We start from the raw sequence: 143,088 nt of genomic DNA, 5'->3' as shown, positions 1-143,088 counted from the left end.
TCCTCTAACAGTGGTTAAAACCCAGACATCCCAGCAGTCCTTTTTCTTGAACCATGCTGAGTTCAGGTCAGTGGGCAGTTCTGGCCTGCTCAGTCTTGTTCCTGTAAGTGCTTGTCTTTGCGTTGAGCTAGAAGACAATCTTTGCTGCCTTCAAATTTGCCTTCAGAACTGGTTGAAATTCCAGGAACAGCACATCCCTGCTTTTCCCTCTTCTCAAATGAAAGTCTAAGCATGTTCAGTGTGTAAATGAGGCATAAACCACTTGGATCGGCAGCATTCTCTGCACAGGTATCTATGGCTTGGAGAGCTTGAACAGGGACTCAGGGCTTTGTGTGTCAGATAGATTCTCATTGCCAAGCCAGCAATTCCTCTCTTACACTGAGAGCCTTCATTTGGTTTTCACATGCCCCTGGGGAAGACACTGGGCCCCCCCATTCCTGCATTTCAGATGTGCTAGGCCACATTTGGGTCAGTTCTTCCAGCATCCATGGCACCATCACTGTAATGCTGCTATCTCATTTTGACATGGCACATGGGACACTTCCTGTTACTATTAGTCCTGGCACTTACTGAGGTGAGAAGGACTCACATCTGCGTAAGAATGCAGCCAAAGGAAAGGGGTACTAACAGCTAAAGAATAACAGTCTGGGAATTTTTGCTTCCTCTTTTTGAGTCATGAATATTTTGTGAGTAGATCCATGCTTCTTTGCACTGACCTTTTCAAAGTTCCCCCTACACCTTCCTATCCATCCCCTTGTATTTTCTCATGCATCAAATGTCCTGTTTTCTGGCTCATGTTCTGTTGTGTGTTGCAAGGTGAAGGCAGTGCCTCCACTTAAATCCCCTAACATCTGCACCTAAGTAAATTCTCACAAGGTCACATCTGCTGTGTCTTGGCCATGCTGTGCCATGCACAGGAGCACAACAGAACTGCCCCTAAGAATCAACCTTTTCATTTCTGAGAGTAACCTGATGCACCAAGGCATGGGGGAGACAGGTATCTTGGTTCTTCCCAAAGATATAATTTCGTTTAATGTTTGGTATATTTTTATAGTAGAGCAGTCCTAAGCTGCACAAACAGCCAAACCAATGTTTTTTGGTTTGTTCTTTCTTCCCCTAAAATGGATGGGTGGTCCATTAGAATGGTAGGACATGACCAACATCTCATGATCACTGCAGCCGAGACTGCCCTCAGCCTTCACGTTTCCAACTAGACCATCTCTGTTCATACCAGGTCCAGCAGCACCCCTCTCCTTGTTGGCTCACCTACCTCCTGCGTCAAGAAGTTATCCGCAATGTTCTGCAATAACCTCCTGGACCATTTGTTCTGAGCTGTGCTGTCTCCCCAGCAAATATCGGGGTGGTTAAAGACCCCCATAAGAACCAGGGCCTGCGAACATGAGGCAACTTGCAGCTGCCTGTAGAAGGCCTCATCCACTTCCTCTTCCTGGCCCGGTGGCCTCTAGTAAACACCCACCACAATGTCACCCCTGTTGGCCTGCCCTTTAATCCTCACCCATAGGCTCTTGACTCTCACTTTGTCTCCCCCTATGCAGAGCTGCATAGTTTCCAGTTGCTCACTCACATAAAGAGCAAATCCACCACCTCGCTTTCCTGGCCTGTCCTTCCTAAAAAGCACAAAGCCATCCATGGCCACATTCCAGTCATGGGAGCTGTTCCACCATGTCACAGCAATTGTGAAGAGGTCATTACACTGAAACTACACACACATCTCCGGTTCCCCTAGTTTATTCCTCATGCTGCGTGCATTTACACGGAGACATTTGAGTTGGGCTCCCAGTGCGTCTGCCTTTCTGGATGGGGCAACTATAACTCGTCCATGTGGGCCTATGATAGCTCTCCTGTTAAGCTCTATTGTCTCTCTGGGCTCTGGGCATCCTTTGCCGGTTCTGGTGTTCAGCTGGCATGAGTGGGATGCTTTGTCATCCCATACATTATTGCCAGCATCCCTGATGATATCCCCCTCCCCCATCGAATCTAGTTTAGAGCCTGATCAATGATCCCCCACCAGCTCACGACCAAGGACCCTCTTCCCCCTTTGGGAAAAATGAATCCCATCCGATGCTAGTAAGCCTGGTGCCGTGTAAGGCTTCCTGTCACCAAAGAACCCAAAATTTTGGTGATGACACCAGCCATGGAGCCACGTGTTAATGGATGTTATCCTTTTGTTCCTGTCACTGTCAGTACTTGGTAGAATGGAGGAGAAGATGACTTGTGCACCCAAGTTCCTGATCATCTGTCCCAATTCCTTGAAGTCCCTTTTGATTGCTCTCAGGCTACGCATTGCCACTTCTTCACCTCCCAGATGTAGGACCAGCAATGGGTAATAGTCTGAGGGTTGAACCAAGCTGGGAAGTGTCCTTGTGACATCCTTAACCCACCCCAGGAAGGCAGCAGACTTCCCTTAGAGGAGGGTCCCTTCTACATATTGGACCCTCTGTTCCCCCTATTGTGGAATTACCCAAAACTAAAATGACTAAATGACTAAATGACTAAAGCCCACATAAATGATACGAGTGAGAAATTATACTTGTTGAAAGAGAAATACATCCCTGACCATGTTTGGAAACTTTTCTTTTAAAGGGGCATCTGACAAAAAGAGTTGAAGGTAGCTAATACAGCATATACCAGCCCCTGGCTGATAGGAATAAGTAGTGATGCTGATAAATTCATTTGATAAAGCTTCTTGCTAGGCAATGCAGATGCAGGCTCCGTCCAGCCTTTAATATCTATCTCCATTCCATAGGCAGTGTTCTCAGGAGTTGCTGCCAGGAATTATTGTAATCCTGCCTACTTCTTGTAGAGGTTTCAATGAGTCCTGACAAATCCTCACAGTGCCGCATCTGTTATTGACCTGACTACACAGCACAAGAGGGTATCTAAGTAAATTGCACACATTAATGCAAATTGGTACCAAGATTCCACAAGCAACAGACTCTTCTTGTTGCTCCATGGACTTTTGGTATCCTGGGTTTTTAAAACAGTGATTAAATCCACCACAATGAGTCAGGTTGTCCACTTGATCATATACGTTATTTCTTGTGGGAAGTTGCTGAGGTTGCCCCATGAGATTGCATTTTGGGGCTGGGTTATAGTAGCCTTCAGCTGCATGAGCTTCTCCTATCATGAGAAGTAGTGAATGGGGTGTCAGGAGGGCAAGGGAACGGGGGGTGGGGGAGGGGAAGGAGGGCGGGAAGGAGAGGGAGTGGACACGGACATGACAGGGAGAGGAGGCTATTTAAGGAAAGAAATCTGTATGTCAAGGTGGTGTGGTCTAATCTTCCTGCTAGAAAGGGCACATCATTGCTCTGTCATCTGTTACCTTACAGAGGGCTGGGTATCTGGGGAATCATACTAGGCTCTGGTAGTGTTGATTGACAAGCTTTGTTAACCTAACAAAACAGCTGTTCTCTTACCAGCATCGTCTCAATTGAAGAAGTAGGAAAGGAAGATCTGGGCTCAGGGTGTTTTCTGGGCATGCGCATGGTCAGGACATCTGGGATTTGCACTGGGTTGGCTTGTGCACTTGAGCACAAGCTTTGATACCCTGTGCTCAAGCTCCTTTTATGTGCTACACTGGGGGAAGAATGATTGTTGAGGTTAGAAGCTTCAGTGGATATCCCTGGTTTTATGGAGATACCTGAAACCGTGGAAAGGATTTTCTAGTGATTTAACTCCATATTGAGAGCACAGTTTTCCAGTCTACCCTGAAGCAGGTTTGAAAGATGCTGAAGATCATTGTTTTGGGGTTCTGCAAGACTCATCTTTAGTAGGAGTATTCATAACACCAGGTGTTGTACGTGAATGGCAGGCTGCATCTAGAGGAGTGGGGTGGGGGCATCAGCTCCACCCCTGTGGCATGGTCCATGCAAGATCAGTTTTTCCTCCACTGCTGACCTGGAGGTGGCAGAATCTCAGGGTTCCTCTAAACATGAAGCTGATCCAGAAGACATTAAGCCCCATCCTCATTGGTATCTCTGTGTCTCACTCCATCAACATTTTTTCAGTCTGTATTAAAATCCTGCTATGATTTTTAGCACAAAAGGGGAAAGAAGAGAACCTTCTATGTTCAGGACATTTGGGACATCACTAGAATTTCATCCATCTGTGATTGGCCCTCAGACCGTCATACCCAATTTATTTCTCAGCCAAAGTTTTTCAGCCATCTGCTCAAGTGGAACAGCTTCCAGCATTTATTCCCAATAGTGCTCCTCTGAGGGAGCACATGGATTTTCTCCAGTACGACAGCATCACTATTTTCCAAAAAAACCCTCAGCCCAACCCTGCAGTGACTGGCGGGGAGCCCTCACTGCTCTGCACCCCGACCTTGAATTTTAAGCAATTGATCAAGAAAATACAGAATGTTTCTCTTCCACTTAGCGCTACCAAACGTGACTGATGTTTTTTAAAAGGCTCCTCTGCAGAGATGTTAATGAGGTCGCCTTGGATACTCAGCTTAAAATGGTGTCGCTTCAGCTTCTTTTATGTCAGCAATCAACAATAACAACAAAAAATACACAACAACGCATCAACGGATCTGCTTGAGGGAGGTGGGGGACTCCTGGCAGGTGACTGGAGCAGATAGCAACTCAGAGTCCACCTGCTGCCAACAGTTTGGTGGCTGAGCCTCTCTGATTGTCTAGTAGAGCATCAACACAATGATCGCCATAATTATTATCTCCTAAAAAAAAAAAGTCAGATGAAAAAAGACTGATTTTAACAGACATAGTATTGAAAGGGTCCCAGGAAATGACTTTGAACTGGGAGCAGCAAGCGGTGTTCAGGGAGAGCCAGGAAAATAAAAGCGGTTTCCCTGTGTGAACAAGGGGGAACTGCGGAAGACAAAGGAGTCTGTGTGTCCTTAGGGAACTGCTTGCAGGCCCCAGAGACTCACTTGTGTTACTGCTGCTTCATGTGTTACCAACCATCAGATGAGCTATGAGAGTGGACTATGTCCTGTTTCAAAAAGCAGGGTGAAACGTACTTGAAGCAGAAATACAAGGCAAGTGCAGTCAATGCTTTAGTGATCTACCTAACACAGTGGTACCCATGTCTCCAAACAAATTACTCAGCTTCTCTGAACATCACTCTTTTCACTTTTGAGCAAGGATGAATTGAGTGGCATCTTACAGGCTTCACTGGGTCTTTGAAGACATACATGGAGCCACTGATGGAAAGATATGAGCAAGTACAAAGGATTACCTTTGGCAAGCATATTTACATATGAATGGGGGTCAGACTGATTCCTTGATTAGCAGTTTTATTAATCAATTTAGAAAGGAACTACAACTGTTATTATTTCTTTCTATATATACTTACAATTCCGCTTATCCAGACTGTACAGATATGGAGGGAATACTTCTTTTTAATGCACCAAAAATGCCCAAGATGATGGAGAGAAGTATCAAATCCTGAAGTATGTTGCCATCATGATGCGAATTTGTCTGTCCTATGAGGACAACGGGTGAACCTGGGACTGTGTCTGGGATGTCAAAGCTCAGATTTTGATCATAGAGCAATTCAGGACAGCGGGGACCTGAGGAGTTCTCCCTGCTCAGAACAGTGCCAGTCTAGATCAGATTGTTCAGAGCTGTGCCTAGTTGAGGGTTGATTACCTCCACAGATGGAGATTCCCACAGCCCTTCTGGGCAGCATCTCAGTGTTTTATACATCACTGCTGTAATAGAGCTTAATTACCCCGACCTGGGGCCTCCACTCCGCCAATGGGTCTGGGCCTCAATTTAAGCCCAGCCCTGGGCCTTTAGAGTCTGCTTTCTCAGGTGTACCTGTTTCCAGTATGGTCTTCTGAATGGACCTTGAATGATGCTGTAACCTTGTTTCCAGTCCTGTCTCTTTACCCTGCTGCTCCTGACTGGATTCTTTGAATGGACCCTGGACCTGGTTCATGACCTGACCTTCTCTGGGATGGCTGATGGACCCTGTTGCTATCACCCTGCTCTACCTACACTAGCCAGATGCTGCAGGACTGTGCTGTGGTCAGTGAGAGCACTGTGTTCAGGTCACCCTTGACTCTCAGCCCTTCCCATCCCATGAAACACCCCTGCTCTTGCTTTCTGACTTAAGGTGAAAACATCTTTCCTATATCTACAAGGAATTTCCTGCATTCCAACCTCACCTCCTATCCTTCCGCTCTGCACATCCAAGAGTCTTTTCTACCCTCCTTCTTTCAGGTAGTGGCAGAAAACAATTAGATCTTTTGTCTGCTCTTCTCCAGGCTGAACAAATGCAGATCCCAGCCTTCCAACCATACTAGTGGGGTCTGCTGGACCTGCTCCAATCTATCAATGCCTTTCTCACACTAGGAAGTCCCAAACTGGACCCAGTGTCTCAGAGGTAACCTCAGAAGGGCCAGGCAAAGGGGAATTAACACCTCCCTTGGCATCCTGGCTACACTCTTTCTAGCACAGTCTAAGGTGTACTTACCCTTCTTTTCTGTAGACTCAATGTTGATTCCTGCTCAACATCTTGTTTGCCAGGACTCTCAGCTCCTTTACTGCAAAGCTGTTTTCTATCAAGTTGCTTTCCAGCCAGCTGTGCCCTAGCCTGTCCTATTCCCTCATGAGGTTATTCCATCCCAGATATAGGACTGTGAATTTTCTTTCGTTGTCAGCTTGTTTCTCCAGTCTGTTGAATCCGTCTAAACAGCAGCTGTAGCTTCCTGGGCATCAAGTGGTTCCATCCCCTCTCCTTTCTTTGGTATCACTTCAAAACTTCCTGAGAGTGCACTTTGTCTAATTATTCAAGCCATCAGTAAAGCTGTAAAACAGTACTGGCCTCAGTATTAGCCCCTCAAGGATCCCACTAGTAATCAGTTGCCAACTGGACATTTTAGCTGCTGATCACTGTGCTGTGAGCACAGTAGTCCATCCTATATTTCATACATCTTATTTTCTGTTTATCCAGTCCATATCTCCCCAGTCTGGCTATAAAGAGAGTATGTGTTGAAAGCTTTACTATGAGAAAGGGAAACAGAATCACAGAATCACAGAATCACCTAGATTGGAAGAGACCTCCAAGATCACCTAGTCCAACCTCTGACCTAACACTAACAAGTCCTCCACTAAGCCATATCACTAAGCTCTACATCTAAACGTCTTTTAAAGACCTCCAGGGATGGTGACTCAACCACTTCCCTGGGTAGTCCATTCCAATGCCTAACAACCCTTTCAGTAAAGAAGTTCTTCCTAATATCCAACCTAAACCTCCCCTGGTGCAACTTTAGCCCATTCCCCCCGCAAGAAAAGAAGCAAGAGGCTGTTTATTAAAAGAGGCAAGAGCTGTTTATTGCCGGGACATCTTGCAGGTAAGCCTGCGGGATGTCCGTGGTGTTTGGTGGCTCCAAATTAATGCTTGCGATGGAGCCTGAGCAACGAGTAGGGGGCTCGCCAGGCACTCCTGCAATGCTGTTGGTGCTCTTGGATGGCAGAGCACAAAGACATGCCGCAGTAGTCCCAGGTCTGTTCTGGCAGAGGCGGATCCAATTCCATCCGTTCCTCCACATCTGCTGGATCCAGCTCCATGGGCTCCACGGCGTTGGGCAGAAGGCTAAGCCAGTCCTTGCCCGGGACTGCCCAAACGGGATGTCTTCCATCAGGAATGTTTTCTGGCCAGGGTGCTGAACCAGGGGGTCATCCAGTCCCATGCCTCGGTCCCATGCCACTGTCGGCTTGATTTTCATGCGTGGGTCCAACACTGCCGTCTCGTTTACGGCCATTACTGGGTCCTGCACTGTGCTCCGGACTATGGGCACCCCTCTGTTCCCTGCGGCTGTCTGCCTGATGCTCCCGCCTTCGCCCCACGTCACCGTTGCTCCTATGGTAAGGCCCAGGCCCCCTGTTGCTGGGTGTTTGAGGGGCCGGCCTCTTCCCCGCATCGTTGCGGTGCCAAGGGTACCGCCTGTATCTGTCTGTGGGCTGGGCGCCAGAGGTCCCTTGGGCACTGGTGTCTCTCGTGCCACCAGCGCTATCCCTCCCACCACGACACATCTCCTTGTTGGGTGCATTCCTTCTTGGTGCTTCACCGGACTGCATCGCTGTCCTCACACACCAAGGAGGCCTGCCGCTCACCTTGCTCTTCTAGTCTCCTTCCTGCAGCACAAGCTGGCAATCAGAGTGCCTAGAAGCTCAGCGAATGCTGGGCCAGCTGCAGGGGGCCTGTTTTATAGGGCCCGCAGCAAAGGCGGGGCAGTGGTGGCCACTGTGACCTCAGCAAGCCTCTGTGATGGAGTGGCCCACGTGTGGCTGAAGGCGGTTGTGTTGGGAGCGGCCTGGAAGATGCCCTCACATGGACAAGGAGGAGGGTTGGGGGGGCTGAGGACCCCTTTTCTGGGGCTGGCTCCCCTGGGCCATTTGGCTTGCCAGAGAGAAACTACTTCCACTTTTTCTCCTGGTCCTCACCTTATTCACTTTTCTTGCTGGCCAGGTGTGATTTGCCTTTTGTAATCCCTACTGGCTGTTCCCCATGCCCTTCTTGTCCTTCAGGTGCTTGGAAGTGGCTTCCAGGAGGATTTGCTCCCTCAGCTCCCCAGGGACAGAGGGGTGGCTGGGCAGGCTGTAGCTCCCCAAGCTCTCCTTCTCACCCTGCCCCACATTGGGTGTGATGCTCGCCTTGTCCCACTCTTCAGGAACCTCCCCAATCACTATTGTCCAAAGAGACATGGCATGGGCCAGCTCCCTCAGCACCCTCCAGTGCATCCCACTGGGTCCTGTGGACTTGTCTGTGTTCGGCTGGCTGAGGTGTGCCCTGAGTCAATCTTCTTCTAGCATGGGTGATGCCTCCCTGCTGCAGACTCTGCTGCTAGGACCAGGGGCTGGCAGGCATGAAGGCAAACCTCAGCAATAAAAAAGTCAAAGGTGGCCTTGAGCACCTCGTCTGCTCTGGCTCTGTGGTCACCAGGTGTCCTGCCCCCGTGAGCAGCAGGGCCACATGTCCCTCAGCCTCCCTTCTGCTGCCCATGTACTTCTAGGAGCCTCCTCCTGACCCTTTGCATCCCTTGTTGGTTCCCACCACAGCTGAGCCTTGGCTATGCAAATACTACCCCTGATCCTGATGACACAGGCAATGCCTCTCTAATCTTCCCAGGCTGTCTGTATGCACTGCCACCTTCTTGTGTGCTTCCTTCTTGCATCTGAGCTCTGTCAGGCATTCCTTGTTCATCCACATGGGTTCTGCCCCACATGCTTGCCTTCCTACAAATGCTGGAAGAAGTGGTCCATGAAGATATATTAACTGTCATGGTCTCATTGCCCTCTAGGACAAAATAAACAAACAAACAAACAAACAAATTTTCACATTGGATCCTGCTAAATATATCCTTGAAGTGGCTGAAGCCTGCTCTCCTGCATCTGGGGCTGGGGCTCTACTATGTGCACCCTTATTTCAGTAGTTGAAACTCTACCATTTCATGATTGCTGCAGCCAGGCAGCAGCAGTCAGAAGCCTTGGCCTTCCAGTTTCTGATTAGCTGTTCCTTGTTTGTGAGTCATGGTACCAGCAGAACATTTCCCCCTAGTCACTTCATTTTCCTCCTTGAAGAATTTGTCCTCAAGACACTCTAGAAATCTCCATTTTTTTTTTCCACCCAGCCCCACTGCAGTTCCAGAGGCAGGGAGGTTGAAGTCCTCCGTGTGTACCAGGACCTGCATTCATGAGGCTTCCTCCAGCTGCCTTCATCTCAACCACTCCCTAATAGACATTATCCTACCTAAATCAACACCATAGTTACTACTTATATACAAGACTCAGAGGCAGGTAATGTTAATCCTGCAGTAGACATGGTCTGTGCATATAATTGGAGCTCCTCCATCTGAAGAATCTTGTCCCAGTAGATAGCATGGTAGGAGGAAAAGGAGATGGGAAACCACCACAGAAAATAGGTCTGAAGGAAGAGGTGCGATTTTACAGTCATTCAGTTAAACTGCACTTAACACAGTTGTATGGATAGTCCTACCCAGAATGGAAAAAAGCTCAGTTTGATTTCTCATTTATTGTGGATGTAAGGTAAGGTAGGTTAAGCGAAGGCTACTTGAATTCTGAGCAGGAATGTCCACATAGACAGTTTAATGAAGTTTAGTAATTCAATTTGCAAAGGTTAATTCAGATTCATTTTCCGGATTGTCTTTGTATAGATAAGGCCAAGGTCACTTCCCCAAGGTCACTGGCTGAATCAGGCACAGGATCCAGACTTTCTCACTTAGGGAGCACAATAACACAAGTTTCTTCCCCTGGAGTGATTTGTGTCTCATTTTGAGATGCTATCCGTATACTCTCTTCATACCCCCCATACAGAAGAACACCATTTATTCTACTTTCCTCAGTGAACAGTCAATACCACTGATACTTGCTGCCCCTTTATAGGCTGCAGATCACTACAAAGACTTCTGGGTGATTTGTATTTTCTATTACTGGGTAATATCTGGTGCTTGGAGGTAAATTATAGCACCCACTTTATCAGAGAGCCATAGTACATGTATAGGAACTGGAGATCTGCTAAGATCTTCTGTAGGAAGCCAGAACTGCACATAGACCTTGCTGGGATGAAACTCAGTGCTGGGGAACATTTGTCCCACAGCTCTTTCATCAGGTGATCTCATCTCTGCTTCTCAGCATCTCATCCCAGGCACCAAATGCAATTCCCCTATTATTCATAAGAGATTGAGATCCAAAATGTAGAAACATTACAGGATTTAAAAAATATATGTAGTCTGATCAGAACTGAAGAGCTGCCTTGGCCTTCACTGAAAACTTTCTTGATAGAGTTACAATCCTAGAACAAGTATCCTGCATCTCCTAGTACATGAGAAATGGATACAGAAGCTATTCTGAACAGTAGGCAATAGTGAATGGTCACATTTCCTTGGCCAAGATGAGGAAACTGTAGTAACTTGTTAAAAAAAGAATCAATAGAAAGTCTTTTCCCATGATCTTTTGCCATGAGTCCTTGGCAATAATTTCAGCACTCACTTCAAAGCATTGAGGTCTTTTTTTCTGTGCTTCTCTCTACCATGAAAAAGGAGTTTACAAAGATGAGTTGCTTGAGCTCAGTAGCTGGCTGTGATTTTGCTATACTGTCTTAGGGTGGCCTTGCTGTCCCTAGGTCCTTGTATTCAGGAGTATCTGCATGATAAGTCTTGTAACCATGATGAATGTCCATATCTCTGGCCCTTTGCCATCATCATATGATTGTTTCATCACCTTGGGACTTCCTCAAGTGTTCTTCTGCCCCACAGCAATGCAGTGGTCATTTCTGATATTTCTCCACCATAACTGTCCAGATCCTCTTTGTCTTCCTAACTGTTACAGCCTCTGAAGGGTCCTGTCTGAGACCTGAACTGCATAGTGCAGGGCTTGGTCCCTGCTCCAAAACTTCAGCGTGAGAAGTGAAAAATAAGAGAAGTAGTAGGGGCAGAGAGTTGGGAGCATGCAATAGGTTTCTGCCAGTAATGATGACAAGTGCTCTCTATCTGGCATTGTCTTTGTAGCCTTTCACTCCAGAGAGGCCACAATGGAGCTGGGACACCATCCAGTCAAACAAGCTGTACTTCCCACATCTGCAAAGCAGTCTAAAGAAGCAGAGAAACCTGCCAAACAGGGCAGATGCTGATGTCCTCTCTGTCCTGGTGAATTGGCTCAAATCCTACTAATGCACCTAATTTGCTGAAGAATTTGCCTCTGTCAATTTCAGCAAAATTTTCATTCTCATTGGGCAAGAGGAAATGTTTGCTGATTTTGGTCAGGTTCAGCTGCTCCATGATAAGGCAAAGTCTGAATCTGCCCTTCAGCTACCAAGAAGTAGCCTGGATGTTGCCTCTCCTCTTCCTTCAGACATGCCATCTGCTGTCACGTTTGTCTGATATCCTTTCAGGATATCAGACCCTTTTCAGGTCTTATGCAATTCACTGGGAACACCTGGACAGCAGACCTGGAATGCACATGGGTTTGTGTTGCCTGTATTCCTGAGGGACATCTCTTTCTAAGTGGGAAAGGCCACTTTCCACAGTCGTCAGCCAGCTCCATCTTGTCTGTCCAGACTGACAGCTTTGTAACAAGTTTGAAACAAAGTCTGAGGTCATATGCCAATATCTGCAGGAATATCATCACCATTGTTCCTCTCACTGTCCCTGGATCCATTGAAGGCAACCTCCAACTCCTCTTTTCCCTCCCTTTTCTACCCAGCAGTTGATAATTTCTTGTGTATGCAGAACCAAGAAAATGAATTATGTGAAGTGTCTTTCCCCCTTCCACTTTTACCACCATTCTTTCCAAAAGCCTCCTATATGACAGAAAAAGCAAATGGGAATCAGATAATTGGGGAGGTGAAATTACCTTTGCTTTGGGAAGAAGGATTTAAGTCACATCAGGACATTTCTGCTTGGTGAAGAGAGAGAGCTAGTCACATTGCCTTAGTTGAATCGCATGTGATTTGCATCATCGTACTCTGGTCAGAATTTCTCATGTTCCCCCAGTATGAAGTAGGACTTTATTTCTTCTCTTAGTCTGGACAGGCTTCTCCTTCAGCTTCTGTGTGCTTGGGAACTGAAATCAGGATGTCAGAGTGTCCTCCAAACATTGTTACTGTAGGTTGCCCTGTAACAGATTTTCTCTGTGTTACAGGACCTGGAAGGTCTTGAGAAATTGCAGCACTAGGTGCTGTAGTACTGATCACCTGCATGTTTCTGCCTAGTGCTAACTGTCACGTAACTCATAGTCTTCTTGTTGATTAAAACGCAGAGAGCAACTTGCTGTCCAGTGAGTGCCCAGGTACTGTGGAGTGGCTGATTTGCTGACAGCTCACGCTCTGGCTTCCCTGGCTGGTCCTTTCTCCACGCAGCACCTCCACATCCCACTGGGATCAGCCAGGCGGACTCTGCCAGAGCCATCCCCACCCCTCTCTGTCACAGTAGGGGCATTTTGCATTTGGTTTCTCTGGGTGCATTACTGGTAAATTTCCTTGACACAGCCCTTTCAACATGCCCATCTATTTCAAGTGCATTATTTATTGTTCATATATATTGTCCATTTATGTATTGTCCATATGTATTGTCAATATTATGTGTGGTGTTACATGGTAGTGTGTATCTTCTATAGTTAGAGAACATCTGAGGAGCATGCACAGATAATTTATATTACAAACCATTAGATGTAATTTTTGTACTTAGTATAGGCTAAGAAGAAGCTCTAAACACAGCCCTTCATTGGTGTCTGAACTGTTGCTCCTTTGTCCTGAAACATCAGATAATATTTAGTTTCCTGAATAATTTCATTTTTTATGGGAAGGGGAAATATGAGTAACATATATTTTGGGGGGTCAATCCACTTTATGATGATGAATACAAGATCCTATTTCTTAAGCATAGCTAACCTCAAACAGTAGGATGTGGTTGCTTACTGCTTCTCAGCACCTCTTCCATGCTCTCAGTCCTCTTCCAAAGACTCTGCCCTTTTGCTCCTTCCCATGGCCACGACTGACTGGCTCATTTGTGGCCTTTTCCTGATTACTTACAGTAACAGTTCCACTGAAGCAATATAATAACCCTTGTGTTTGCTGTTGAGCTGCCTGGTCAGGTTCTTGCTGGTGCTTTCAGTAGTGAATGGTGGGCTTCTTGCACTCGTTGCCTTTTCCTATCATTGCACAAAGGCACTTCTTCCATTAACCTGGACAAGGTCTGTAAATCAAAGCCTACTTGATGGAAATGAATACTATGTTATAGTATGAAAATATCTCCTTCCAGGTGACCCCATGCCATAGGCAATATGGTGGCCTCTGGGAGATGAGACCTGGCTCAGTTCTATTGGGGAATTTCGATTTCTCAAGTTGCTCATTGCCATTTGTCCTTAGCAAATGGATTGAGTTTGCTTGCTGCAATGTGTTTTTGTGCACTGTTTAATAGCTGCACCATTCTGCCCCAGAGCTGCGTGCATTTCAGCGAGTGACCAAGCTCCTCCCAGAGCCAGCTTCAGCCCTCAGCTCATGCACGCCAGTCTGCCCTGCCAGGTTGCACTGGGAGTACAGCGAGGGATGAATCTCGCTCTTCAACTGGACTTGTTTAATTGACAAAGCCTTGTTTGCAATGTTTCCTGCCCCCATCAGCCCATACTGTCAGGCTGTTGTGCAGTGGTCTGACACAGAGCCTTGAGGGGAGCAGGACAAGAGGGACACCAGGCTTGGTGTCTCTGAGGAAGACCTAGCACTGGACGGGGACATCAGTACCCACGGCTGGGAGCTCCTTTGCTGGAAGCTCACTGGCTGGCCAGGCATGCAATTTTGCTGGCTCACAATGGAAAGCTCCGTGTGCTACCAGGGGTGGGGGAAATTTGCCACTCTCTGTAGCTGCCAGGAGTGTAGAAGCTGAGGGAGCCTCCCCTTCAGGTCCTGCGCGGCCTGGAACCACAAATTGTATTCCCGCACCTCACAGCACTCCCTGATCACTGGCTAAAGTGACACAGAAGGTGGTTTCCCACCGTATTTCAGGGATGCTTTTACGGAACGGTGCTTTTCTTTGGGCATCAGCAGGTAACTGTTGCTCTTCTGTCTGGCCTTTGTTTCCAGACCAACCTTTGAGGTCCCAGAGATGGAACACCTCCAGTAAGGTGCAGTGCCTTCACACAGCCCCTGTTCAGGGCAATTTGCGCGTACAGATGATCGCCAGCATGTAGACCCCAGTGGGCTTTGAATTTTAACCTCGTTTGCTGCGGGGAGGGGCCTGCTGGACTTTGCAGCATAATGATCTGCCTCTGATGGGCAAGCCACAGGTCCCTGTGGGAAGGACAAAGGAAGATCCTTCTGATTTGTGGGAGAAAGTCCATTGCTATTTATTTTACAGCTTTGAGGAAGTAAAAAGGGGGGCAGTGCCCAGAACAATTAAAATATTTTCTGAACTTGGACAGCATCTCATAGATGGAAGGTTGTTTTTTTTTATTTTATTTTATTTTATTTTATTTTATTTTATTTTATTTTATTTTATTTTATTTTATTTCATTATTTTATTTTATTTTATTTTATTTTAAAACAGGGTTTTTATTTTAAATACAGGGCAACAAGCAGGCATTGTGAAATTTTGGAAATACTGCTGAGATGCCTCCTCCGTGTTTACCCCTGTACAAACCAGGGAAGGGCCTCCCAGGCTGGTCTCACATCCATGCAGGACTGCTTGTGCTCCCTGCCAGGGCTTGTGCTGTGCCTCCAGCAAGCTGCTCAAGTAGAAATGCAGTCTTCTCTCTTCTGAGGCTGCTCAGATGCACCGCCCAATCAGCTGTGCACCACCAGGTCTCTGGGCACCACAGGGGTACAATGGGTCTGAGGGCATGAAGAGCATGCTGAACCCCATCCTCTGCCTCTCCTTGGGGTACACATGCTGTTGCTGGCCTGCTCTGCAGCAATTCAAAGTAACAGGAATTGTGCTATGGGTTTTGGTGTGTCTGTAAGTCCCAGAGGGGAGGCTGCTCATAAGGCAGGGGAAGCAGGGGTGGAGGGGCTGGGAGGTGTGGAGGCCATTGCAGTGAGGTGGGGGCCAGCACGAGCATCCCCGCAGGCTTTGGGGCTGCACATCCCTCCTCCTGCCCGCGGAGCACAGGGCACAGAGCCTGGGTGTGGGGCATAGCGACAGTAACTTCTGCTGCCAGCAGCGCTCTGGGGCCTGGGGGCGAGGCAGTCTGCCCCCGGGGAAGGAGGAGGCGAAGGGAGGAAAAGCTCCAGCGCAGGAGCTGACAGGGCGAAGCTGCTGGCAGGCGGCTGTCTACAGGGCGGCTGCAGCGCTGCAGCATCAATTAACCTTTGGGGAACTTCTGCCAGTGCCACTCAGGCATAGCAGAGTCTGTGCCTTAGCTGAGCAATGGGGTGCGAGCCTGCTGCGGCGCCGTGTGGAAGGCTGAAGCGAGACTACAAAAGCCCTGCTAGGAGCCAGCCACCTGAGCCGAAGTGCCTCTGTTTCACTCACCAGCCTGCACTAAGTGCTTTTATCTCCTCTCCCGATGTTTACGAGGGTGGCTTTCTCCTTTGCAAGGTGGCAGTGCCGCTGAATGCTAATGGAGAGTGAGTGGTGGCTGCCCTCCGCAGTCCTTGGCAAGCAATTTTCTCGAGGCTGGGCCCCTGACCCCACCGGTATTTGCTGGCTCTGCAGGGACAGCTCAGCCACTGTCCTGCAGCCCTGCTGGCACCTCCCTGCCCCAGCACCACCACTAGCCAGGCTTGTCCGTAAATCACGTCTGCTCCTGCACACGGCCTCTCCTTGGCCACTTGGCCCTGCTCTTCAGGGAGCAAGGGACTGCTTTGCTGAAACCCTCTGAGGCAATCAGACATCAAACTTCTGGAGACATGAGCTAGAAATGTGCCCTGCATCCTGGCAGGGTCCTTTGTCCCAGCCAGACAAGGTGACATTGCTGCCAGTGACTGGGGAGCAAGGGGATAGCCAGGGCCACCCCAGGCACTGCTGGCACATGCTACTGTCACTTGAGATGCTGTGGCAGGGATGCATTGCGCTTCCCACTTTTCACCCCAACCATGTAAGCAACAGCCGGAACCTCACTCTTTCTTCCTAAAAGAGACTGACTCCTTTAGGGTTAGGATGACCGCACAAAATCAGGGGTTTGTGGCAGGGACACCACAGGTTTACTGCAGTGCAAGGGAGATGCAGGCAGCAGAGCCAAAGGTGCCTACAGGTGCTACAGCAATACACAGTTTGCTTCAGGTGCTGAGTCTGGACATACTTTAGCAACTCTTGCTTATGTCTGGACAAGCCTGCGTGAGTGGCTTTCATGGGAACAGCTACAGTGGCCACTTATCCAATGGATTCATCCCATGCAGAGCCCTTCCTGGCCAACAATATGAATAATCGGAAACCTGGTCTCTCTGGGGCTGAGCCAAGCCTGGCTGAACCAACGGAAAGACCACCAAGGTCTCTGGGACCAGATGAGCTCCCATGGTTTGCAGTGGGAGCCAGCACATCCCCTGCTGCCTGTGAGAGCAGAAAAAGCACTGGGGTCAGCTCCATGGGAAACACAATGCATGCTGCCACAGTGGTGTCTCTCCTGTATCCCTGAAGCCCCCACAGTGATTCTGCAGCTTGGCTTGGTGGCACTGGGGTGGAGACCCATCTCAGACCCCAGCATGTGCCATCCTTAGTATCTCCTCTTTTGCCAAGCAGTACCAGCAAGTGTGTTCATTGAGGATTAGATCTACTTATGTCTGTTACTTCACGCTTGTTCCTCCTCTTTCTTAACCGTAAGAAATCAATTAATATCCCAGGTCCAAAATTAGTCTTAACATCTACCCCACTGCTGGTGAGAACCACACCTTTTTTTTTTTTTTTTTTTTCTTTTTTTTTTTTTTCTTTTTTTTTTTTTTTTCTCAGCAATAGGAGCGCTGAAACATCCCCAAATCCCTCTTTCCATTCTGGTGCTTTGGTCAGTGTTCCAACAGCAGAGCTGGTGTCCAGTTGCTGACAACATGAGGTCTGGCATAGTGATAGACCAAGCCCATGTGTTGAGTGGTTTAAGTTCCTTTAAAATGATGCAGTAAGACATCATTATTATATCATACTGTTGTCGCATATGTTGGTTTTGGTCTGAGCAGAAACTGAATTTCCAGACAGTAGTATATCTGTTGAAACCAGGCTTAACTAGGTGTTTGTCATATTAAGTTACTAAATACAAGCAATAATTTCTTCAGCTTCTTATGAACTTCATAAACTTCTTGTGTATGTGTGGCTTCACCTACCACCTCAGGCTCAAGGTGGTATCAGGTGTTTACAGATGTAGGAGATAACCTTGCTTGATCACCTTTGAACTTCAGTTTGAACATACTCAGCACAGCAGGACTCCATCAAGGTCCACCATATCAGTGAATCACAACTCAGCCAAGTGTTCATTTCCAAGATGCTCTAGAAGATTACCTTCACAGCTTCATCCATTTGTTATTGTTAGGAGTGGATGAATGGTAACAATCGTTTTGGTGACATAAGATCCCTTACCAGTTGCTTTCTAGATTCTGATAGATAATTAAAGAGAATAAAACCATTTGGTTTTATAGGAAAAATTGCTTGGGTCTTTTACAAGTCATTTTATCAAATGTGAATTGACTTTTGAGGGAATGGTATCAACTGACAATTTACTTAATTAATTTAATTTTTTTTTAGAAAAAAAAAAGTTGTTTTTCGTTAACATCTCCAATTACCTTTAGATTTTCTTTGTCTGTTGTGGCGAGTGACTTGCAAATCTGCTGATATCCATGTTTTTCAATAACACAATGGAGTTTTTCCTGAAATTCAATGATTAGCTCATTTCCTGTTAGTAAGGTGGTAAAACTTCTTCTGAAATACCATTTTTAATGCTGTGATCAACAGTGGATCTCTTGTTCCAGAAAGACACATTAGAAGTCAGCACAAAGACCCTATGGAGGACAACTGACCAAGTACATCTCTACTGTGAGCTCATTACCTTCACGTCCCTCTATAGCCAACATAAATCTAAGCAGTGGGATCTAGAGGTAAACCACCTCATCCCAAAATAAAACTAAACCAGACCAAGTTTAAAAATCCCCATTTCTTTCATTTGACTGCATAAAGAACTAAAACTGAGTGTCTTCAGCTGACTAGTTGTTTCCTTTCAGATGAGAATCCCCCTACTCCCCACAAACCATTGCTGGAGTACTCGCTGGGTAAGAAAAACTGGGCTGAGTTGCTGAGCTGGAGAGAAATGGCAGTGTTTGAAGTACGTACAAGCTCCCTGGTTAGAGTGGCTCTTGCAGCTGGGAGGATCTGTCCTGGAGCCAAAATGTCTGACAGATGCCTCGCTGGCACTCTCAGATTACAACTCGAGAGAGGCACATGCTGAAGGGCAGGATGAATTGGAGGAATGAGTCTCCACCAAACTACATGGCAGCACCATAGGATGGAGGAGCCCTGGGAGTTTCCTGTGTGAAAACCTGAGTGTGATGGCTGGATGTTCCCATGCTGGACCCATTCCTGGCTGGCTTGGTGAAAGACAGAATTTCCTTCCAACATCTCCCCATTGTGGCAAATGAACCTAAGCTGCCAGTGTGGTTCTGTAGTGGAAGAAGCCAACCAGAATAGCTCAAGCACAACAATCAACCTGAAGAGTCAGCAGCAGCCATGGATGCCTGGCTACAAATAGAATAACCCAGGGGCACACTCACCCTCTTAGTCACCAGCTACAATCTCCTTTCTGCTGTGCCCTCCTGCTCCTCAGAGGGGCTAGGCTTCCCAGAGCTGCAGGTTCAGGCTACTCCAGGACCCCTATCCCAAATCCATTCTCAAAATCCTTCTTCCCATGTCCCAGTGGGTGATGCTAACATCAGAGTACTTTTTTTTTTCCCCTTTGTTGATATGAAAGGATGTTGGGCCAACATCCCCTGCCTTCTCTCTGCTTGGCAGCCACTCTACTGGAGCTTGAGAAATCATTTTCCCCCTGTGTTTCTTGCCTTGCTGGTCAAAGGTGTGTTTTCTGGTCTGTGGATTGGCTGTTTCATGGGCATTTCCTTGTAGGAAGTGCTAATGGTGGAAGGGAAACAGGTGGGGCTGAAGAACCCCTAGCTATTTATCAGATTTTAGGATCTTCCTCACTTAAGGAGGCAGATATGTAGACCCCCATTTTTTGTCTTCCTACAGGCTAGCAGCAGTCCCCCAGCTCAATTCCTATGTCTAAGCCACAATCAGGAGCAGAAGAGATCAAAACATCATCTTCCTGCCTGGCTTGTGGCCCCAGAAGGCTCTCCAGTTCTGTGGCAAGCCCTGCATGCAGTCTGGTTGCAGGAATGCTGCTGGTCAGTGGCTTTCCCAGGCAGGTGAAGGGTGTGCTGATGGATGAGGTGCTGGGAACATATTCAGTGGGGACCAAAGATGTGCTCCAGATGGTAGAGGGCAGTGGTTTTGAGAGCCTGATTCTGTACCCACTCACCTCTCCATTGCCCTAGCTCCCTTGTGCTGAGTTGTTGCATTTTTTCCTGTTCATGATAGGCTTCAGAGAAAGCAGAATATGCCCTCAGTGTCTGTGTTTGGAACCTGAGTACAAGAGCTCAGTTACCAACAGTCCCCTCCCTTCCTGTACTCTTCAGTGCACTCCAGAGCATTGTAATGGCTTAAGATGATGAATACTATGCAGGCAACACACCCAGCTGTCCAAGCAGACAGTCAGCGGAGAAATGAAGATATGCCTGCCTAAGTAAAAGTTTGATTAATTGCATTAATTAGGCCCTAAGGTATGGTTCATAAAATAAGAGTACAACTGGTGTATTGGATTGAGGAATTGACTATGTGACAGGGAACAAACAGTGGTGTGAACAGGAACTCTTCTCTGTCTGGAATGGCGTGATAAATTATCAATTAAATAATGGAGAGTGACAAAGCTGCAGTCTGTAATAGGCGGCCTCCCAGCCACGGTTGTGGCTAGCCTGGGCGAGTGGCTCAGCGAGGTGTGATGGTCTCTGCAGCATGGCCATGCAAGCTCATTCTCCCATGGGTCCACTGAGTTTGTAATCCCATCCATACTGCATGGGGTATGGATGGGAGGCACTTCTCCATCCAGAGATCTGGAGTCAAGGGGCTGTGGGGCTCCTGTGGGGGCCTTACTAGGGCACTTCGTATTCATATGGCTGCTGCCCTCTTCCTGCCATGGCAGCAGGACTTCTTTCCACTGGGCTAAGTGGCAAAGAGGTATTAATTCCTCCCAAAGGTACTGGCTATGCCTTGTCCTTGGGCCGCAGCCCCCCTTCTCAGTGTGTATCTGTCCTTTGGTATCACCACATTCTCCCACTGGGGCGCTGCCCCATTGGGGGAGCCATGGGACATCTCAAGCACAAGGTCCATCAGCATTTCCCCTCTAAGACTCTGGCACTTTGTGCTTGTCAAAGCATAGATGCCACAGGGGCACATCTGCAGCTTCTTCATCCTCTCTTATGTCCTTGCTGCTCTGAATGATGGGTACCTCCCTGCTGTGCCTTTCTGTCTTGCTGCAGCTCAACAGGGACTTGCCTGCTTCCCATTGAAGGGGCTCTCCTTTACCTTTTCATATAAAAGTGCATGGATGGTCTGTGTCTGTGGCATGAGCTAAAGCATCCACTTTCCATTTACCACCTGAGTGATTAGAGTTGCTGATACTCCAGTCTGGACTTGCTCTCACCAATCTGTCAAATGCTGCTTTCTCTCCTGTCTCAGGCGACTGCTGACGTGCGTGTGCCGCAGATGCAGCTGTGCAGGAGGAGGCTCTCCAGATTCCTCGTTACCGGTTGTTATTAATGATTGTGCATTTCCATAAAGCCAATAGCAGACTGGGACAGATGTATGCCCTGCCCTAGAAAGCTTCTGAAAGATACTGCCTCCCCAGTGGCACTGGTTCACAATTTCTTCTAGAAGAAGTTTTCTTCAGGATCTTTTACACCTGCTCTCACTTTCTACAACATTTTCTCACATTCTGTATTATTTTCTGTTCCAAGATTTGTTCCATTAATATTTTTAGTATCTCATAAAGGCCTCAGCTGAGATCTAGGCTGCACTGCTCATCACCAGTGCAGTTGGCACATATAATATAGGGAACCCCAGGGGAACTTCAGTGCTGACAGCAACAGCACAGGAGATGGTGTGAGCTGCATAGATCATCTCCCTTACCTTCGACAAAGGTCACTGTAAACAGAGGAAGGTCTAAAGACAGGGTGAGAGTGAAAACTAAGTGAAACGACTTCACATTTCCACCCTGACGAATGGCTGAGTCAAGAAGATGTACCGAAGTTCCTGGTTATTAGTCGCGTTGTCTCCATCGTGGGTGTCCAGACAGTATAAGGCATTGCCTAAATGTTTCTCTTGTCTCATTCCCTCAGCAGAGTGGGATGTGGGGAAAATGACACCTCTCTGGCTCTTGGTCTTGCTCTTTCTCAAACCACCATTGGAAACATCACCTCTCACCTCCTATCTATCAGACTTTTCAGTTACTGGTTTTGTATGGTCAGAGAGGACCTATTCAGACAGACCGACACTGACCACCGCTGTCACCCAGAAACAAAGGTAACCCAGAGTTTACTGAAATCTGCACAGTCTGTCTCTAGCTCTCTTCCTTCCCTCCCTCCTCCACAGTCTGGCCTCTTCCACTTTGCTTGAGCTCCTGTGCATCATTGTTCTGGATGAAGCACAGAGAGTGGTTGGAACACAGCAATCACATGTATTAGTGCTTACTTCAAGCACGTACGAAGACATGCTTATCTTGTCTTGTCTTGTCTTGTCTTGTCTTGTCTTGGCTTGGCTTGTCTTGGCTTGGTTTGGCTTGAAGAATGGCAAGTTCTTCCCAAAACTGTAGAAAGAAGCAATTCCTGGTTCTGTAGTGCTTATGGTTGTCGTGCTGTAATGGGTAAAGAGAAGGAACAGGAGGAAAGATAGAGGACAACAGGAACAAGATGATCTCATTCACCTGGGATCCAGCCACATCTCTGTGGCTGATTTAAACTTATCTCAATTAGTTATCTTAATGACTGAACAGCACCAGAAACCTCACAACTCTCCCATTCTCGCTGTTTTTTGTTTTGTTTTGTTTTGTTTTTTTTTGTTTGTTTGTTTTGGGGGGGGGAGGAGATGGAATTACAAGTTGTGGGCTATTTGCCTCTTTCTCTTCAGCTTTGTTCAAGTCCTTTATGCCCTCTTTGTGCCTCATTCTCCCAAGCTAAGCAGGACTGTTATTTCTGTGCAACTGTCTCCTATCACTGCTGGTGACACCATCAGTACCTTGTCTCTGCCTGTCTCTGACATGATTTCAGCAGGTTGCTCTTTGCTCCCTGACAGATCAGTTACTAGCCGCACTATTTGTGCAGCAGTGTCCATATCCCTTTCAATACCAGTGTGCTGCTGCCACATGAACCTGGGAAAGGGTGGCTGCCCTATGAATTTCTCTCCTCATCTAGATGGTTTGGTTGTAATACATATAGGACAGGCTGTAGATATGACACTGCTTTCACAAAGTATGGATCCATTAGAAATAAACACACTAGGAGATTCTTTTTCCACTTTGCCTATATTTTTTCTTTGCCTTAAAAAACAAAACAAACAAACAAACAAACAAACCAAAAAAAAAAACCAACACCTTAATTCTGCAATTGTGAAGCCACAATTCCTGTTAGAGAGTCTATACACGCTCTTGGGGAAATTGTTGTCCTTTTCTCATCAGAGTTGCATAACAGAAACAAAATCTCACCCTAACTTTCTTACATTATGCTCAGTAAACTTGTGCTTGAGTTAAATCATGGCTTTGTGAAAGACGCCCCACCTAGGAGCTTTGGATAAATACATTTCCAACTGCAGGCGATCTGGTAGATCATCCCTCTATTCAGCAACCAAACTAAGCTTCTGGTTTTCTCTTAAAACATGGAAATCAACTGGCAACAGGCATGCTACTGCAAAGCAAACCTATAGTTGCTTCATCTGTCTTTCTGCTCCTGCTTTGGGTCCCCCTAGTGAGATAACTGGCTGCAAATTTAATTGGTGTCATCACAAAAAATGGTTGATGTTTAACAAACAGTTGTCAGAGCCCAGCTGCACTTGGCTGCAGCTAGCACACATTTCCTTTCTGTGCTCCCCTAGACCAGTGGCTCTGCTCTTCTTGGGGTCTCATAAGCAGGCCTGACCCTCTGTGCCTTTTCTTCAAGCATCCAGTGTATTAGGCCTTCCTGCAGGGCACTGTGACACCTACTGCTGCTACTACTGCCTGTGGCTGCCCTCCAGAAGCGTGTTGTCTGCTGAGACCCTCTGGGGTAGCACTTCTGATAGCCACAAAAAGCCAACACTTGCTGCTGCAGGACAACTGGCAGCCGTCATGTGGCTGCAGCTCAGTCACCCAGAAAGCAGTGCAGGTTTCCGCAGGTCTGCACAGGCTGGTGGCAGCACTGCTGTGACTGCACTGCACCGGGCATTGTACTGGGTGTCTTGCACATCATTTTCTTCCTCTCTTCTTTTAGCAACTCTCAAACACATGTGGTAACAGCCAGGGAGCTTCATTCACTTCAAACCTCACCTGGGGCAAATGAACAGGGTTGCCATCTTAACCAAGCAATCACACACATCTACCTTTCTTCAGCCTCCCAAAGGACCCCCATGCCTCCACAGAGCTGGTGACAGGCTCTAGGGTCTGACACATGGCACATCTCCTAACCTTGTCCTTCGCTCCATGCTGATGTCAGCCCCACAGCGAGTTCCCGTGCCAAGGCACTTTTCAGGTGGCTGCCCAGATGAAAAGAACAGTGATCAAACGCAGCCATCCCCACCGCCCTCTCCTCAGACGTGGCAGCTGGTAGATGCATTGTGAAATGCCATCCACCGTCCTGTTTATTCCAAATGAAAGTCTCCTGCCCAGGGATTCTTTCCCCAGGCAGAGTACCTCATTTGTTTAAGTACTTCAGAAGGAAAGCAAGCAGTGCTGAAACTAAAATGCTTTGTTATCATAGCTAAGGAGTCCAGCTAAAGTTGCTATAGCACTTTACTTTCCAGGGAAAAAAGAGATCCTTCCTATAGCAGGGAAACAGCTCTGCCAATATTTCCTTCTCATACCTTGCACTGGCAGTAATTTCAGCTGTGGCAAGATTCATCAAAGTTAATCATCTGACCCTCATCTACACGAGATAATTTTTCAGTGAGCAGAATTTGCCAGTAGCCTCAGCTGGCATTGCACAGACCAATGTGAGCAAATCACATCATGTTCCAGATCTGGCTTTCCAAATCCCAAGCAGGGAAAGAGAGCAGCGGGCGTCAGCTCCTGAGGAAGACCTAGATTCAATTCAGCGCTTAGTGTTCGGCCATAAGGCTGCCTCAGGTAGCTCTTCAGAGAAAATCTGACACTCCCCAAAACTTCACGAACACTTCTGGCCCTGAGCGGCTGGCGTCTTGCAAAACCTTCTGATCTGACAAGTTTGCCAACATCCTGAATGGTGAACATCTCATGGGGTAGGCGGTTCTTGGGAGGTTTCCATGCATCTTCTGTCGTCTCTGAAAACCTGTCTGAAAAAAAAACTGGTCTCCTTCTGGCTTTGGAATCAGGCCGGCACCAAACCTATGGAGGCAGGTTCAATTGGAAAGGTCCCATCTCTGCAGGGGTTTCGAGCCAACCTTCTGATTTGATGTGAACAGTATGTACGAATGCCACTGAATGACATGTTTCCATGATAAAGAGTGTGGTGATGAAATTCTTCTGCTTGCCAAGGATGGAAACAAAAAAGTCGGTGGGCAGCTGCAACACATCACAAGAGCTGGAAAACAAAACCCTTTCTGATTCTCAGAGTGCTTCTCAAGGTACTTGAAAATCTACGACTCCTGCCCCATGTGAAGGGCCTGCTCTCTTGAGGGTACATGTAAAAGCAGACAGGCACTGTCACTGGTTAGTATTAAAGCTGAACAAATACTCTGCACAGAAGATGTTCATATAGGGAGATTATTTGAAAGACAAAGGCTGATAAATCATTACCTGCAGTTTTTCCTCTTTGCTTGGCTTCTTCCCGTAAATCCATAGGAAATCAATGGGAAGTTGCATTGGGAAAATCCATAACACAAAAGTCCGTGCACTGATGACTTTGAGCAAGTCATGTTCTCAGGTAACACACAATTTGCTTTTGATTTTCATTAGCAATATTTTTGGAGGAAAGGATGCCCATAGTGGTATTTGTAGAGGAGACACCAGAGTCCATCTGTGTCCTCGTGTCAAAGCAGCTCCCAGACCCATCCTGGAGAAATGCATACCACTGACATGTTGCCAGTCCCAGTTGCTATCAGAAGCTGCAATATAGCACTCGGACTCTTAGGAACTGAGAACAGTTAGATAAACACATGGTATCGATACAAATAATACCTTCATGAACAGCTAGAACATGGCGTGTACCTGTGGGGTTCAAGAGGCTATGGGAGACCTGAGAAGCTAGTCTTGTCTTCTCTGATCATTTATGCCATAGCTCCCCATCTCTAAAAGAGGGATAACAGCTCTCACGATGCTCTCAGGGTGTAAGGAGGCTGCTTTTGCTTAAAGGTTGTGTATTTTAGGCCCTCTATGGTGGGTTGACCCTAGCCAGCAGCAAAGCACTCACTCACTCCCTGCCCCCAGCAGCGTAAGGGAGAGAATAGTAAGACTAAAAGTGATAAAACACATGGGTCAAGATAAAGACAGTTTAATAAGTCAAGAAAAACTGCATTCTAGGGAAGGGAAATGAGGAATTCATTTGCTACTTCCCATCAGCAGGCAGATGTCCAGCCAGTTCCTGGGGAGTGGCACACATAACAGCTACTTGGAGAAACAAGCACTACAACCATGAACATCCCTGCTTCCTCCTCCTTTCCCTGAAATTTTATTGCTGAATAAGATGTCATACAGTATGGAATATCCCTTTTGTCAGTTTCTCCAAGCTGTGTCCCTTCCTAACCTCTTTCCCATCCCCAGCCTACTCACTGGGAAACTCCTACTGAGTGAGCAGAAGAGAAATCCTCAACACTGTGCAAGCACTGATCAGAAAAAGCCAAAAGCACTGGTGTGTTATCAACACTGCTTTAATCACAAATCCCAAACACAGCACCAAACAGACTGCTGTGAGGAAAATTAACCCTATCCGAACCAGACCCAGTACACCCATGAAGTTTTAGTTTCATAGAGTCATAGAATCATAGAATATCCTGAGTTGGAAGAGACCCATAAGGATCATGGAGTCCAACTCCTGGCTCCACACAGGTCTACCCAGAATTTTAGACCATATGACTAAAAGCACAGTCTAAACTCTTCTTAAACTCTGACAGGCTCAGTGCCATGACTACGTCCCTGGGGAGTATGTTCCAGTGCGTGAAAACCCTCTCAGTGAAGAAACTCTTCCTGATGTCTAGCCTGAACCTCCCCTGTCGCAGCTTGACACCATTCCCTTGGGTCCTATTGCTGGTCACTAAAGAGAATAGATTGGTGCCTTCCCCTCCACTCCCCCTCGTGAGGAAGCCATAGATCGTGATGAGGTCTCCCCTCAGCCTCCTCTTTTCCAAGCTGAACAGGCCAAGTGACCTCAGCCGCTCCTCGTACATCTTCCCCTCTAGTCCTTTCACCACCTTTGTAGCCTTTCTCTGGACACTCTCCAACAGTTTCACGTCCTTTTTGTACTGCGGTGCCCAGAACTGCACACAGTACTCAAGGTGAGTACTATGATTTGTGATTGTCCCACACACCAGAGCAGAGCGGGACAATCACTTCCCTTGACCGACTAGCGATGCCATGTTTGATGCACCCCAGGATACGGTTGGCCCTCCTGGCTGCCAGGGCACACTGCTGGCTCATATTCAGCTTGCTGTCAACCAGAACACCCAGATCCCTCTCTGAGGGGCTGCTCTCCAGCACCTCTTCACCCAGTCTGTACATATAGCCAGGGTTGCCCCTTCCCAGGTGCAGAATTCGGCACTTGCTCTTGTTAAACTTCATGTGGTTGGTGATTGCCCAGCTCTCCAATCTGTCCAGATCTCTCTGCAAGGCCTTTCCACCCTCAACAGAGTCAACAACTCCTCCCAGTTTAGTACCATCAGCAAATATACTCAAAACACCACCTAATTCTACATCCAAATCATTTATAAAAAACATTGAAAAGAACTGGCCCTAAAATGGAGCCCTGGGAGACCCCACTGGTGACCAGCTCCCAGCCTGATGTTGCCCCATTTAACATAACCATCTGAGCCCTGACCATCAGCCAATTGTTCACCCATTGTATGATGTTTATGTCTAGATGTACGGCGGACATTTTGTCCAGATCACATCAGCTGGTTTCCCTTGATTGACTAGATGGGTGATCTTATCATAAAAGAAAATCAAACATGTTAAACAGGACCTCCCCTCATGAACTCATGTTGGCTGGGACCAATGACTGCATTGTCCCCCAGGTGCGCTTCAATAACTCCGAGGATAATATTCTCCTTAATTTTACCAGGCACTGACATGAGATTAACAGGCCTGTAGTTTCCAGGGTCTTCTTTCTTGCCCTTCTCGAAAACCGGTACAACATTTGCCAGCTTTCAGTCAGCTGGGACCTCTCCAGATTCCCAAGGACATTGAAAAATAATTGAGAGAGGTCCCACCATGACGTCAGCCAGCTCTCTAAGCACCCTGAGATGAATCCCATCTGGACCCATGGACTTGTATGGATCCAGGTGGAGCAGCAAATCCCGCACACATTCAGGGTTGGCTGGGAGTTTATTGTTCCCACCTTCACAGTCCTCCAGCTCAAGGCACCTGGGGTCCCGAAGCCCATCATCAGTGTTGAAGACAGAGGAAAAGAAGGCATTAAATGTCTCTGCTTTGCCTATGTCCTTGTTTGTGAGGTGATCATCCCCATCAAGTAGCGGACCTATGTTTTCTCTGTTCCTCCTTTTTTTATTCACATATTTAAAAAAGCCCTTTTTATTGTCTCCCACAGACCTGGCCAGCTTCAACTCTAACTGGGCTTTGGCCACACGAATTTTCTCCCTACAATCGCGAACAGTGTCCCTGTATTCCTTCCATGCTGCCTGACCCTGCTTCCAGCAGCCATGCACTTTCTTTTTATGCCTAAGATCCAGAAGAAGATCCCTGGTCAGCCAGGCCAGCCTACTGCCCCGCCTGCTTGACTTCCGATATTTTGGAATTGCCTGATCCCGTGCTTTTAGGAAACACTGCTTAAAGACTAACCAGCACTGATGGACGTCAATGCCTTCAAAAGCAGTTTCCCAGGGAACCTTGCTAACTAGTTCCCTGAGCAGCCTGAAGTCTGCTCTCCCCATATCCAGGGCTGAATTTTTCCTCCTGTCACCAAAAATTTTAAACTCCACCACTTCATGGTCACTATGACCAAGATGGCCTCCAATTGCCACGTCCCCCACAAGACCCTCTCTATTCTCCAGCAACAGATCTAGGTGGGCACCTTTCCTAGTTGGCTCCCTTAGCACCTGCACCAAGAAGTTATCATTGACATGCTTTAGGAACTGCCTGGTCCTGCTTGTGTTGGCTGTGTGATATTCCCAGTTAACACCAGGCAAGTTGAAGTCCCCCATAAGGACAAGGGCAGTTGATCTTGAGGTACTTCTTAGTTCTTCAAAGAATAATTCATCAGTGTCATCATCCTGGCTGGGTGGTCTGTAATAGACTCTCACAATGACACCCCCTTTATTTGTTTGTCCCTTAATCCTTACCCAGAGGCTCTCATTTTTGCCATTGCCAACTGCAAGCTCCACACAATCCAGCCCCTCCTTCACGTACATCGCCACCCCCCGCACCTTGCCTGCCCTGCCTGTCCCTCCTGAGGAGCCTGTAACCGTCTATTGCAACACACCAGCCACAGGACTCATCCTACCAGGTTTCGCTTATGCCGATGATGTCGTAGCTGTGGGAATGGGCCAAGACTTCTAGCTCATCCATTTTATTCCTCATACTGTGTGTGTGTGTGTAGAAGCACTTCAAATGCTCCTCATTGCACGCAGCACCTCGTGGAGCAGACTGAGGGACCTCACTAGCACACAGTCCCTCTGATTCTGGCACGCCATCCCTTAGCTTGTCACCAGCGAGCCTGGTTTTATCCCTTTCCCCCTTTGACTCTAGTTTAAAGCCCTATCTATCAGCCCTGCTAAATCCTGGGAAAAATCTTTTTCCTCCTCTGAGAGAAGTGCATCCCATTTGGTGCAAGCAGGCCTGGTGTAACCTAGACCTTCCCGTGATCAAGAAACCCAAAGTTCTGCTGGTGGCACCAGTCTCGGAGCCATGTACTGATGAGCCGACAAGGCAGCACTGTGCTTGGGGCATCACTTTCTGTCTGCAATGGACAGAAGCTTCACAGGGCTCTACAGATGTCACAGCAATAGGTCCACTTCCCCTCTGTAAATGTGCTATTGATCCAAAGGGACAGACAGCCTTGAGGCTGAAAGGAAGAGCTAGTGGCTGGTATGTGATACACTTCAATTCAGGAGACCAGAAGACCTCCTTTTCACTTTGGTGTCCTGAAGAACAGACTCGCTTACCCTCCCTGTGCCTCATTTTCCCAGCGCCCAGAACAGAAGCGTGTGCTGCAAAGGCTGGTGGTGATGCAGTGACATCAAGGAGGGATAGGCTGTGTAAAACCACTTGGTGCTTGCTTGTTGAACAGATACTGTGTCATCTCCCCTCTGCCCATTGTCTATGTTTCCGCTGCCTCTTCCATAAGGCATAACCTTCACCTGAATGTGGACCGGTTTGGTTTAAGTCTTGTGGAAGTTTTCCTGCAGATCTGTGCCACAAAAGGCAATGTCAACCTCAACATATGTTTCAGATCTCCTTATTTCACATAAAATGGAATTTATCTCTATAATCCTGAACTAAACAGAAAGAGATACTAGAGCCAGAAGGGACCATCACTGTTGCTCTCCTGCTAGTTTTCTGGGTCGACATTGCCTTACGCATATCTCTGCACAAGCTTTCAGTAATCAGCCAGTATCACCCACCAAAACTCATTTGTAAGTGTCTGGATGGGCACTGAGTCGCGTTTTAGCTGTAACGCTTCCAGCCGGTGTTGTGGGCAGCCCTTGGCAGCCCTTGACTTGCCCTACAGCTCCACTGCTGCACTAGTGTGCAGGTCTGCACCATGCAGGGTCCTTTTCAGCTCCAGAGTCCTGAAAGAGCTCTGGAGTGAGCAATTAGAGGCACTAGTGACCTTGTGCTGCCAGGGGTGGGTGTGGGCAAAGAACCTCCTCTCTGTGTCCAGCCAGCAGCCTGGAATACAACTTTGGATCATGAACTCACCTGTAAGGGGCCTGTTAGGCAAGAGGAACATTGCAACCCTGTACTCTCTGGCTAATTCTTACTGAGACTCAGCCTTTCTGACCCATGCTTTCTTGCCCTTCTTTTATCCATTACTCAGATTCATGGATTAAATAGATAAATAATAATGGATTAAATAGATAAATGGATTAAATAGATACATAATAATAAATGGATAAATAATAAAATGGATTTTATCCATTACTCAGATTCAGCTTTGCTTCCTTCCTGAGTTTCAGATCAATGAAGAGTTCAGGATTCAGCTGCTTTGGTTATTCACTACGTTCGCCTTACTTTGCACCCGTATGCTTAAGAAATGTTTGTAAGGAACTGTCAGCAGCCCTCGTCTCTGTCCCCCTTACCCCTGTGGGAGCTCACGTCCTGTCTCTCAGAGGCCACAGAAGACGTCTGTCAAGCCCGTTGTCTTTCTCTTGCTACTCTCCTGTCACTTCAGAGCTGTGAACTCTCACAGCTGCTCTCACCCAAGGTGCCACCCACTTTCTGTTTGCAAGGATCCCACATCAAATGCATGCAGCCGAAAGCTAACAGATGTTTTTTCAGCCCATTGGCTCAGTAGGAAACTGAGATTCAGATTTTTTTCCATCATTTGTACCACTGGTACTAAAGGTTCTCTGGGATATAAGTTGACTTCACTGAACACCTGCTCAACCCTTTGCCCTATGGTACTTCTAGGTCTAGTCATGCTGCTTTCCTACAGCTGCTATCTTAGGACACAGATTTGAAAGCAATAACCTCAACAAGCCTAGATATTGCATATTTGTCTGATTACAGGACTTTCTAGTCTGTCTCCAGGTCTCTTGGACACATTTTCAACTGAAATTGAATGCTACTGACTATGTTTCCCCATAGTTTACTAAACAGCTCCCATTCTTCTTATAACTTAGCTTAAATGGCCAGAAAGAACTGCTACCCTCACAAAGAATCACTGGTATTTTACCAGAAGGGGAGCCATGATTTCTGTGGTGAAACTGACACTTGGCGGCTATCACCTACTGGTCAATGTGGCAAATGTAAAGCACACCAAAAAGTTTTTCCCAACTGTGTAACTGTACATGGGAAGGAACAGGCAGAAGGACTGTCCTCTTCTACAACAGTGGAGGAAAACTTGCCTTCTTTGCCTACGTGCATCAGTTAGCCAGACAGGGCCAGTCCTTGTCAGGGTGTCCCATTCCCCTGCCACAGCTCCTCCATATTCAAGAGGAGGAGACAGAGCTGGGAAGCAAGAGGGAAAGGACATGTGTAAAACGGGAAAGTGCCAGTCGCTTTTCTGCGCTTGTGAGAGCCTGGTTCCGATGAGCTACGGTGATTCTGCAGAATTCCCAGTGGTGGCCCACACTTTTTTATTCTCTGAAGTCCTGGCATTGCCTGAACTCTGGCTGTAGGTAGCAGCTTGCTTTCCAGACTGCCTGCTCAGGGTGAGCCTGGGCAGCAGTCTGATCGCCTGCCTCGCACAGCCTTCCAGCCAGCCCTTCTGCTGCTCCATGGCCTTTACGAGAAGCTGCATGTGTCTTAAGGGTAGGTTGCTCGTTTTGATGATTCACCAGAAAATTCATGCTCCCAGCTCCCTCCCTTGTAGCCAGCCCAGATCCACAGAGCTGTGAGTCACAGAAAGCAACAAGATTTTATTCCTGTCACTACCACATCAGTTCAGACTGATGCACAAGGGAGATGGTGGGTTGAGTAAAAAGGTGCCATTTTTACATGGTTGCTTTCCAGGCAGGGGCTGGACTTTTCTCACAGTATTTTTTACAGCATCTCAGTGAATAAAACTGTGAGCACAGGGGGTCAGGACATACAATGTATCGATGAGGAGGATGTACACTGGATATAAAACAGTCATGTCATTCTTTCATCTCTTGATATCCCCTATGGAAACGTGGACCTCAGCACTGACTTGTCTTGCTACAGAGGTCTTCAGCAAGGCACACAAGTCAACAGGGAGCAGGAAGAGCCTTCAAACTGTCAGTAGCAAGAATGAACACCATGAAGGAACTGTTGGATGGAAGGGGAATTTGGAAAGCTGTGCACAGCCACTGGCATTTGATAAGACAGAGCCAGAGTTCACAGGGGAGCTGGGAGAAGTAGGTATCCACCATCTGGCCATCAGTCTACCCCTTTTCCTGAAGGCAATGTCATGGTCAGAGGTCATCACACCTTGCTCTTTCCCAACAGCTGGGGAATTTTGCTTTCCTGTCCTGTCCACATGGATCCCCTGGCAGGATTTACCTTTTCTGACTTCAGAAAACTAAGAGTTTGTTGCCTAAGTCACTCTTCTATTTCCTTGGTAAGGAGACCAGTTTGTCCTAGGTAGAAGAGAACTCTAAAGGATGATTCTCTGGCTGTAAAGGGAGCTCAGACATCAAGTTGTGATTTCGGTAAATCTTGGATGTCAGAAGCTATAACTCAGGTCTTTGTGGTATGGGGTGCAGACTGCTTCTCATTTGTCTCTGTGAGCTGCCCCATATAGTTTCTGACCCTGAACTGTCCTGTTTAGGTATAATTCACTCAAAAGTACAGGGGCAAAAAGCCATCTGTTGAAAACATCCCGTAGATTAAAGCTTCTTGAATGGTTGCTACCCTTAACATCCAGAAGCACTCCAATGCCCTTTCCAGGTCAGTCTTTGCCTGAGCGAAAGACCAGTCTATCTTTTAGGCACAGTTTAGAGAGAGTCTAACATGCTTTCAGGCTGACTGAAGGCACACCAAAATCAGGGCAAATCAATTGCTCTGTAATTTGGTATATATCATTTCTACATTTTGGGTTCTGCATAAATGAGGTTTCCATGAGGAACTGAAATCCAAGAATGGATCAAGGCAAGGAGAGAAATCAAGAAAAAGAGGATGCACCCACACTTTTTACTGAACAAAAGTGAAGCCAATGGCTTCTGTACCCACACCCCTCACAGACACAAAGATGTGCTGATGGGTAGGGACCCCTGGAGATTTCCAGTACAGTTTGCTCAGAGCTGGACTATTGTCAGTGCACAACCAGGTCATCTGTAGTTTCTTAGGATTCCTGAAATATCTCAAGGTCGGAGACCCCCCCCAGTTCTGTGATGATCTATGCCAGGGCAGTAACCCCCCTATGGAGACTTTTTTCCCAAACAAAATGTCTGAAGCCATTTTCACTTGTTTTACTTGTTGCTGATTGACTAGCTTCTCACCTCCACAAGACTATACCATACAGTAATGGAAAGGGAGACATTGGCAAAGGTATTGGTCTGCTTGTGTACCCATCAAGTATGTGTACAGGAGAAAGGTTTCAATTGGGTCTTACATGAGCATTGGGAAGCTATCAGAAGAAAAACCATACCAACAGCCTCACTTACCAGGTAGTCAAGAGCCATGCCATGACTGCAGAAATAAGATGTGCTCAAACACTGAACAAGGGAGGATGCAACAGGCGCTGTTAAGCAGATTGTTCCTGGCAGGATGTGACAGTAAGACAGGACCACTTGAGTCCTATTCAGTTTGCCTGTATCTTGGAAGAATCTGCCAAAACCAAGGGCAGCTGCTAAGCAAGATCTCCAAGCTACCCGTGGCAGGGAGAATTTTAATGCTGCTCATACTAAGGACAGAGGTTCTGCAAATAGCACTACTCCAAATGTTTCAAGAGACACTAACAGATACAACTAACTGATTTCTGAAGTTGAGAGATGCAGATATTCCACTTCCTGGGACTGGAAATGACAAAACTCCTTCACCCAGAACACAGAGGAGAGAAGAGTGAGGTGCAGGAGAGGAATTTACTGTCTGGGGCTGAGCATGCATGTACAGATAGGAGAAGCAGCTACAGACGTGCCCCATTTGCTTATATAGTATCACACATCAAAATTTTACCTCCTGCTGGGCCTCCTTGCCCATGGCAAAAGCTGGCAAGGAACTTCTTTGTGCTGGATAATCGAAGCCATGTGCTTGTAGTCATTATTTGGAGATGGGGAAACTGATAAAATGCACATCCTTTCCTACCGATTAGCAGGCACAAGGTTATCTCTGTCCAGAGGTGCTGGTTTGAAGTGGAGGGTCTCCCAGTGATGTTCACAAGTTCAGCAGCTTGTCCAGATCAGCTTCTCTGAGATGAAAAATTGTTTGAATGGTTCCCTCTGCTCCCTCTGAAGTTGCAAAGGTTTCCCAGAAAGTTCAGAAGAGACTTGATTTTTCATTGTCTGCTTTTACTGCAACCTTCTTTAAAACTCTTCAGAATTTGTCATTGACCAAAACCAATCTGTTTCTGAGAAAAGTTAATACTAGTAATTCTGTGGAAAGTGGCAAATGTCAAATTGAAATTAAGCCACTTTATTAAAAAGTGTCAATCTTTCTATTGAAATAAGTTCTTATAAAATATTTTGACCAGTTTCCCTAACTGTGGCTTCAGTTGTGATCTACTTATCCCACTGGTGTCCATCAAATGAAGAGAGGTGAGGATCAGAGCAGAAATTGCTTGCAAATGAAATCAAGGACAGTTAAGGAATTCCCTACACCCATGCTAAAAACCCACCCACTGCTAAGGTAGGCTCATTGCTCAGACATAAGCACTGCAGTTTGTGCCTAATTTGGACACCACATTTCTCCTGCTGTGATGAAAAAGTGCCAGTCTTATTCCAGACAAAAAAAAATTGGTGCTCAGCAGAGCTGCCAGGCCCCCTCTCACCACAGGAGCAATGCCACGCTCTAGAGCAGTCATGGTCTCAGCAGCTGGTGTCATCTCGGGCTGAGATCCCAGCCGGCTCAGAAGCATAATGTTGAGCTAGATACAGGCAGGAGGAGGCATCTCTTTATGTGCTGAGGAATCAGACTAGCTTTATTCCACCTTAAGGCAAGAAGTTATTTCCCTAGTGCACAGGCCAGTGTGATTAACCCACAAGGTCTGAATAGTGGAGGATGAGATAACAAGAGGCAATGGATACAGGTGGAATATTCAGATCAGACATAAGAAAAAATTTCTTCCGCAGGGGGGCGGTGCTGTCCTGGGACAGGTCACAGAGATGTGTGGTGGCCACCCCTGGTAATTTTCACAAAGCCACATCTGACTGACAATTCTGCTACTCCAAGCCGGGGCTGGACCAGAGTCCTCCCAAGAGGCCAGCTCTCTTGCAGGTTGTGTCTCAGCATGGCAGACTGTGCCATTATATGTTTCTCTGAGCTCAGGAGTAGCATCCTTTGCTCAGGGCTCCTGTGAGCAGGCAGACCTTAGAAAAACACTGAGCTGTTTATGTGCAATGCTTTTTATTTGGAGGGGGGGCAGGAGGTGAACATATACAGACAAAGGCAAGTTAGAGGCTGGAAGAAATTCATAGACTACAAGCTCTGTCCTCATAAAGGTTTTGAGAAATACCTTTCTTCCCAGGTACACTGAGGTGACCAGAGCTGGATGAGCTATGAGAAGACAGCCCAGATCCCCCGGGCAGTTAGGCCTCTCTGGGCTCAGGGGAGCTCAGGGCCTAGGAGTGGAGCTGGACCCCTCGCCTCAGACCTCAGCCCCAGCTCAGGCTCCCACACCAGCTGATTTGATTGTGCTCTGCCTTCCAACAAGGACAAATGAGGTGAAATTCAGAGAAGACCAACAGGAATGATTATGGGGGTGGAAGTAATGGCTGAGGAGGAAAGATTTTGAAATTTAAAGATGGATGGCCAGGCTACAAGCCTACATATGCAGACATTATCATCAGTCATTAAGCAATACAATGCTTCAGAGCTGGGGCAGGCTCATGATTCAAGACAGTCTGCTCTCCAAGTGCTGTAGCCCACAGGAGCAGCACAGGGCCAGGCAGAAGGAGCCGGTTCATGCATGTGAGCATGAACATATTTTTTCCTCAATACAATTGTTCTTAAGGTGAAATTCTGCTTGGCACTAGGCAGAGCCACAGGGGCACCACAGAAAGGGAACCTCAGGCTCAGCATCAGAGGCACCATCTAGAAGCTGGAATTGATTTGGCATGGCAACCATCAGGCCAGAGAAAGAGTCAGAGCCCCGTTGCTCAGGACACTGGAGTTAGACTGGACAAAGCATCAGTCAGCAGACAATGGTGAGTAATCCGTCACCGGCAGGCAGACGGACAGAATGGTGTGAGGAAGGCTTTCCCACTGCAGATTCGCAGGAGATGGGCCAGATTTGCCTCCAGTGTAACCATCAGCTCCCCAGTCTCTGCAAGAGGTGGTGTGCAAAGCCCTCCTCACACCTTCACCCAGGGAAGGGCCGGGCTTGGTTAGCAATGTGTTTGCACAAAGTTTGCAAACCATGAGTGTCATGCAGCGAGACAGGGAGGGAGCAAGCGAGAGGAGAAAGGAGATCAATTAATATGCAGCTGGTGCACGGGCTTGAGTGAAAGGAGCCGACGATGACCACCCGGAGCTGACGCTTAGAAACGTACAATAAAAGCTGAACGGATGGCTGAATGCAAGACCTAGCAAATCAAAACAGATGCAATAAGCTGAGGCCAGTGGAACCAGCAGCCAACAATGACAGCAGAGCCCATGGGCTGGGGGGCACGTGGTTGGCACAGAAAGGAGGGGGCCAGAAAGAAGCGCAGATGAGCACTGCCAAGGGAATCAAAAGCTTGCTGTTCTGAAAGACAGAACAAATGGCAAGTGTGCTCCCGCCACACATGGCATCAACAGCAGGAGCTGCATGGTCCTCTGTGTCCCTCCAGGAGCCACCCAGAGGCAGGCTGCTTCCAGGCATCTTCCTCCAGCCCTCCTGCCTTCTTCCTGGGCAGGGTGCTCTCGGGCACACACTGCTGGAGTGAGCTCAGGGGCTGTGCTCTAGAAAGGGCTCTGCCACCCAAACTCCTCTGTCCCAGCTACCTCCAGCCAGCTGCCCAGTACCTGAGCCCTTCCCATCATGAGGGAGGGAGGGAGCTCACCCCTCTCCCAGCATGTCTTGTGTTTTGGTCACCTGGAGCAAGGGTTGCAGCTGACTGGAGGTAGCACAGCCTACATCAGCCACCAGCTTGTGGCTCCCACATCCACTCTTCTGTGTGGTGTGACTTGTGTGAAGACGTGGGAAGGAAGGGAAAGGGCTGCCCATGCCCCTAGAGCTGCTGTGGGCTAGCACGGCAGCTGATGCAATGAGCCAGGTGCACTGAAAATGCTTCTACCTAGAGGAGAGCTGATCTTGTAGCTGAGAGCCCAGACACCCAGGCTGGGAGCTTGTGTTAGCGACACGAATCTGTGTGGGACAAGTGTGCACATTAGAAGTAGTGAGCACTTGTGATTCATATCAAATACCCAGGGTAGCAGGTGTACCTTGTGAAGAATGTCTGTGGTTTTAAATAGTTGGAGCAGATTTGCAGGGGGTGTAAATCAGCATGGGGCTCCTGCAGAACTGTGCTGTTTTGCAGAAGTGAGCATCTGACTCCTAGCTGTGTGCATGGGGGTGCAAAGTCCCCAAGTCACTGGCTTCCTTGTCACATGCAAAGGACAGCAAAGCAAAGGCTGGGCATATCTGCACCTACACAGTCTCCAGGAGCAGTAAACCTGCCTTGAACATCTCAGGCCGTTTAAAGAAAGGAAAAAAAATAAACTACCTGAAAACTCCCTTTTGACTCCTGGCATCTCATCCATTTGTTTGTGGTCTCCCTTGTGAAAGACCATAAAAGAAATTTTTGCAAAGGGTAGGGTGGTTTTTCTGAGATACTTCTTGCTGCTCCCAATACACAGCCCAATTTAGAGGAGTGGTGCTTCATCTCCCCAGCTCCTCACAGTTAACCTGTGGAGCAAGACAGACTCTACAGTGCTGTAACAACCCGTTAGACAGCCAGTCAATCACACCAGCAATCACTATAATGGTACGTACACCAGCGGATGCTTCTGCACCAGAGCTGGGCACAGCAGTACACTAGCAGGTAGCCCCAATACCTAGCAAGGGTTCCCAGGATATGAAAGAGGTAAAAAAAAAAAAAAATAAATAAATATTCAACCTTATCACTTCTCTGGCTGCCTCTTCTTCCCGCTGGTAGAGACACAGCATCTTGAGGTTGCCATGCCCATTTCAGTGTCCCTTCCAGCTGGTGCGTGGCTCTCTGGGCATCCACTGTCTAAAGCCCTTCACATCAGCTTACCAGAACCCTCTTCATACAAAGCCAAAATCGGATGCTGGGAGGTGCTGGGGTGAGGGGAAGGCAGGATTTTCTCTCCCTGTCCTCAACATAAACTTTCTTAAACCCATTGATGACAGATGCTGCTGTTGAGATCCCATGCAGGGAAACCTATACTGGGCAAACTGCCCCTTCCTTTCTTACAGCACCATTCTGCTTCTCTTTCCTCTTCATTTTAGCTGTGTCCTGTCTTTAGCATGTGATGGATGCAGGGAATAACTCCAGCACTATCTCTGGGTTCCAGAGAAGATGCACTGTGTGGCCAATACCTCAAAATCTAGTTGTAAACAGCTTTACAAAACCGCATTAGGAGACAGTTTTATAACATCGGCAGCCTGAAACCCTCTGAAGAGGTGTGGCCCACAGGCTTAAGCTCTTCCCAGCAAGTCTCAAACCAACTAAAATATAAACATATAAAAGCAAGATTCTCACATACCCACAAGCCTCCCAAATATTCAAAGTCTTGCATTAAAATAAGCCAAAACAGCAATCTCTTAATGCCTTAAGCAGAAGGCTTTACTGGAATGAAGACCTTAGCATTATCCCTCTTCATGTTCCTGGACATTGTGCAGGGGTAACTGGATAAAAGTTTCTGGACTCTGCCACTCAAAATGATCTAATTGCTTCTTCTGGCCTTAAAACCCATCTATCAAAAATACACTGACTCCATACTATGCCAGCATAGCCTGTACGATAGATTTGGCAACAAGATGTCCAAATCTACAGAAGCCACAGACACCACTACAATAGACCTGTTGGAGAAAGCTTTAATAAAGGACAGGTACGTATATAACAAGGAATATGGTACATACACGCAGACTTCAGTAAGTGATAAATCAGTTGAGAACCCCTTAGTGTTTAGAGACAACCAAGCTACGTTCTAGTCAATCAATCTGTTGCTGAAAATATTATTAATGCCTGGCATATAGATTTATGATGAAGGCTAAATGGATGCAAAATAAATGTTTGTTAGAGGATTTTTTGTTGATTGTGCTAAAATACCATTCATTTGTAAAAAGAAAGCTAAATACAGTCATCATGGTTGTTTATCAGGGAATAGAATCTTCCTTAAATCTTTGTTGTCCACCTTAATGTGCAGAACAGCTGGATTCTCCTGCTTCTTCTTTTGCCTTGAATGCGTGCAAATTAAAAATGGGTAACAGTACATCCAGCACTGTGGTAGGATGTGTGCCATCAACACATCATACCCAACACAATTAGAGATGATGGGCCTTTGTCTGCGTTCAGAATCTAGCATCACAAATTTATCATGTAGAACACCACCTCAGTGAGATCACCCCCATGTATCCATGCAAGGATGGGCACATGAGGAGAGAAGAGGATTGGTTATATTCCAAAGCCTTTGTTAAGACCAGGGGATACAGAGTTCAAAAGAAATATAAAGCACTGTCTATCATGGAGCATCTACAGAAGGTCAATATGAAGAAGCTCATATGGGCACAGGCAATTCTGACACTGCTCATAAGTCTGTGGGCTGATGCTGTTGTGCTGTTCCCTTTACAGTGGTGCAGTTCCTAACCTCTTCTCATCCCAGCTCTGCTGATCCTGTCTTCACTTTGCCACTACCAGCTCTTGCCTTCCCCAAGATGTCTGAGCTACAGGTAGAGCCTGGTGTGGTCATTCCACCTCAGCAGTCAATAGAGAGGTCTCCACGGTGTGCAGAAGTCAATCTATGACTTGGGATCTTTGCCAGAAGTGCACAGGGGACTTGTGGGGTACTACAAGACTCTGGCTCCAGCCTGATCTGCACCCCTATGGACATGTCTATAAGCAGGCATAGATGAACCAAGCACAAAATGATTTACTGGCTGCACTGCAGGAGAAGCTCATGATAGTTTCAAACGGAGGGCATCTAAACCCTTCCTCCACCATGCAGGACAGACCAGCTCTAGGGCTATTGTTCCAGCACCAGGCTCAAGCTGAGCTGCTGCTCCTTCAGTCCCAAGCCCCACACTGCCTGGGCCAGCCCTCTGCCCGCTCAGCTTCCTTGCTTCCCTTTACAGTTGTTTTTGTTTTCTTTCCACAGCTCGTTTTCTCGGTCATCCATGTCTTTGTGCATCATATATCATGCCTATGTGTCCAGAGGAAAGAAAGATCCCCTCCAACCCAGCAGCCCTGTAACGGATGGACCTTCCCGATTCGCAGCTAGCTGACAGCTTGTGAGAACAACAGCTTGAATTACTGAAAGAACTTTTCCCACTGAGTTAATCCGCAATGGATGTAGGTGACCTTCTAAAGGCATCTATTAATCAAAAAACCTGTGCCCATTCACTGTGCTAGGCTGAGCCCTTTGGGGGAGGGGGGGGTACTAATTTCCCTCTGAGATAAATCATAATTTGACAATAATCATCTGCCCTAATCACTCCGATTCTTCCCTTTAATTATTTGTACACACAGCTCTTCCTGCCTGGGAAACACAAAGAACATTAAACATGGCCAGAGAGGAGCAAGCGGAGCACAGAGGGGCTATAAAGCTGTCCCATGGTGCCACCCCAGCACGATGACATCCCTGCACAGACCACCCCATGGCACCTCCCCAGCACACCCAAGAGCTAGAGGTAAATGTCCTGTTGGTACCCCTCAGATGTGGGGTTGAAGGACTGGGCTCTGAAAAGCCAGCAGAGTATGGGAAGGAGGAAGGATCAAGGGGGGCTGTTTTGGGCAGCCTTGCATTGATGTGTTAGGCTGGCCTGGGGCTGGTGAGGTGTCCCTGCCTGGGGAGTGATCCTGTGGCGAGGTGGCTCTAGTGGACCCAGTGTGAGGAAGGCTCCAGTTCCCAGCATCTCTTTCCGAGCTGGCCATCGAGCTGCAGGGTCACAGAGCTGGGTCTCCTTATGGCCTCCAGCAGCTGGTCCCTTCGCTCAGCCATGTCACAGCCATCACCATCCCCAAGGCACGCAGGCTTCTCTGACGCCCTGCTCCCCACCACAGACAATGATGCTGTGTCCTTGGGCAGGGTCAAATGACCTTTGTGACAGGGGCCAAATGACCTTTTTGTCAAAATCTGCATCTGTGGTGTGTGAATGTAAATATCAGTAGTCTGAGAACGTGCTCATGACCATGGTTGAACTGAGGGCAGATAGCTGGGTCTCCTCACAGGTATGTTGGTCCCCTGGGTGCATAATGGTCCTCTGAATGAAAACTGCTCAACAAAACTCTTTTTCAACGGAAAATCAACTTGGGATGAGATGAACAGTGTATGCTTTTGGGAAAATAGGACTCTGCCTTTTTCTGCTTGGGAATGAATTCCCTGAAGCCAAAACCAGCTAGGAAATGCAAGACAGTGCCTCATGGGAAGTGAGATTTCTCACTGCACCCATGCCATTTCCCACTGTGTACAGGCCGGCAAAGTCTGGGTGCACTATCTCTCACCACCAGCCCCTCAGGAGACACAGCCTGGAGGGCAGCCAGGCTCCCAAGTGCATCAGCATTACCACAGAAACACGTTTAAGCCACATTTCAGTCTGTGCATAGTGGAGGTTGGGAGGCAGCTCTTTATAGGATGTAAACATCTGCACCCCCAAAAAAAAACAAGCAAAATTGAAGGGAGCCCCCACAGGCTTCCCCAGTGCTACCAGGCTGACTTCTAGTAATTCTTGTAGCCCAGGTCAGTAGGATGTCTTGCAAGCTATACCATGGACCTACAGCACCATACGCTGGCCTAGTTTAGCATCTACACAGCAGTGCAGCATGCTTTGCTCCGTCCCTGGTCCCTAAGAAGTGCAGATCAGAGCTGGCCGCCTGGTCAGCTTGGGAAAACTCCAAGTGGTTGGTGAGGCCACACAGTTGCTGCTGCAGGACAGCTGCTGCCTGGCAGGGCCAGACAGGGCACAGGAGCACAGCGGGGCCGCATCAGCACCGCTCGCGTGCAGGGCCCAGGCGAGCAGCGCCTCAGGACGGGACACGCGTGTGAACACAAAGCGTGACTGAGCAGGGCAGGCCTGAGCCCAGCTTGTGCTGCGGGTCTGAGTGGCCACGGTCTCCCTGTCCTGCTCCACCTGCCATTCAGAGGGACCTGCACAGGCTGGAGAGCTGGGCCGAGAGGAATCTCATGAAGTTCAACAAAGGCAAGTGCAGGGCCCTGCACCTAGGGAGGAATAACCCCAAGCACCACTACAGGCTGGGGGCTGACCTGCTGGAGAGCAGCTCTGGAGAGGGACATGGGGGTCCTGGTGAACAGCAGGCTGACCATGAGTCAGCAATGTGCCCTTGTGGCCAAGAGGGCCAGTGGGATCCTGGGGTACGTTTGGAAGAGTGTTGCCAGCAGGTCAAGGGAGGTGATTCTCCCCCTTTACTCAGCCCTGGTGAGGCCACACCTGGAGTACTGTGTCCAGTTCTGGACCCACCAGTACAAGAGGGACATAGAACTATTGCAGCAAGTCAAGAGGAGGGCTACGAAGATGATGAGGGGACTGGAGCACCTGTCATATGAGGAGAGACTGCTTAGCTTGGAGAAGAGAAGGCCGAGAGGGAATCTGATCAATGTGTATAAATATCTGAAGGGAGGGTGTCAAGACAATAGGGCCATACAGGCACAAACTGAAACACAGAAAGTTCCGGCTGAATATGAGGAAAAACCTCTTTACTATGAGAGTGACAGAGCACTGGAACAGGTTGCCTAGGGAGGTTGTGGAATGTCCTCTGGAGATGCTCAAAACCTGCCTGAACGTGATCCTGTGCAACATGTACTAGGTGACCCTGCTTGGCAGGGGAATTGAACTAGGTGATCTCCACAGTGATCTTTCAACCTCAGCGATTCTGTGTGTGAAAGCTCCACTCTGGTTTCAGCAGCCCCAGGGACAGAGGAGCCCCGCAGCTGGGAGGCCAGTAGAGGCCAGCTCTAGATCCTGCCCCACCAGTTGTGTTCAGACCTGTTGGGCCCTGTTACACTCAGCTTGTGATCCTCCCTCAGATGGAAGGGATAAGGTGACCCTGAGCAACTCTGAACATAGCCACATCAACATTGATCTAGGGAGGAGCAGGATGTTTCCTGAAAATCTAGTCCCCAAGACTCCCTGCTATGAGAGACTGGTGGTGAGAAGAGCCAACGACACAGGAAAAACGTAAAATAAAATAAAAAAGACGATGCAGATGATAAGAGCTAACTGCATCGCTGAGGAAAATAGGCATGATGACTCACTTGCCTGGTACCTTTGTCTCCTATTTCTCATCATACAGGTCCCTATAGACTGTCTAGCATTGCCCAGGGAAACACCATGTTTATCTCTGGGCAGTGAGGCATCACTGAGCAAGGGCTTCTTTTAAGAGGCACTCTGCACTGTTATGGTATTTTCTGAGCCATGGGGGATGGCCCAAAGGTACTTCATAGTTCCTCTGGAACTACTCTTGTAGCAGGTCCTGGGTGTTTGGAATACCGTGTGTTCTTGGCTTGTTTCTGAGTGGATTCTACCATGAGCACAAGGGATGGATGTTTCCTACTGGAAGGTCAAGCAGCTCTAAAGTACATGCCCCTGTACAGTACTAGGTTCCAAACCAGAAACTACTGGGAGAAAACTTTCATGCTAATCCCGACATCAGCTTAGATCCCTCCTGTCCCCAAAAGCTGTGGGAGCAGAGGTGGAATTGCAAAGGCCCACCCAGACTTTGCATGTCTGTATTATCACTTCACCACATGCTCCAGCTGTCTTTGCTTTGGGAAAAAGAAACATGTCCTCCTGTTCTGGATGAAACTCACCTCCATGTGGGATGTGCCATAAGAGAGAAAATGTTTAATGTCCAGCAAACAGAGAGCTGACCTTGCAGTCTCACAACCTCCGCTGTGTCCCTGTACCCGTGGATCCAGTTGCCCACAGAGCTGTGGAGTCACAGCGGAGCATTTGCGGCCAGATGTTCCCAAAGCCTAAGGATGGAAGACACCAAACAAAATGCAAGAGGTCAGCAAACATGATGCAACAATTATCACAGGTGGATATAAGGGGAGGAGAGACCAAGACAATGCAATTTATGGAGTTCGGGAGAGGGAATTCTCTAGAGGCACTGATCAAGCACTATAAATAACTCCAAGGTAATAACATAAATGAAGGGAGTGAATTATTCACCACATCTGAAGATGGGAGGGCAAGAGGCAGTGACCTGGATCTAAGGAAGGGAAGTTTGGTCAGGGGAGAGCCTGGGCAGCAGGGACAGCCCGGCGTGGGATGTGCAGAGTCTGCCTATAATCTGTCCTTGGCTGGTCCCACATCAATTCTGGTGCTGGAAGGGCCACAGCCAACTCATGGCCTGTGTGTTACTCCCTCCTGGGAGGGTGTATGTGAAGTTTCCCCCGTGTGATAGCTCTGGCCCACACACTGAGCCTGCTGCTTTCTCAGGGCTGCATCTGAGGAGGCAAACAATGAAGGGTGGCTGCCTAACCCCACAGGTAAGAACGGGTGGAGATCAGTTTGGCATTTGTGAAAGCCGTCAAGCTGAGCAAGTGAACAGGAGGGATTTAGAAGAAGCTATGGCTTTGGCTTGAAAGGAAGAACCAGGGTCTAGAAACGCAGGCCCCAGCAATATCACAGAATCACAAAATGGCTGATGTTGGAAAGGATCCGTGGAGGTCATCTGGTCCAACCCCTGCTCAAGAGGTCCAACCAGAGATGGTTGCCCAGGATCATGTCTAGACAGCTTTTGGCCATTTCCAAAGAGGGAGACTCTACAACCTCTCTGGGCAACCTGTGCCAGAGCTCAGTCACCTGCACAGTAAAGAAGTGTTTTCATGATGTTAGAGGGAACCTCCTGTTTTCCAGTTTGTGCCCATTGCCTCTTGTCCTGGCACTGGGCACCACTGATACGAGCCTGGCTCAATCCTTTTTGCACCCTCCCTGTAGATATTTGTAGATATTCCTCCTGAGCCTTAAAGATGGAGGTTTTTGTGTTTTATGCATGCTGCTAGGGTTATTTTATTTGCTTGTTGACATGTGTGTCTCTGCTAAAGAGTAATGTCCCCTTTGAGATTATGCATATGAAGAGGCCTAGGAAAGTACTGTGCCTCTGCTGCTGATCTTGGCATGGGCTGGGGTTCAGTCCTGCTCCTGTTCCTGAGGGTCCCAGTGTGACCTTACCCCACTCCCCTCCTCCCATCAGCTTCTAGGATCAAAAGGTGGCAGAGAAACACTGTGTGTACAGACCTAGCCTTCTGCTTCTGCTCACCTTGCAAGACTCAAGTCTTCCTGCAGGCAGACAAACACTGGTAAAACTCTTACACCCTGATTTACGCAGACCTAATTTTTACTCGCAGCGTGGACAAATAGGAAATAAATGCCCCCATGGATCCTGGAGGTCTGTCTAGATCAGGCTTGCCTGTCTGAGAGCAGCAGCCTTTCCCTAAGAACATTCAGGGAACTCAGATCTCTCTTCCTGTTTTTTTTTTTTTTTTGTTTTTTTGTTTTTTTTTTAAGCAAATGGGCTTGGCATTAAAACACAGCATGATCCTGATAAAGGAAGATATCAGCCTGATCCCAGGCTGAAAGCAAAATATTACAGCAGGTACCACCTGGGCACTTCTGGTCCAGCAGACCAGTTGGTATGTTTGGGTATGGAGGGGACCCACTACATTTGCTAGGAGACCCACTTTGATCTCTGGAGCCCTTTCTATTTCACTACAGATGGGTTTGTCCTTATTTGCATCTCCCTTGGTGGGCTCTCTGAGTACCTTATTATGTCCAGTGGGCCTGGTAGATATCTATGTGTCCCCCAGAACTGCTTGTGGGGTCAAGGTGGCACTGGGGTAGCCATCAGCCAACACACTCCTGGCAGAGGCAGATGCTGGAAGGGAAGCAACCTGATGGGAAACCATGCTTGGCTCTCCTGCCCAATGTGCAGAGCCATGTCATGAGTCAGGATCCTGGATGCCATGTGTACTGGTCTCAGCAACCCCACACTGGGGAGACAGTCAGGGATATGGCTCCTGCATTGCTCATGCGTCACAACCATGTGTGGGAGGTGGTGTGGGCTCGAACGTCTTTTGGAGTGGAGAGCTTGCTGGCTCTGCACCCCACAGAAACCACAGGGACTGATGTTCCCTCTTAGTGTGGACAGGTGCCCACATGTAGGGTGGTCAGCCTGACTGTTGGGAAAGAATAAGGAAAGTGAAATTCATGTGGGAAGAACATTACAGCACTGGAAGCCCCAGCCCATTTCCCCCATAGAGGTCCACATCTCCCATGCAGAAAGACTGTTAAATTCACAGTTGTTGGGCACTGCAGTGGCACAGAGCTCTATCACAACAGCAGGAAAGCAATAATCCCTTAGGCTCTCATCAGTTCTGTCCTGCACAGGCAGAGATGCATCATCTGTCCCAGGCACCAGAGCTGTATGCAGAAAACAAAGGCATGGGCCTGATCCAGTGTGGGGCTTGCAGACCCACACTGCTTGTAAGCCAGAGCACACAGCTCGTAAGCCAGAGCAAGACGAAGGGCAAAGGAAACTGACTCTGAAATGCCCAGTGACTTGAAGTTGCCTCCAGACTCTCAAGACAAAACTATAAATCTGCACAGCCCTGCTGTGAAGCGATGGGACACGGTGAAACCGCCACACAGCGTCACAATGTCCTTGATCTCTGTTTTCTCTTCCATTCCTTCCTTTCATCCTCCCCACCCCTGGAGGTGGATTCAGTCTCCTGGTAGCTATGGTTTCTCAGCCTGCTCAAACCCTGTTCTGTCCTGTCTTGCTGTGTTTTATAGCAGGCTGGGTCAAGTTGCAGTTGCTAACAGCAGTTGCTGATGTGGAGGGAGAGCATCCCCAGCCAGAGGACCAGCTTTCTGGCAAGATGTGCTGCACCCATCAGTGGCAGGGGCAGACGCCACTGCTCCCTTCTGGCATGTTATAAGAGGCACCAGCACTATTGACCTGTGCAGGGAATGCAAACTGATGGGCTTTTGCCCCTGGGCTCATGATCGGTCATGCGGCCAGCAGAGCTCTGGCACATCCTTTCACGTGGTGGGGAGGGGGTCTGAGGCACTGCATAGCCCACGGCTGCAGTGGACACGAAGCTCTGCCCCGAGGCTGCCTGTGGGTCATAGGATCTGGAGCGGCAGCTCCTGACCCTCCTCTGTTTGCTGGGCTTGAATTCTCCTTGTAAGCTGGGATGAAAAGAGGAATTCTCTTGCTGGCCCAGGAAGGGGGAGCCACATTGACGCCACATGCTGAAGCAGCCTTGACACCAAGACGTCGCCAGGGACATGACCTAGCCCAGCTGCTTGGATGGTTGAAAGTGCCTCTCTTCTGAAGCCGTGGACTGCCCCCCCCACCCCAACAGCAAGCAAGGAGCCAGTCTCAAAGGCCACCCAAACCACATCCAAGTAAGGCCATTTGCCTGTCCCCATTTGACTGTGCCCTGGACATCATCTGGCAAAGAGGGAAGAAAACATAGAGGGCATAAAGCCATCTTCTTGCTCTCTCCTGATTTAGATCTATGGAGCATAGGCAAAATCAGCATGTGACCCACAAAAAGAAATGGTTTGTGCCACATATGTCTCCTTTGTGTCCCTGGGCTTGCTGGATAGGGAGCATAGGGAAGAGAAATGTGTTCAGACTGTAACAAATGCCACAGCCTACAAAATGAATCAATTTACCCCCAAACAATTTGCAATGCAAAGGGAGCAGCTCTCCTCATGGTTTATTCCCCCCCATGCACAGACATACACGCTCTCTTTCCCACATCCCTGCCTTGGGAGGAAAGCAGGTGAGTGCAGGCAGAAGCCTATCCTGCTGCCCCAAACAGCCCCAGCAGCTTTTTGCCTCCTTGCTGATGTAAATTGCTGGCATGGACACAACCTCGCCAGCAGTGGTGAAGGCTGGATACCAGGAAGGGGGTGACCCCAGCACATTGGCAGTACTGCCCAGATATAGCTCCAGTCTCTGTGTCTCCAAAGGTTTCTCTCTCAAGCGTGTTTGGCTAATTAGTAAATGGAGCCTAAACCTTTTGGTCTCCATCGATCTTATCTTTAAACCCTGCAGACAACAATTCCTCAATCGATACCTCATTTAATTGCTGCCACCAGGCTGACAGCTGGGGTTCTGGCTGTGCATGCCTGGCTGTCACATAGCGGGTTGCCAGTGCCACCTTCTAATCCCAGACTGATTTATCCTCATGCAGTTCCTCTCCCCCTGCAGACCCTATTCCCACCATTTTTCCCCCCAGTGCAGACCTGGTCTTGGTCACATCAGCTTTCAAGCAGCATTACATTCAAGCCTCACTGTGTAAAGCACAATGTAGAGATGTCCCACTGCAGTCTGTGACTGCCAGTTCTTACTTGCATATTCCTCTGAAGATCACTTGCTCCATTGTCCCACTTGCTTCCTGCTGAACACATCTTGGAAGAATTCACAGCCCAGTTGCAGTGAGCATGGCTGGTCTGCCAGAAGTTTTTAAGTTACGTTCTGCAATGTCAAAAGAGTCAGTGCCCAGGGCAGAGTGATTAAGAGGCTGTAGCAGAAAGAAACTTTCAGATCTGCCATAGGAAGGGTCATGTATCCACTGAGTAACTCCAGTAACATTTTGAGTATCGCTTGTCCTTGCAGCTTATAGCTGCTCCACTCCACGGTGCATCAGAGTCAGTCTTCTCAATGCAAGAGGAGCTGCAGAGACATTAAATAAATCAAGGTAAAACCCAGCCCTCAACTGACATTAGCCAGTATCCTCACTTTCCACTAAGTAACAAGGACAAGGACCTTGATGTGCTAGGTGCTGTACAGAGGAGATGTGTCTGGTGGAACACATCGCTTCTCATGGTCCAACAGAGACATGGAAATCTTCTCAGAGGTGATGATCCTGATATCATTCAAAGTCTTCACAAATCATTAGGGAACTGGTGCACTAGGAAAGTCAGGGGAATATGCTAGCAGCTTAATGATGATGAATTCAGCTGTGGTGTCAAGGGATGCACTTTCTTTGGTTCTGCTGGACTAACTCAGAAGGCCCTTGGCTGCTGCAAGGGGCTGGTGTCTCCTCCAGCTGACAGAAGGTGGGATACACCCCCCCCCCACATCTACTCATTCAGTTTGCTCTTCTCCTGTAACAGCTACACCAAGGCAGAATGTGACCCTGGGTAAAACAACAGGTCCTGCTCTTGGTGCAAACTGTTGAGGACAGAGGACAAAGCAAAAGTCAGGTTGAACTTAAAGGCTTATGAATCACAGCTATCTGGGACAGAAATTCTTTCCAGAGTCTTTCAGTGTGGACAACATCTGACCCGAGGGTCTTACCACTGAGTTCAAACAGTTCCTGTGTAGGCAAAAATGTGCCTTGTCAGGGTGCAATGTTAGGAGAGAGTCTGCCCTGTTTGCAGCCTTGAAGTCCCCAGTTTCCCAGTGAGCCAGGGAGGGAGGTGAATGCTTTATAGCTCCATCAATGAAGTCACTGAAAGCTTCTTAACCCACTGGGAGTGGGGGGCTGAGTATTGTCAGCAACCAGAAATTGTTTCCACTGGCCTCTATTGCCCATAGTCTGTTGCATTAAGGGCCATTACCTGCTGCAGCTTGCTTGTGCCAGGTCCATTGTGAGGCTTATGAGACAAGCTGAGTGTTGCAGGAGCGAAAGAGAGCTGGGACCTAGTGGGAGAGGTAACTGGTGGCAGAGGAGACCCCTGGGAGCAGGACAGGGGCTGGTACCTGTGCAAGCCATGACATGGGAGCACCAACCCTGTAGTCATCCTTTGCCTCGGTGTGAGAGGGTGCCTGACACATGCTCCTGGAAGATCAGCAGTTGGCCCCGAGCATGTCCCAGATGGTTTGATGCCAGGGTGTTTGCACACAGCTCTGCCATTTAATAGGGAGAGAACGCATAGCTGATCCCAGCTGAAGCCATACACTAAAATGCTGACAGACTGTTTGTCAAGACACAAACATTGGCAAATGGCCCTGTTTGCCATATACTTAGAGTCAAGACAGAGAGGGAGGGAACCCAAGAACATTGCTGTCTCTGGCAGCAGCTGAGAGTCATGAAAGAGCGGTTCACTGTGTATTTCTAGGAAGAAGGAAGTAACCTTCTCAGATTTGAAATACCTTTTTCCAAATGGGTGGTATTGGGATGGCTGGCTTCTTAAAATGAGGCTGGGGGTGGTGGGGCATCTGGATACATTATTCACACAGCACAGACTGGGCAGTGAAGCATTCCACCTGTCCAGCCAGAATGGTACCTCTTTGGTCCCTCCAGCTTGGAAGAAGCTTAGAATCAGAATCATAGAATCATTTAGGCTGGAAAAGACATCTAAGATCAAGTCCAGCCATTAACCTAGCACTACGTCTACCACTAAACCATGTCCCTAAGCACCACATCTACACATCTCTTTTGAATACCTCCAGGGATGGTGACACAACTGCTTCCCTGGGCAGCCTATTCCAATACCTCACAACCCTTTCAGTAAAGAAATTTTTCCTAATATCCAACCTAAACCTCCCCTGGTGCAATGTGAGGACATTTCCTCTTGTCCCATCACCTGTTGTTTGAGAGAAGAGACTGACCCCCACCCCACTACAACCTCCTTTGACGTAGCTGTAGAGAGTAATAAGGTCTCCCTTGAGACTCCTTTTCTCCAGAATAAATAATCCCACTTCCCTCAGCCGTCCTCAGAAAACTTGAAGGTTTCTAGACCCTTCACCATCCTTGTTGCCCTTCTGTGGACACGCTCCAGCACTTTGATATCCTGCTTGTAGTGAGGGGCCCAAAACTGAACACAGTACTTGAGGTGCGGCCTCACCAGAGCCAAGTACAGAGGGAAAATCACTTCCCTAAGTCCTGCTGGCCACACTGTTTCTGATACAAGTCAGGACGCTGTTGGCCTTCTTGGCCTTCTTGGTTCACCTGTGACACACTTGGTTCACCTATGACACACTTGTGCCATAAATTTATGGTGGTGCTGGAAAGGGAAGAATTTCTCCTAAACAGCAGCCATTGCTTCTGGCCTATAGTGCATCCCACAGGGTACCTGGGTTTGCAGCTTGGAAAAGCCAGCTCCCAGGCAGTCCGGGTGGCAAGGCTACCGAAAGGTTCCTGAAGGCAGAGTGAGAGCTGCTGTTCATAGCAATCAAAGTAAGAAAAACATAAGCATTGCTCCTATGCTGATCTAGAAACCTTCAGTTTGCAAGCAGGTGCCTTTTGTCCCTCATATGATCCCACTAATTTTGGAGAAACTTTTGAACCTAATTGTTAACCTATCTGGGCCTCAATTCAACATGATTGACTTCTACAAACAAGCAGCCCTGTGTTTCCAGCAGCTCTGCCCTGCCAGATGCTGAACACTTCTTAGGGCAATAGGGTGGGCATGAGGGGTACCCAGAGAAAGGAAAACAAAGCTCACGTGGGTGGGGGACACATAAGAAGAAGGGGCATGAGGAGGGAAGGATCACCGTGGAGCAGACGGTAAGGCAATTTTCATTTACATGGACATCACTCCGGGGCAGCCTGATGTTAAAGGAGTTTGTAGTTTTAAATTACCTGTCATTACCCCATCGAAGTTATCAAAACAGGTGATGGATATGGGTGGATGGTTGAAAATCAGGCCAGCTTGACTTGGGTTCAAGGTTCAATGAACGGGGGGGGGGGGGGGGGGGGGGGCTTCTTTTGGGGTTTGATCCTCTGCTTCGAGTTTGGGCGGCAAAGACGTCGTGGAGCGTCCCTTTCACCAAGAGCTGAGTAGGGAGGAAGAGAAGGACGGCTGGGCTGGGCTGGGCTGGGCTTGGCTGGGCTGGGCTGGGCTGGGCTGGGCTGGGCTGGGCTGGGCTCGGCTCGGCTCGGCTCGGCTCGGCTCGGCTCGGCTCGGCTCGGCTCGGCTCGGCTCGGCTCGGCGCATCCCGCGGCCGCCGCTGCAGTACCGCCCCGCTCCGCACCGCGTCAGCCGCCGACGGCAGCGGCTCGGCGGCGGCACCCACCGGCACCCGGGCGGCAGCGGCACCGAGGTCTGCGGAGGGCACCCTGTAAAATGTCCGGGCACGTGTCGCACAGGGTCTCCCACTTGCCACAGTCTGGTCTCTGGAACATGTCTCCAGGAAACTTGTGCTGGGGAATGTCCTGGCAGCTGGGTCCTGCATCCTCGCCGGCCATCCTCCCCACCATCCTCTGCACTGGGCTTCAGGACCCCCTTGACATCCTTGTCCACATCATAAGGGGGAGGCAGAAGAGGACAAGTGACTTTTTCCCAACCCAATACAAACTCCGCAGGCAGCAAGTCCAGCAGCAGCTTGGCCACAGCAGCGCTCAGGGCCCCCGCGCACTTACCCTCCCCTCAGTGTCCCGCTGCCCACTCTGTCTCATCCGCAGCTTGCAGGTGGCCCTGATGAGCAGAGCGTAATGTCTCTGACCTGAAACCCCCCAGAAACTTCTCCCTAGATTAAACTCATCTTGCTGATGCTGAGCTCTTCCTCCTGGTCTCAGCCCCTTTCTCCCCACTTTAGAGCTTTCCTATGCTCGCAGGAGGCTGGGGGTGTCCGACGGTGCCTTGCTGCAGCCTGTTGTGCGACCCCCCCACCCCAGCCTTCCCTCACCCCGAGGTTCCCCAGCAGACCCGTCCCCTCCTGCTGCCTGCCACCGCCGCCTCCCATGGGGACCCCATCTCTTAGCAACGCTCCAGCCCAGCAGGAGGATGCTGCGCACGCGGCGGCTGCTCCATCCATCCGTGCGTGGGGCTGTGCCGGGCGGAGGGCAGGGGCTGCCTGGGGGTTAGGGGCTGCCTGGGGGGGTTAGGGGCTGCCTGGGGGTTAGGGGCTGCCTGGGGGGTTAGGGGCTGCCTGGGGGTTAGGGGCTGCCTGGAGGGGTTAGGGGCTGCCTGCCCCCGCCGTGCGCTGCCTCCTCGTTCCCCGTCCCCGGTGCAGCGGGCGCGGCGAGGCCGCCAGGGGGCGGCAAAGGGCGCAGCGGCGGCAAAGGGGCGGCAGCGAGTGGGGCCGCTCGCCGCGGGCAGCGCGCTGGGGCCGGGGCCGGGGCCGGGGCCGGGGCCGGGGCCGGGTGTCGCGGAGCGGCTCCCCATGGCCGCGCGCCGCCGGGACCCGGCGAGGCGGGGACGCGGCGGAGGGGTGAGTGCGCGCCCGGGGTGGGGGCGGCGGAGGGGGGTCGGCCCGGAGCCGGGGGGAGCGGGGCCCAGCGGGGCTCAGCGGGGGGAGCCCCCCGGCAGCGCCCGCAGCCGCCCCCTTGCCTCGCCCCCAGGTGCCCCGCGGACCCCGGGGCTGGCGCGGCCGCCCACGGGAGGCCACCGTGCCTGGGGGTGGCGCGGGGTGAAGTGGCCCGTGGTGAGCTCCCCCTGGCCTGGAGAGCCGCCCAGGAACGAGCACCGGGGGGGGGATTAAGCCTGTGCTCAATCGCTGCGTTGCTATCTCAGAGGGCTGCAGGGCTGTTCAGGAAGGACTTGGTGTACTGGTTTTGGAGGGTTTGAGGCTTGGCAGAGGGCTTTTCCGAAAGGCTTTTTCTGCACTCGGTTTCCCAGCCAGCTGCTTCCTTGTGCAGTGCCTCTCCAACTTTGTTCTGCGTAGCAGAGGAGGCTCAACAGAAACATCTTTTCAACTACAATCCAGTGATGTGTAACGCATGACCCGAAGAAGCCAGGTTTCCTATACTTTAGCCAAGCCCACCTTTCTATAAAAGTGGCACGGACATCCTGGTGATGTCGGGACAGTGCCCCAGCTCAGGTCTTTGGTGTGGCCCTGTCAGTTTCTCCATCCCTGAATAAGACAAGAGAAGCAGGCTTATCCTGCCTTCAGTACTTTCCCACAGAGCAGTGCCCTGCAAGTCAGCTCTGAACAGGACGCAGTCTGGCTAATAAGCACGAGACATGATTGTGAGGGAGCTTGCACTAGGGCTGTACTGCTGCTGCCCTGCTGCGCATGCAGCCGTGAGAGCCAGAGCTCAGTTGTGCCTCCCTGCAGGGCTCTAAGCAGGATTCCTTTGCTTGGAAATGGGTGAGAGACATTGAGCTTGCTTTAATACCCCAATGTTAATGGAAGGCTGAGAAGCAGAATTAGAAGGGTGTGAGCTGGATGACCCTATTCAAACTAATTTGCAGGTCACCTTGTTTCGAGTTCACTCTGTGAAGGTTTTGGGCCTTACCAGGTACCTTTGCGTACAAAGTTGGCAAAGTTGCTAGCATGGGATGTTGTCCCACTGGGACTAGAAGCTCTTGGTTTAAGGAGCTGTCTTCTCATGTTCTTAAATATCTTCAGCCTCCAGTTTGTTGTCAGTCCCTTCGTGTGGTGCCCATAGGAGGAAAGCAGACCTTGCCTCAGGATTAGGCACTATTTGTTGGTTAGAATTTAGCGCGTCTCCTTTTACCTTTTTGTTGACATACAGTGGAAGGGATGGAGGGCAGGTTCAATGAGATCAGAATATCCTATAAGTTAGTTTGCGTTTCCAAAATATCTTTCTTATTAAAATGAAGTAAAATGTTTTGACATTGTAGAACAAAGTTCTTTCTTGTGGATTTCAGATGATTCTTAGCTAGAAATGCCTTTGCATGGGATGAAAAATGTTATGGAACAAGTAAAATAATGCCTCGAAGTGAGTACTTTTGGTTCTCACTGCCTGGCAAATATTGGCATTGATATGGCAGGAGAAGGGGAGAAATAGTTTCTGAGTCAAGCTTGAGGGAGGAGGCTGTTCTTTGGGGTGGCAGAAGTGATGCGGAGGGGGTGACTTTCAGCAGCCTGCTTGTGTCCATCTGTGGTAATCTTCTGCATCACTGGGCCATTGCCTTAGCTTAGCTCGGAGCCAGCTGTAGACTACAGCCTGGTGTTGGCAAACTACCTTTCAATGGCTTGAGGTGAAAGGTGCCTTCCTGTCACCATTGGCCCCTTGACTAGGGCTCAGGCAGCCCTGGGCTGGAGATGGTGGTCTCTTCTGCCCCAGTGCTTCCTGTCATCCTTGGACTTTCACCACCCATCCCCAAAGCAGTATCCTCTTGGGCTGCTGGGAAGAGCATGGCCTGTCCCTGGGGAGGGGAAGTGAGGATGCTCATGAAACAGTCTCCATGGCTCAAGATGGACTCAGCCGTCAGGTTAGGCCAGAAACACTCAGTTCGGAGTCTGCCGAGGGAAGAAGTCACCCCAGTGTAGGCCGCAGAGATGAGACTGGTGAGGGTCTCTGTGGATGTGGACTGCTCAGCAAACAGTGCCAACTGCTGCATTTGTTCTTGTTCTTGTGGGTCTTGGACTGAATTTTGAATAGCCCGGGGCGCTGTCTGGGTACTGCTGTGTTGTAACACAAGGTCCCACAGGGCCCAGCTGGTCATGCATCCCTGGCTGGACTGCAGGGGAGACTGCTGTGGCCCACCCCTGGACGGCTGCCCCAGGCTGCTCTCTGAGGGCCTGAGCTTAACAAAACAAACCGCACCTGGCAGCGAGAGCCCATCCTGAAGGGGCTCAAAGCTTTCTGTAAAGGAAAGTCCCCCACAGACCTAGGACCTAGATGGTTTCCTGCTGTGTCCTTTGAGAGCAGCAACGAACAGAGAGCAGGATTTTGAACTCCGTCCTGAGACCTGGTGCTCTGGGTTTCCGTTCCAGCGCAGGGTCCTAAGCCAAGAAAACTGCCTGTCCTGCCAAGGCCTAATACAAAGCCCAGCCCTGGAGCAGTCAGTCAGCAGTGTGGCATTAACTCCTCTTTGCAAACAGTAGTAACGCCCCTTTGGTGAGCATGCTATCTCTGTTGTTTACTTTCTTGTTTCTTCTTTAAAGAACCATCACACCTGACGTAGCTGCAGCCTTCTGGCTGGCTGTTGGGTTGCAGAGCTCTTGAAGATGCTAACTGAAGCTCAGTGATGATCCTTAATCACTTCTTTACCATGTCCTCTCCGAGCAGTGCCCTGCTAGTGGGCTGAAAACCTGGCTGGGGGAAGGGCACTGAGATGCGTGGAGTCGAGCAGAGGTAGGTGGGCTTGAGCCAGTGGAGAGAACAGCCTCTTAGCAAAGAGTCTCAAAGAATTAAGCCTGGTCTAGCACTTCAGCTGTCAGACACATCGGGAATCTCCTTATGTTTTCTCTCTGGAAATGATGTGGGGATCAAGGAAGAAATTTGTGCAAAACCCTGGCTTGAGCAGATCAGGTAGAAGGGATCAGCTGCCACCACGTGCCAGGGACACCGTAACTGTTTGGAGGAAGTCCCAGACCTGAGGGGCAGCAGGTCAGGGTGGCTTCAGGTAATGTCTTGTTTAACAGGCTGGTCTTTGTGATGGAGTCTTCCTCATGGCTTTTGTGTCTGACCTGGCACCAAAGCTGGCAACCAGGGGCAAAAGTCTCCGCTTCAGACTTCAGTACTTTTCTTTCAGGAAGCAAGATGCCTTTGTGGGAAGATGTGCAAAGGAGGCTGTTACGTTTAGGTGTGTGTATCCCACAAGGTCTTGTGGGCAGGATGCTGCGTCTGGTATGCAGGTGGACTGACCGTCAGCAGCAAGCATGACGGTTATCCCATAGAGAGGGAGAGCTGATCTGCTTTGGTTGGGGGCTGCTCATCCCAGCTGCATCCCTGAACATACTACATGTCTACTCTTTAGCTGTCTCCTGCCTGGTTATATGTATGTGTGGACAAGCTGTCTCCTCTTCATTTGCTTCTCTTGCTGTGGTGACCAGATGTCCTACTCTTTAGTGGTGTTGTCCTACTTTCAAGTAGGTTAATCTATTTTTGCCTAGCCCAGAGTGTTGGGCTGTCCTTTGTTGTGACTTTACTTTTCCATGCGTCCTGTGCCTGGCTTAGGTAGAAGATCTGCAGGTCACAGTCCCAAACAGTGCATGTGGTTTTCCTTTGGTCCGTGTCCTGGGGGAAGCACCTGTGACCTTGTGCAGCAATCAGCCTTGTTTGCTACTGTGGGAGGTGCCAGCACCGTGGGTGCAGGCTTGGGGCTGGTGCCAGGTTTCAAGCCTGCCTTCTGAAATACGGCTCACCTTCTGAGGGCCTGGGTGTCCTGGCACTGGCTAGCAGTCGTGTGGCGCTGGTTTTTCTTGTTTGCATGTCTTATCTTCAAGTGCCTGCGCTCCCAGGGTCTGGAAGAGCCATCAGAGCAGAGAAGGATAGGAGGACCGGTATGGCCATGGGTGATCTGGGGACACAGCTGGAGCTTTGTCCTGTACCTGAAAACTAAAGGCAGGCTAAAGCCTAGACACTGCAGAGAATGAACTTTCAGCTCACAAGCCTTCTTCTGAAAGTATTTTGTCCTTGGCTTGCCAGCCCCTAGTGTTACTGATCTCACTGTTACTGTCTGGCTCTTCCTAAGTACTTGTTTCTTTACCCTTTGACTTGAGCTTAAAACCAGTAGCTTCTTGTTCGAGCTAGCAATGACACAATGAGATACGCATGCCTGAAGGGGCTCTGAGCTACCCAAGGAGGACTTCACCGTCCTGGCATGGCTGAAAGGCTGCAGTCATGGAAAAAGGCAAGGGAGCTGGGTTCCCCAGCAAGGCGGTTGTACCATAGCAGGGCTGGGAGGGCGAGGTGAGTATTTAGTGTGGAAGCTGAAGGCTGACGAGCTTTGGGTCAGGGATGCAGTTTATTTATGGCCTGCCAAGCAATCTCAGGCAGTCAGTGAGGGTTAAGGCATCTCCTGTCCTGGACTGACAGTAGAGATCCAATTAGCCATGAAAGCCTCTAATTATTTGTCCTGAATTGCTCCGGTGGTAACCAAGGCTCTGCTATCTCCTCTTTTTGTCTGTGTCCCAGCTGGAAATGCCCCAGTGTCCCCGCATCTAGAGCAGCAAGTGTGATGTTTGAGCAGAGTCAGCACAACCGAATCAGAGCAGACAGGCCCCGTGCATTAATGAGGGGATGGGCCTGCTTGGTTAACTCTGGGGTTTAACTTCAGTTCTCTAAGTCCTGTCCTGACAGACAAAGGATTGAGGTTATGTGTGGTGCAGATAAGACCCATGTGAGGAATTGCTGTAGTGGGAGAGCTGGGTAGAAGGGCTGCAGACCACGAGGCAGGAAGGGGATGAAAGGATATGAAAGCAGCATCTGTGCAAGGCAGGCATGTTCCTCACTGAGTGCAATGTCTGTGCCCAGACCAGGTCAATTGTTTCCATGTTTCCTTTCTCCTTTTGAGACTACTGCCAAGGAGGAGCCTCAAGGTTTGAAGGTAACAAACGCTCCCCTCACTCTCCTGTTCTCTGCTATCCTTTCTTCTGCTGATTCTCCAGAAATTGACCTTATCAGTGTGAACAGCAAGATCTTCTCAAACTGCAGTGCTTCAGCCCCCTAATCCTTCTTGCTGCTTGTCTTTGCCCTGTTCATCAGTGTTCTAGCACAGGGCGAGCAGTTGGCTCTGCTGCTTAGACTGCAGCGTATCAAGCCAGCTGAGATGACTGTCTCAGAGAAGTGACCCCAGCTATCTGGAAGAGAAGCTGGCTCTCTAGAGCATTGTTTCAGGTTGGCAGCTGAAAGAGAAGTCCTGGGCACTGTGTGAGGTTACAGCTTAGATAAGCACGATACCAGCAAGGCCTGAGGACCTCTGGTTTTCCAGAGGCACTGTATTCATAGATATATGTATATATCAGTATTCCCAGATATGCATGTTAAGTTACAGCTGTGGATTCTCAACTGCAAAACTATTTTAAGGTGAAAATAGCTTTGCAGGGCAGTTATCACATCCTCCTGCTCATTCTGGGGGCTCACTGTGCAAAACAGGAGTCTCAGTTGGCTGCAAGATAAAAATGTGTCATTTGTGCTTTTAGTAACCTTAACTCTGACCTAAAATGACAGCAAATATCTCTCAAACGATGCAGGGGGTCTAGCCTTGGTTTTGAAGCAAAATTTTATACAAATAATATTCAGCTCCTGTATGAGAAGTCAGATGAGTTCTTCTGCTGTTTTTTCCAGGTCACAGGGTCCCACAAAATGGGTTTTACGTTGTTGTCTTGGAATACTGCCTGAAGGCACGCTGCACCTTTTCTCACACTGTTTTCTGCGTGTAGGGTTCCTCTTTGTGTAGGTGTATGAGGCTGTGTATGAGGCTGTGCGCTTCTCACATCCAGTCCTGCAGCCAGACCCATAAGGCTAGGCTGTGCCCTGAGAGGGCAGGACACAGGAACAATCGGCAAGGGTGCCCACCTTGGGGAGAGCTGGAAGCTGTCTGAAGGCACCCCTGGTGGCCAGGCTGATGAAATGCTGTGACCTGAGGCTAATTCTTATCTCTGACCTCCAACCAAGGGATGTTCAAACAGAGCCTGTCTCTGTCAGGGAAAGTGGCAGTCCAGCAAGGCTGGGAAGCAGCTGACACATCTTTCAAACCTCTTGGTGTCCTTCCACTGTGGGCCAGAATTGTGTGTGCCAAGACCAGAGAGCTTCCTCCATGCAAATGGGGACAAAAGGGGTGGGCTGTTATGTACAAAAACTGTTTCTTTTCTGCCCACTTAGAAAGTGGAGCTATTGAATTTTAAACAGCAAAAACAAAACTCTGCTGAAGAAGCCTCTTCTGTGCTTGCTTGCTGAAATCACTGATCACAGTAGTGGTGGGTTCCAGTAAGATGCCAGAGTTAGCCTTATTAATGACTCTGTTGTTGTTCTGCTCTAGTTTGTTGGTCTTCACTCTGGGAGACTGTTTGTCAAAGTGGCAACTATTTTCCCCAGAGAAGCTTCCCTGCGAGCTCTCCCCATGATCAGCCTGTTCCTTGCTGCACGGCTGGAGTTCATAAAGGTAGCTCTTGTTCCAGCCTTAGAGCAGTGCTGGCCTAATGGACTGACCCAAAGTGCTTTGGGGACTGCCTCTGTGGCCACAAAAGCCTGAACTTGCAGGGTGGAGGGGGCACAGGCAGGAGGAGACAGAGGCTCTTTGTTTCACTGGAAGCCTGTCCTTTTTGGCTTTTAAGGGTGCCCAGCCTAGCAGCTTGATCCCCATAGAGGGTCACCCACATCTCCCTTCACACCAGTTCCATCAAGGTCTCTGCTCTCTCCAGCAGGTCTGGTTTGGCTGGGCTGGGAACGCAGCAGCAGCCTGGCTCACGTTTTCTGCCCAGTACCTTGAGCATCCAGCAAAACAGCTCTGCGGTTGCTTTTGCCTGCATAACTCCTGTTTCTCTTCACAAGCTCAGAGCATCAGGCCCTCTTGCCTGCATTTGTTCTCCTTGAACCACTTAGATTTAAAATAGAGCAATTATCTCCCTTCAGAAAGGAGCTTATTCTTTCCAATCTAGGGCAGTTTGACAGCACAGCAATCTGTGCAGCTCTCTTTGGGAGCACGATTGTGTTCCCAGCATGGTGTCTGCATGGCTGTGCTCATAGGGCAGGGGGGTCACATTTGTGGCTTAGGATGAGGCTTGGGTCAGGGGCTCAGAGTCTGAGAAAGAGCATTTCTTGGGCTAAGTGATGTGTCCAAGGCCAAGTCCTCTGTCCCAGTCTTTTCTTCATAACTGCACATATGCCGAGGGTACAGGCCACTCGTTGCCAGCAAAGCCAAGACACAGATGATCCCAAGGCTACGTTCTCCCAGTGCTTCACGGCCCTCCATGGCCCAGCCTAGCTCTGTGAGGGCTCTTTGCATGGGAAAGCTTAATTTGTGCCTAGACCTAAGTGATAAGAAAGACCTTCAGATTATACCTATGCATATATCAGCAAGTGATATATCTGCTGGGCTGGCAGGAGCTTTGAGAGGTTTCCACCCACGTGTCTGAAGTTGGGACCGGTTTGTGCATAGGTCACTGCTCACAAAGGCGTCTCCAACCTGCTCCTAAAATCCCTGCCCATGGTCCCTATCTCTTTCACAAGATTGGGAGTTCACTGTAATTTGGGGTATATAATATATCATGTATATATATATATAATCAGAGAATCACAGAATGGCTTGTGTTAGAAGAGACCTTAAAGATCATTTAATTCCAACTCCCCTGCCGTGGGCCACCCGCTAGACCAGTTGCCCATGGCCTCATCCAACCAGGTCTTGAACATCTCCAGGGATGGGACATCCACAACTTCTCTGGGCAACCTGTTCCAGTGCCTCACCACCCTCTGAGAAAAGAATTTATTCCTAACATCTAATCTAAATCTCTTCTCTTTTAGCTTAAAATAGTTCCCTCTTGTTCCATCCCTATCTGCCTGTGTAAAAAGTCTCTTTCTATGCTTTTTATAAGCCCCCTTCAAGCACTGAATGGTTGCAATAAGGTGTCCCCAGGGCCTTCTCTTCTCCAGGCTGAACATCCCCAGCTTTCTCAGCCTTTCTTCCTAGGAGAGGTGCTCCAGCCCTCTGATCAAATTCATGGCCCTCTGGACCCGCTCTGACAGCCCCACATCCTTCTTCTGCTGGGGGCTCCAGACCTGGACGCAGAACTCCAGGTGGGGCCTCACAAGGGCAGAGCAGAGGGGGACCATCATCTCCCTCCACCTGCTGGCCAGTCCTCTGTTGATGCAGCCCAGGGTGCAGTTGGCCTTCATGCAAGCGTGCTGCAAGCGTGCACTGCTGGCTTATCTCGAGCTTTTGATCCATCAGAACCCCCAGGTCCTTCTCTGCAAGGCTGCTCTCAGTGAGTTCTTCTCCCGGTCTGTCCTCATGTCTGGGATTGCCCCAGCCCAGGTGCAGCACCTTGCACTTGGACTTGTGGAACCTCATTATGTTCACATGGCTCCACTTCTTCAGCCTGTCCAGGTCCCTTTGGATGGCATCCCTTCCTTCTATCATATCAACTGCACCACTCGGCATGGTGTCATCTGCAAACTTGCTGAGGGTGCACTTGGTCCCACTGTCATTGATAAAGATATTTAAAAGCACCAGTCCCCAGATGGACCCCAGCAGGACATCACTTCTCACCAGCCTCCACCTGGACATAGACCCATTGACTACCACTCTCTGGGTGTGGCCTTCAAGCCAATTCCTTACCCAACGAACGGTCCACCCTTCAAGCCGTATCTCTCCAATTTAGAGGTATGGATGTTGTGTGGGACTGTGTCCAAGGTCTTACAGAATTTCACATAGATGACATTGGTCAGTCTTCCCTTGTCAGCTGATAGTCACTGATGCAGCTCATCACAGAAAGCCACCAGATCGGTCAGGCACAATTTACCCTTGGTGAAGCTGTGCTGGCTGTCTCAGATCACTTCCTTGTCCTGCATGTCCCTTGGCATTGCTTCCAGGAGGATCTGTTCCATGATCTTCCCAGGCACAGAGGTGAGGCTCACCAGTGTGTAGTTCCCTGGGTCTTCCTGGGGAATATAATTGCTTCTGGGATTAAATGCTCAATATCTATGGGACCCTTTGCAGAAACTTGTTGTAGTGACGAATTCAGTGATGGGGCAGATTCCACCAGCATCAACTGCCACACTGGCAGTGGTGGGAAAGGTTTACATCCTTACATTATGTATATCTCCTAGTGTCCTCTGTCTTGGGATCCTCCTGCTGTCTACATCCCAGTGTTGTTTAGTTAAAGAATAAACAGAAAGGAATTCACAAGGAAAATGAAGCTGTTTTATTCTTTATACGTCCTTGATGTTCTTCTGATGTCTTGTCTGAGGACAACACTTCTAAGCCTTGAATTTGAATTTGTGTTTTGTAAAGCCCATCATATTAACTGAGAACAAAGCCACAGAACAGTGAGTGTCCCAGGCAAGCAGACTGGCCATGATGTTAGAGAGGAGTGATGCATTTTTTCCCTTTTGCAATGCCCAGCAGTCTGTGATGTTCAGGTGTTGTGGCTGTAGTTCATGTTCAGCTTCATCTTTGGAGTGACTGCATACAATTTTGTGTACCTGTGCTAAGCCAGTCCATGGCAGTAACCATAGCCTGCGTTGTCCTTTGACACAGTCAGGATTATCAGGAGAACCAAAGAAAAACCTACATAATGCATCCAATGTCAGATGGAAAGGGAACATTAATGGTTATATCTAGTGTAGCAGAGAAGTTGAGGAAGAGCACGTTGACTAGAATCATAGAATCATTAAGGTTGGAAAAGACCTCTAAGATCATCCAGTCCAACCATCCCCCTACCACCAATGTCACCCACTAAACCATGTCCCTAAGCACCACGTCCAACCTTTCCTTGAACACCCCCAGGCACAGTGACTCCACCACCTCCCTGGGCAACCCATTCCAATGCCTGGCTACTCTTCCTGAGAAGAAATTTCTCCTAATTTCCAATCTAAACCTCCCCTGGTGCACCTCGAGGCCATTCTCTCTAGTCCTACCACTAGTTATCTGTGAAAAGAGGCTAACCCCCAGCTCTCCACAGCTTCCTTTTAGGTGGCTGCAGAGAGCAATAAGGTCTGCCCTGAGCCTCCTCTTCTCCAGGCTAAACAACCCCAGTGCCCTCAGACGCTCCTCAAAGGTTTTGTGTTCCAGGCCCTTCACCAGCTTCGTAGGACATGCCTTTATAACAGAGTATTTAACCAGACACAAGATGAGGTTACTTACCTTTCAGCGGAGCTTTTTGTTCTTTTAACGAAGCTGGAGCTACATCTTATATCATAGATGTTGGGGACCTACAGAAGAATCCCAATGAGCTCTGAGGTATCATAGAATACATCCATAAGGGTTTGACAAACCTTGAGATTGCAAAGCAATTAAAATCCTGGGGAGGAAATTGCAGGGGTCTCCATATTACTTGTGAATCACCAGAGCTTCTCCATCTAGTGGATTTGGATGAGGCATGGAAGAAAAAATAATTGAAGTGCAAATCGTCCGATGTAGGAGGTTTTGAACTCCTCGCTTAAAGCATTGTAAAGCACTGTGATCTTCAAGTCCAACACAACTGACTGTCTCAAGACAAGCTCTGGAGGTCTTCTGGGTCGGACAGAAGGCCCAAGCTTCCATGGATACCCTCGCAGTGGATCAGCTTGGGCAGGGTTTAAGGCACAGCCCAGCTGAGGAGGAATTGCAGGAGGCACGCAGACCTGGAGGATGGGCTTTGGTTGCTTTGGACTTCCACCACTAGGGTGGCCCGCTTTCCACCCCAGATCATAAGACCCTCATCTGCTTTCAGGGCTCAACCCACTGGCTTTGTATACTGTAATTCTCCATTGCTACAGAGCAAATGCAGTGGTACAAATCCAGCCGCAGCTTTACCTGTAATGCCTGGAGGCAGATTACTGTTGGTCTCTTACTTGGCATCTGCCATCTATAGCATCTTTGACCAAGGCAGGGGAGCGTTCATAGATTAAACTCCACAGCACTCCTCCTACACTGGGTAAACTCAGTGATATTATGTAATTGTCACACAGGAAATTGAGATTTGCAGAGGTGAAGTGAGTTAGTGAAGATCTTTGAGGAAGTCAGAGCTGTGGGGAGGGAGAGGAGAAGAACCCAGAAGCTATAAAGCTGCCATTTTAATTTGCTGCGTTGTACACTGAGAACATGAGCCTGGGGCTCCCACCCCAGCTGCTGATCTGGTGGAGGCTGATGGAGATTTGCAAGCAGAAGCGCTTTAAACAGGGCACAATGCGGATTGAACCTGACATCCCATAAGATTCTCCTTCTCTTGTGCCTTGGTCTACCAATAAGCACCTCTTCCATTTTACATATAACACAACCTATTGTATAAATATTTAGTTACCCTGTTGGGAACATTAATTATAAATAGAGATGAAGCTTTTGAAAGCTGCCTGTAGTTCTGGACACCCAATTTCCATTAATTTTAATGAGAACCAGACATCCAAATCCCATTTGTTGGCTTTGAGTATCTCAGGCAGGAAGCTTCATCTGACAACCCCACCCACCTTCTCCCCACTCTGGAATTTAAGAGTGAGATTTGCTAATACATTACAAATCCTGCAGATCCCTGAGTTGCCCTTGTGCTGTTCCATTGTTCTCTGCTGAGGATGGTTGGCTGGTAACTTCAGAAGTATTTACAATAAGTTCATTTAATCCACCCTGTTAGTTCTTTTCCTCTGCACCCCCTGCTTTCTCCCAGCGCTTTGAAACAGTGATGCCTGAATGAACCCCCAGCCTGTGTCGTTTTTGACAGAGAAGCTTTGATGCTTGAAAATGACAGCTGTGCAGAGCAGGTCTGAAATGAACGATTGAATTATCTGACTGATTAAAAATGTGCTGTTGCTTGGAAGATCTGACGGCAAATATTCAGTTAGGCAGCTGACATGAGAGAGACAGCGCATGCACGTAGGGTGTTTGTGTGTGTGTGCACATTAAAAAAAGCAGCCAGTGAAATGTGACAAACACCCGGAGCTGCCTGCAATGGCAGCTTCTTAAGCTCAGCATCCTTTCAAAAGCTCCGAATCTTCTGCATGATACTCAGCAAAAGCTAAAACTCAGTGTGGTTGTGGAGATAATGGTTATTTAGATAGACGTCAGCAGTGGTTTAGGAAATGGAAATTGCGTTAAAAGGTAGTGCAGGCTGGGGAACTACTTAACTGCATCTCAATTCCATACAGACCTGTGTCTGAGGAATGAGAAACTCTGCTGTTGAAAACACAGTTCCCATCCTCTGTGCTACAGTTGTACTCATGGTGTGGAGTGGCCCTGGGGATGCCAGCTCAATGGGAACGTTCCCTGTGATAGAGGTTTTTGAAAAGCATGAGCTCCAGTGAGAATGCCTGTAAATGGCTGGAAGGATGGAGAAATGAAGCTTGATTATGGCTGTGCCCTTGATGCCGTCAGTAATGGGAACAACAGATGTGTTGCTGCATGAGGGACAGCAACAGCCTTACCAGACCTATCTCAGCTTCCCAATCCCCATATACTGAATTGTCCCTTCCTAACGCGTCACAGAAATTCAGCTCTGCTAGAACGTAAGCAAAATATTTAAAAGTGAAATGAACAACAACAAAAATTAAAATATTTCTTCACAAATGTAACATATTTTGCCAGCTCAACCAGTTGACAGATTCCTGGGAGAGTTTCACACAGGGAAAAAGTCAAGTTGTAGTTGTAGTTCTTTGTTGCAATGGCCGAGTTCTGATAGTTTACTGAAACTGATTTTTCCTGTTAACTGCTCTTTGTCTCTTTACTTGCAAAAGATTACTGTCTTCCTCTGATTCCAAGTTTAAAAGAGATGAGACATTAGGCTATAATTAATTGATTGATCGGAAATAATTTTGATTTATTCTCTCAGTCTGGTCACAGTTCTTTGTCCCTTTCTGGTGCCATTACCTGCAGTGATGTTAGCTGTCTGTAATTGCTTCAGCCATGCATTTTCATGCTCTCTGTCCCAGTTCCACTGGTCACTTCAGCAAGATTAAGTGCTACAACTTCAGTAGTCCTAAGGGCACGCATAGCTCATGTCATGTCATTCATTGGGATCAGTGAGTCATCTCTCCATCAGCATCACAAAATGTCCCTCCTATTGAATCCACTTTAGCAACCCAGGAACACTTAGAGCAGAGAAGGTGCTGGGATCCTCCTTGCAAAGGCTTGTGTAGCTGCAGGCCTTGTCGTTTCTTATTGTCCCACTGCAACTCAACACCTTCCCAGATGTAGAAGCCCTACACCCTGTGTGCTTCTGTTCCCCATATCTTCCAGCTAGACCTGAACTCTTATATTTAAGTAGAACCTCAGATCATTTAAATGTCCCTTCCCAGCATTTTCAAGCTTCCATTCACAGATAATATAATCTAAATCAGGATTATAATTCCAAAATTTGTTTTTAATCCTCTTTCCACTATTCCAAGTCTTCGAAAATGGGAGCCAGAGCACTTGACTGTGGCTCCTAAGATGGATCCAGACTGACGATATCCATTAAAGGTGAGTATAGATGGCTGGGCCAACATCCTCAGTTAGAAGCAGCACTCACCCAGACAGCAGTGCTGTGTGGACAGTGTAGCTTACCTTGGCTGGACTTTTCTGTCATCCTTGGTCACTGTAACTGACCCTACAGGCTAAGCAATCCCTGAGCTGGAAGAGCCAGGTCCAGGTCTCTTCCCACAGTTGACGTGTCCTCTCTTTTGATGTCCTGAGTTGTCTCTGGTAACAGCAAATTTCCTGTCCTCTGCTCCTTCATGTTGGTGCTCCAGAATCTGCCGCCCCACAGCAAAATTACTTCTCATGCCCTCCACCCAACTTCATGTCCAGTCCTCAAACAAGTGAAAGCTTTAAGCAAAACCCTCTTTGAATACAAGCCTCCATTTTGCACCCTGAGCTGCCAGCCCAGCATGTGAGATGTCTCCAGAGGAGCGAGGGCTGGCTCACTGTGAGGGAAGCTGCAGCTGTTTCCCAGCACCGTGTCATTTCCCTCCAGTGGCTTCCCTGCTCTGTAAGTTGAGATGATCCAGTCGGATTGCATCTCTCCCTGAATGGGCTGCATGCTCAGCAGACTGTTTCATCCACAAGGAAGGATGGAGAGTCTGCCCTGACGGTCTGTGGGGATGTTCTGAAGACAATTGCAGTATCTGGGTCCCAGGGCTAGGAGGAGTCCCTAGCAGACATGGACCTGGTAAGTGCCTTCACTTAAAGAAGTCGGATTGCTCCTCTGAACCATAAATCAGATTTGGCCATAACAGCAGATAAGCTCTGTATAGCTGTATGAACAAAGTTATTGGTAGCACCTTTGTAGGCCTCTCAGCTTGAAATGTGGAGAAGTGGGAAGAAAAGACATTGTGCTGTCATCCCATACATCAATGCCACCTGCCTGGGTAATAAACAAACATCAGATTTTTTTTTTTGTTTCCAAAAATAAATTGGGTGTTGTTGGTGGTACTGAGACACGCTGACATGGGCCTGACCCCCCCCAATACCCTGGTCTCTCAGGGCTGATGGGACATAGAGCTGCAGATAAGATATTCACACGAATGCAAGAACCATGTGGTCTCAAGTACAGAGAGAAAGCCACGTTCTGCCTGGCAAATCCCCCGTCTCGCTGGTGGAGCCCATACTGCAGATTCCAGTGAGCTGGTGTAGCGCCACTGTGCAGGGCTTGCTGGGGGTGCAGCAGAGCTTTGCCTCCCTGGCACGTCACTCAGGTGAAGCAGCATGTCAGGGACACATCCAGGTAGCAGCAGTGGAACTCATGGGCACCTCTGGTAGGTGCTTTCCATTGCTTTCCGGATTTACTGACAGAGGCCTTTTCAGCACCACCAGCCTTTCCTGGGACAATGTCCACATGTCTACATAGTACACAACCAAGGACTGCTGTTTCATTCAGATTCAAGTTGATCTGCCCCAGCATAGGTGTAACCCTATGGACTGCTACATCAAACTAGAGGGCTGGAGAAGTAGCTTCCCTAAACAGGTTTCTAACAAAGTGAAAGGAAATCCATGTTTGCAGAACAGCTTTTCAGCCTTGGGGACAGAAGTTGTAGAACTTAGCTACTGCTAGTAGCACAGCCCCAGAGTTTCTAAAAATTATGAGTGATAATTTTCTGTTACCAAAAATATTGCAGTGAATTGGGTGTAACTCTGTATTAGACCTCAGTCCTACATATAAAAGTGAATTGATTACTGAACTTAATATTTGCTTAAATGACCTGATTGCATTTGTTACAAGCAGAATGTAATCCTAAATTACAATTCAATTTTCCTAAGTTAAGAACAATTACAAGCAAGAAATGACTGGACAAAAAACTGAAACAGGTAATGTGTTATAAAGAAGGATTGTTAGGAAAACTTTAAAAGATGCTGTCTCCCCCACAGCATGCACACAATTTTGCAATTATCAAAGATACTCTTAGCTAAGAATCTTATCATTAAGGAAGACAAAAGAAGCAATAATAATAGTAATAAAAAAATAGAAAAAGGAAGGGATTTAGTAACAAAAGCTATGAATTAACTGTTCTGCAATGCAGAGAACTGGAAGGCTAATTTAAAAGAGCAGTCAATGAAAATGATGTTTACTAGCATTAAGGACTATAAGACAGTGCGCGTGCATGTATATTTATATGCATATATGTCAAGAAGGAATAAATGCTGTGAGTTGTTATTAGATGAAGGTGGTAAAAGAGACTGCTCTGATACTGAAAAATAAAGTGTCTAGCCAAAGATTCATAGCACTGGAGGAAAGCATCTGATGGGTTCATGTCTTATAGAGGTGATAGAAAGCTTCTTACTTCAGCAGTAACCAGGGAGCATAATAAATGACAACTGGTAAACTGAAATGTCTGTAGATATCTAGAACTAGAAAAATTACATTCAGCAGTTTCATGTGGCTGAGAACTCCTTTTAGGGTGCTGAGACTTCATGTATATTTGTAGCTGGGGCTTTTAGGAAAGGTGTATGTGCAACTCAAGTTAGACAAAACAGGGTGACATTTGTTTAGGTGCCGTGATGAATGGCAGGGGTGGAGACTTGTACTGGAATGTGATAATAAAACATAGAAGACATGCTGCAGACCCCCTGTAGACAGAAGAACAGCAGAATACCCAGAGTTTGCTCAGATCAGTAGCTGAGGATGCAGTTTTCATACACTAAAGGTTAGTGGAAGAATAGACCAACATTAGAACAAGTCAGATGCTGAGAGTGGTCTGGTCTGTGTGGGGAGCTGTGTATGCAAGTGATGGGTTCTCAGGAAGACAAATGCAAATTCATACACCCAGGAACCCCACGAGCAGAGGGAAGATGGTATTTTGGAGGGTGAAGACTCACCTTAAAATTGACATGCAGGAAGGTATAGAGTGAACAGGGAGAGTGGTGTCAATCTTACCTTCAGCCAAGACCTGAAATGCCAAGAGTAATGTCTCCCATAATCCGGGCTGGGATTTCCCAAGCAGAAATGCCTGCACTGGGCAGGGAATCAAAAACCTCCATAGCATATCAAGAATTCTTTTTCTTGTGCAAGGGAGGTGACTAGTCCTCACACAGGAGATTCATACTGTGCACAGCATCTGCTCAGGGCTTCCAGAAGGTCACTGGAGAGAGTGGTGGCCATGCTGGGCACTGGGCAGTCTGGTACTCAAGTCTGAGTCCTGCTGTGGCACCCGGGAAGTTGTCAGGAAGCTCAAAGAACAAACCATGGTGTAGAAAACCAGATTCTGATGGAGAAACAAAAAAGTTCCACTTGAACACATATCCAGGAGGAGATTACAAGGGGAATTTGTCACTGCCTATGCAGCATCCTAGGGAAAATACTTGCAGGAGTTGGGTTCCATGATCAAGTCGGGTTCCATTACCAAAATGTAAGAACTGTTAGTTGGAGGCTGACAGCAGACACTGTTTAGATACAAGGCCTGGGATTTGGACTGGAGTCATTTTCCCCATGAAGTAATTAACTGCTGGACAGTTTGACTCAGGGTGAAGTGGTTAGTGTCTTTCAGGGCTTGGCTGAAAGGGAAGACCTGTGTCCCTGTGGCTCAGACAACAGCCCACTTAGATGCAGAAATGCGGGATGTGAACTTTCTGACCACATTTTATCTCCAAGGACTCTTTGCTCCCTTCCTCATCCTCCTGCAGGAGTGGCTGTGGGTGTGTGCCATGGCCTCTGAGTCTGGCAGTACCTGCTGTGAGTAATAGCACCTGTAAGCCAGGAGGCTTTCTCCTGTGGTGAAGGTGTTTTTTTCCTGTACATAAGTGGCAGCGTCTTTACTGGAGGACAAATTTTATCTGGGCTTTCCAAACCTCTCAGTTCAAAGAGTTTTCATCTGGCTCTTAACACAAAGGTTCCTGTCAGTTCTTCCTTTAATTCGCAACCAGGACTAGGTTAACATCTCCCCTCCACCATCTCCTGACCCGTCATGATGCCCTGGTCCCACAGTGGCTCTGTGACCCTACCCCAATACAAGACGTGGCGAAGCAGGAACTATTGCGACTAGTGAGGAGGATTCAGCTGTGTGTCTCATGTTCAACATCTAAAGCTTCAGCTTTATTTATTTATTTATTTATTTTTTCAGCAAAGTGTTGCCCTCCTTTGTGGGGTCTCTCCAGGTGCACACACTCATGTGCAATGATGCACATGTATACACACACATGTATACGTTCTTTGGGCCCTCTTCTGACAGACTCCTTCTCTCCTATTCCCTCTCTCCTTTCCATCTTCCTGGACAGACAAACTAGTCAGCCCTCCTTCTGCCTCAGACCTCCAGAGGAGCTCTCTGCATGCAGCCTTTTTCTCTCAGTTGTTTTTAAAGCATCAGTCTGTCTGTCCTACAGCCACCCAGGGTGAGACTAACAGATCACTTCACTCCCAGCACAAATAGCCACAAACAGCCGTTTCCCCACCAGCTCTGGTGTGGAAATGGTGAACCACCATTTCCACATCTCAGCAGGTCTTGCTTAAGCAGCTTCAGGATGGACTTTTCAGGATAGCCATTATCCATAGCAAAGGGTTGGTTTTGAGTGTCAGGAGAAATGCAGACAAGGACTGGTCCTTCCTCTTCAGAGAACTGTTATTCCTCTCCACGTCTCCCAACCTCAATACCAGCAAGTAGAAAGGTCCTAGTAGAACTTTCTCCTGGGTCTGATTTCCATCAAAGTGACTTGTACTGAAATTTAATGAGTCCCAGCTGGGAATACGAAGGAATTTCTGAGAAAAACAGCAGTGGGAGGACATGGAAACAAAATCATTACTGGGCACATGCAAATATTTTTTTTTTACATAGAAAAAATTAAGGAGAAGGCTGAACAGCACCCATAAGTGTGCCACACTAAGTATCATGAGCTGGGTATTGTTGAAAAGCTACTTGTTACAGGACAGCAAGATTTCAAACTTAGGCATGAAGCTGCAGTTAAAATGCTTTTTAATTTGCTAGGTGAAGTCAGTAGACCCTATGGCGTGGTAGGGTAAGTAGACCTGGCTTCTCCACTCTGAGTGAAGGTGGAGCAGAGTCAGGGCTGCAGAGCACCCAGTCTTGCAGAGAGAGCTCAGGTTTATCAGTGGATCCCATAGAGATACAGTCTCAGGACCACAAACTCCCATCTTCTACCAGACGTCTGCTCTCCCATTAGCCTGGAGTGTTTTCATGATGTGTGGAGCGTTGCTAGTTAACATTCATGCCTGTTGTGTGGTCCGTAGTGTTTAGCTCTAGGACCTGCAGTTCTCTGCTGTCTGGAAGGCTCCCAGACATGTGCTCTCATTTGTCTTGGGCTTGAGGGTTTGCTCATCTGGTGTTGGCGTGGAAGGAAGGTGGCCTCTCCCAGAGGGTGCTTCCCCAAAGAACTCACGTCACAGGTGGCAAAGAGCATCTGCACAGTTCATGTGCACATCCACGCAGTTAATCAGCATCTCCAAAATTTTTATGGTTTAGGAGTTTTCTTAATTCCAAAAAAATGTTATGATATATGCAAGGCATCTAACACAGATCTGCAGACAATCGAGATAAAATATCAGTACTCTTTTACTGCTTGTAGTATATTGTAAATGATAAGGACAAGCACGCTACCCTGCTCAAGGGATGAGTGGAGGTTTCTCCCTGAATCCAGCTGTTGATGTGCTCATTGCCAGAAGCAGAGTGATTGATAACCCAGTTATTTGGAGCCCTGCTCGTGGATGTATTCTTAGAAACTAGAACCTCATTTTCTTGTGCTGCGGATGTTACTTCATAGGACTGGCTGTGCAGAAATTGGATTTTGCTACTTGCCTTCAGACACGAACAGTACAGCAGACTGATGAATATTGATCATGCTTTTTTTTTTCGCTTTTTTTTCCCCCTCTGTTAAAGCACCCTAACCTGATAATTGGTAGGTTACCAATACATTAGAATTGATCAGAGAGAGACGCAGAACAGACTTTTGTAGTAGTGTAAAGTGAATCGTGTCTGTCGTACAAAGGAACCCCGAGGGAGGTTAACAGCCCCACACCTGGATTTGTCAGGCTAATTGCTGCCCTTCTCTGTGGCCACAAGATCCATTTCATGCGTCTCTCCAGCACAGTAACCTTCATTCACACTTGCATTTGTTGGACAACTCCTGAGTATAGCTGCAGGGTGGCTAATTACATGGTTCATTACCAATACTATCCCTGGCAAACAACCCCATGTGCTGTGCTGTGGGGTATCCCTTCTGGGAGAATATACAGCCGTGTTCTGCTGAGCTGCTCCAGGACATTATTTCATCTAATGTCTGTGCTTCGGTGTTTGGATGTATTGCCATAGATTGTAATGATATTTTAAATTCAGGATGTTGAGGATTTGTCTGCTTATTCAGCTGTGTGCGTCCTCTGGAACAAGCTTTCCAGGTCTAGGGAGCGATTTTCTTGAGGGAATCATGAAGCCATCGGTAGTCTTGGAACATGCCTTTGGGACTGACATCAAACCCTTCCTCCTTGGCTCAAAGGTCCAACCTGTGGCTGCTCTCTCTCCACACAGATGTGGGAGCCCTTGGTGAGCTGTTAGTGGAGAAGGTGGCACATGTGCACAGCGATGCGCACCGTGAGGCACAGAGGTGAGGCCCAGCAGGCACTGCACATCTCTGTGAGGCAGTCAGGCAGATGGGTGAGCATCCTGGTTTTCATGGGGCACTAAAATGTGGGTGGCCCCAGTGTGAAGGTGTAAGCCAGCTCCAGGTCAAGCATCCCAATATCTGGCCACTGGCCCATAATCTCTCTTTGGCTCATGCTATAGCTGCATGGTGTGAGGCTGAGAAGAGGCCTGGCAGTGCAGCCTGCCTGGGTGTGTTGATGTTGAGCTGAGAACCCGGCTGAGACCCAGAGACCACTGCCCATCTCTGGTCTGAATGCCCATAGAAACCCTTCCTCTCACTGCAGCCACCAAGCAGCCAGGAGGTGTCGCTTGCCTTCGTCTGGGTTTGCAAGTTAAGTAAGGGTCACTTAAAGCAGGGGAAGCGTTGTGTCCCCATGTCCCTCCACCCCACGCTGCATCACCAGCTGTCATGGTGAGCCAGACACCTCTGCTAGCATATAGACAGAACCACACAAGGGCTGTCAGGAGGGAGACAAGCCAACCTTGCTTGTCCCAGTGACAGTGAGTGGGCACTTGGTCCGACCCACCACGGTGGGCTAAACAGGTGGCACTGGAGTGAGCTCAACTCACATGTTCAGCAGTGCTGCAGAAGGCCAATGGGGACAGGATGGGATGGGATGGGATGGGATGGAGCTGCAGCCCAGGAGAGTGTCTGAGCATGGAGCAAGCTGACCTGAGGTCTGTGCCAGGGTGGGTCCTCCAGGCATTGCCAGTGCTCTAAGTCTGTGTATGGAAGTGCATCAGTTGTTAAAGACAGCATGAGTATTTGGCAGGGTTTCAAGCCCAAACTTCAAGCCTGTCTCAGCCAGAAGGGCAGTGATTTGCTGGCAGAAAACAGACCTGTCCCCCAGCACTTTGCAGGGTGCTTGTGGAGGAGAACCCCAACGTGCCTGGGACATTGTTAGCAGCCCTGAGAGGAGCGGAGCCTCGCAGCTGAGCAGCAGGTCAGCTCCTGTGGCATGCTCCTAGGGGTCTTTGCCAGCGAGGGCTTTTCTTCCGTCCTTTCACTGGGTCCATTCACCATCACTCCCAGCCTCCTCCCCCTCTCCTGTCCCCTCCCACCCTGCCTGCTGGATCCCGAGCAGTCTCTTGACACCTTGAGGGAAGGCTGGGAGGCGTAACCATTGCCAGCAAGAGAGGAGAGCGGGAGGGAAAGGAGAAGGAAGCCAATAACAGAGAGGTCTAGCAAGGTGGTGGAGGGGGAGGGATGGGGCCACTCCTCCGTCCGTGGGGCTGCATATTATTTTGCATGGATTGTTGAAGAGAAAAGAGATCTGCGTTTGTGAAGAGACCAAAAAATAAACAGCTCGTTGCTTGGGTAAGTAAGAACAAGAGCTCCCCTGCTCTCATTGTCTGTCATACAGTACATCGATCCCCCATCCTATTTTGCTTAGTTATACAGGTTTTGATTCTTATTAGTGTTATTTGATGTATCAGCTGCATGCTTTGGTTGCTAGAGATCAAATCGCCCTGATGTGTGTGTGTGTGTGTGTGCGCGTGCATGTGCATGTGGAAAGACGCCCATTCTCTGAATATACGTTGACACATTTTTCCAGCTCTCAGTGTGGTATCTCATTTGAGATATTATACTACAGCATGCCGTACACACACACAAATCGTGTTTGCTGGTACTGATTTTAAAATCAGTTCATCCACACAATTATTGAAATAGAAAGACTGTTCGGCAGCTGAAAATTAAAGGGGGGCTCTTTAATCACAGTCCTCACTGGTAGGGGGCTACTCTGATTTATCCTGAGCCTGACATGTTCAGTATTATGTTTTGTAACAAAGCTACATTTAAAGATCAATTCGGCAGTGGTTATTGCATCCAAATTACATGGTTGTCATGGAGATGGTACAGAGAAGCTGAAGTGATATGACTGCATCTGGACTGGAGTGGGGCTTCACTGTCGAGTGAGATCCTGCCTTACCTCCTGTGTCTTTTTGTCTGTGCTAGGTTACAATTTATTTTAATCTTGAATGAAACAGTACTATATTAGAGGATTTAGAGGTTGAGCCACTGTGAAGGGTGTGTGTTGGCCCCTTCCAGCTCTGTGTTACTATTGTAATTGTTATATTAGCATTTGTGTCTCCCTGATTTTTTTTTTCTGCAAGTCTAGGGAGGAGGAAGACAGAAGAAGGACGGATAGTTTTCAGAGCACAGCTAGGGCTGTGAGTACTTTCTAAAAAGATATCTGTCATTCCCACACCTCCCTGCTAGCTTCCACATCTTGGGGGACAAAAGGGAAGGTATACTCTGATTTTAGCCACGTTTATCTTCCATTTTCCTACCTTAACTTTGACAATACAAGGAGCCAATCACCTGCTCATCACTAAATTGAGGGGATGGAATTTGATTTTTGTTATCATATTTGTTTCTTTTGCAACTGGTAATGTGAATGTTTTGGCAGTTGAGAAACAAAATCCATAATTTCTGAGATAGAAATTTTCCTGCCTGAGGCTAGCTAGAATACAAAGAGTATATCTGTGGGAAGGGCATGTTATATGTTACAGATGTGTATTTCTCTAGTGGCTGGGAGTAAATCACTCTATTGTGCTCATCTTCATTATTTTGGGTGTTAGACTGGCTTTAGTCAATATTTAATCTGAGCTCATTGTGTGCTTGCACAATAAACGTGTAATTTGGAGCTTAACTTTACATCTATAAAATGCTTCGGGAATGCATGTGGCATTGTCTCCGTAAATGCAATTTCACCCTTCTCTGTAAGGCCAAGCCTATTGTGGGGATGTAAATATAGTAAAAGACATTGGTGGAAACAAGCCCATCAGAATGGCAGTGTTTCTCTAATTGTATCACTAAACATAAGAGAGAATTAATTACTAGGATAAACAGAGCTGTGTAGCTGCTGGATCAGGGTAATATTTGCGTGGAGTTCCAGGCCTGCATTATAGTAGCTAGTATTACGGCTTAAATTCTCCCCATGACAGTAGATAATGTTTTTAGCCAGGAGTGTAGCATATTATCATTAGATATTTTTGTCCTAAAAATATGCTAAATCCCCATGTCCTTGTCAGATTGTCCATTAAAAGTGCTCCAAAGTGTGTGGTTCAGCTAGGATTTCCCTTGATGTGATTTTTCCTGTACAAAGTCCAAGCAAACAATGGATAAAGTCTGAAAGTGGGCAGCTGAGCCCAGAGGGGACACTGGAGAGAGGGCTGATTCACAAAAGGGATGTTTCTCATTTTGTCTCAGCTTTTCCCCCTAAAAGTTCAGCACAACTGGAGATGAAGTGGGGGGGTTTCCCTGGAGATCTGTGAAGCTGGAAGCCAAGTAGTTCTGAATGAGTACTGAGTTTCCTCCTGTCTCAGCACGTTGTACCTCTTCAGTCCACGTGTCTTTATTATTCTCTGGGAAAACTGAGGGTTGGTGTGGTCAAAAGTGACTTTGCCAAGGTGACAGTGACAGCACTGGACAGAAAAAAGCTGTAGCTCTGCCAGCAAGTCCCTTTCTGTGAGCACCAGGCCAGATCCATGTCCAGATGGTGCTGTCCTGTGTGTAGGTGTGGTGGGAAGGTGGCAGTGATGGGGAAAAGTACTAGTTCATGTAGTCTGGGTAGACAGTCAGGGTGCTCTTTGCTGAGGCTTCTCATTAGAGCTGCACAGTGGGTTGCAGGAGGGAGTCAAGCAGTTTTACACCAAATTCTGTGGTGTCCATGACAAGGGCACACTTTTCTGACCTGATCTACAGTGTTACCAGCAAGAAGCCCCTTCTGGTGTCCCCATTGTACAACTGCCTGCAACCCCATCACATGGCTCTTCAAATGGAACTGAAGACAGCTCTTGGGAGGAGGTATCCCCCTTATTTCTCATTGTGGTTATATCCAGCTCAGAGTGTGAAAACTTAACTGGTGTCTTGTCTCTCCACTCTCCTCACTAGTGCTGCTCGCTGCTCATCTCCCACATTGTGATACCCTGTACTGCTCTTATTGACATCAGCCTAAGGCCCCATCCCATCTCTTCCCTCTGTCCCCTTGTCTGACACTTTTTGTCCCCTTCCTCCATGAATTTTCCCACTGAGGCAGATCCCTCCATCCAGTATTGTCACAGGCTTCAGCCCACATCATAATTAGTATGTGCCATGCCTGCCACAAGGCACATGACACTGAGTATGTCAGGCCACCATCTTAAAGGGACAGAAAAGCTATGTCTGGAGTCTGTGAAGTCTGGACTGCCTTCACCTGTGGAGTTGTCCTGTGTGGTGTAAGTGCAGTGGTTCTGCCCAAGTGTGGAGTTGGTGCTAGTTGCCAGAAGGAAGTGGGAAGGCCTGTTCTGCTCCGATATCTGTGTATGGCCCTGCAGACTTGTACATGTTGATGACATTGACAAAAAGATGCTTTCTAGTCTGGGGGAACTGTTGCTGCTGCCACCAAAGTGCTGGATATGGGCAGAGTTGTTCTTGCTGAGGTGAAAGCCTGCTTGGAGGTTCTGTGTGAGCAGTCACCAAAATGGGTGTTCTTGTGCTGTAAATGGCCACATCTCTTGAGGATCCACAGTGCTCTGCTGGTTGGCAAAGTCTGTGCTGTAGAGACATTTCCTTGTTTGAGGAGACGTCTGACATATCTTTGCCTTTCACCCTTTGCTAAGGGTGAAAATGTCCTCCTCACCTTTCTGGCAGGGAAATGCTTTTCCCAGGGATATGCTGGGACAGGGTCCATGTGAGGGACCTTGTCCAGGCTAGATAGGTTGAAAAGAGCCATATCTTCTCCGTTTGAGGCTTATGATGCTCCTCCATAGCAGGTATAGTACAGGAAGTAAAGATGAAAGGGATGGGCTCAGTTCTGCTCCCTCCCACATTTCCTCTGTGACCTTGGGGAGTTGGATGGCAGGCTGGGCTCACTGCGGGAGAGGCTTTTGTCAAGCCCAGACAGTCACCACCTCACCCTTCATCCTCACTGCAGTCCCTCCATCTTCCCGCAGGAGCTCCAGGAATTGAATGGCTGAGATGCTCAGGGAGGTTCTTCCCTGCCATCCACAGTCTGGCTTTCCTGACCCCGGACAGTGCCTAGGTTTGCTCAAGCCCCAGGTAGGGACACTGGTGATTCCTTCTTTAGAGCAAATACTTCTCCTTTCTCTTTGGCCTGGTCACTTCACATTCTGTGTGTTCCTGACCTGCTCCTTTTCTTCTGCTCTGGGCCTTCCTCTCCTCTGCTCTCCCCCCTCTACTACTCCCCAGTGGAAATGGGACAAACTGGCACTGGAGCTCCCTCACTTGCACTAGGCAGGGCCAGAGAACGTAAGAAGGTGCAGATAGCCTGAGCAGTCTGGGCTTTAGCCTGGCACTGGGGGCTCATGGTTTGGCACCTGTCTCTTTACCACCACTGCTCACGTCTTCCTTTTTCTTATTCTCATTGCCCCACATCCTTCCCTCATCATTTTTCAGCTCTGTGATATGTGAGTGAGTCTTGGTGGTCCTAGCTGGTGGCTGTGTCGGAGGCAGGACTGCAAGTGGCTCAGGATGTCTGCTTTACAGTTGTTTAAAGGAACAGCTGATCTTCACATTCTGGGCAGGAGATGTGTTGGCACTGGGCCTAGGAAGGGAAAGCACGCCTGAAAAGCAGCTTCCCAGAGCAGTTCGTAGGGGTTCCATACAAACTGGTCAGGTTGTCGCCTCTGTGGTGCCACCAGCTCAGGAAGGCCTTGCTTCCTCTCCTTCTAAGTCCCCTTCTCTGAGACATCCCAAATGGCTCTGAGCAAAGGTAATGTTAGTGGGATGCTTTGTCATGACCAGCTGCCTTGCAACACCTCATCAGGGCTCAGGGAACGGGCAATGCCTCCTTTCAAACAGGATGAGCATGGGATTTGTCCCTATATTTTCTGCCTTCCTCTGCAGCATGGGACGTGGTTTGGTTCCTAGGATCATCACCTGGAGTCTCTGCTGTGGCAAAGTCCACTGTATCTCCTGCTCTTCAGATGAGACAAAGGCATCACAGAGACCCTCCTGTCGCTCCTGGAGCGTGGAGCATGTTGTGAGTGACAGGGAGTGCACTGGAGATGGGAGTACTCTGTCATGGATGAAGAATCTTCTGGATTGAGGGGCTCAGCTGGATTTGGTGGCTTAGGTGGCCACTCCCTTCCAGTCAAGCAGCTGAGCTCTTCATTTGTCTGTAGCCTTTCTCTGGCTCTGTGATGGAGACCCAAAATCCTCCTCCTCAGCAGACAAAACCTGCTGATCTGCATTATGAGAATAAACCCCAGCTCTCTCTCTTTTTGGGGAGCTGAAGCATGTTCCTCTGAGCAATCCTGATCAGCATCGAGCAGGAAAGCTTACAACAGGCTCAGGTGACTGGTACATTTGCAGTTTACCAACCATACTGAAAAGCCCAGAAAAAATGTGAGATCAACCACCTCTCTACCTTCACACAATCCCTGTGTGATAGTTGTCTCTCCGTTATTTAATTGGCATGAAAAAAGGAATTTGACCCAAATCTTTTTATTTTCTTTTTAAATACTGAAAAATTTTAAGATAGTAGGGAAATGCTACAATACCAAAGTAAACTGAAGGGGTTTAATTTCTGTTTTTAATGCAATATTTGCTTATATGCTCCAATGTCAAAGCACAAGACTCAGTTCTTGTGACCTTTTTATTTTTACACCTTACAGATTTTTTTAATCCATCTGATGCTCTTCAGTGGTTTCAGCATAAATGCATCACAAATGTTGGTAGAATTTTCTGACCTATAATTGCAGTTTTCTTCTAGTAAACAAATTTCCCCCCACAAAAAAAATCACATGATTCTGGGCAAGAGCCTCACTGAGATGGAGAGGGAATCCCCAGAGCTACCTTCCTCCCTCCCTCTAGCACCCAAGCGGGAGCTGGATTGTCTGGGAAAAACATCCATGTGCTGCTCTGTACAAAGCAGGACCTGCCAACTGTAGGATTCCCTGCTGCAAGCCCTGCTCCCGCAGATGTGCAGAGGTTCATCTCCACTCTGTGCATGGCCACTTCATCCTGGCTGGTGTTAGACACATGGAGACACAGAACAAGAAGACAACACTTCACTTGCAGCCTCTCCCTGTTGCACATCCTGCAGCAGTGTTGTTTCCCCACTGCGCATCCCAGCAGGTGGACTATGCAGCCTTAGATGAAATCTGTGCTCCCAGTGTGATGAGCTCACAAAGCACCTTTCCCAGTGCAGAACTGGTTTTGCTGGTGGGGCTCTGTTCCTGCCAGGCTCTGCTTGTACGCTTCAGGAATTTTCTCTGCATTTGATGGCACAGGCAGTGGAAGTGGACGGACCCCAGTATTTTGGGCACTTTCAAGGAACAAAAGAAACCAAGTGATGGACACAGCCTGTCCAGGCAGGACACAGGCTGACAGGGTTGCCACGGTGAGAACAGAGCTGCTTTCTGGCCAGAAGGAGATGCATGATGCAAGGGATTCTGTTAAATTAAAAATATATATTTGTCTTCACTGGTACAATGGAAGCTAGGGGAGCAGTCAAGAGGAAAGTGAAAAAGCTTTATTTAATTAGATTATAAGGCCCCAAAGGCTGCAGAGAGAGAGAGAGATGATTTTTGTAATTGAGGATGGGGTTTCTGCCAGGCGTTGCTTTAATGAGTATTTAGATTTTATCTAATAACTTAGCAACACCAGGCAAGGTGTTCAAGCCACCCCTTACCAGCCTTGAGCTTACCAAAGCAGGAGATGCAGCTGGGAGTCTCAGCCTTCTTTTGAGAATACTTCATCCTTTGTCCTTTCAAGGTTTGGTATTCTCCTGATACTGTCTGACCAGTAAAGCTCTCTTTTTTCCTTAGGTCCCAGGAGGCAGCTTTCACCATTGCATAGGTGGGGAAACCGAGGCAGCAGATGTTCACAGGATTTCTTTTCTTCCCAGAAACAGAGAAAATGACTTTGCTGCAGCAGCTGAGCTGGGCTGAGGGTCCCAATCCTGAAGGCTTGTCTCTGCCCATCTCCCTTGCTGTCCACCCCTCTGCTCAGCAGCACTGTGAGCACCTGCCTGGACGTTTGCTCATGGAGCCGGGGGGCTGGGGAATCATGCCACTTGCAGAAGAGCTATTGCTACTGTAACGCTCTGGTAAGGTGGCTATCTGAACCCAGTCGGAGCTGGCAAGGCCAGACCTGGCCAGCATAAAAATTCCTTGGAGCTCCTGGAAGGGTATGCAGCCACGGCCCCCCTGCCTGGCCCCCTTGTTGTGATCTCAGCAGTAGAGAAGAGAGTTCACAGCTGCCTTTTGAAACAGAAAAAAGTCCCCCTTGCCTGTTAGCTCTTGTTTTTTGTCTCTATCTAATTAGAAGTTGTTTTGAAAGGGTTAAGGCAGTCGATGAACTGTTTTAATGTGAGCTCATTAGAAGCTCCTGTGTTATGAGTGGTATTTTGGAGGTGCTCAGAAGCACCTGTCTGCAAGATGTTGAAAGCCTCTACTAATCATATACTAACCCTTTCTGAACTATTTACAAACATGCCTTATCATAAAGCAGGACCCTTCAGCTTGCAGTCCTTCTCCCCTCCATGAAGTGGTCTCTGCTGTTGGCCACTCCTGGGCAGCTGCCTCAGGTGGTCAGTGTTCATGGAATTGCAGAATGGTTTGGAGTGGAAGGGACCCTTAAAGTTGATCCAGTCCTGCCCCCTGCCATGGGCAGGGACACCTTCCACTAGATCAGGTTTCTCAAAGTCCCATCCAACCAGGCCTTGACCTCTGGGTTGGGGCATGCACAGTTTCTCTGGGCAACCTCATATTGTGCCTCACCACCCTCATAGTGAAAAATGTCTTCCTCTTTTTCTGCTTAAAACCACTGTCCCTTGTTCTGTCTCTGCAGGACAGGTCTTTGATCCATGCACAGCTAGGACCTGCCTCTGGCATGGCACCTCACGGTGTAAAGTGTGGATTCCAGAATGCACGTAACTCCTCACTCCCAAATCATAAGATTGTCTTAAAAGCCGAAAGACTTTTAGCTCAAACTTTTGGGGCTGTACCCTGTTGTGGCTTTGAGCTCTAGTAGTTTTCAGGCTTCCTCTGCAGTCTTTTCATTTTTCTGTGCAAGGAGGCAGAGAGCTGGGTTTTCAGGTGTGACTTCAGGAAGCTTGGCTTTCCGTTGTGCACCTGATGTGAGAGTTGTGATAACATCAAGACATGGCAGCTCTGGTGGGGGTGTTGGACCAGAGCTGCCTCAGGACGAGGTACAGAGTAACAGCCCTAGGTGAGACACAGGAGACTTGGATGTGCAATATCACAGCAAAGTCACAGCATGATAGCAACACCTAAAATGTAAATGTGTTACTATGACTGCCATCAGACCAACAGAGAAGGGAAGTGGCCAGAAAATTATAGCAGCTACTGGCAGATGTAGGGAATGATCCTGTAGCAGAAACCTGTGCTTTATCACCGAGATGTTTTTGTAAGCAGAAGCAGAAATGCAGGGAATCCACTGCTTTCCAGGTAACAGCAAACTGTAAGGAGTGCACCTTGATGACAGTTTCCCTTTAATTTTGCACGCTATAAGAAACAGCTTCCCAGGCTCATATACACAATGTGTAGCTTACACCATTGTCTTGGGCTGCATGCTCCCACAGCAAGTCTAACTGCCACTTCTCTCATGCCACTATGTCACTGGATCATCTGATGAACCAGGCCAAATGGTATTAATCTCCTGAACCTTTATTTCATCTTTACAATGTACTTACTTCTGACAGGCCCCTCTGGCCTCCCTGTGCACCAGTGAAGACTCAGTCCAGGGTGTAATTCATCAGTTCCCTGATGATGTCTAAACACAATGATATCTAAGGAGCAGGAGAAAAGTTCTGAGAACTCCATACTTTAAAAAAGCCCTCCAAGAGGCAAAATCACCTACTGCAGCCTGGTATAGCAACTCTGCTGCAGCCTTGTCACGCGATCTAGTGCAGGACATCTTGCACACTGCGAGACTGGAAGAGTCCCTGAATCCAAGAGCAGGTACAGCTTAAACAGCGCACCATACTTATGCAATTAGATCAGCCTGATGGTGCTTTTTGCTCTTATAATTCCCTTGTGGAGAAGAAATGGCCCTGTCTATATAAAGCTGCTTTACGACAGTGTAGGAGCATGCCTGTTGGAGCTATAATCCTTCAGCACAAAAATTACATTCATATTGACATGGTTATCCTACATGTCCACTAAAGGCAGGTCAAATCTTTGCACAGGAGCTACAAAATGTCTCCACCAGGTTTTCAGTGTTATTTTCTGGGCAACAGCTCATTTGTTCAAAGCAAGTCAGCTTTTTTTTTTTCTTTTTTTTTTTCCGTTCAGTTCAAGGCATCCATGTGTTGGCAAAGCCAGCAATGCAAACTGGTTCTGCTTTGAACTGGCTGTAGGAAATAAAAAGAAGACTTGCAGGTTTCCAGGAAGTGGATTTCTTACTCATTGTCTGTTCTGAAAAACCAGAAGCCTGTCTGAGGAAAGCTGTGAACAGAGGAAGTGTTTGCAGGCTAAATGTGGTAAGCAGTGCTGTGCAGGAGACTTGTTTTCTGAAAGTAGGTGTCTGCAACATAAACATCAGCAGCTGGGATTGTTGTCCCAGGCTGTGGAGATCTAGCCAGAGAACACCAGAGTGTGATTTTCTCATTGTAACACAAACATCTAATATAGATCAGATGCAGTCTTCTAACTCTGAAGAGGGTCTGGGGGCTGAGCTCATCTGGAAATGTCTACATTTGGGTGAGATGAATCCTCTCAAAGTGCATTCCCATGTGTTCAAGCAAGTTCTGGGATAGTCAAGTTCTGACTAGCATCTCCTGTTGCCATGTTAAAGATAATAATAACTTACCACATCCTAATGGAGCAATGAAATTGTGCTTTGCTTTTACTGGCTCCATCCCAGTCTGTAAGTGCTAGAAACACATATGTTATTATCTTTTCAATCATTTCATTGACTTCGTGCAACCTGAAGACTGCAGCCTGGAAGACTGAGCTAGAGAGGCAGCACGTTACTATACAGGTGTGATGGAGCAACCAAAATGTAGGTAGGTCACCAGATCTCCAAGTATTTCTTTCTGAGTGAAGGACCCTGGGAGAAATGAGGGAGGAAGGTCATGCTACCTGCAGAACCTTTGCCAGCTAACAGTACTTAATAGCCAGTAGAAATTTTTCAAAAATTTAGTGATCATCTTTTTTTTGTTTGTTTGTTTTTTTGGAGGGGGGGAGGGGAAAGAGGATTTACCTAACCTACACTTCCTTTGTATAAATGTTTCCTGCAGTTTTGAAAGGGAAGGTGAAATTTTTGGTCTAAATGAAAGAAAAAAATGGCCTGCTGTAGAAGAACAAGTGAGCTTATGGGTGGAGTACTCACTAGGTAGAGGGCTGAAGTTCATGTCCTAGTCTCAGAGGAGGTGTTTTTTCTAGAACACTATCCTGTCTGTTCCCTTGTAGTGGCATACTCTCTCTAGTTTGCCTCTCAAATGTCCTGGTTTGGCCCTGATGATGTATGAACGTCCCTTCACATCAGATCTTTATTCTTTTTTTTTTCAGGCTGCTCTTTGCAAATCCTTTGGGTTAACAGCTTTGTGCCCAAGCTGATTTCAGTGGAAATGCCACATTTCATGCCCTGACTCCCTGTAATGGTAGGTAGTGAAGTTCCAGCTCTGTTGGCTGTCAAGAAATCTTGGCTGAGTCTGTGTGCTCCAGCCAAATAAGTGCATCTCAGCCTGACTGGGGCAGGAAAAGTGAGTGAAGTTGGTCTTCCTTTCCTTCACAGGGGTGAAAGTAAAAAATTCCCACTGGTGTGAGAGTTACCCAACAGTTTCCCTCACTGACGGGCTTGGTTTTCTCATCTTAGGTCCAAAGTGGAGTCTAGGGGATCCTGTTTTAGGTTTTGCTGGATGAAGTCCGTTGGAAGGCTTAGTCCTATCTGGACAGTCTCCTGGCATCCTCTAGCAATCTCTTATAGACTCTTGTAGTATTCTGAGCCTAAACATCTTCAGCAGTCAAGTTACATGGTACTTTGTCATGGATACCTTGGTACCAACGCTCTTGGTTTAGAGGCCGTCTGGAAATGCAAGTCAGCAAGGTTGACATGGCAACTCAGTAGCATCCAAGAGTCTTGGACCGGTTGTCCACATGGGAGTTTCAAGGACATGGGGACCAAAGTTGAGTTCTGTTATGGCCTGAAGAGTGTTGAGCAGCGTTAGTATGAGAATGCTTTTGACAGAGCACAGACGGTCCTTCAGAAGCCAGGGCTCTCTCTTCTAGACTAAACAAGTATACTTCTCTGCCGAAAGAACCTATTTACCCTCCTCATTAATGGACATGTTAGGTGCATGTGTTGATCTGCTCAAGGGTAGGAAGGCTCTGCAAGAGGATCTGGATAGGCTGGACCAATGGGCTGAGGCCAGCTGTATGAAGTTCAACAAGGCCAAGTGCTGGGTCCTGCACCTGGGGCACAACAACCCCAAGCAGAGCTACAGGCTGGGAGAGGAGTGGTTGGAAAGCTGCCTGGCAGAGAAGGACCTGGGGGTATTGGTTGATAGTCGGCTGAATATGAGCCAGCAGTGTGCTCAGGTGGCCAAGAAGGCCAACAGCATCCTGGCTTGTATAAGAAACAGCGTGGCCAGCAGGGCTAGGGAAGTGATTGTCCCCCTGTACTCGGCTCTGGTGAGGCCGCACCTCGAGTACTGTGTTCAGTTTTGGGCCCCTCACTACAAGAAGGACATGGAGGTGCTCGAGCGAGTCCAGAGAAGGGCAACGAAGCTGGTGAGGGGTCTGGAGAACAAGTCTTACGAGGAGCGGCTGAGGGAGCTGGGGTTGTTCAGCCTGGAGAAGAGGAGGTTCAGGGGCAACCTCATTGCTCTCTATAGGTACCTTAAAGGAGGCTGTAGAGAGGTGGGGGTTGGTCTATTCTCCCACGTGCCTGGTGACAGGACAAGGGGGAATGGACTAAAGTTATGCCAGGGGAGGTTTAGGTTGGATATTAGGAAGAACTTCTTTACCGAAAGGGTTGTTAGGCATTGGAATGGGCTGTCCAGGGAAGTGGTTGAGTCACCATCCCTGGAGGTCTTTAAAAGACGTTTAGATGTAGAGCTTGGTGATATGGTTTAGTGGAGGACTTGTTAGTGTTAGTGGAGGACCTTGTTAGGTCAGAGGTTGGACTAGGTGATCTTGGAGGTTTCTTCCAACCTACATGATTCTGTGATGTTGGAGGATCCCTTCCAGTGAGCCCTGCAGGTGCTGGGGCCACAAGGAAGGTCTTTATAGAGCATTGTCAAGGGTAGAGTGGCCAGAGGAACAGTAAGACTAGAATAGAGAATGGGAAGTACTGTGACCGTCAAGTTCTGCCCACTTTCCCCTTCATCCTGCCTTGGAGTAGCACCTTTGAAATAATCAGTGCTTGTCTGAGATGCCAGCCCAGCTCTACTCCTGAGTTCATAATCTTCAGCAGAGCTGTTGCAGGTGAGCGAGAGCTCAGTGTCATCAGGTAGGAAGTCATGTAAAGAACAGGGGACATCAGTTTGCTGCTGTACAAATCTTTGGTATGTCCACATCTTCAGTTCGCTACGCAGTGCTGTTTCCCCCATCTCCAGACTATAAAATACAGAGAAAAATAATCAAAATGCTCAAGGGGGTGGGGAAGCTGTTTTATGAGAATAGACTAGGAAGGCTGGGATGGCAATCTGGAGATGAAGGGCTGAGAGGTGACATGATTGAGGTCTTCAAAATCACATAAAAACAAACTGTCAGCCCATGGGAGAAAGAAATGAGGATTTTCACAATGATAGTTGTAAAAGTTTTTTATTGTCAATAGTGTTAAAAGGGCAGAGGTCAAAGTAGAGGCATAACAGAGGGGAGATGTATTTCAAAAAGAAAACAGAGGCAGAACCATGGCTGTAATCTCTCCATCTCTCTATGCGTTTGCCTCTTCAAAGAAACCTTGGTGTATCCCTGCACATACCCTCCATCCAGGGTAATGTGTTGCACCTGCATTTTGTAAAACTGAGTGATGGGTTGGGTCACAAAAGCACCAAAGGAGTGACCAATGGAATTTTTAAGCTCTTATAAAACCCAAGCCAGATGCAAGGAAAACAAATGACCATTGGTATTTCCCTCTAAGAAAAGCAGAAGGGAATTGCAAGAGGCTGTCTATAAGGGAGAAAGGGACAAGGCCCAGCTGTAGCTATGTATATAGATGGTATCTGTGCATCTGCATGGCATGGTTTGCATCAAGGAAAAGGGCCAAGCAGGTAACATCTGCTGTTGCATCTTGCTGAATTCTGCTGAAGAGCTCTTCCCACCATGAAAGCTGCTGCCTAAAACTGGTTTTCACTCACAGAAAGAGGATAGAAGGTGTCTTTCTGAAACCAACGTGTTGAGAAATCTGCAGCCGCTTTGCAATGGTGTGGGATGGGGTGCCAGTGCACAAAGTGTGCCACAGAGATCCGCATTTCATGGTCGTCAGCAAACAAGGCATGAGGAGGGTGCCTCCTGCCTTGAGGCTGAAAATAATTTGGAAAGAGCTCGAAGAGCAAGTCTAAGGGTTCCTCACCTGGCAGTCTGAGCATGTGGCACTGGGGAAGTTCCAAGGACAGAGCTCCTGAGATGCTCCTTGTTGGTGTGTCTATGCTGTATTCACATTGCACTGAGTGAATCCCATCCTGTGGGGTTTATCACAGGTTGAAGGAGCTGTTCCCCAGCCTCTGTCTGCAGTACCATGAAGCAGAAATTGGTTTCAGGTGATGACTGGCCTGAGTCTGTTCAGGTCCAGGGACTTTTTTGCCTAGAGATGAGGAGGCTCATGGGGGATTTTATCAATGTGTATAAATACCTGAAGGGAGGGTGCACAGAGGATAGAGTCAGACTCTTTTCAGTGGTGCCCAGTGCCAGGACAAGAGTCAATGGGCAACAGACTGAAACACAGGAGGTTCCATCTAAACACTGGGAAGCTCTGGCACAGGTTGCCCAGAGAGGTTGTGGAGTATCTCTCCTTGGGAGGTAGCCAGCTGGACATGGTCTTGGGCACTCTACTCTGTGTGTCCCTGCTTGAGCAGGGGTTGGACCAGATGACCTCCAGAGGTCCCTTCCGACCCTAACCATTCTGTGATTCTGTGATTCTGAATTGAAAATGGGAGACTGGCAAGGACATGCTGGGTCTTTCCAGGCTGTCAGGAAGCTCTCTGAGCCTTGCTCAGTTAGTTTTGTTCAAAGGCAGAAAGTTAAACCACCCAGGCTTCAGTGTAGCCTCTGAGACTGTGGTCAGGAAGAAACTTCTCCCCCTGGTCTGAGTGACAAAGATCCTGGAGACTCTTTGCCACCTACAAGTAAGAAAATTACATGAGGTGTCAACCGTTTCATGAGACCACATAGACATTTTCTCCTCACGTCTTTTTCTGTGTCAGTGGCCCCAGCCATGTCCCAGGTCCCTCCTGCTCCACACCACATGGCACAGCAAAACTTAGAGCCAACCCACGATCAGCCCAGCTCAGCATCCTGCCTCTGGGTGGCCAGCAGCAAAACCTTGGGAGGATTAAAAAGGACTGCATGTAGAGAGCCTCATGAAATTTAGCAAAGAAATTTAGCAAAGAGATTACTGGATTAACCCCAGGCATTGTTATGGACTGGGGGCTGACTGCTTTGGTAGCTGCTCTGCTGAAGATCACCATGAAGATCACCATGTCAGCTGTGTACCTTTGTGGCACTGAAGGCCAAGTACACATGGGGTTGTGTTAGCAATGCAGCTGGTGGGTTGAGGTAAGAGAGTCTTCCCCTCTGCTCAGGGCTTATGAGACCAAACCTGGACACCGTGTCAGGTTTTGGACCTCCAAGTGCAAAAAAGACATTTACAAACTGAAGCTGCTCTTGGGGATTACATGTGCCTCCAGATGTCAGCTTGGGTGGCACCTGACTGGCAGCACAGACATCTGTCTTTCCCTTCATGGCAGCTCTCACCACAATGCACCAGGAGAAAATGTGGGCCAGGCCCCAGCCTGCGCAGTGTGCTCACAAAACTGACTCATCTCTATCAGTACTAGGACCTTGGCAAAGGCTCCCATCACCCCTTCCTGCTACTGTCACCTCCTTAGGTCTGGCAGAGCAAGGGGATGATCTGGGTGAGGCTTTCTCCTACAGTTTTGATGTGCCTTCTGCTCTCTCCCTAGACGTCCTTGTGATTGCCAGGGTGAGGACAAAGCCCTCGTGATGGACCTGCTGCCCCATTTCTGCAAAGCCCAAGGAAGCAGAATCCTGAGTACTGAAGCAAACCAAGGGTGTAGCAGGGAGCAACCCAGCTCAGTGTGAGGGGAAGCTCGTGCTTGAACAAGCAACAGGATTCTTCTCCAAGCCCTCCGTGTCACAGCAGCCAAGCAGTTACACAAACTGAAGTGGGAGCCTTTCCAGTTCCTAAAGCAGGGAGGAAAATTTAAAATAATCATTTCCCACCAGCCATTCAGCTTCAACAAAAGCTGGGAGACTTCCAGAGCCAGTCCCTGAAAGAGCCACTGTGTGGTTTCCAACCCCTTACAGAATCAGGGCAAGCTTTGCTTCATCACTGCCCAGCCTCTTTGGGACTGGCACTTTCCTACAGTGGGTGCCAGCCTGGCTTTGCTGGTCCCATCTCCCCAAAGTAGGCTGAGTGCAGATGTCCATGAGTGAGTGAATGTTTCAAGACCAGCAGTGGGCAATTTCTTCCTGGGAGCCCCATCACACTCCCCACCCATGCAGTCGGGCAAACCTTGAAGTAGCGCTGATGGGGTATTTCTGCTGTCCTTTGCCCCACGCCAGCCCTGCCCTGGTCTCCTTGTGGTCCAGGGGCCATGCAGGACCCTGAGGCAGAGTGGGCAAGTCGGTGGCTGTGCTGCAGAGCTGTTCTGTGGCACTGGGCACATTACACACACAGGCTGGTGTGGCCAGGAGTCTGATGAATGAAACTAATAGCTCTCATAACTGCAGTTGTCTTGCTTGGAAATGGCCTACAAGAAAGGGCAGAGAGGCTCTCGCCTCTCTCCCATCTTATGGTAGAAGCACTGAGCCCCAGCTCTGGGAAGGAGACAGGGAAGGGCTATGTTTAGCACTAGATCATGGATCTCTTGGCTTCTCCTTGCCTTCCCCACAGCAATAATAGCCTCTTCCAGCGTGAATCCATGCCCTTCTGCTTATGTGGGCCTTACAGAGCTAATCTGGTCCAAATCATGGAATTGCATCTTAACAGCTGTTAAAATGCATGCTCTCAGCAGAGCCACCTTAGCCATTGGTGTGAGCAGTCCCATCCAGGGCATATGCTAGTTCATTCTCTTTTCTTGCCAGCCCCCTTTCTTTATGTGCTAACCTGTGTTTTTTTTGCTGGAGGCTGGGAGCAGTGGACACACATGGGATTCCTGCTCTACCCATGGGACCTAGGAAAGCAGCAGTTACTTGAGGGAATGCCTGAGGCTGCAGAAAGGGGAAGGCTCAGTCATGTGAAAATCCACCAGTGCAAACTCAGATATTACCTTCTAGCCCTTACCTGTACAGCTCTTGACCAGAGCACTTTGCAATGCAAAAACATGAAGAAACAAGCAGGGACAAGGGGAACATGCAATAGAAACCATAGTCCAATTCAGTCTCCTGTCTGTCAGGCCTGTCCCCATCTGCTTTGGGGAAATGGAAGGGAGCCCCAGGGCAGCCCTCTGAATCCCAGCCCGTGCAAGGTGCTGCAGTGTGTCCTCTCCCAGTGGCCTGGCTGAAGCTGTGGCTGCTTTTAGCCAGAGGCTGAGCCGCACATTGGTGCTTTCTCAGAGCTAACAGAAAGGCCACCTTTGGTCTCTGTCCAGCACTGAGGGGCAGCTATTTGTTGGGGGCAGGTGTGGGCAGTTCTAACCAGCTCCTCCACTCTTGGTGGTCTTCTGAGTCCAACTGGTGGCATCACAGCACGTCTCCCCTTCCCTTTGCCCATGCACATACCTGACACAAGCAGGAAGGTAGTGGTTCACAGATGAGCCCTACCACATGTGGCTGGCTGATGGGTTTGCAGAGCAGGAGAGACATTCTACAGCTCATGTGGGACACACTGGCCTGGCTGCGTGGGCAAGGGTGGAAGGAGTCAGGTAATTTCAGTACAAGGCATCTTGTGAGCTGGGTGAGTCACCGGCTCACATCCCAACCATTCCTCTGGAGCTTCTGGGAAGCCTCAGCTACCCATAACCTGGGTGTGCTTCAAGTGATTGTCACCACATGCATTAGTCTAGTAGCTAGTGAGTTGCTGAGTAATACACAGCTCAGCTTGCCTGCAGACTACAGCTGCACATGACAGCCTCCCTTCATGTGTGTGCAATGGAGTATGAATCCACACAAGACGTACACATCTTGGAGGGGTCAGGAGGCTGTGAGAGACACTGCTGGCTTTACTCAGACCAGTGTGATGGAAGCTGCTGGTATTCCTGTCTGAGCAGCAGTCTCTGCATGCATCCTCCCGTGGCTTCCTTGGTGCTTCTTCTCCATCAGGAACTCAGGCCAAGGAAGAGCATGCCTCAGTGTTTAGCTACTGACTCTTTAGCCCTTCTTCCAGACCATAAATATCCCACTTAGACTTCACAGAGGGTAAAACAGAGTAAGCATAATGCAGCAGCTTATGTATAATAACATAAATGTTGATTTACTGATATTAAAAATTGGATTAAAGTTAGGAGGGTAGAATGGACCTCACACTTATGAAGGTTTGCCAACATTTCTTCTTAGCCCTGTCTCCTAATCACATTTAGGTTGCTGTTTTCTAATTGCTTATAGCTGTGACAAGCTTTAGTTACTAGACTGGAATTTAGCTTGGGTGGTATCTAGTTCCTACTGAAGTTATTGGAGCAGTAGCAGGGAGGTGGGGAATTTCAGCCCAAACTCCGTGGTTAGTTTTAAAAATTAGAACTGAAAAAAGCTATTCTTTCCATTCGGCTAAGCTGAAAAAAAGAATCTTCAGCACACATCAAGAAAAAGACCAGCAGAGCTTTTCTGGAAAGGTTTCCCCAAAGATTTGAATATTGGTTCTGTGTTGCATGTCTGTATTATACCTTCATTATGCGAAAGTGTTGAAATTTGGATCATGTTAGGTTTCCAGCATTACTCAAGGTTGCAGTGTGGTCATGCTCTGGAGGGTCTTGATAGTTTTGTAAGTAAATTCCTTGAAGATACTGCAATGGCTTGGCTCCACTGCCAGTGCATGTGAAGGAAGTCTGTAGGAAGAAAGAAGTCAGAAGCCCTTTCTAAGGATTACAACTGCACTCAGCTGTTGCACTGCCATGGCTGAAAACCAGGGAATACCGGTGTATGCAGAGGGAAGATCATTAGAAGTATTTTGCAAAGAATGAGTCATTCAGCCATTGTATGGGTCTGGGAAACAGCCCGATATGGAGCAGCAGCAGGGTGGCAGGAGATCAGTGGGGTTCTCTCTGGCCTGTGCTTCACTTTCTCTGGTCTGTTGGTACAGGCAGGGGTCATGCATCTGTTGGAAGAGCCTGGCTGCACCTAGTGTGATAGGTGGGGATGCTGTGCTCTCTCTGACAGCTGGTGATGCACATGGATGCACGTGGAGAAGAGGTAAACCTTCCTACATTGCCTCAAAGAGGCACCTGCTCCATGTCACATCTGTGGCATGGGCAACTCGAGGAGTGTTTTTCTACAAACCCGTCTGACATGGAGCTCTGAACTCCCCAGCTCACCCCATCTCCTAGCAGCAGGGAACAGGACACAGGGAGGGGCCAGATCCTGAGTCCTGCCTGGGCTTTGCTCCAGGCAAAGTCACCAGGGATTGGGGTTCCCCTTGGGATCTGTCCCACTCAGCCAGCAGCTCAGCACATACCTGCGCAGCTCAGTCCACGTCCAGGGCACAGAGAGGTGTTTTGGTCCAACCCCACCACTCCTTTGCTCCTTGCCCAGGTGCAGAGGAACCAGCAGGAGGGGACAGGCTGCTGACACTGCCACAGCCTCCACAGGCTGAGGAGTAGTAAGGGCAGAGGCACCTCTTGTTACCAAGAACTAGTAGTGCCCTGTACTTGCAAAGCAGTTACTGCTAATGAGATCTGCAGGTCAACAAGTCAGAGCACTTAGAGCCCATTTTCAATGTCTGAGCATCCTGACACAGGTGATGTGTTATCCCTGGTGTGCAGAGAGGGAAGCTGAGGCAGGGAGTTAAGAAGATCTGCTTGAGACATGAGGTAGGACCAGAACTAGGAGGAGAAGCCAGGATTCCCATCTGCTTGCTGTAACCAGTTAGGTATGCTTCCTGATGAGGTGAAGACAGACATTGTTTTAAAATTGGCTGTTATCACTCCTCAGCCTGAACACCACACAGAAACACCTGCTTCTGGAAGAGGTCATTTCTCCTGGCACTACGGTCACTGGATTTCAGGTGCAGGGCTTACAATACTTGCACAGCACTGTGGGGCTGTAGCCCATGACTAAGGGCTTATCGAAAAAGCCATTTGTGTCACTTGGTGCAATGTAGTGCCCTTCTCTTGCCCTACAGAGAGAGCATCTCATGGGATATTCAGTAAGGATGCTTTTGCTGGAGTTTTAACAGGCAACTACTTCAGCAGTACTTGTGTGTCTGGAAAAGTGTTACTCTGCCAAGGAAGAAGACACTTAGAAATGAGAAGTCAGCAGGGAGAATCACACAGGTTGGCACATGATGGCTGCTTAAATGTGTTTAAAAAAAAAATCACACCTTTCTCCTATTTCTGCCAGGCCAAGAAACAGGCCCCAGCATTTGGTGGGCAGAGAGTGCCGGGGAATAGGACCCCAGTCACCAGCCTGGGAAGAGTGGGGCCACATTCCTGTCGCCAGCCCCTGTTTGGGCTGGGCTCTCTAGGGGCTACTGGGGTCTCTGCTTTCTGGAAGGTGGGATGCCTGGCCCCGATGGCTCAGGATCTCAAGGGCAGATTTTCTTCTCCAATCTCACTGTGCTGGGTAACAAGCATTTGTCCTTGCAAGCAACATACCCTTCCCTGCATGACTCCTCCCTGCTTTTACACTGAGGGGTCAAAGCAGGGTGAGGGATACATTTTCCTCTCCACTCCTGTCACTGCAGATGTGGCACTGGCTGTCACCCTTCTGAGCTGCTGTGGACAAGTCAGCATCGTTCAGACATCCCTTCGGGCATTTGTGACGTAGTGTCTTTTCTGTTGTAGGTAGTGCCACGCCTGAGCTGACCGCGGGGAGAGAGCCTGCAAGCGCTGGGAGAACAAGCGGAATATGAGTGAGAGCAGGCACTTCCCATTGTCTGTGGCATCCTCCAGCGAGCTGCATTCCTCGGGCTCACAGCCTGCTGTGCAAGCCTGCAGCGATGGGGACGAACAGCTTGGCCAGCCCTTGGAGCCTGCCAGCAGGAAGGCCAGCCCCCCGGATGATGCCGAGCCCGGCCAAGGAGCAGATGGGGTGCGCCGGGGCTGTGGGGACAAACATCTGGCAGCCTCTGTGGGCGCCAAGAAGGGATCAGAGGCATACACCCCGAGTGATAGCGAAGGTTGTGTGGGGCCAGCGCTGGACAACGGCGTGGATGCGGAGCTCAGTGCGGGTGGGGAGGCGGTGAGGCTGCAGCAGCAGGACAGCAGCGTGCCCAGCCCCAGCAGCGTGGATTCCAGGGAGAGAGGATCCCTGGCTCCAGAGGCACGGATCCAGGCCCTTGGCAAGTTGCACTTGCATGGCTTCCTGGGCTCCTCAGAAATGCTGAGCAGCAATGAGACGGAGGATCAGCTTGGGTGAGTGTGAAGCCATCGTAACACTAGCTTGGCATTGGTTCACGTGTGCCGTTTCCCAGATTTCGTTGGTTTGAGTTCCATTCCTCCCTGTGTAACTCACCAGTTAAAAAAGCTGCAGCTGCTCTCATAGCTAACTGTGTTTTCACTTTTTCTCTCTGGGCTCCTTTCCCTATTACAAATGCAGAAAAAATGTGGTTAGAGACAATGTCTGCCCCGATGCACTAAGGTGAAGGAAAAGGCTTAGAGATCTCAAGTGTGCTGAGGGTGATGACTTTTGGGAGCATCCCACTTACAAGTTACAGATTTAGCTGCAGCAGTTCAGGCAGAGTTTGCTGAGATAGTTTAGGTATCAAAGCAGGGCAAGCACAATAGCCTGGAGCTGATGGGGAGCCTGGTATGCCCTGAAAGTCCCTGTCAGAATGGCTTGCTCTGGCAGTCCATGGACTAGCAGATCAAAACTTTGCATCCAAGGACCATGTTGTTAGTAAGAGAGGGCAAGGCACTGAGCTTTGATCCCCACTGCACTTGTGGCTGGTGCTACCAGCGCCTGGGTGACACAAGGGTAGCTTGATTTCTGCTTTGGCTTGAGTGTGCAGCAAGGGGATGGATTGTGCTGCTCCATCTGGGATGTGTGTGATTTAGGATGCTGGGAGGTGAGCAGGGCGGTTGGGAAGTGCTGTGTATTGCTGTGACACAATGAAAGTGGCCACGTGCGCTCATTGTGCCTCAGCCCAGGTGGCCCCACTAATGACCCAGAAGCTGTGTGTATGCTTGGAGCCACTGCACCAGGTCTGAATGTCCTGCTGGCTTAGGGTATGTAGCCACCAGCATACACCATGTTCTCAGCTGCTGAAATGACCAGGCAGAGCAGTGAGGCCTGCTGAAGAGTCCCCTTAGTGTCTGCCTGGAGCAGCATCACTGCATCAGCCCTGCAGGATCTACTCCTCTCACCAAGGACCAGGCACTGACTGCTGGGGCTCAGCAATCCTCACGAGGTTTAGATACTTCTGGTCAAGGCAGTCTTCACCCATGCATCAGGCAAGGTGTAGAAGAGTTTACGCTGACCTTTGTTCAGATACACCCTAGATTTGCAGAATTGGCCATCTTCATGTCTGAAGCTCCATGGCAGGTAGTCCTCTGCCAGACGCCGTAGTCTGCAGTTGGATGGGTGGCAACTCAGCAGTGTGAGCCGAGAAATATTCCTGTCATCCTGTTCTCAGTGCCTGAGACAGACCAGCATGTGTCATACCTCCGGTCTGTGTCCTCCATACTGACAGCCTGATTTCATGGCAGAACTTTCCAGGCTGGGGGACACTGACCAGAGACAGAGCCTCATTGGGAGCCTCTGCAAGTGCCTAAACCTCCTTGGGGCTCTGCAGGCTGGGGGACTGAGGCAAAATGGCTGGTCACTGGGATGAGGTGGGCTTTTTTCCGTGCCATTCCTGAGCAGGGATGCTTCCCTTTGTCACCACAAATCACCCAGCAGGCTGGATTGTAGCCACCCAGGGTTAATAGTCACTCTGAACCTTATGGCCTTGTCTACGTACCTTCTTCCCCAGCATGAGAGAGATGCCATGAGCAGAGAAGAACAGCAGAGGAGCATGGCCTTCTTTGATAGTCCAGGCTGGCAGCGTTGATATTGCAGAGAGAAGCCTGAAGGCTATCAAACGGGACTTTAGGGGACTGGGCCAATTAGTAGATGGAGCGGGAGTACAGGTGGTGTTTTCCTCCATCCCTACAGTGGCAGGGAGGAGTACAGAGAGGACTCGGAAAGCCCACCTGATAAACACGTGGCTCAGAGGCTGGTGCCAACACAGAAATTTTTTTTTTTTTTTTGACCATGGGGTGCTTTACTCGGCACCCGGCCTGATAACTGCAGATGGGTTCTACTTGTCCCGAAGGGGAAAACGGATACTAGCGCAGGAGCTGGCAGGGCTCATTGAGAGGGTTTTAAACTAGGTAAGAAAGGGGACGGGGATAAAGTAAGACTCATTAGAGGTGTGCCAGGGGAAAAAATGTCAGGGCCTGGGGGAGAAGGCAATGGCCCAACTGAAGTGCATCTACACTAATGCACGCAGCATGGGCAGCAAACAAGAGGAGCTGGAAGCCATCGTGCAGCAGGCTAGCTATGACTTGGTTGCCATCACTGAAACGTGGTGGGACCACTCCCATGACTGGAGTGCTGCAATGACTGGCTATAGGCTCTTCAGAAGGGACAGGCAGCATAGAAGGGGTGGTGGTGTGGCTCTCTATATTAGAGAGTGTTCTGATGTTATGGAACTCGAGACTGGGAATGATAAGGTTGAGTCCCTGTGGGTTAGGATCAGCGGGAAGGCCAACAAGGCAAGCATTCTGGTGGGGGTCTGTTATAGACCGCCAAACCAGGATGAGGAGACGGATGAGGAGTTCTACAGGCAGCTGGCAGAAGTTGCGAAATCCTCAGCACCTGTTCTCGTGGGGGACTTCAACTTCCCAGATATCTGCTGGAAATACAATACAGCCCAGAGGAAGCAGTCTAGGAGGTTCCTGGGGAGCATGGAAGATAGTTTCCTGACACAGCTGGTCAGTGAGCCTACCAGGGGAGGTGCCCCGCTAGACCTGCTGTTCACAAACAGAGAAGGACTGGTGGGAGATGTGGTGGTCGGGAGCTGTCTTGGGCAGAGTGACCACAAAATGGTAGAGTTCTCTATTCTTGGCAAAGTCAGGAGGGGGATCAGTAAAACTGCTGTCTTGGACTTCCGGAGGGCAGACTTTGAGCTGTTCGGGACACTGGTTGTCAGAGTCCCTTGGGAGGTAGTTCTGAAGGGCAGAGGAGTCCAGGAAGGCTGGGCACTCCTCAAGAAGGAAATCTTAAAGGCTCAGGAGCGGTCTGTCCCCACGTGCCCAAATACGAGCCGGCGTGAAAGAAGACCGGCCTGGCTGAACAGAGGGTTGTGGCTAGAGCTTAGGAGAAAAAGAGGGTTTATGATCTTTGGAAAAGAGGGCGGGCAACTCAGGAGGACTATAAGGATGTTGCGAGGCTGTGCAGGGACAAAATTAGAAAGGCCAAAGCTCATCTGGAGCTCCATCTGGCTACTGCCGTTAAAGATAACAAAAAATGTCTTTAAAAGACATTTAGATGTAGAGCTTAGTGATATGGTTTAGTGGAGGACTTGTTAGTGTTAGGTCAGAGGTTGGACTAGGTGATCTTGGAGGTCTCTTCCAACCTAGATGATTATGTGATTCTTCGATTCTTAAGAGGAGAAGGTGTGACAGGGATGGGATGACCAAAAGGGGCATTTGAATCACCTCCTGGTCTTAGTCTGGTGTAGGCTTCAGGCTGAGCCATTTGTTGGTAGCACAGTCTGGAGCATGGCCAGGAGTTTCAGCAGTGCTGGGAAGCTATACAGCATGTGGGCTGACGACAGGCATCACTAATCCATTGCGTCTGCAGTGTCGAGCAGGCTGCTCAGTAAAAAGCTGGTTGTTTTACCCAAGGCCCCCAGCAGGAAGCAGAAGCACTGTTTCAAGAGGCACAACTGAAGATACTGAAGAGGAAGAAGTCCAAGGCAGGATGCTACTGCCTGATGATGTCCAGAGAGCCTGGGGAGTCCACCTCCACACAGGATCCACAAGCCCTGTAAGCTACTCTGTCAAGTCTTGGATGTCTGCAAGTCTCTCTGCTGCAAGGGAATCATATTTGCTTGGTTTGTGGTTCCCTGGCAGAGACTGTGAGTTCAAGACAAAGCCATAAGTGGTCAGTGAATGCTGGTGCAGTCACTGGAACTGCAATTATTATACGATACTGGGGCATGAATTGGGAGAAGTGGCAGGCTAAGGATTTGGGCCTGATGCAACCTGACTGCACTCTGCATGCACTGACCATGATCTTGTGCTGTGAACATATTGACTTGGATAGAAAATAAGTATTCTGGGAAGCTGGATGCGCAGGGGACAAGATACACTATACCTGAATGCAAAAGGCCATCTGGAAAACTTCAGGGACAAAAATGAAATCTGGGAAACCACATATTCTCTGGGATCAGGTTAGCTTGCTGTGTTCAAGCTCCTTTGTACTTTGACCGTGTATCCATAGTATGAGTGGCAGAAATGCATGGCTGGGCCAAACTCAGCATGGTCTTTCCTTGCTACAGCTAACTGCCTGCTGCACTGGTGTTCGTCAATGAGTGTGGGTCATGAGAAACAAAGCTGACAGACATACCAAAGCACTGGGGAATTCACTGTCATCCTCCATTGTCTCTGAATTTCCCCAGTCAAGGAGATAAAGCCAAAGCTTTAGTACTTCTACTGCAGTTTGCACTCACTGAATCCTTTTTGCCCCCTTGTCTAGTTTATCCCATAGCATCCACTGGATGCCAATATACCATTTGTTGAAGTCCCATTTTCTATCACCTTCTCAGGAGCCCCCAGCATGGGGCTGATCTCAGGGCACTGCTGATCTCAGGGAATTTGCAGCTCTGCAGTCAAACTGAGAGCTTCACTGGTGGTTGATGTTCTCTGATTTCAGCCCTATAAAATCATGCAAAAAGTCAAACTGATAAATGTAGGAATCCCCACATTTGGCTTGTAAGATGTGCTTAGTACCTGCAGGTTTGTGACTGCTGCCTTTGCCCAGACTTTTCCTCACATGTCAATATACAGCCAACAAGCATTTCAAATTTCATTAAACAAAGTTTCAGAAGAACTTTGCAGAAGGCCTGCAGTGCACAGGCAAGAAAGTCCTAATTGCCATCATGTCCTCTGATTGGCCTCCCTACTCCACCAACACAGCAAACTAGGTTCTACTTTATTACAACTAATTAACCAGTGAGAATTGAAATGTAAACAACTCAGTGCATAAAAATCCAGTACGGTTCAGTTGCAATAATAACCGAGTGCATTGCTCTGCATGCCTTGCCATAAGCAATAAAACAGCATTTCAGAGATGACTGGGAAAAGCAGCACAGGCAATTAGGTACAATGTTACTTCAATAGACAGAAGCTTGTGATTACAATACAAATAAATATATGGCTCTTTATTTAAGTAAAGCAATTGCCTTCCCCGCTGTGTAATACACAACAGTTCCCTGTGGGAGGTTCATTCATACAAGTGAGGTTGTACCTTGTCTCCCACCCTAGCTGAGCTTTGTTGAATTAAATGCAGGCACTGCTCCTAGGCTGGTCTAAGCTGTTGGAAGCCTGTATTCCCTTGGGGAGAGTCTTCTCTGGGACCACTCAGGGAGAGATGTGGTGTGCGGGACTTGTGTCCGCTGGTGCTGGCAGGCTCGTCAGCATTCACTGACCCATCCTCTGCCATGGCACCTGCCCTGGTCTCCACCCTTCGTCCCACACAAGAGACTTCACTGGGGCATTTGTAGGGACACAGGTCTTCTGACTTTGTTGCCTCCTATAGGAGTTTGGGCTGGAAAATAAAAGGGAGTAGTTCCAAGAAGTTGGGCAATGGGTCAAGCTGCCAAGATAGGTCTGTAATTCCCACCACTGGCTGCAATTAAGCCTGTAAAATCCTTCTTGTTACAGGGGTATAGAGTTTCTAAAGTTCCTTCTGCTTTGTGGAGGGTGGAGACCTGTTCTGTACACAAAATCATGTCCAGGCTTTGCAGTTCAGCCTTCAGGGATGAATGGATTTGTAAAGACAGGCAGTTCTGAGGCTGAGGAGACCCCAGGCTGCAGTAGTCTGAGGAGCTGATGCTGTCTGTGTCATTTCTGTTTACGTCTGGTTTGCTGTGTGGCCAGCTCTGGTGATCTGGGTGACAGTTTTCTTAAAGCCCTGAGCTCCTGGAATCAAGAGATTATTTGGCTTTACATATTCATGTAAGATTTTAGGCCATACAGTCATAGAGTTAGGTTTGTGAACAGCAGCTCTAAGAGCTCAGACATCAGAAATGACTTTTCAAAGGGTGCAGGAACTTGTTTGTCAAAGCCTGTCAGGCCTCACGCATGGAGTGTAGGCCGTGCATTGTTGTCTCCCTCCTTGCGCTGCCCTTCAGGTGGGCCTGCCCTGCTCCCTGGTGTGCCACCCTGGTGTGCCAGCACTGCCTGTTCCTGCCACAGCTCACCACGCAGCTGACCTGGCATCCAGAATCACAGAGAAGGAAAGACAGGGAGGAGTATCCACTTCACAGGAACCTGAGCTTCTTGGCTTTCCTGAACATAGGTGCATCAATAAGCATGGAGAGATGTGCCTACACACAGGCAGCACAGGGCAGTCCTTCAGCAAGCAGTAATGCCTTGTGCAGGTTCTCTCCTGGGGTCATGAATCAAGGCCTGATAGTCCACAGCAGCTTCTCCAGCCTTCCTCCACAGAGCTGCTGAGGGAAGTACTTTCTCCATCCAGCAGTCTATCCACAGTCTATCTGTAAAGCAGCATGGCGACTCCCCTGTTTGGGTGTGTACCCATCCCCTTGTACATCCTTCTCGGTGGAGAAAAAATAGTATTTCTAGTGTGCCCTGCACTTCTGGGCTGCGTTGCCTGAGACAAAAGGCTCAAGGCACTCTAAAAGCTTCTGTTTTTCCTCTGCTATAAAGGGAGCAAGCTGCCAACATTTGCTGCCAACATCCAGTTATATGACTTGATCTCAATTTTTAAGGACTTTCATGGTTTTGAGGTTGCCAGAATCAGAGCACTTGAAGGGAAAGAGAACCTGCAGATTAAATCCATTCTGGCAGTTGGTCCAGTCACAGGTGTCAGGCACCACTGTAACCAGTTCAGAGATCTGGCTTTTTACTGGGGCTTGACCATGATTGCCCGGGTCCCTGGAATTGCTCATTGTAAAGCTCTACCTTCCTCAGCTCTGGAAACTTGTAATAAAACTGGAACAAAGCAGGTTATACCACAGAAAGCTCCTAAGGGCCTATAATCACAGAATCTATTTTTGCCTCTTCTCCTGCCCCCTAGCTCCAAGATGAACAGTGCAAACAATTACTTTGACAGTATTTTCTACATCTTTCCTTTTGGTACAGATTTGCTGCTGGAAATGCCAAGCTGAGCTGTAGTGAGGACGACAAGGAACATTTTCAATTCAAAGACATCAGGGATGGATTCAGCTCAACCTTTGAGAAGATTGTTGAGTCTGACCTAATGAAGGGCACATACTACAGCAGCTTGGACTCTCTGGATGTCCTTTCTCTCACAGACGAGACAGACAGCTGCGTCAGTTTTGAGGCCCCACTCACACCATTGATCCAGCAACGAGTCAAGGAAAGCCCAGAGCTCTTGGAGCAGAAACTGGTGGCCCAGCAGAGAGAAGCCCTTCACCACATGGCTGCTGATAAGCAAGAGCAGGCAGCAGTAAAGCCAGTGGAGGGGGATTTTGGGAGCCCTCTCAGGCACTCAATTACTAGCAGCAGGTCAGAGAATGTGCTGAGCCGTTTGTCTTTGAAGAATATCCCAAATGGGTTCCATGTGGAACGTTCAGAGGAAGAAGCAACCAAGATCATTAACTCCATCAGGTAAGGCAGGCCTTGAATTCCTTGGGCAAAGGGAATTGTCCTTGTCTTACAGGGTCCCAGGCCAGGAGCAAGCCTCAGAGAACGTAATAGAGGTGGAGATGCTTTTTTTTTTCTTTTTTTTTTTTTCCCTTGTGCCTCCTCACATGTGCTGTCATGGTGGAGAGGCCAAACACCCACAGGACAAACTTTCATCTGGCTGCTCAAAAATCCCATCTGCTCTTAAGGCAGGCAAAGTCTGAGCTGTTCTAGGCAGACCACTGAAATCTGCAAAAGCTCGTGGCAGGTAAGAGTTAGTCAGATATAATCCCAAATGTGCTCAAGGTTTCACTTAGGTGACCCTGTAGAGGCTTCCCCAAGAGCTCTTCTGCAGACAGTGAGGAGATCAGTGGAGATGTCACCCTCTGAGCCAGCAAATAATAAACCCATATCCTCGGCAAATAATCTAACCCTAAAAGCATATCATCTGTTCCTTAAGTTTCCTGAATGTCAACAGCTGTAAAAAAGCTTGGTATCCCTTAGATATCAACCAGATGGATCTACACTTCTGTCAGTCTCTGTATCCATTCAGGACAACTTTCCATATCAGTGGCAAGAGAGGAACTTTAAAACGGTGTTGGGTCTCCTTGTTTTGAATGGATGTGACATCATTTCTTAGTGAGGAGTCAGTTTCTCTTTCATCTCTTTCCTAAAAGTTTGAAATGAATCTGTACTATTTTGAATGCATCAAAATCCATTTCTTTTGACCTGAAATGAAAGAGGTTTTGTCCAATGTCCTGTTCACAAATGTGTTTTCATACTTTTTGTTTGGGACAAGAAGAAATCAAAATGTGGTATTTTCCACGGGTTTCATCAAATCGTGTTGCTGCTCCTTGAATCTTGTTTCTTGTTTCTGTGTAGCGATGCCAGCTTGAAAGATGCCCTGTCAGACTCTGACTCCGACATGGGCAGCACGGAGCAGCTTGACCAGGGAAGCACAGACACCTTGGCAAATGGCTGCAGGGCAGACAGTGAGGCTGCAAAGAGGCTGGCCAAGCGCCTCTACAACCTCGAAGGGTTCAAGCGCTGTGATGTGGCACGCCAGCTTGGGAAGAAGTAAGTGGGGCTTTGGAGTGCAGCCAGCCTGGCCAAGCAGTTGACAGAGATGGCAGCACTGAATCGGGCTGTCAGAAACACACCTGTGGTGGGGAGGGTCCATGGGAGCATGGTGAACAGGACAAACACAGAAAGGGACAAGCCTACTGTTATGAGGCCTTGCTGGTTCATGTCAGGGCCACTTGAGATCTTCCCAGTTGAAACTGGTCCAAGACCAATGCCCTTGCAATTTGAATCCTACAAGTTGTTTGCATGTATTGGGCATTAATTGCAACAAGCTGCAGTTGCTGCCTGCCAGAACAAAGAGCTTCCTGCATTTCGAAGGGGTCCAGCAGGACACCTAAAGCAATCCCCAGGCTGAAGAGTTTTGGATCTTGACCTTCCTGTGTTTAAGTGGAGCTCCTGGGAGTGTGGTGGCAATGAGAGTCTGTCTCAGTGGGACAAGGCAAAAGCCCTGTAACATCTTTGCCCTGCCATTCCCCAGGGTTTTCATGTCTGCACCCAAAATCTTGCTGCAGTGCCTCCTGACCCAGTCTGTGTAGACTGTGTGAACCCACAAGGGTTTGATGGAGAGACAGTTGCACAACAGAGGTCCAGGCCCTTCAGCTGGTAGATTGGCATGGGGAAGGCAAAAGGGAAATAGAAGTGTTTATTCATATGCCAGAGAGTTACAGTGGTTTCTAAAAGACAGGGCAATAGTAACAAACATAACAGTAATATATGACTTTAGGATGCCAGTGGGTATGAGGACACCAATCCCCAGAATATTTCTCCTGGATAAAATATAATGTGTTGCTGGTTTTTTGTATGTTGTTGAAATGGCCTGCTGTCTAGATCAGCAGGACACAACTGTCCCTCTGCAAATACCCAAGCTTCCAATACTGAGAATGGTCTATAGCTCAGCTTGGTCCTGGGAAGGAAGGAGCCCATGAGCGATCTCTTAGGGAAACTTTTTATATCACCTGACTGCATTCTCATTTGCCTCTTTGGTTCTTATAGCAGGTACATATCGGGTTTCTGCTGCCTCAGGCCTAGCATCTGTCTTTCTTGCAAATCTGCCACACCAGCTGTCTGAGTGGGGCAGTTTCAAACAATGAGTCTCTGGGGTGCATCTGAGTGTGCCTCTTTGCTTATTTCTGCAGTCCTCCCTCTACCTGTCATCCTCACCTTGGGAAGCTGTTTGGTGATCCACATCTGGGACTTGACACAGCCTTTAAAAGGAAACAACTTGTGTTTTGATCAGCTGAGTTTTTGACACCTGGATCATTCCCTAGCACAAAACCTGGATAGATCTGCAGGCTCTTGGACCAAGCAGGTGGCTTTGTGGAGTAGGAAAGGAAGAAGGATGGGAATAGGTATATTTTAAGCTCCTCTTGCTCACTTAAGACAAAGTAGGACCAACCTACATTTGTGGGAACAGGGTACATTTAAGTGATGCTTGGGAGGGTTGTTTGAAAAGTAAAAATTTCATTTTTAAGCTTTTCAGCTCCTCTTGACCCTCGCCCCTTTTTTTTCTTTGTGAGTATTGGCAATTTTCTCAAAAGCAACCCCTCCCACAAAAAAATTCATCATTGTCAAACAAGTAGAAAAGGCTTGATGAACAAGGAAATAGAGGTTGGGTATCTCCAAATAGCGTCTTTCCAGCTGACAGGATTATGCGATGTTAACTCTAAATCTAGAAATTATCTTAGTCTGTCAAGAGCATGCATTTCAGCAACTGAGCTCTACATGGAAGATCCTTGTTGCTGGATTTGTCTGTGTCATCATCTCAGCTCTATTACTACCCCCAGACACATATCTCTTGCTGGACAGAGGTTGATGCGTTTCAGGTGCCAGACCACAAAGATGGCAGCACCAAGCACTTACTTGCAAGGTTTCCCAACAGACTGCTGTGCTTGCAAACCCATGCAGGCAGCAAAGGAGCAGGCAGCAGCATGCAGAGTTGCAGCATTGCAGCACATGAAGAACCAGGGCTCTGTCAGAGTCCCATCAGCAGCACAGCCTGGCCATACAGCCTGCTTCCCTCCTGTGGAGATTAGGTGAATTTTACTGAACCAAGCTTTTTTATGGAAACTCTTTTTTTTTCTTTTTTTTTGATCCAGGTGGCTGTGGCACAATAAGAATCTTGGAAAACAGAGGTGTAGCTCTGGTAGGACAGTGTGATTCAGTGCAGTAAAACAGCACATGATGCATCCATGTGCAGCCATGCAGGAATGAAACTGGGAGAAAAGGCCAGGACTCCTGTGTCACCCTGGAGGTGGCTTGTGACCCAGACAGGTCAGTAATCACTCCTGGTGCCTGGACCTTCCCAAACCAGGGAGAGGGAGGAAGCATCAGACAGGGTTCTAAGATGAGTGGTCTGTAGAAGGTGTATGCACAGTGCAGCCACCAACCACAGGATGATAGACTTGTTTCAATGGAAAACCCATTGCTGTTCTTGCAGTGATGTCTCTGACATATCTGAGTAGCACTGGTGGAAGTGTCACCCATTCCCATGGGAGAAGCTGGGACAGCACAGAGAGAAGGAAGACAAATTATTGAACAAAGAAACTGGAGCAGGCATCTAAGCCCACCTTAGAGGAGGCCATGGGTTTGCCGTGGCCGGTATTAGAGCTCTGTGTCACAGGTATGCCTAGGGCACGTTGACTTGGTCTGGAGCTCGGGGAAGAGGGGCCCCTGGCTAGACAGAGGAGTTTATTGCTCCCTAGGGACTGGCTGCCTTCAGGTGCCCTGCAACACCATCTGGTTCCCTTGGCAGAGTGAGCAGTCTCTGCCTGGAGCTTCTCAAAGGAGAAGGACCAGGTGAGGCACATGGAAAGGTGTGATTGGCTGGGGAGATGCTGGCACTACAGAAGCTGTCATAAATCACTGTTTGCCAGGCTGTCTGGGTCGTGAGGGTCATGAGTCCTGGCCATCAGCAAGACCCGGTGAACTGAAGGATAGGCAGTGAGCCTGCCTGCCCTCCTGGTCTGCCCTGGTGGAAGAGTGAGGTGGAAGGGAGCTCCCGCCCACCTTCATCCTGCCTGACTACGGATCGATCTAGTTAGGAATGCACATTAGGGTGTAGCTCCCAGGGTAGGCCTTGGAGACACCTCAAGAGCAATTCAGTCCACCCAAGATTTGTGCAGGGCTGTAGCTGTGCTGCTGTCTTTTGATTTTATGGAGCTTTGGTCCTTCATGCTCAGCTTGAGGTTAAGTGGGAGAATGCCTTGTTCTCCCCTGTTGATCGCTCCAGTGCAGCAGTGTGTGACGGTCTTTGCTGTATGCACAGTGCCCAGAGTGCCCAAGCAGATTCCCAGAAGATCTGGCAAAGGGTGTCCAGGCAGAGATCACACTTGTGAGGGGGGACCTGGCCTGTGGAAGGGAGAGCACTGGCTATTTCCCAGCACCGACACAGCCAATGTATGAGGCCTTCTGCAGGCTTAGAGCTGAGAGGATCCCAGAGGAGGCCTGGGGCTTGCTTGGCTCTGTTGGTTCTTTGGCATAAGTGGAGATGTTGTGACATCTCCTTTCACAAGCATGTGGTCATTTTTGGCTTCTCAAATCACCCTGTTGTGAAGTTCCAGGATAAGAGGAGAAGTTTCCACAGGAAGCTGGCAGGAATCCACACACTGATTATTGCAGTACTGCTTCAGACAGACTTACCTGGGTTGGCCGTGGGGCCATGAGGCCGTGTTCTTTCTCAGAGATAGCAATCCCAAATGGTAAGATTGTTTTATGATCATGAGGCCCTGTGGCTTCAGACAACAATGAAATGGTGGCCTGCACACACTTCAGCACTGATACTTACATCCTGCCTCTCAAAACTCAGCCTGGACCTCTCCCTTGGAGCTGACACACCTCTCTGTCTGATTCCAAACAGCATCCACCCCAGACACTTTACAGCATCAACCTCACCGTGGAAGATAAAACAATACTGTCGGAAAAGCAACGAGAGCAGTGAGTTCTGCCTGTAACATGTCTCGGAGTGAAACTGGATGTGCAACACTTAGCAAGCAATATGATTTTCATTTTGTGGGGAGAAGGAAAATGAATTACATATTGGCAAGGGTGATCATATTGAATCATAGAATCATAGAATGGTTTGGGTTGGAAGGGACCTTAGAGATCATCTAGTTCCAAACTCTTTGCTATGGTCAGGGACACCATCCACTAGATTAGGTTGCTCAAAGCCCTGTCCAGCCTGGCCTTGAACACTTCCAGGGATGGGGCATCCACAGCTTCTCTGGGCAGCCTGTGCCAGTGCCTCATCACCCTCTGAGTAAAGAGTTTCTTCCTGATATCTAATCTATGTATACCCTTTTTTTTAGTTTAAAACCATTAATTCTTGTACACTCCCTGACAAAGAATCCCTCCTCGTCTCTCCTGTAGGTAATGGAAGGCCGCTATAAGGTCTCCTGAGACCCTTCTCTTCTCCAGGCTGAACAACCCCAACTCCTTCAGCCTGTCTTCGTAGGAGAGGTGCTCCAGCCCCTTGATCATCTTCATGGCCCTTCTGTAGACTCATTCTAATACATCCATGTCTTTCTTGTGCTGGGGGACCCAGAGCTGAATGTAGTACTGCAGGTGGGATCCCATGAGAGCAGAGCAGAGAGCGAGAATCACCTCCCTCGCCCTGCTCTCCACACTTTTGATGCAGCCCAAGGTACAGTTGGCTTTGTGGGCTGCAAGCCCACACTGCCGGCTCGTGTCGAGCTTCTTGTCAACCAATACCCCCAGGTCCTTCTCCTCAGGGCTGCTCTCGATCCATTCTCTGCCCAGCCTGTATTTATGCTTGGGATTGCCCTGGCCCAGGTGCAGGACCTTGCACCTGGTCTTGTTGAACTCCATGAAGTTTGCACAGGCCCACTTCTCAAGCCTGTCCAAGGTCCCTCTGGATGGCATCCCTTCCCTCCAGTGTGTCAACCTCACCACACAGCTTGGTGTCATCCGCCAACATCGACCAATCCCACTGAATTGAGATCATCTACCATTTTGTGCCAGCATCCATTAATCATCCTTGCAATTCTGCCACCTGAGTTGTGCAGATAGAGGAACTTAGTATCACCCATTCTGGCTTTAAAAGCAAGAAGTTTCCAAGCATCCTTCAAAATCTCCAAGTATCTTCCTTCATCCCTGGAGAAGCACTTAGGGGCTAGTGGGGCCAGAATCTCCACTGAGCTCTCCTGCACCTTGGCTGCTCCAGTACCCCAGGAGCATCCATCTGACATGTGAGCTAGTGTGTCTGAGGGTGGGATTGCAAAGAGATGCAAAGTGAGGTGCTGTGGTGAGAGAGTGAGACGGGAGCCAATGTGGGGTGGAGAGCAGGAATATTGCAGTAGGATTAGGGGACACATCCAGCAATGGGAGAGAATGAGGTAAGAGAGAAGGCACTAGGCATCCTTATGGCCTTCTCCTCAGGCCATGTGTCCCTGGCTGGTTTGGGTGGAGGAAGCTCTGCCTGGCCAGCAGCATGGCAGAGGGGTGCACCGAGGGCAGGTACCCCTCATGCTCAGGTGTCTAAGGCTGGCAGCTGCAGTGCTAGACTGTGGGCATTTCAGGGCCCTTTGGAGGTCTTCCAGCAGCATTTCAGTCTGGGAGAAAGTCCTCCTGGGTCTGGGATCGTGTCTGCAGTGTCATACTGGGAGTTTGGGCTGGCCAGGAGGCAGCAATCTGCTGTTCTCTTGTAGACAGTGTCTTCTTCCCTGATGAAAGGGCTGACTACTCCCTCTTTAATTACAGTAACGAATTTAGCAAGTTGGTAGCAGAGGAGTATCTCAGCTTCTTTGACTTCACTGGCCTGACCCTTGACAAAGCACTCAGGTGAGCTGGTCTCTTGGCACTCCCGCGTCCGGGCTGGCCAGAGCAGAGTACTGTGGTGGGTTTCTCCTCTGGGCTTCCCAACTCCACAGAGGCTGTCTGTGTAACAGGAGCAGGGACTGGGGGGAGCTCTAGGTTGTCATTTAATTTTTACTTTGGTGTCATGTTTGGCACAAAATACTGCCACCAAAAGTGGTATTTAACAGGAGGGCCCACAACCTGCTTCCCCATGGTGGAGAGCAGCTTTCCCAGGAATCCTGTTCTGTACAAACTCAGAGCAAGTGGGATCAACTTCTGCCCATTGGAATGGACAACCCATCCTGTTGCCATTGAGCCAGAGGTGGGTCAGATCTCAGCTGACAGCATGTTTCCCTGCACAGGTCAGAGCTGGCTCCATAGAAACCCTTTGCACTGCACCTGCAGGGGCCCAGGGGTGCACAGGCTGGGGGGAGGACAAAGGCTTTCCTAGCTGCTCTGAGGATCCCCTTTCCACCTCTCTCCTTAGTGTGGATGCTTCCCAGCAGATTGATCCACGACATCTTTAAGTATCATTTTCTCTTTGCAGGACATTCTTGAAAGCATTCCCACTGATGGGAGAGACGCAGGAGCGGGAGCGGGTGCTGATTCACTTCTCCCGGCGATACTGCCAGTGCAACCCAGAGGAGAGCACTTCCGAAGGTACCACTTCCCTTCCCAAGCTCTGCTGTGGCACTGCTGCACACTCACAGTGCACCTGTGTCACAGAGCCTGCACATAAAGTGAACCATCCACATCTTGAGTAGCAACCACTGGCCAGACCAGGCTGCAGCTTATTATTCCGCTGGGGTGCTGCCCTGCTGACCAGCCCTGCCCTGGGACGGGCTGGGGACACCAGGCACTGTACAGACCTCCTCGGGAGAGTCCTGTATGTCCCCTCAGGGCGTGATGGTCTGAGTGTGGGCTCCCAGTAACAGGGACATGAAAGTGCAGGTGAGCTGTGATGAAGGTAAGCTCCTCAGCTGTGACCTGGCTTAGTGGCTGTGCTTTAGCCAGCACCAGGGGAGGGAGGGAGTGGTCCTCAGGGGTAGTGAGTTACTGCAACTGTGGCTTGCAAAGTGGTATTGGCTCAGCCCAAGATCTCGTCCATTGAAAGAGGTACAGCAGAATAGAAGACATTTCCATACAGATTGAGAAAGACTATTGGCTTGCTATGCACAGGGGTTGCATTCTTTGCTCTCTACTGTGTGCAGCAGGGGAAAGCAGAGCTGGATAAAATCCTGGGCCCACTGGAATTGTGTATTTTGTTAGCCACTTTCAGAGTCCTTCTCCATTTTTTTTAATAGAGGTACTTCCTTCTGTTTTTCTTTTTTTCTTTCTTTTTTTTTCTTCTTGATTGTTTGTTTGTTTTAATGGAAAAGGTCATTTGGAGTACACAGGTGCATGTGCACACATCCAGACCTGAGCACACTCCAGTTCATATTTACATGAATATCTTTGCACATCTGCTTACATGCATCTCAAAATACCCCCATGGGTGGAAATCAGGCTGCTGAGCAGATCTCAGCCAACCTCACAGAAGTGCTGGTTGCTCCTACTTCACCCTCTCAAGCGTGGAATATAGCAGTTGGACCTGAGAGATCCTGCTTGCCTCTGCCTTGCAGGCTCCCCAAGGAGCAGCAGTGCCTTGGGTCATGCAAACTCTCCAGTTCTTCTGCCAGGCTAACTGAACACAAGCTATTCTCAGAACAGAATGACCTCTTCACTTTTCTCTGTGGTATCTGAATAAAGTATAGGCTTACATTTCATTTTCCTATGTTTGCTTTACACACTTTTGTGTGATGTTCTCTCCCACTGATCCAAAAAGGACCTTCCTCTGGGAAGGGTCCTCAACCTCTAGACATTAAGCTGCAGGTTAAGCTTTCATGGCTCTTTTCCCAGAAATGATTTCAGCAGTCATCCCTAGCTGAAATATCCCAAATGCCCAATCCTAACTTCTCTTCACCACCTTCCCCCAGAAGTGATCCCCAGCTCTGTTGCATCCACCTCCTACCCCTATAGACAAGGGCCTTGGGATCCTTTCTCCCCTTCTGGTCCTCAGGTATCTGTCACACCCACTGTGTGGACAGATGCATGCACACACCAGCTTGAGCAGAGGCTGAGCTGGAGCATGAGGCAGTCAGATCTCTGACTCCATACACACACCCTTCAGCATGAGTCTGTTCAGAGGGCAGCAAATAGTCAAACAACACACAAGCTTTGCCATGGCAACATCAGTTTACATAGGTGCCAGTGGAGCTACGATATCACAAGTGTTCAAGAAGAAAAATTAGATACCAGTTGTCAATGCTGCATGAGAAAGTATCTGCTCATACAAAAAAAGGATGAACCCAGAAAGTTAAACTCTTCAACAATGGCATGGCAATCAGTGGAGATGTCACTGCTGCTGGCAGGACCTGTTTTGAAAGTATTACAGTCCTGAACAGTACAAAACTCTTAAGGCTAATGAACAGTGGAACTGAAACACATCACTGATGCTCCTGTCATGACCCATTCATTAACACTTAGTGCCACAGCATTACCTGTGATGCACATTTCACAAGTCTGGGAAGGACCACTCCGCAGGCCAAATGCAAACTGAATGAGTCCCAAGCAAGACAGATCTGTGCTTAGTGCTGAAAGTGAAAGGGGCTTAAAATACAATTGTAATCCAATCAATAAATATGTGCAAGGCCTGGAGGGAAGCAAAGTAGCTCATGCAGTTTACACCTTTTGCAGACACTGGATGTGCAGTGATTTGAGGAAACTGTTGCAAGCTGATGCTGTTCCTTCAGAATGTAGTTCCTTCTAGTTGTAGCTAGACTAAACTGGCACAGGGTCTTCCACCAAAAAGAAATTTGAGCCACTACATGTTACTGAGATGTCTAAAGAAACACCTGTGTCTGTGGTAGTCTGTCAACATAGAAACATGATAAAGCCAAAGCAATTTGGTCTGGAGATGGTCTGGTGGCTGTGAAGATCTTACAGCCCTCCCCCCTTTCAGGGCATTTCTATGTGCTGATTCAATTACTCTTCCACTGATGGAGCCACAACTGTTGCAACACCAAGGGTTGCTTCAGCCTGCATGACAGGATGCTGCAAACAAGGGTGGCAGAAGCTCTGACTTGCTGACCTCTGAGTGGGGTGGTAGGCCTTTCTTCCAGAGAGTTGTGACTTTGACACACTATGGGTGCTCTCCTTTACTGAAAAGATGTCGAAGAGTTATATGTATGTGCTATGGCACTGTTTTAGCAGAGAGAAAATGTGAATGTGACTGAGCTAAGCAACAGCAAGTGAATAGCAGGTTTTGGGACATCAGCTCCACCTGGAGGCCATGGAGGGCATGGTCTACCTGACCCAAGCAATGCAGTAAAGCAAAGTGAAAATGTCAGCCCCAAACCTCCCATAGAGAATCCAAAATACACACTAGGAAGGCATTTTGTTCCAAGCCCAAAGCTGCTTCTTGTGGAAGTGAGGAAGCATCTTTCTTAAGAGGTGATTCTCTCTTGAATGTCAGTGACAGCAATTCCCCGCATTTGTCAGTTCTCAAACAGAAATACGTGATGTGCCCACAAGAAACCCTTCCTTCCTCAGAGACCGTGGTTATTACTAGAGAGAAGCTAATGTGCTCAGTTACCTTCATCCTGGGCTTGTGTGTCTTTGGTTGCCTTTAGTCGTCAGTGTTTAGAGCTTGGCCGTGAGCATGAGGTGCTCAGGGCCCGGTCCATGAAGCAGCACACCAAGTCATGCAAAGAGCAGGTTCAGAGGCCAAGGCCATAGTATTTTGGCACTCTGGCCCCTCCCTGGTGCTCTCTAACCACGTTGTGTGGTCTTTGTGTGAACCAGCTCAAGTGTTGGAGTACAAGGCATCTCACTGCTGTGAGGTGGTACATGGAGACAGACAAGTCTCTTGACCTTAAGCAGCTTAAGGACTCAGCATGGTTTTGAAATAACTAAAGCCACCACCCTAGCTGGTACAGAACAGGGTGCTGTGCTGTCTTAAATGGAAGGAAAAACTGTATGTGTTTATTTTCAGAGAGCCAAAAATTCTGCACTCTTTTGTAGTAATAATTTTGTTGGAGGACTGAAGAACTTGCAGACTGCACGGGAACAATGGCTAAAAACCTCAGGACAAACCTGTGTGGTGACTGTGATCAGCTGGGGGAAACTAGCTTAAAGTACTCCGTTTCCCAGAGTCTCTGCTACATTCTGCACTGGTGATGGCACAGAATGGACGTAGGGGAAATAGAGATGGGGTCAGCAAAAAGTCTGATCTTTATAAAGCCATTGACAAAATTGCTTTCAAGCCAATCCCCTGGTGATCATTTCAGGAAAAGGTAAAGTTTGAGGGGAAAAATTATATCTTTTTTTTTTTTTAAACTACCATGCACAGTTGAAAGAAACAAGCATTCTTTAAGGTCCAAAGGCATAGCAACTAACCTTGCTTTTGCAATGGGTGGCTGCCAAAACAGGGCAAACACTGAAACTCTGTGGAAAGGAGAATAATAATAGCTGTCTGACTGTTGTGTTTCAGATGGGATTCATACACTCACCTGTGCCCTGATGCTGCTAAACACAGATCTTCATGGCCATGTAAGTAGTACTTGGAGATGTCCTTCCTTCTTTCCCATCTAGTGTAGAGGTCTTTCCCCTTATGCAGTATGCATGTCTGGAAAATCAAGATAGGGTGGCAGAGGGTACTCTGACAGGTCCAGGGGAAATTGTGGGTGCCAGGACCAGTCCTGGGGACAGACCTTCTCTTACTGTCACTGCACACTCAAGCCAAAGTCACATCTGATGCCAGTTATCCCGTATAGGCACAGGCAATGCAGCTTTCTTCCCAGGACCTACTGCATACATCAGCCCTGCCCCAGAAGCTCTCATGGAGTCCTCACTACCAGTCTCTGTGGAGTGGCAAACAGCAGCTCCAATTGTGCTGCTTTTTCTGGTGGTTCAGACACATGACACTCACCTCATCTGCAAAACTGCTGCAACTGAGTCATTAGTTTCTTACAGGACCAGATCTGATCGTTCATTCCCAGAACATGAAGCAAATCCCAGCTGTTCCTTTTCCCCAGGACATTACAGAAAACCACTGGAGAGCATCACATCAGAGAGGCCTCTGGATAAAGAGCTGGGTGAGCAGAGCTCACTGCCCAAAGGTGTGGCTGGATGGAAAACAGCAGAGGCTATGCATAGGTTGGATTTATTCCTAAAACGTCAACTAGATTGTTCCCAGTCTGTAGAGAGGAGAGCAGAGTAGAAGGAAGAGTCGCTGCACAGAGAGATGGGACTGGGCATAAGGGACACACTGGGACACTGTGTTCCCTTGGAGAGCCCTGCCATAATGTACACCTGGGAGTATGCACAGACTGTGCCCTGCTCACTGCTGTGGGAAGATGTAGGCACTGTTTATACAGACCTCCTTCCTGCTCTCCAGCCTTGTGGTGCAGACATAGAGCATGGCTGTGAGCCTCAGAGGACTGTGCACAGGGCTAGAGGAACTCCTCGAGTCTCAGGTCACTGAAGCACCTTCTTTTGTAAAACCCTCTGAGATCTTAGACCTGGAGCCACAGACTCCCCTGGGCTTCTGTGGAGCTGGGAGGTGGGAGGGTGTGGGTGTGGGTGTAGGTGCGTGGATGTGTTTAAGGCTTGTTATAGCAACCTGCACATATGAAACCTACGCTAGTTTTAGTCCCTTTTTCTGCCCCACAGTCCCATGATTTCCAAGCTGTATTATCAAAGTCCTCTTCTGCCTCCAGCTGGTAACAAGTTGTTGTGCATCTGCAGAGACTTGCCCTGATTTATCTTTATGAGCCTTTTAATGAGATGGCCGTAGGCCATAACCTCACTTTTTGTATACTGGTTTATAATCACCTTCGAGAGGAGCCTGTTTCTGTAAGGGTGAGAAGATGACACTGCATGAGTGCTCTTCACCTATGATGGCAAAGATGCAAAGGCCACCAGCTTCACCAGTGCCATCCTGACAGTCCAGCTGGGAGACCCTCCCCATCATTACACACAGTGGCAAAGTTTGAACGCAGCAGTCGATGGAGGGAATTACTGGTCTCAGCAAGAGCATCCTTTCCAGATATGCACTGTGGCCTGCACCAAGCTGGCTACAGCTGCCACAGCTTCATCCTCTTGGGAACAGGCAGCCCGTGACCGGTATCACACTGTCTCACTCCCACATGGCTGCCAGTAACATATCTAGCAAAGTGTCTTTGCATGTGGTGGGACAGCAGTGGGCCCAGCTTCCGGGAGGGTCTCACATAACATTCATCCTTAAACAGAAAAGGTTGGAGCCAAGGAAATACTTTTATCAAGGCATTTACTGCAACAACAAAAGCAGACAGTGGCAGAAGACAAAACGCACCTCCACTCAAAAAGAAACTAATTTTGTCTGATTGTTTTAATTAAAAAAAAAAATCCAAAAAGTGTCTGGGAAGGTGGAAATTATTGAAAAGGAAAAAGAAAAAAAAAAACATACAACAAAAACACAAGCCTCCAAAACCTTTTCATTTCAATTTTTCATTGACAAGCTGGCTCATAGGCCTGGTGAGAAGAAATTATCTCCTGCTATCTAGGCAAGGAAAAATGCATCTTTCTTTTGACCAGGTGTAGAAATGCCCGAACTTTTCTTTGAAAAATCTTTTCTTTACTTTTCCACGTGTAACATTAATTTCTTCTTCTCCTTCTCCTCCTTTTTTTATTCCTCCTTCTGCTTCTGGAACCTCTCTTTCTGCTCTTTAATCCTTTACCAGGTGGTAAGTGCAGTCATTCTAGTGTTTTACTTTTAAGCACTAGCATTTGACTTGGTTTTTTTTGTTTGTTTGTTTTGGGTCTTTTTTTTTTCTGTGTTAAAAAAAAAAAAGAGAGAGAGAGATTTTGTTTGTCCAGATTCCTAAGCTGTTGTGCAGTGAGTGTTCTTCACTACTTGGTAACCCATTAGCAACTGATATGAGTCACATAAAATCCTCCTTGGGCAAAAAAATTGCAGGATACCTGGGATTGTGTGGCTTGATCTCTCACTCCTTGTTTTGTTAAATATGCTGTTGGGATATTACATATCACTTCTTTTTTTTTCTTTTTAAAATTTCCTATTTTAATATTGTGTGTGTATTTCAGTGTTTTTCTGTACATTGCCACAGAGTGGGAAATCCCTCTGGTTAGGAGAGGGGGGAGTTGATGTGTCTCATTAAATGGCAAATTGTCTACAGTAGCGTCTCCACAGTGGGCTAGTTCACCATCCGAGTACTGATGGTCACATATGCTGAGTTCAGGCCTAAAAGTGATGGGACTGGCTTTAAAACATGAGATTTGTGCATAGCCACACTGTAGGTCTACTTTAGTACTGTTGATTTTCTACTGCAGGTACATTCGGACCCTGTTTTGAAATGGTCCTGCAAACATACTATTTTTAAAATGAGGTGCTCCATTTTCATAGAATCACATGATTTCTGGAGTTGCTGTTAAAAGCCAACAGTTATCAGCAAACGTTGCAAGCTTTTTAATATAAACCAGGTTGTTGGAACCCTGCACCATGCTCTGCTGGTGCTGTTTGAGCTCCAGGAGATCTTATGACAAAGTACTCCTGTGCTTTACTTCGACCCTCAGAGACAAAGCTTTGAGATGTTTCCTTTTCAACGCACACCTTTCTCCCTCCTTTTTCAGAACTGCTTGCCATGGAAAGACAGTGACAAATCAACACCTCTTCATCACCAGCACTCATGATTACATTTTGCCCTCAGAGTACCAAGTACTTTGCTGAAGCCCAGCTCCTACACTCATACTGTAATGCAATGAGCTTAAGCATTCAATTCAAAAAGCAAACCAGCAGCTCTCATGGCCATTGGACAAAGCATAAAAATGGGACCCATGGCAGCTCCTAACACTGCATGCATCACTATTAGTCTTAAAAACACTGTGATATTGTCCTTTGAGACAAGCTTGTGATGTCACATTAGCAACGTGTGTTAGTAGCACTCAGAAAGCTGAAGTGCTCTGACAAACAGCCTCTGGAGCCACCTACAGAGTGACACCAGTCTGCCCACAGTAGCTTTGTGTGGTCGAGGGGTCATTGTCATCCAAAGTCTGCAGGATCATTCCCTGCAGCATGTTGATTTTGATTCTGCAGCCTAGAATAAATCCACTACCAGATCCCTTTGTCCAGTCAGACCAGCAACCCTCACCTCATGATGCAGCATATGTGCAGTTTGTGTTGTTGTTTGTTTGTTTGTTTGTTTGTTTGTTTTCCCCAGGAGATAAGTATTTGAGAAAGGTCAAGAAAGCCCGAGTAAAAGCAGGGTCTGCCAGGGGCAGGATGCTTATGCTGGGAAGCTCACTGTGGATGCACTCCACTCACCACTTTGTAGCTATGTTTGATGCCTGGTGCCTCCAGCCCAGAACCTCAAGTGTTTTAACACCTTACAGAGGGAGGGCTGGGGAGAGCACCCCAGATAGCCACTGGTCCCAGCAGCCTCCTGGGACTTTCACATGGCACTTCTTTTCCCACTGAGTACCCAGTGTTCCCTCATCCACACATACCTGCACAGCCTCCTAATGCTGGGACTTGGAAACAGCCAAGAAATACCAGGCTACAGCTGAGTATCTTCCAAAGCCCATTTTTTAAAATGCGCTCTCTCACCCTCCTTCCTTTCTCCACCCCCACGCCTGTTGTGATGCTGGCTGGTTTGTTTGTTTGTTTGTTTGTTTGTTTGTTTTTCTGTAATTTACCAACCAGCCAGTACACAAACCTCCCCTCCCTCTGCTGAAGAAACATAGCATGTTTGCAGGTTTCCCGGCAGGTTCCCCGTGCCTGGTTCAGCTACTGAGCACTGTCTGGCAGGAGTATTTAGCTATGGGGTCCAGTTACGGGAAGCAGCTGTGGGGCTTTCCTGTGAGAAAGCAAAGATGGTCGAGCCTCATGCTGTGCCATACTGTGCCAACTGCAGTGTCCCTAGGCACTGCAGATTCATAACAGTGCTTTTTATCTCTTTTCCCTGACCTCTCATGGAGGAGACAGGAGGCATAATCAAGAATTTCAGACAGAGCTGCTCAAAGCTGCTCAAAGGCAGCACCAGCTCCGTGTATGGCCAAAAAGTGTGTCTGCATACATAGATGGCAGGTGGGAGGGGGGGGGGTCTGTTGTGGGTTAATCCCAGGGCCTCACTCTCACAGAACCAGGGGGGTTCTGGCATCAGTCTCTCTCAAGACGTTATTTTCTTGCACTGAAAACACACCTTACTGTGCGGGGCACCTCTTACATCATCTGTTGCAGCTTCATCCCCTTCCAGTGAGGGCCTTCCTTTTCTTCCTCATTGAGTCCCTAAGTGGGATCCTTGCTCAGCCTTAGGACCAGTGGTGGTACCTCATCTCTCCTGCTCTCCTCTCACTAACTCCATTGTCCACTCCATGTGATATCACCACAAGATCTGTTCTTGGGGACTTTGCGTGAAGGTGTGGAGGCTGCGATATGGCATGACACCGGAGACACTTATCTTTCCTTTGTGATATCAGACTCCTTTTTCTGAACCCTACAGTTCTCACTGACCCCTTCCACACCTCTGTTCCAGTCCTTTGGAAAGGTACAAATGCAAAGGGAGGCAAGGAGAAAGGCCGTCTGCCTCCAGCCCCTCAAACCCTGCAGGCTGAGAAAGTGACCTGGCTATGGTGAGGGGTAAGAGGTTTGGGAAGACAGATGTCACAGACTAATATCAGGGATTCCAGATGACCTGGCAGTATCGGCACCAAATTTATCTTGGCATTAACTGGTGATAACTGAGATTGTCTGCGCACTGCCCTCACACAGCCCAGCACCTTAGTTCACACAGTACCAGTAGCTGGATTATCTCTCCTTGTAACAACAATGAAAAGTAACAGTTTTCATCAATCAATGCCCAGCGCTGGTTGTCTTCAGATGCCGACACTGCATGCTCATACAATTTCTCACACTGTAAGCTTGGAGGCCCATCCCAGTTCCAATATTTAAAGATGGTTTGAGTGCTTGTTTTGAGTTTCGAAGCACAGACCTTGTACCAGGGCCAACCTGGAGGCCAGAGGTGAAATCAATGAGAAAGTTTGGAGCAAGACCTGGAGGTTGTTTTCAGGTGTTTTATCTACACCGTTAGAAGAGGTCATTTTAAGTGTTCTGTTGCTGGCATGAGCAAATAAATCAAAGATCCCAACAGAAAATAAGAACAGATGTGCATCTAGCTTTGAGTTTCTGAGGCAAACCCAGGCCTTGCTACTACATATAAAATTGTTCTTTAAAAAAGTCTCATTAAAGTCAAAACTTTCCAGAAGTTTAACGTGCTGCTTCTTTGCCTTGCAGAATATTGGCAAAAAGATGTCATGTCAACAGTTCATAGCAAACCTGGATGGGCTGAATGATGGGAAGGACTTTGCAAAGGATTTGCTGAAGGTAATGTGACACACATAGACAGTGGGATGCTGTCATTATTATGGTAGTGTAACTTAGTCCTACCATGACACTTAGAGCCATTGAGTCAGTATTTTCTATCACACATTTATTTCATTAGAATTGTAATCCAGGTTATTCCAGTATTTATCTGCCCTCAGAGCATGCCAGGTATCCCTTCCCACCATGGTAGTTCTGTGGTATACCAGATAATGTACAGAAAAAAAGTACCAGAAATACGGCTGTCTGTCACGGATACTTTTCTTTGCCTTCAGTTCCATGTAATTATAGGTAGTACTCCAAGATAACTAGCTCAGTAACATGGGAGATTGGTTAGAGAAAGTGAATATTTTCTCCTTCCATGTGATTTAGCACCACCACCATTTTCTGCACCTGCCACAGGTACATCAACCTGCTCTGTTTTTTGCTGTATGGAAGGAGGTTGAAAGGGCTAGCCTCACATCAGGGATGTCATGACGAGCTTTAGACACAAACTTCCCCACCAGCAGACCTCACCCTACGCCATTCCTCAGTATGGTGAGGGCCACCCATGCGTTCTGCTTTTCTAGCCCGTTCCTTCCCTCCTGCCTCAGAGGAGTCATTGGAAGTTTTCCCGGGAGAAACTGGAAAAGCTGAACCCCAAAGTTATTCATCCCTCTCCTGCTTCTCAGGGCGGTGTTCAAGCCTCCACTGTCCCTTTCCCCTAGTTAAGACATTGGAGGTGTTTTAGTATATACTAGACTCTTCTAGCAAATTTGTGTAGGCCAGAGTTCACTCAGGACTAGGCTCGGCACCCAGAATTAAGCAAAAATATCATGAATGGGCTCTTCAGCAAGGCTGGCTGCCAAACACCTATGCTGCTGACATGTTCAGTCCAACCCATAGGTAAAAAAGGGTTTGGGAGGACAGCAGTTGTCTTGCTCACTAGTGAATACTTCTCCAGGACATTTTAGAAGTGAAGGTATCTCTCTGAGAACACAGACAGGGTATAGGAGAAATGATCTCCACAAGCCAGACATGTCTACTTTTAGAGACACAGCTAATACCATGTTCTTGTTGCAGACACTGTATAACTCCATCAAGAATGAGAAGCTGGAATGGGCCATGTAAGTATATGTTAAGCATTTTAGAGAGTATCTTTCGAAGTAGCTGACAAGTCTTGAATCCTGCTTTTAGCTCCAGAAGTTTCCAGAACATCTCCTGCCAAGCTCTTAAGCACTGAAATCCCTCCCGTGGGCAAACTGGGTTTATTTATGGCTTAGACACAAAAGCAGACAGAGAGATTGGTGGCAGTCTGTGGGTGCAGGTTCCATAGAATCATAAAACAGAATCATAGAATCATTCAGGTTGGCACAATCTAAATGGTACAATCTAAACGGAGGGAAAGTCCCCTTTATTTTCTGTTATACCCAGAAAGTGCCAGTCCCTCTTCAGGTGCTTCAGAGCATGGTCTTTGCTCGAGAAACTCAAGATCTGGGGTTACTTTGGTCACCAAGACCTCCCTTCTCTTCCACACAGTTCCTTCTGGAATCACCATGGGAGAATTGTTGAGGCTGGAAGGGACCTCAGGAGGTCTCAAGTCCAGCTTCCTCTCAAAGTGTTGTCAAATGCTGAATTCAGAACAGATGCTCAGGGCTATGTTCAGCTGCATCTCGAAAACCTCCAAGGGTTTTCTGGCCTTTCCAAGGCCCCTCTGGGTCTATGCACCAGTGTTTAATTATCCTGATAGTGGCATTTTTTCTCACCCAGTTGAAACCTCTGATTCAATTCACATCCACTGTCTCTTGTCCTCCAGTGAAGAGCTTGTCTCTGTCTACTGGATAACCTCCTCATAGATATTGGAAAGCTGCTATGAGATCCCCCAAAGACGTATTTTTTCTAGGTTGAACAAGTCCAGTTCTTAATCACTTCTCATAGGGCAAGTGCTTCAGCCTCTGGGTATCTTGATGGCCTCTGCTGAACTCTCTCCAGCTTGTTGATGTTTTCCCTGTATATGAGGCTCAACAAAATTGCCATATGTAGATATGATGTAAAGAGTAGAGGAGAATGATCAGTTCTCTTAGCCTCCTCAGTGTGCTGCTGTTTATACAGCCCAGAATGCACTTGGCCTTTCTCTCTGTCAGGACACACTGCTGGCTCTTGTTCATCCTGCTGTTTGCCAGGAACCTAAGGGCCTTTTCGGCAGAGCTGCTCCCCAGCCAGTCAGTCCCAGCCTATCCTTCTGCAGGACCACACCACACCAGTGGAATACTTTGCATTTGTCCATTCTGCATTTAGTGAGGTTCCTGGTCTTCTGAACGGTGGCCCTGCCCTCACAAATATCAGCTGCACAACCCAGTTTTATGTAATCTACAAACTCAAATGCAGTCTGTCTCTTCCTGCAGATCACTAATAAATGAAAATAAATCTGTTCCCCTTCAGCTTTACACAGACACCTGACTCACCTACTGTTACCCTGAAACAACAAGGTGACAAGTCTGGGAACAGCTAGCGTGGTGACCTCCATGATGTTTTCACACAGCATCTTCCTCAGCCCTTCTTCCCCTTCTCTGCTGACCACTGTCTGCCTACAGCACAGGCCAGAACCCTCAGTGAGGAGACGGGAGATGTTTGCTCCCTAGCCCCATTACAACCCCACTCTTACCTCTACCTTAGGAAAGCCCATGACAGACCCAAGGCCTTAGGGTAACACAGTGAACACCTCTTCTCTTCTCCCACTTAGCCTCAGACCTGTTTTGTCTCCAGAGAATTGTGGGACTGAGCAGGACCTTCTGGGCCATTAGCTCCATCATCTGATGTTCACCTTATCCTATCCTGGCCAGAAAAGTGTCTGGAGATGGCTTGCTCCTACCTCCATCTCCAGCTACCTTGGCTGAGCTTGCAGACATAAGAAGTCTCCTGACTGGTTTCAAAAACAATCTTATGTCGAATCTGTGCACCAGTGCGAGCTCTGCAATGGAGATGTAGCCCTGGAGGGCTGGTCGGTGGGCGGACGTGGTCACCAGAGGGAGCTCCCTGGTTCCACAACGGGTGCCCGCGGGGTGCTTTATGTAAGGAGTTCAGTAGGAGTGCATCTGCTGGGTGGCTGCGGGCAGCGTTTACACAACTGCGAGCTCACGCTGCCCTGCTTGGGCACGTCGGAGGGATAGCCACCCCCAGGGTGCAGGTAGCATCAGCCGGCAGCGTCCGGCCCTTCTTCTGCCCCTGCCACCCTGCCCGTTTGATTTCCTGCACCCCCTTGCTTTCCACACTCCGGCCTGGGACCTGCCTTGCTTGCTGCAGGGTGTCCTGCATAGTTATTGCAGGCTGTAACATGAGGCCCCCCTCAGCTCCCCTGATGTGAAATAGATTCTCCCTGACACGGGGTACCAGACCCTCTTCTGCCTGCTCGCCTCTGCCTTCTCCCAGTGGCCATCCAGCGAGTCAAATGCACTTGCCCATGAAGCCCAGCCAGATGGGCAGACACATGGCCAGCACCCCAGCAGCAGGCAGGAGTTCAGGGGGTTCTCTCTGGTGCAGTTCTGAGAACTGGTCCCCACTAACTCCCCAGCCAAGTGTGGTGTCTGGGCTCTGCCTAAGCCCCAGGACTCCTGTGGGTGTCAAGCGCTGAGAAATCATCCTTCTCTTCCAAGAGCTGTCTGATGCTTTTGCCATGTATTAGCTGTAGGTGGGGAAGTGTGGTATTTTCCTGCTTATATCCCATCTAATGGTTTAAACTCTGGTTCACTCCTCATCTGAGGTTTGCTCCCAATCTAATCTAATCTGATCTAATCTGAAGTGACCATGTCATTTAGACACAAACATGTATCATGACAGGCAGAAATTCCATGTTTGCTGTCCTCCTTAATGCCCAGAAACACTGGGAAAATACCACTTCCCATGTAGGTTCTAGTTTCTATGTGCCAAATTAGCTTTCACTTCAAACAGGAAGAGGTAGGCTTGGAGGAATCGTTGGACATTTTCTGGAGTTGCTCAGCCCTTGCTGTCCAGAGTCCACAACCAGGAGATCTGTGAGGAGAAGTTTTTATGGAAATCACCAGCATTTCTTGCTCTTTCCTGGCCCTCCCTCAGGATACAAATGGGGAGAGATGCATAACCTATTCCAGAGTTTGTTGTTTGATCAAAGTGGCCCATCTCCCTAATGTCTTCAGAGCTTCGGTGCCTCAGAGATACTGAGGACATTCATAAAGCTTCTTCAGTATCTAGGAGGCCCCAGTTGCTGCCTCAGGAAAGGTTGAGAATCCCCTGTGATACCTGGCTCTCAGCCAAAGACCACCTTAAATTTCTGAATGTGATGCATAGAGCTGGGGACTTTCCCTGTGGAATGAATGTAGTCCTCAGCAGTGCTGTGTCTGAAGATCCTTGGTGTTCAGACAAGCACCTAACCCTTTCTTGCTTTCAGTAACCTCACAGTGAGGCCACTGGGACAGTTAACCTGCCACCCATGCTCCTTTCTGCTGTATGTAGATCACCACCATTGGCACACTTGGTGTGTTACAGTCTCTGGGTCTCCTTTCCTTTTCTTTCTTGACTAGTAATAAATAACTCCTTTTTAAACCAAAACAAATAGGGCACGCTGTGACCCCACCCACATGTCCTCCACTCAATCTCTTCTTTGAATTTGTTTCCAAGTGATGAGGACGAGTTGAGGAAATCACTCTCGGAGCTGGTAGACGACAAATTTGGAGCCAGTGCAAAGAAAGTGACAAGGATTGTTGACAGCAGCAACCCCTTCCTGGACATCCCCCAAGCGCTGAATGCAGTCACCTACAAGCACGGTGTCCTCACGCGCAAAACCCATGCAGACATGGATGGGAAGAGAAGTACGTGTTAATGGGACAGAAGATGTGCCCCAGGCAGTAACAAGCCCTGCCCAAGCCTTCTCCCTGGCTCTCCCACTGGAGTGGCATTTCCTCACTGTATCCCAAGAAACACAAAAGAGAGCCCCCCAGATCCATGAGCACCAGCACACAGGGAAAGGAGGGTTTTTTGAGGCATTTGCAGATATGGATGGTTTCAGGAGACCTCAGTCTTCTGTTATCACTGGCAAAGAACCTAACAGTGCCTGTCCCACACAGATAGACCTGGTCTTCCATTCTGTTCATGGGCATAACCCTGACTCCTACGTTATGAGCAGTAGGTCAAGGCTAGTTGCACAGGAGTTGTCCACCTGAACACGGACCCTGGGGACAGTCTGGTCTTCAAAGCTTTGGCCCTGTCTATATTCTGCCATGTGCAGGGTGCTGGTGAACAGGTTGGCTCATAGCTCTGCTGTCAATATATGGTATTACACAAAAGTTAAATGGAAATATATTTGGGAACTGTTAATGAGCAGTGCTTAATGAAACCTTGGATGACCTCTTTTGCTAATTGATATGGATGGCCCAGTCACTGCAGCCAATTAAAAGTCTTGAGTAGAGAAGATTACCACCAAAGGCCTCTTGCTTCCAGCACTTTCTTAATAGCCCATGCCTTGGAGGACCAGCTCTCTTGTGGTGGTGTAGACAGGCTCCCCTCACCTCCCACCCCCCTCCAGCTTCCAGCAAGCTCTCTTTCCCCAGGTCCATCAAGATGGTGGGTGGTAATGCTCCCCCCTCAGTGGAACAGAAGCTTCCATAGCCAGGGTATGTCTGTCTAATTCATCCAAACCAGAGGAGCTCAGGGAATGTCTCTGTTCCTCAAGCATTTAGTTCGCAGAATACAAACCCATGTCTGGAGGAACAGAGAGACTTCCTGTATGTGTCCACTGGTAGGCCTGTACCTGCTCATCTCTGGTTTTGACCTGTTTGTGTTCTCATGGGGAGGCTGCATCTCCCAGCCCATTTCTGTCAACTGACATGTCCCTGATGACAAGCCAGTCATAAGCAGTAGCTTGGAGGTGTATGAGGTCTAGGCATCAGTACATGCCTATGGTGGGTCAGGAAAGGGTTGGTTTGCCAGAAATGTGAAGGTCAAGCAGTAATGGCAGAAGCAGGTGTGTATAATTAGTTGTTCTTCCTTTTTTAGCTCCCAGAGGAAGAAGAGGTTGGAAGAAATTTTATGCTGTGCTTAAAGGGACCATCCTTTATTTACAAAAGGTAACTGTGGTGGACTGTCCCATTTGCTGTTTCACGCTGTGTCCAAAGCAGCCCTGCTGTCCTAAGTAGGAGACCCATACATGCATGTAGAGGTGAATCAATGTCCTAATGCATGTGTGGACGTATACAGAACTCCTCCAGAGACCAGTATATAGAGTTGGAGAATGCCGTCATCTTTGATGGTGGTGTTCATGTTAAGGGCACAGCCTCAAAAGAGGGTCATACAGGAAGAGATATGAAAGAGGAAATACAGAGGCAAGACTTCTGCAGAAGTGTAAGCAGGAAGTATAAACAAATAAGGGATACTGGGGTGCATGGCTGAACAGATATGGAGTAGGTGAATTAGGATGTTGGTGAGATATGCCTTAGGAAGCGGAAGGGGCAGACTATCAGACCAGTCTTGTCCTGGCTATTGTTTTATTAGTTGGCTTAGACCTGAGCACGAGTACCTCCTGTGAGGCTGGTATGGAATTCCCCATGCTTAAAGTTTTTTTGTCTCCTTTCGACCTTGCCAATTTGGGTTCTTCCGTGGGCTGCCAAGAGACACTTTCTGCCTCTTTTCATCTCCGTTCCATAGCTTTCTCCAGCTCCCCAGTTCCATAGCCACCTTTGAGTCAACATGAGTATAAATCCCAGGTTCCCGTGGGAGGCAAAGTTACCGTGGAAGACCTTACCTGCATGCTATGGCATTCACCTCTCTGCCTTTGAAAACCCTTGGATGCTAGGAAGATTTCCATGGATAGTGTTTTCTGTGGAAATATCTAAGGAGCCTGAATAGGACATCACTTGAATGTTAGTAAGAGCCAGCCAGGGGTGCCAAATGTCTACTCATCATGAAGCAGCATAACCCACTGAACTAGGTCTGAACTACTTTAGTAGCACATTCTGTTCAGTAACCCATTGAACTCACCTTGCTGAAACAGCATTCCCTGTGGGTAGATGTTCCTATGTATTGCAGTATTATCTCCAAAGCAATGAGAGTAAACAAACTTTGGATTATATAAGAAAGGCAGAAAGATCCTTGGGGCAGTATGGAATTATGACTCATTGTTCCTAGCACAACCCAACGATTCTCATGTTTTGCCAGATCGTATGGCACAGGTCACAAAGCTAACAGAAATCTGGTAGCAACTAATTGTAATTTACCGTGTGGATTGCTCTTAGCCAAGTGGTATTTTAACAGCCTCGCTACTCTTTCCTGCAGCTGAGGGAAGCTGCAGTGTACAGGAGAGCCCAGATCTTCTCTAGCACTCTAAGCATGGCCATCGCGAAGTCACTGGTCACTGACACTTTTTACATCCCAGCTTCTTTTCTCAACACAAGTCTCCATCTGGAGCCCAATGAAGAGGTCCCCGTGCTGACCATGGATAATGCATGAAGATTTAACTAGCACCTTTTTTTTTTGTCAGTTCTTTCTGTAGGAAAAAAAAAAGTAAATTCATCAAAATCACAGGAAGCAGTTAGATTTAAATGAGTTTTTCACCAAGCACTTTTAGGTCTAGGTCTGTTGAGGGGGGTATATATTTGGAATGAAATACACATTCGGGATAGAATTTTCTTGCCATGCTGGACCAAAATCCAGTTTACTGAAGGTTTTCCTGACTGCTTTGACAGTATTAGAAGGAGCAGTGAGACCAAGACAGAGTTTCATTGCTGCTGAAGAGGGTGGAGGGGTTGGTTTTTGGCCTTGTTATACAAGGCCAGCAACAGTGTCTGTCCTGGCTGTTTTATTAACATAGGTTGTTATGCTAGTACTAGTTTAGAATTTAAAAACAGAGTGAGGATGAGATTGACAGAGACACATAGCTGTTAGAAGATCAGTGTTCTTATCTAGATGACCTTTAGGAGAAAATGTTTAAAAGACTGAGTGGTTTCTTTACCAGGAAGGACTAAAGAAACAACACACCTAAGATCTAACTATGTTATAAAGGTGTCTGAAAAATAACAGCCATTACTGATGTGTCAGTCATGCAGGAGGTACGAGAGTTGCTGAGGGTGCCTCAAGGAAATAGGAACATAAGAACATAAGTGCATTAAGAACAACAAAAAATAACCTGAGAAGCATTTGGGCCAAAGATTTGGGTAAAGAGTGGTTTCTTAGTTATGAGTCACTGACAGACTGTATATGGTCCTTCTCAAAGTAATCCTTGGGCTGGATTTGGCTGTAGACAAAATATTGATTGGGCTTTGCAGAGACAGGACAAATGGCTGAGGTCACAAAAAACAAAAAAAAAAGAAAAGAAAAAAAAAAAGACTGCCACTTCCAAGTATTCCCAGCATCACAACAGAGAGTGGGTAACCTCCAGCACAGCCTTATTCTTAGCGCAATTTCTTGCCTATGGGTTTGTTTGCAGAGCTAAAAAGTTGCACAGTACAGGAAGGAAGCCATGTGCTAGGCTCCCAAGCTCTCAGCGGAAGATGCCTGCACATAAATATAAGATAGAACCTGGCTTGAGCACAAGTCACTGGGAAGAGATTTTTGTACATGAAGATAGAGGAGAAAGTACCTGCTTCCAGACACACCTGACACAATGGAGTACAGGTCCAGCCTCATCCATTTTTTCGCTCAGATAACACCAAGGATCTAGTCTTTAACAGGAAACTCTCAGAAGTTAATGCAGATAAGTCCAGGGGAGCAAGTTGACTGGAAGTGAGAGACAGAGAAACAGGGGGAGGGAGAGAAGGAGGGGGGGGGGAGGGAGGGTCTGGGGAGACAGATGTATAGAAAGAAGGAATGGTCAGATGCAAAGAGAGGTAAGAATAGGATAAGACAGGCAGAAAAATGGGTGGGTATGTGGTTGGCTGGCTGGACGAGAAGAAAGCAGTCTGATAGAAGCAATTCAGGCAGCATCCATAAACTCACTGATGTAAAGAAGTCACATATCATTGACTCGCCAGTGTTAATTTCTGGATTAGCATGTTCTAGCACAGTCTGCTGAAGCAATTGCTTGATCCCCTAAAGGGATGCAGCACAGTCTTGACGAAGAAATGCATGCTTGGGAGCAGGGCGCACCTCTCCTGCACTCTAATCCACACTGATCACTGATTCACTCCATGGCCTTTGGCAACTTACTTCACCTCTGTGAAATGGGGATAATAACCCTTAATCATCACACATAGAGGGGTGTTGAGAGGAATGATGGAGGGCTATAAAGCATGAGATGCTTTTGTATGGAAGTACTGGAAAGGGTGCAGGTCTCAGCATTTCCCCCAAGGCTGCCCTTCCAGCCCCCACCCATGGAAGAGTTCCCAGCGCTGCCCTGAGCCAGGGACATGTCCTGTGAAGGCAGGCCTTTACCATGGTAGTGCTACTTGGAGTGCCACCTTAATGGCCAGACTGAAGAGGGGCAGTGGTTTGTTTTCCTCATTGAATATTTTTTAGGCTAGTGGGTATGAGCTGAAGAAAAAGAGGAAAAACCCCTCGCAAGCTGCAGCATGACAAATCTCTGTAGTTCCATACCCGCGTTCATAGAATCATAGAATCATTTAGATTGGAAAAGACCTCTAAAAAATCTAAATAAATAAATCTAAAAAATCTAAAAGATCGTCAAGTCCAAACACTGCCAAGTCTACCACTAAACCATGTCCCTAAGTACCACATCTGCATGTCTTTGGAATGCCTCCAGGGATGGTGACTCAACTACTTCCCTGGGCGGCCTGTTCCACAACCCTTTCCGTGAAAATAATTTTCCTAATATCCAACCTAAACCTCCTCTGGCCAACTTGAGGCCATTTCCTCTTTCCTGTCACTTATTGCTTGGGAGAAGAGACTGACCCCTCACCCTGCTACAACCTCCTTTGAAGTAGCTGTAGAGAGTGATAAGGTCTCCCCTAAGCCTCCTTTTCTCTAGGATAAACAACCCTCTTTTTGGACACACTCCAGCACCTCAATGTCCTCCTTGTAGTGAGGGGCCCAAAACTGAACACAGTATTTGAGGTTGGGCATCACGAGAGCTGAGCACAGAGTCATTTCCTTAGTCCTGCTGGCCACACTATTTCTGACACAAGCCAGGATGCTGTTTGCCTTCTTGGCTGCCCAAGTATACTTCTGGCTCACATTCAGCCAGCTATCGACCAATATTCCCAGGTCCCTTTCTGCTGGGCAGCTTTCCAGCCACTCTTCCCTCAGCCTGTAGTGTTGCCTGGGGTGGTTTTGCCCCAAGTGCAGGACCCAGCACTTGGCCTTGTTGAACTTCATACAGTTGGCCTCAATGCATCAGTCCAGCCTATGCAGCCTATCCCTTTGCAGAGCCTTCCTACCCTCAAGCAGATCAACATTACCTCCCAATTTGGTGTCATCTGCAAACCTACTGAGGGTGCACTCAAACCCCTTGCCATTGATAAAGATAATGAAGAGAAGTGTCCCCAATACTGAGCCCTGCAGGACACCTCTACTGACCAGCCTCCATCTGGATTTAACTACATTCAACACAACTCCTTGGGGCCGGTCACCTGGCCATTTTTTCACCCAGTGAAGGGTACACCTGTCCAAGCCATGAGCAGCCAGTTTCTCCAGAAGAGTGCTGTGAAGAATATTAGTTTCATTGCTGTCCAGAGGAGAGGGCAGCAGAATCAATGTGCTGGACTCTCACCCCATACAGGTGTCATACAAAAGCAGGCACAACAGAGAGAGATTTTTTCTTGAAAAAAAAAGAAAAGAAAACAAAAACAAACAAACAAAACAAACAAACAAAAAAACTTTGAGCTGGAGAGCTCATATTAGTTGTGGCTACTCCACCCCCTGCACATTGGAGTGGACAGTAGAGGAGAGCTGCCTCAGAAGACTGAACCAAAGACATCATGGAGCACTGTCATGGCAGAAAGGAAGCCCAGTCAAGGGGGTGGTGGTACATGTTTAAGCAGATCCTTTGCTTAGGCAGAAGAGACAGATGAATGGGGACTCTGTCATCAATATTAAATCAAAAGTAAATTAAATGAATTTGGAGGGATTCCAAAACACAGCATCCACACGTGGCCTCAGTTCCTGCAGAAAACATCCCCAAAACATACCCTTTAAATTGCTGACACCCTTCAACCAGAGAAGAAAGGAAAAAATAAACATCATCATCATTCAAAGGCTGGGGGCTTTGGGTAACTGAAACAGCGTAGCACATCATACCTTGCCCATTTCCCAGTGACAACTGTTAATGTGAACAATGTAGGACACAAAAGGCAAAAATTCAACAACCCTGTGATACCAAATTTGCCAGCAAATATAAGGCAGAGTAACACTACAACTGGAAAAAGGTGAGATTAATATTAGCATATGATAGCATGGAGAGAACATTGCCTGCATTTCCTCTAGATATGGCAGGACACTACTTATGTTTTAGTATAAATCATTTTTCTTTGAGATTTAAGACAGAATCCCTTCACTGAAAGCATCCATGTTACACGTCTTTGGACATGTTTCTTCCCCAGCAGCTTAAGCACTTGCTTAAACTTCCACCAAAGCTCAGAAAGGTATTGAGGCAAAACATAGAGAAGATGCTGTAGGCTCTGAAGCAAAGCTGGCATGCTTTGCTGAAAAGCAAGGAATTATTCTCCAGGGGAAGGCTACACACTGGTGTAAGTGCTGGGCACCATGAAGACTCCCATTCCATGTGTGTGGCATCGTAGAATCATTAAGGTTGGAAAAGACCTCCAAGACTGTCTGGTCCAACCGTCCCCCTACCACCAATATCATCCACTAAACCATGTGCCTAAGCACCATGATACAGCATCATGTAACTTTAGAGCCATTTGTGAAGGCTTCACGCAAAGATTTCCGTGCCTCACCAGCAGTACGTATAATCATAGAATAGTAGAATGGTTTGGGTTGGAAGTCATAGAATCGTAGAATGGTTTGGGTTGGAAGGGAACCCAAAGATCATCTAGTTCCACCCCCCCTGCCATAGGCAGGGACACCTCCCACTAGATTAGGTTGCTCAAAGCCCCATCCAACCTGGTCTTGAATACTTCTAGGGATGGGGCATCCACAACCTCTCTGGGCAACCTGTTCCAGTGCCTCACCACCCTCTTCCTTATATTTAATCTAAATCTACGCTCTTTCAGTTTAAAACCATTAAGCCTTGTCCTACCACTATGTTCCCTGACAAAGAGTCCTTCCCCAGCTTTTCTGTAGGCGCCCTTTGGGTACTGAAGGTCTCCTATTAGGTCTCCTTGGAGCCGTCTCTTCTCCAGGCTGAACAACCCCAACTCCCTCAGCCTGTCTTCATGCCTACTGCGGCACAGGCATTAAAACGAGCTTCCTGGCACAGCTGGCCCATGCAGAAATGAGCCTGCAGTACCATGCGCTCCTGCAAACCCAGCCGCCAGCAGAGAGGCACAAGGCAGAGAGAACCTGCTTGATTCAACCTTACCCTGATTGACTGGGCCCAGGTTTAAAAAAAATAAAAAATCTGGATTTTCCTACACCTACATTAAATCCTGTAAGCCCGATATCAGCAGAGACAGTAAATGATGGTACCATTCAACATGAAGATCTGCATTTGTCAAACCAGTTTTCATCTGTGGAAGTTTCTTCTTGTCACATGCCATTAAACCTAGCTATTCACACCATATTTTTAGAAAGCTTATCTTGAAATAAGGGATCATGGATTTCCTGGTCATTTTTATTCACATCCCAAGAGCTCCTTTGGAAAAACATCCAGAATTGGATGTGTGTCTACAATATAGGAGGCTTGAGCAGCAAAGTCTTCCTCAAACACCTGTTTGCTGCCAGGTGGAGTAACATATTAGTAACATATTCATAAGTCAAAGCATTTGGTTTTCTTTCTTAAAAGGCTCACAGTGCATCCCTCTGGCTACTGAAACACCCACTGTGACTCCTGCAGACATCTCTGCTATGCATAGCCATTTAGCTGTGGTTTGAATTTCTGAGGAGCTCCAAATCACTTAACAGTGCAGGAAAGCACTGCAGAAAGGTTGTGTATACTGCCGTGCAATGCACCCATACTGAACGCAGGGTGCCTGCAGCACCCACCTCTTCTTGTGCTGGAAAGCCAGGGCTTTTCTTTTTGGTTGGCATTCAAAAGGCAGTTGCATGTGGCAGGATCCCATGCCAGACATTTCTGGGCCCTGGGCCCTGGGCCCCATGACATTTCTTTGCACAAAGCCAAGCATCACATACAGTGCAGCGGTCATTCTCCTGGTTGGGATGATTGTTTCAGAAAAGAAGGGAAAGAAAGACTTCAAAAGCCTATTTCCCATCAAGAGCAGGGCTCTGTATGAGCCACATCCATGGGCTGGGTTATGCTGGACCTTTGTGCTCTGAAAGGCAGCACAGGGGAGACTTTTGTGACCCGACACCAGAGAACAACCAGAGGACTGTAGCCTGTAACAAAACATAGCACAGACTCTGTAGGTTTGCACAGTAATGAGCAGGATATGGCAGGCCCTTCCAGGGGTACCCTGGCCTAACCTGGCCTCTGACATGGTCATTTCACAGCAGTTGAAGATGCCATCAGACAGCGTAGCTACCCAAAAAGGCAATTCTCTCCAGCAGTCCTGGTCTCCACCTGGTTGCAGCACAACCACACAGCTCCATCACAGGGCTGCACCAGCATGCGTCTCCATGTGACTAGGCAGGGGCCTGCAACACAGCACCTGCAGTTTCTCACCAACCAGAGGCAGGTACTTGGGGGACAGGTTGATGGTTTGTTTTAGCCAGGGACAGGTTTTTTCACATCCATCCATCTATCCATCCATCCATCCATCCATCATCTAACCCCCCAGCTGGACCAGCAGTTGAGTTGGCGAGAGGGTAGAGAGGGAGGGTATTGCTCTAAGTGGCCATCAGCTCAGTTGCTGGGAAAGCAAATGGTAAACATGGGATTGACTGAACTCCTTTTTGTTTATCCTAAAAAGTGCTGTGCCCAGATTTTTGGAATCCCATGTTTGTATTTTCTATCTGTTTATAATATTTATATATATAGTTATTTCTGTACTCCCTAGTTTTGTGAAATTATCCTTCAATGAGGAAAGTACAGCAGGAATACAGGAAACATTGCTGCAATTTGCAAGTGTCTGACTAACGAATTACATGAAAGACCATGCCAAAGAGTCACACATACTAAAGAGATACCAAGCATGATTCAGGTGGACCATACTCAGTGGCTGGTGTCCAGGAAACCCCACACTTGCATGGAGGTGCATTGGCTCCAGGAATAGTTGTTCCAGGGCTGCCAAAGACAGTCAAAGCCCCTCGCCATGTGGAGTGGTGCAGCTGCAGGGTGGGAATTCATTTGCTGATACCTGCCAACAACCAGAATCTGCATCTTAGCATGAGCTGTGCACTGTGGGTGAAGCTCTGCAGAAACCTAGCCGTCTTGTGTCATCTCCCAGAAGCCTCAGGCATGTGCCGTGTTAGAGAGAACTATTGATAATTATGTTTAAAACTTTCATCTCCTTCTTCACATCTTCACAGTGAATTTAATGATGGAAGAAGTTGCCAGATGTTAATTATTATCATTACCAACTCCTAGCATTTACTGTACAAAGCAGTGCTTTTCCTGGTCTCAGTACTCTGTGATTACAGCACAGAGAGAAAGGCAGGTTCATTAAAGTAGCCCGCAAATGTTAGCATAGTCATTATCCAATTAACGTTCCTTCTTCACAGGATGAATATAAACCTGACAAAGACCTCTCTGAAGTGGATCTGAAAAATGCCATCCGTGTGCACCACGCCTTAGCCACAAAAGCCTCTGACTACAGCAAGAAGTCTAATGTGCTTAAACTGAAGACAGCTGACTGGAGAGTCTTTCTCTTCCAAGCCCCGTAAGTACCAGCTCTCCCTGCAGAGCCTGGACCAGCAGCCTGACTTCCAGCCACAGACAGAGCCTCTTCTGCCCAGCCAGACCAGCACACACATTAGGGACAACTCTGGGGGAAAAAGGACTTTTGAGGAGGAAGGTGCTAAGCAGGAGAGATTAGGGTGAGGTCTGTCAGACTGTGCAAGGGACTTCATCTTGGGGCCGCAGTTTCCACTTTCTGTGGAAAGCTGTGTGCCAGTCCTGGAGCCTTTCTCATCTGTCACCAAGTAAGGCTGAGCAGGATGAGATGGGAGGTGAAGGTCTGAGGAGAAAGGTGGCTTCTCTTTCCGCTCCCTTCATGCATTAACACCTGAAGCGCTGCAGTCCTCCACAGACCACCTTTGCCCTAAAGCCTGCTTCCACAGTTGCTCTGGCAGAATCCTGTAGACTTCAGCTAAGGTTGTGCTGCCAAAGGACTACAGGGAACCTGGCAAAGCAGAATGGTTTCAAAGCATAGTTTGACTTGCATTGTAGGAGAAGATCTCTGGGGCTGGACTAATAAATGTGTTTGCCTGACAGACTATGGAGTTTCCACTGCCCCTCAGAAGTAGGATGGGAACATGTGGATACACTCATGCTTAACTATACAACTGTTATAAAATTTGTTTAAAGAGTTTAAAAGTTATGTCCCAGTGCTAACTGCTTTTTGTGGGGTGGCCACACAGAACTGCCCTTGCCAAAATTTGTGCAAGTAGCTGGGACTGCAGTAGCCAACCAGCCCAAAACACAGCACTGTGCCACTAAATAATGTCCCATTGTCCCCACTGTGGGTGTGTCCTCACTGCAAGCTGTCCCCTTACTAACTTCTGTTGTCACTCTGCAGAAGAAAATCTATATGGTGCTTTGAACTAAGGAGCTGACAGTTCCTCTCATCAGCCTTTGATGGGGAAAGTGGCTAAAGCTCATTAAAGAGCTCACCAGCCAGACCATATCTTCTTCTTTCCTTAGTCCATTGCAGAGGAAAATTGCTTTGCTAGAAAGTGTCAAGTGTGATTGAGCCATCTCCTGTTTGATGTTTTCTTTGTCACCTGCTTTGAGGAGTGATTTTGTCTTGAAGTTGGGATGGGGTACTAACATCAGGCTAAATCTTGGCATCTGAATTTCTGCAGTGAAAACCCTCTTGAAGCCTGGTGGGAGCAATGCTCGCACCTGAGCAGTGCTCAGATCTGATTAGGGACCCCGGACAGAGTTCCATGAACATCTGAGGAGTTCATCCTTGTCCGTGGAGCCTCTGTTATGTGTCTCCCACTCTTCAAAGAGTAGGGTACTCTTGGCACTTGCCACCATGCTACCTCTCATCTTCAGGGATTACAACTAGAGTTATTAAGGAAGGCAGAATTCCCAGGACTTCATGTAGGCAGACAGCAGGCCTGAAATCATTGGGACAATGTAGAGGAGCCAGTTAGCCAGTGTTTTCCTTCTCACTACCCAGGATGGCACAGAAATGGCTTCAAAGCAAAGCCACCAATAGCCCTCGGGAAAGCAGGTGGCTCCAGGGCTGTCTTGAGCTGGCTGGTCCTGGGTTAGGAACATTTACAGACACGCCTTTCTCTCCTCCCCTCCTCTGTAACAGAAGTAAAGAAGAAATGCTCTCCTGGATCCTGCGAATCAACCTCGTTGCTGCCATTTTCTCTGCCCCAGCCTTTCCAGCTGCGATCTGCTCAATGAAAAAGTTCTGCCGCCCACTCCTGCCTTCATCCATGACCAAGTTGTGCCAGGTAAAGTGTGAGAGAAGGAGCAATGGAGGGGTGCCCAGTGCTCAGCCATCAGCATGCAGCTCACACTGAGCTCATCTGCAGCTCCCCCAGCACTACCTAGCAGACACATTCAGGTGCTCAAGTCTGCACCTGCTCAAGTGCACACTGTGTACATGGCCGGAGCGGGGGAGTAGAGTGGGAGATTTGGACAGATCACAGGAAATTCTGGTGTCTGCACGATGCTTCTATTGCAATGAAGATAAAACAACCCTATGTACACACACCCACCTCAATGGGTGTTGATTCTTTCTTGTTTATCACTGTGTTTTGTTTTTTTTTTTTTTTTAATGACATGGCACCCAGAGGTGACACCTTATTGTTTTTCAGTCTGGAAAGCTGCAGAGCCTCGGAGGGGAAGGTTTACTGGAAGTAGGGAGCACAGTGCGCCAAAGCATGGCTGTCTAAGGCTCTGTTAGCACAGAGCAATAGGCAGCTGCCATCTGAAGAGCCACTCGTGTTTGCAGTGTCCAGGGAATGCCAAACATGGCTTAACACCTCCAAACAATGGGGATATTCTGCCACTGGCCCTCAGCAAAGGGAAAGGGAGAGGACAGCCTGAGCCTGAAATGATGAGAACGGAGATATAGCTCTAGTTGCTGAGCAGATGTCAGAGCCCAGACAGGGAGGGTACTTTATCTCCAGAGAGAGCAGATGCACAAGCTCTTGAGACACAGCTAGTTCTGCCTGGCTATTAAAAGATGCAGAGGTTTCGTGTTCATGATGCTATAAAAGCCCAGATGCCAGAGAAATCCAATCCTGGCACTTGTGATGCATCAGTTTTGATCTTCCTCAAATACCTGTGTTTAAGCTGCTCCTTATCAGATGGATTTTCAAATGTGCTGCACATCTTTGGCCCCAGCACAGGGTATGCAGCCCATTCCAGTAGCAAGGCTTATGTCCTTGCATAGACAAACCCCATGTCAACAGGCTGGCGGTGCACTTGGGTGTTACACGCCTACATTTTAATACCTGACACAATTCTCTCGGCAGGAGGAACAGCTGAGATCTCATGAAAATAAAATGAAGCAGATTGCAGATGAATTAGCAGAGCATAAATCACATCCTGTAGAGAAGAGTCTCAAGTCAAAGGAGGCTGAGGAGTACAGGCTCAAAGAACATTACCTAATTTTTGAGGTAAAGGAATGTTCATCTTTTCTGTGATAAATGATATCTTGGCTGATTGAGGAGAATTGAGAACTGCAGAGTGGATGCTGTGAGCCTGGGAGAGGGGAGGGGAGGGGAGGGGAGGGGAGAGGAGGGGAGAGGAAGGGAGTGGAGGGGAGTGGAGGGAAGGGAAGGGAAGGGAAGGGAAGGGAAGGGAAGGGAAGGGAAGGGAAGGGAAGGGAAGGGAAGGGAAGGGAAGGGAAGGGAAGGGAAGGGAAGGGAAGGGAAGGGAAGGGAAGGGAAGGGAAGGGAAGGGAAGGGAAGGGAAGGGAAGGGAAGGGAAGGGAAGGGAAGGGAAGGGAAGGGAAGGGAAGTAGAGGGCTTACATGCTAGATGTGTGTTATGTGGCAGTGATAAGCCTCACTGTTTTCCATTGAATCTGTAAAAAGAAATGACATTTCCTCCCTTCTGTGATTTCTTACACAAGGCATGGAAAAGTGATGAGAGAAATAAAATCTTCCTTTACTGTCCTGGAACTTGAAATTTCCTCAGGTCCCAAATAAGGAAGGGATTCTGTTCTCAGTGCACATCAGCCTTTTCCAGAAACATTCATAAAAAGCTGAAGGAAACCGTGGGAGTATTAATCTTGTTTTGCTGTAACTGTTTCTGTAAATAAAGCCCAAACCAGCATTGCAGGTGCTTGCAGACTTTTTGAGGATGCGTGTAGCTAAGTTTAAATGCTCTGCAAAGTCTCAGTAGCATTTAATTGGAGAAATGGGATATTTTGTTCCAGAGAAAGTTGAGCACAAGGTAGAAATCCTGCCACAGAGGTGTCATTGGGGAGGGACTGCTGGAGGGTCTATTCCTGCTTTCAGCAGGAGCTTAGATTATTCCCAGTATTAGCGTGGGCTGAGCGTGGCATTTTCTTGCCGTCCCTGGAAATGGATGGAAATCTCCCATCTCCCACAATCCAAGGCTCCACCACCCACTTGGGGAAAGAGCATCATGTCCAGCCTGAATCACCAGAGCCATAGTTTGTGGTTGCTGGTTCCCTTGTGTTTGTGCCAACCTTTCAAATAGTTGCATGCTGATGCCTCCTATTTTCCAGACATTTTGTTTTCGATATCTGCAAAGGAGTAGTCTCCATCCAAGCCTTCTCTCTAGGCTCCCTTTTCAGTCTGCAAGAAGAAGCTGGCACTTCCAGAGCATGACTCATCTAATCTATTTTATGAGATATACTCTAGAAATGCTTGTTTCTCTGTGCTGACAAAGAAGTGAGTATAGGCTTCCTCTGAGATGTTAGAGGAAAGGACTGGGGTTTTACATAAGTCCATAAAAAGAGGTCCCATCTAGTCTTGAAATGATGCCAGGCAGAGAAGAGATTGCCTCCAGTTTTTTTGCTGTCCTCTGTGAAGAGCAATGGGGGCACAACTAATGGTAACAGTGAATTACTGGATGAAAACAATGCAAGCAGAAATATTTATATCAACCGAGAGGAACTTTCCATGTGCTAAGTGGGGACATCTTCACAGCGTTGTTCCCAGACAGGCAGGCAGGAGTGTGGGAACTCTGAATGTTTTAAGTCAGGAAGAAGCAGATCTGCACTTTGGCCACAATAACCCCATGCAACGCTATAGGCTTGGGGCAGGGTGCCTAGAAGACTGTGAAGAGGAAAGGGACCTGGGAGGGTTGATCGATGTTTGGCTGAACATGAGCTGGCAGTGTGCTCAGGTGGCCAAGAAGGCCAACGGCATCCTGGCCTGTATTAGAAATAGTGCAGCCAGCAGGGCTAGGGAAGTGATTGTCCCCCTGTACTCAGCTTTGGTGAGGCCACACCTCGAGTACTGTGTTCAGTTTTGGGCCCCGCACTGCAAGGAGGACTTCGAGGTGCTAGAGCAGGTCCAGAGAAGGGCAACGAAGCTGGTGAGGGGTCTGGAACACAAGTCTTATGGGAGTGGCTGAAGGAGCTGGGGCTGAAGGAGTCTGGAGAAGAGGAGGCTCAGGGGAGACCTTATTGCTCTCTACAGCTTCCTGAAGGGAGGTTGTGATGAGAAGGGGGTCAGCCTCTTCTCTCAGATAACTAATGACAGGACTCGAGGAAATGGCCACAAGTTGCACATGGGGAGATTTAGATTAGAATTCAGGAAAAACTTTTTCTCTCAAAGAGTGGTCAGGCGCTGGAACGGCCTGCCCAGGGAGGTGGTCGAGTGATCAAGTGCTCGAGGCAGTCCCTGGCGGTGTTCAAGAAGCGGCTGGACAAGGTGCTACGAGATATCATTTAGTAGCTTAGTGGGTAGTATTGGTGATAGGAGGACGGTTGGACTAGATGATCTTGTAGGTCCTTTCCAACCTCGCGTTTCTATGATTCTATGATTCTATTCTATGTTGGTTTTTTGTTGCCTCCTGTAGCCACCTTAAACAACCAGAGTGGCAGTCAAGACCTGTAAAAACAAGAGAGTCTTGCACAACCATCCCCTTTTTCCTCAACCCTTTGAACTGTAAGTTAATAAGTCTTTGAAGGCTTTGGTTAGACCAGACATTGTGCAGTTGTTAAATAGCTCTTGCAGAGTGTGAACAGTGGGATCCTGATAATATAGTATGTGTTTTCCTGCAGTAGCAGATGGCATCGCCTCTGCTTTCCACACACGCCGTGGCCTGTCCCTGTTCTCAGGCTTTTTTCTCTGTTTCGTCTTTCCCTGCAGAAGAGCCGCTACGAGACATACATCAATCTGCTGTGCATGAAAATAAAAGTTGGGACAGATGACCTGGAGAGAATTGAAACCAGTTTCTTTAAGGTGGAAGCTGATGACATTGCTTTGCGGAAGACACATTCAAGCCCTTCCTTGAGCCAAGGGCATGTGTCTGTCACCTGTAAGGTGGAAAAGGACATAATAGAGCAGAACACTTAACAAGGAATGTGTGCATGGGTGAAATGAACTGGTGATGCTTTGCGCTCCTGAACTAGATCAATGAGCACAATTTTACCTAGGAAATTATACAAACAAAACCGTAGACGTGTATGACACGGTGACTGCTCTAGTGAAAGAAGTCAAAGAAGCTTTAGTTGACACTCCTTGGCAGTGCTCTGGCATTTCAGCATCATGGACACTCCATCTCTTCTTTTCCCCAACAGCACCAGTGGCTTTTCTTTCCCTTCTACCGCAGCCTGCACAATAAAGGGATATGCTCATTCTCCAGGTGCCGGGTTGCTCTCTTCCACCAGCCCTATCTTCTCCTCCTTCCTCCTTCTCTCCCTGGAGTTTCCACTGGTTCACATCCACAGTTCCCAGAAGTGCAAGAAACTCAGCCGGGACAACGGTGTCTGCGTCACCACCAGCGCTCTCAGAGAAAGGCACAGAGCAGCAGGGAGCACATCCCTCACATGAGAGGAGTGCTGTCTGGCACGTCACGATAGGACACGTTTCATGAGCTAGTCACCAACTGAGTGAGAGGCGTCTTCAGCACAGTGTGTGGGACTGTCATCTGCCCGTGGCAGTAAAGGCCTGAAGTGCCCTCTGTCACCTTATCCTTTTTATATATATATAAATATATATACATATGAATATATATAAATAAATATATATATATAAGGAAAACTTAATACGGGATTTTAACCTCAGTGTGCAAGAGAAGGTAAGCTGCCTGGAGAAGACACTAGGGACCATGGAGGGTCTGAACAGGACATTTTCAAAAATGCAGTAGCCTATGTTTCTTTTTTTTTTTTCCTTTTTGTACTTGAATGGAAAGCCCACCTGGCTTTGCTGTGAAACATCACACTCCTGTTCCTGTTCATTGAGAAAAACTAGCTAAATGGCTGTTTATTTAGCATCCATGGAATCTGCCACTTTGGGTTCGAGGCGCAGTTGGAAATGTGCTTCAGATCCAGCTGAACCTTTGTGTGCAGGAGCAATTCTAACTGCCCATCAGTGTTGTAGTTCCTCCATTTTGCGATTTGTATGCTGTACTCTTTTAAAGAGGGAATTGTGTTTCTGTTCCTTTCTGCTGTCTGTGGTCCAATGATTTACCGTTGTAATAGAAGCGATTCCACTGCATTTCAATGCCACAACTGTCCTCCCGCACTTTATTTATTTATTTTGCTATTTGGTTTGGTTCTTTATCCCAGATTGCCTTTCTTTCCTTTAGGTGCATTCAGAGTAATCAAGTTCCAGTTTTGAAGGATCTTGTAGCTGCTAACTACAGTCATTTATTGTTTATATTTTGCAGCATTTTTTAAACAAAGATTTATTTGGACCTTCAAAGTCTGAGAGACTATTGACTACTGTTTTCCATGATGGTTCATACTACTAAAAACCTCCATCCAATTTTGTCACCTCTTCTTTTATCTCTGTTTCTTTGTACAGTTTGATAGCTTATTTGAAATGATGCACTAAGAGTCATGTAAAAAAGAATAACAATAAAGCTGAATCTGTTGGTAAAGAGAATTGGTCTGAAATATGGTTCCACTGTGTGCTGGATTGGTCCTAGGCTTCACAGCCCTGCATGACCATGTTCACATAGATCTCCATCAGCTCCTGCAGAGAGAAAGCCAGGACTCTCTGGCCAGCACCAGAAAGTAGCAATGCCTTTCCATGAGTAGGGTGCCAGCACACCTAGCCTACTGAAAGCACTTGCCTGCCTAATCTTTGGATGGATGGCTTGCCGGTAAAGCAGGTGAGACAGATGGGCTGCTTTACTGACATGTTCAGGTAACATTTCCTTTCATCTGGTGCACCTCAGGTCTGTCAGTCCATGTGCAGCCTGTAGGTTTATGGGAGGAGAAAGATGT

At 48.1% G+C, this 143,088-nt stretch overlaps 1 protein-coding gene across 8 annotated transcripts; it reads left to right on the top strand.

The window, feature by feature from the left end:
* Window positions 1-53,844: 53,844 nt before the first annotated feature.
* Window positions 53,845-142,744, top strand: PSD2 (pleckstrin and Sec7 domain containing 2). Of its 8 annotated transcripts, XM_040573208.1 has the most exons (16): window positions 75,209-75,432; window positions 79,053-79,158; window positions 95,207-95,776; window positions 102,737-103,225; window positions 104,123-104,317; window positions 110,039-110,119; window positions 110,682-110,794; window positions 114,666-114,726; window positions 120,464-120,554; window positions 121,614-121,657; window positions 125,184-125,374; window positions 126,558-126,628; window positions 135,249-135,406; window positions 137,015-137,159; window positions 138,189-138,332; window positions 141,005-142,744. In XM_040573208.1, the coding sequence occupies exons 3-16, from the start codon at window positions 95,271-95,273 to the stop codon at window positions 141,209-141,211; spliced, it is 2,496 nt and encodes an 831-aa protein (XP_040429142.1). In that variant the 5' UTR covers window positions 75,209-75,432; window positions 79,053-79,158; window positions 95,207-95,270; the 3' UTR covers window positions 141,212-142,744. The 8 variants fall into 8 exon arrangements, with proteins under 8 accessions (XP_040429144.1, XP_040429147.1, XP_040429141.1 ...); XM_040573210.1 differs by lacking the exons at window positions 75,209-75,432; window positions 79,053-79,158 and adding an exon at window positions 53,845-53,944 and having other exon boundaries at window positions 114,666-114,724; window positions 120,465-120,554; XM_040573207.1 differs by lacking the exons at window positions 75,209-75,432; window positions 79,053-79,158 and adding an exon at window positions 56,603-56,780.
* Window positions 142,745-143,088: the final 344 nt, after the last annotated feature.

This window comes from Cygnus olor, chromosome 14 (genome assembly GCF_009769625.2).
Source record: "Cygnus olor isolate bCygOlo1 chromosome 14, bCygOlo1.pri.v2, whole genome shotgun sequence".
Lineage (NCBI taxonomy): Eukaryota > Metazoa > Chordata > Aves > Anseriformes > Anatidae > Cygnus > Cygnus olor.
This window is presented reverse-complemented; position numbering and strand designations above follow the sequence as displayed.

Excerpts from the sequence above, each read along its gene's own strand:
- PSD2 (XM_040573207.1), top strand. The coding sequence starts at position 95,271 with ATGAGTGAGAGCAGGCACTTCCCATTGTCTGTGGCATCCTCCAGCGAG. Across the intron at positions 110,795-114,665 it reads AGAGGAGAGCACTTCCGAAG|ATGGGATTCATACACTCACC; the intron begins GTACCACTTCCC and ends GTTGTGTTTCAG. Across the intron at positions 137,160-138,188 it reads CCATGACCAAGTTGTGCCAG|GAGGAACAGCTGAGATCTCA; the intron begins GTAAAGTGTGAG and ends TTCTCTCGGCAG.